Source organism: Bos indicus x Bos taurus, chromosome 17, assembly GCF_003369695.1.
Source record: "Bos indicus x Bos taurus breed Angus x Brahman F1 hybrid chromosome 17, Bos_hybrid_MaternalHap_v2.0, whole genome shotgun sequence".
Lineage (NCBI taxonomy): Eukaryota > Metazoa > Chordata > Mammalia > Artiodactyla > Bovidae > Bos > Bos indicus x Bos taurus.
Window position 1 is genome coordinate 9547303 of NC_040092.1, and position 113989 is coordinate 9661291.

General features: G+C 48.9%; 4 protein-coding genes and 1 long non-coding RNA gene across 6 annotated transcripts; 4 read left to right on the forward strand and 1 right to left on the reverse strand.

The window, feature by feature from the left end:
* Nucleotides 1–32135: 32135 nt before the first annotated feature.
* Nucleotides 32136–34679, forward strand: LOC113907719 (nuclear envelope pore membrane protein POM 121-like). The gene has a single exon (XM_027567338.1). It carries the CDS (start codon nucleotides 32136–32138, stop codon nucleotides 34677–34679), a length of 2544 nt encoding a protein of 847 aa, XP_027423139.1.
* Nucleotides 34680–43379: 8700 nt separating this feature from the next.
* OASL (2'-5'-oligoadenylate synthetase like) lies at nucleotides 43380–59772 on the forward strand. The gene is made up of 6 exons (XM_027566553.1): nucleotides 43380–43784; nucleotides 49101–49392; nucleotides 50816–50991; nucleotides 54046–54287; nucleotides 58017–58164; nucleotides 58760–59772. Exons 1-6 carry the CDS (start codon nucleotides 43593–43595, stop codon nucleotides 58766–58768), a joined length of 1059 nt encoding a protein of 352 aa, XP_027422354.1. The 5' UTR covers nucleotides 43380–43592; the 3' UTR covers nucleotides 58769–59772.
* Nucleotides 58830–71563, forward strand: C17H12orf43 (chromosome 17 C12orf43 homolog). The gene is made up of 8 exons (XM_027567339.1): nucleotides 58830–58865; nucleotides 58997–59174; nucleotides 61380–61577; nucleotides 65136–65178; nucleotides 65381–65479; nucleotides 69107–69180; nucleotides 69729–69819; nucleotides 70315–71563. Exons 1-8 carry the CDS (start codon nucleotides 58830–58832, stop codon nucleotides 70652–70654), a joined length of 1059 nt encoding a protein of 352 aa, XP_027423140.1. The 3' UTR covers nucleotides 70655–71563.
* On the reverse strand, nucleotides 71505–89586 carry HNF1A (HNF1 homeobox A). The gene is given in 10 exon segments (XM_027566554.1): nucleotides 71505–72781; nucleotides 74111–74289; nucleotides 74291–74450; nucleotides 75486–75677; nucleotides 76350–76551; nucleotides 76689–76840; nucleotides 77652–77893; nucleotides 78778–78964; nucleotides 80669–80868; nucleotides 88486–89586. Coding segments are annotated over 10 exon segments (1974 nt in total). The 5' UTR covers nucleotides 88818–89586; the 3' UTR covers nucleotides 71505–72653.
* LOC113907413 lies at nucleotides 85214–91636 on the forward strand. 2 transcript variants are annotated; one of them, XR_003515190.1, is made up of 2 exons: nucleotides 85214–86972; nucleotides 89989–91636. It is a non-coding gene; the product is annotated as an uncharacterized LOC113907413 (long non-coding RNA). The 2 variants fall into 2 exon arrangements; XR_003515189.1 differs by lacking the exon at nucleotides 89989–91636 and adding an exon at nucleotides 87475–87792 and having other exon boundaries at nucleotides 85219–86972.
* The last annotated feature ends 22353 nt before the right edge of the window (nucleotides 91637–113989 follow it).

Genomic DNA, 113989 nt, shown 5'->3' on the forward strand with positions numbered 1-113989 from the left:
CAGCACCACGATTCAAAAGCATCAATTCTTCTGCACTCAGCTTTCTTTATAGTCCAACTCTCACATCCATACATAACTACTGGAAAAACAACAGCCTTGACTAGATGGACCTTTGTTGACAAAGTAATGTCTCTGCTTTTTAGTATGCTGTCTAAGTTGGTCGTAACTTTGCTTCTAAGGAGTAAGCGTCTTTTAATTTCATGGCTGCAATCACCATCTGCAGTGATTTTGGAGCCCCCCAAAATAAAGTAAACCACCATTTCCACTGATTCCCCATCTATTTCCCATGAAGTGATGGGACCAGATGCCATGATCTTCGTTTTCTGAATGTTGAGCTTTAAGCCAACTTTTTCACTCTCCTCTTTCACTTTCATCAAGGGTGCTTTAGTTCTTCTTCACTTTCTGCCATAAGGATGGTGTCATCTGCATATCTGAGGTTATTGATATTTCTCCTGGCAATCTTGATTCCAGCTTGTGCTTCTTCCAGCCCAGCATTTCTCATGATGTACTCTGCATATAAATTAAATAAGCAGGGTGACAATATATAGCCTTGACGTACTCCTTTTCCTATTTGGAACCAGTCTGTTGTTCCATGTCCAGTTCTAACTGTTGCTTCCTGACCTGCATATAGGTTTCTCAAGAGGCAGGTCAGGTGGTCTGGTATTCCCATCTCTTTTAGAATTTTCCGCAGTTTATTGTGATCCACACAGTCAAAGCCTTAGAAGCTAAAGCAGAGGATATGGGGAAGGCCTGTCCTGGGAAGGCCCCACAGGGTCCAGCTCAGTTATAAGTCTTTAATTAAGAGGGATCCGTGTGGTCAAGCACACATTTTGGCAGAGGTTTACTGCTAGTCAGAAGGAGCTGGTGTCTCTATTAATGATGTTAGTGCTTTTCTAGATTTAAGAAGATTCAAGGATTTGTATCCTAAAAAATATTTAACTGTCTGAAGACCAGATTTTCCCAGAGCACAAAGTGCCTCATTCCTGAGCTCTGCCTTGAACTCCTTTCAGGGTGTGTTGAAAGTCACTGACTGCAGTGGCTCATGAATTCACCCATGTAAACACAGAAGGCAAGTGACAATTTTTAGTTGGCTTTGAGTACCTGCCACCCTCCTAGGATGTAAGGTCTGTAGGGGTGGAGATTTGTCATTGCTCACTGTTGTCCCAGAGTCTGGAAGGGTAGCATATTATGTTCTAGGAATGTTGGCTGAATAAATGAGGAAACAGCTTAGTTAAGTGTTTGGCCCAGTGCTGCACAGAGTAAATGGCAGAGCTACACCTTGACTCAGGTATAGTTTGGAATCTTTTACTATTTGCTGAGAAGATGAAACTGAGAAATGGAATATTTCCTGGCATATAAGTAAACAAGGGTGTCACAGTCATGATTGACTGCAGCCCTCCAGCATGAGTTTGTGAGCCCTAAGGGCACTGGGGGAGGGAGAAGAATACCTGAGATCTGACAGCTATTGAGCTGCAGCCATTCCTTATGGTAAACCCCCAGGGAGCCGGGGATGTGAGAAACACAGTATACTGGCCCAGGATAGCTGACAGGCAAATGAAAGGAATGATTTCCATGATCCCAGACTCTCCCATCTTTCCATACATAGAAAAACACAGAATTCCTTAACTTGGGATATCTGGTTTTCTTTAATTAATAATAATCTCTTCATGTTTGGACTACCTGCCCTTTGTTGTAAAACTTCTATATAACCTGACTCCTTCCCTCACCTCCTCAGAGCAGTTCTCTCAGGATTACTTGAGATGCTGTCGCCGGGGCTTGAAGTCCTAAATATTCCCACTGAATGAAGCATAACTCTCAACTTTTAGGTTGTGGATACATATTTTTTTTCAGTTGACAAAACCAACACAGAAGAAAGGAGGTCTGCAATGACTGTAGAGGTGAAAATGAAGCCGGATGACATTAGCATCTAGCTTCAGACAACTAGGCTAGACTTTGCAGTCAGTTAAGCTGATAAATTTCTTTCTTTTTAAAAAAAATTTTTATTTTCTGGTTGCACCATGGAATCTTAGTTCCATGACCAGGGATCGAACCCACACTTCCTGCTTTGGAAACACAATTTTAATCACTGGACTAGCAAGGAAGTCTTCTTTCTTTAATTTTTTTCCTTTCGTTTATTTGTCAAGTCAGGTGGCTGTGATTTTCACCCCAAAGAATCCCTACGTGGTAGACCTTCAAAAACCTGAGTTGAATAAGAAATATCTTATCCAACTATTTTTAGCAAAGGGTATGTCTGTTTCAGGTGTTGGCCTGTCCTTTCAGCTGAAGTGGGACCCAGCCAGCTTTACTCTCACCTCCGCCCTCTCCTGTCCTTAATTCATTTCAGCACATGTTGACCTGAAACAGGAAATCCACACATGACCTTCATGTTCTTTTAGACCTTTTTTTTTTCTTACTTGGGCACTTGGGATTATATTTTCAAAAAACCTCAGCAGAAGTTGAATGTCAAGGGACTTTCCTGGTGATCCAGTGGTTAAGACTCTGTGCTCCCAATGTAGGGGCCCAGATGCAATCCCTGGCCAGGGAACTAAGATCCCACATGCCACTCAATGACGTTAAAAAAAAAAAGGTGGAGTGCCAAATAATGATGAGACTGGCTTCCAAGAAAGTTATATATCATATCTAAAGTACAGCTGCAAATGTATATTTTCACCTACATTTACTGCAGGGAAGCAGCTGTCTTCTGTACTATCTGTCCCTTTCTGTTGTTAATCAAGTTTGCATTTTTCATTTTTCTCAAACAGAAATATGTTTATACTCCTGTGTCCTGGGACAGGGTGAAATTTAGCTTCATCGACATTCTAATTTTAAAACCATCAACTTGACAAATTTTACTGTCCATCAGTTTGAGTACATCTACTTCAAGCACTTTGAAAATCACCTCTTTTTTTGTTTGTTTGTTTGATGACGCTAGTCACAATTCTACTTCACAGAAGAATGTCCCTGGTGGGTTGGGGGTGGTCTGTATAAAAGAACCTTCTCTTTTGCATGCTGCTGCTAAGTCGATTCAGTTGTGTCTGACTCTGTGCGACCCCAGAGACGGCAGCCCACCAGGCTCCCCCGTCCCTGGGATCCTCCAGGCAAGAACACTGGAGTGGGTTGCTATTTCCTTCTCCAATGAAGGAAAGTGAAAAGTGAAAAGTGAAAGTGAAGTCACTCAGCCGTGTCCGACTCTTAGCGACGCCATGGACTGCAGCCCACCAGGCTCCTCTGTCCATGGGATTAGTGATCTTTAAAAGTTTGTGTTAAGACTCAGGAACTAACTCCTACAACTAGTAAACCATTTGGAACCTGTCACTAAACACGTACTTTCAGTCAACAGGAAACAAACCTTCTCCTCTTCCCCTACCTCCAGTACAACACTAATCTCCTCTCCCCCTATCTCCAGTACACCACGAAACACACTATGTTCCGCATCTACAGACTTGCCTAATCTGGGCATTTCATGCAAGTGGACTCATACAATATGTTTTTATTTATTTATCTTTGGACTAACTTCTCTCCCTTATATACATAAAGGAGACATGCTTATGTTCACCTGCAGGCCTGTACAAAATCATTCATTCCAGAATCATTCTGAGTAACCACCGTGGGAAACGACATGGGTTATAGTACGCAAGACTCAGAGGAGCTAAACTTATTTTGCTTATTTGTACCATGTTTTATACTGAGCCAGCAATTCAAAATAAACTCTTGCTCTCATAACAACCTCAATGAATTCAAATACTATTCAGACGTAATATTCAGCCAAACACAAAGGAGTTCAGACTTGTGTTTCCATTTATTTGATGTCAAAAGCAGAAAAATATAAAATACGGTGATCATAGTCAGAATGGTGGGTTTCTATTGGGGGGTTACTGACTGGAAAATGGTGAAAACCATCCTGTCTACGTGTTTCAGAAGTTCTGTATATTGATTTAGATGTTGGCCATACACACGTTGAGGCTTCCATGACAGCTCAGTTGGTAAAAAATCTGCCTGCAATGCAGGAGACCCTGGTTCAATTCCTGGGTCAGGAAGATCCACTGGAGAAGGGATAGGCTACCCACTCCAGTATTCTTGGGCTTCCTTTGTGGCTCAGCTGGTAAAGAATCTGCCTGCAATTCGGGAGACCTGGGTTCAAACCCTAGGTTGGGAAGATTCCCTAGAGAAGGGAAAGGCTACCACCCCAGTATTCTAGCCTAGGGAATTCCATGGATGATATAGTCCATGGGATCACAAAGAGTCAGACACGACTCAGAGACGTTCACTTTCACTTTTCATATACACATTTATATATACAAGAAGTCAAGTCGTATACTTAATATCTATGTACTCTATAATATGTAAAGCAATCATCAGATGAAAAACAAACGCCAAGAATATTTTTCTCACAAAGCAAACTTCTGGCCCTGGTGTTTCCCCCCTGAATACTTACAAATATTTAAGACAGAAATGATGCCAATCTCCAACATATTCCTCAAGAGAACAGATTTAGGGGGACTACCCCCACCCTGTTTTTATCAGTTTTGATACCATCTTCACAATAGACATTATAGGAAAAGGGCAATCACAGGCCAAACTCTTCTGGATGGTGATGCCAAAACCCAATACTAATCATTGGCAGTCTAGATTCAGAGTTTGAGTTGTTTGTTTGTTTTTCATTTTTTGGCTGCCAAATGTGGCCTCACCATGGATTGAACCTGTGCCCCCTGAAACTGGGAGCACAGAGTTTTAACCAGTGGATGGCCAGGGGCGTCCCATATTCAGAGATTTTTAGAAAGAAATTGGGATTTAATGGCAGGATTTCCATCAGGATCACTGGCTGTTTGGAGGATGCCTTGGGGAGTGGTGGTGCAGTGGTAAAGAATCCACCTTCCAATTCAGGACACGCAGGAGACACTGGTTTGATCTATGTGTCGGGAAGATCCCCTGGAGAAGGAAATGGCAACCCACTCCAGTATTCTTGCCTGGAGAGTCCCATGGACAGAGGAGCCTGTTGGGCTACAGTCCATGGGGTTGCAGAGTCAGGGACAACTGAACATGCATGCTTACGCTTACTTACTTGATGATTGGAGAGAAGGGACAAAGCCATTGGGATTAGTGAAATAAACATTTGGTGACAGAAGTTAGAAGGGCCTGGGTCATCCTCAGGGATAGTCCTGGGGTGAGGCCTCGAGGGTGGGGCTATGGATGGGTCCCTCTCAGAGGAGGAGATGGGAGTCTGTCCTCTGCTTCTACAAGGTCTAGGAATGGAGGAGAAACCTGCAGGGCCTGGATTCTGGTGAGAAAGGATGAACAGGGAGGGTGAGCCATCAGAGCCAGTGCAGGCCAGGGCCCGTCCTCAGCCTAGGCTGCTCAGACAGTGGCTTACATCAGTAGTCAGTGAGAGACTTCCCTGGTGTCTCAATAGCAAAGAATCCACCTGCCAATGCAGGAGGCAGGGGTTTGATCCCTGATCTGGGAATATACTACATGCCTTGGAGCAACTAAGCCCATTCACCACAAATACTGGGCCTGTACACTAGAGCCCACATGTCACAACTACTGAAGCCCGCCTGCCCCAGAGCCTGCTCCACAGCAAGAGAAGCCACTGCAAGGAGGAGCCCCTCACCACAACTGGAGGGGAGCCCCTGCTCTCCACAACTGGAGAAAAGCCCATGCAGCAGTGGAGACCCAGCACGGCCAAAAATAAATGAATAAATTAAAAAAATTTTTAAGTCAGTAAGACATTGAGGGTCACAAACTTCATTAAATTCCCAGGGTACCAGCCTAGATGGCTACTTTCCCAATTAAATTTGTATGAACTCCTTCTCATCCAAGGCTGGTCCATTGAAGGGAAGTTAAATCTTGGCAGAGCCATCATGTGACAGTTGGTTTGGAATGTCCTAAGTTCGGAGCCAGCTTAGGGGTCAAACAGACCGCTGGTTACGTGGGGTGGTCACCTGGTCATCGGGAAAGCTCAGCGTGAGACAGCTGACAGTGTGAAGATGCTGGGGGAGGATGAACACATGGTTGTACTTCCCCTGGGCCTTCAGAGGGGCTTCCTTCGGAGAAATCTGTCATGTCTGGGGTCAGGGATTAAGTCCTAGAGGTGGGGGGCTGGGTCAGGGTTTGAGCCATTCTTTTGGCCCAAGACTTCCTCTGGGGTATCAACTCTCTCCTCGCAGAAACCCTGGGCCAGGATATTTTGAAAAAGAGGGGGAGAGGAGCCCTTGGTTCATGAATAGGGCATCATCGGGAAGTCTTAGGGATTCAGGGATCTCTGTCCTCAAGGAACCAACTACATTCCTGTCTCAGTTCCATCATGCATCGTATGACTCTGGACGAGGCACTTAAAATCGCTAAATTTCAATGCTGTGAACTAGCAACCCACACCAGTACTCTTGCCTGGGAAATCCCATAGACAGAACTGGCGGGCTACAGCACACAGGGTCACAAAGAGTCAGACACAATGACTAAATAACAACAACACGATGTGGGCTACAGCCACTGCACTGTCCCCTCCACAGGGCTGACATAGGAGTCATGGGAAAGATTGAGATACATTCTCCACGAGCCGCAAAAGCACCCTTCCCATGTACAGGATGAAAAGAAAACATCCACCCTTCCCTGTCCTATAGCCATCCAAGTCCTCTTTCTGGAGGCAAGCCCACCCAGTTTCTAGCTTTTTCTTCTGCACAGTTATTGAGCAAGCACTTAAAGAGGACTTCTGAAGTACCCATTCTTAATTTTTCCTTGTATTTAACCATTTTAAGCCTCATACCACGATACTATAGGTTCTATTTAAGAACAGTGCAGAGAACTGTGGGGAGAGGTCAGTCCATCATCTTCCTAGGTTCATGCTGCTTCTAGAGGGATTTGAACCAGTGCCCATGTTCTCAGTTTATATTGTGCTGCCTTCCTATATTGCCTCATCTACATAAAGGTATCTGGTGGACTTCCAAGGTGGTCCAGTGGTTAAGACTCTGTGCTTTCAATGCAGGGGCGTGGGTTCGATCCCTGGTCAGGGAACTAAGATCCCACATGCCACATGGTGAGGCCAAAAGAAAAAATTAAAGGTATTTACCCACATAATCTCTCCCTTGAGTGTTTTAAGTGCACCCCAAACTGTAAGATCTTCTTAAAGCCTAACTTTGATTCAGGAGGCTCTGCTAGGCAGCTGGTCGGATAAGGGGATCAAAGGTTTAAAGTGTGAATAAGTTATCACTGACTTTCCTGTGCTCTTCTGCCAGCAAGATGCCAACAGCTCTCTTTGTTATGAATGTATTTCCTAGGATCTGGTCTGATGGAGACAAAAAGGAAACTTGCTCCTCAGTTAAGAAGATACACACCTCACCCCCAGCAGTGGGTCAGAAAAGTGGGCATCCTGCCACACCCCAGAGTGCACCCTACAAACCAGTCAATTGAAGGTACTTTGGAAATTCAGTCTTTAAATAGACTGTAGAATAATGATAGAAGTTTATTTAGTATACTGTGTGTAAGAGAAAACTATAAAAATATTAAGCCATATTCCTTTTTTTCCATGTATGAAAATTTAAATTTGCCAAGTTATTTGTGCCATGACCAGAAAAGTGAAGGTGTATTTACAACTCAGGTTTGTGTACATGTAATAGTCAACAATGTCTGGATATTAATGTTTTAATGTTAGCTGATGGCTGAATATAAGCAGAAGTAGGTCTCTCCGTGAAACGGTGCAGTCAGGTTATTTTTTTTTAATTAATGGATGTTAGTATTTAGGACAGGTTTTTTTGGGGAAGGGTTGTTTTATTTTTCATTTGGCTGTGCCAGCTCTTAGTTGCAGCGTGTGGGATCTAGTTCCCTGACCAGGGATCGAACCTGGACCCCCTGCATTGGGAGCATGGAGTCTTATCCACTGGACCACCAGGGAAGTCCAGTCGTGGTTAAACAGTAGGATATCAGTATTTTCAAAACTTCTATAATTGATTATATTTATGATGAAATGTTAGTCAAATGGATAAAATAGATGATTTTGTCTCGAATTCAATCCAGTGCCCTAATAAAAGTGTGCTTGTAATCACCTACAAAATTCTAAACAACAGATGATCAGTGTGGTAGCAGCCTATGTGAATTCACAGAGGCCGGCGTGGTTTTGACAGATGTTAAAAATAGAGCAGCGGGCACTTGCCTGGGAGTCCAGAGGTTGAGATTTCGCCTTCCAGTCCAGGAGGTGTGAGTTCCATCCCTGCTCTAGGAGCTAAGATCCCGCATGCCTGGCAGCCAAATAAAAACAAAATGTAAAACAAAAGCAATATTGTAACAAATTCAATAGGCTTCAAACAGACTTTAAAATCAGTCCACATTAAAAAAAAATATATAGCAATTTAGCTGGACTTCAAAATGGGCAGGATGAGTGATGGGACTCTGTCATTGAATCATAACATGGGAGTTTAGTACCATTTGTAGATTGAATATTTCACAATGATACAGGTTGCCTTCAGCTGAAAAGCCAAGGGCTCTGTCTCACTTCTTTTCTGCTCCTCTCCTTTGCCTTCCCTTGTGCACCAAGGCAGATGGCCCAGCAGCAGCTGAGTCGTGCTTGTTTTACCCACCACATCCATGCAGCCTATCTCCTTGCCCAAGGCAACAAAACCTCACGGAGCAATTCCTGAGCAACACCACCAGTGACTGACAGTCACTCTGTGTCCCCACCCCCGCCTGCCAGACTCCCCTGAGGACCTTTTGGAGGAGCTCCCTCATGACAGAGCAGAGGAAGAAACCCTATCTAACGCCAAGGTAAGGTCGCTTGTCTTTGTCTGAGATGGATATGTTGCTTTGTTCGTTTATTTCATGTCAATTGAATTCACCCGTGAAAATCTGGATTATCAATGGTTTACACAGTTTCCGTGATGGGGAGAGTGCCCCTCACAGATCTCTAACCAACTCACAGCTGATACAAAGGGGTATTCAAGGGACTTCCCTGGTGGTCCAGTGGTTAAGAAGCTGCCTTTCGATGCAGGGGCTGCAGGTTCAGTCCCTGATTGGGGAACTAAGATCCTACATGCCGCAGAGCAACTAAGCCTGTGTGCCACAACTGGAAAGTCCAGCGCACTGTGACAAAAGATCCCGAGTGCTCCAACTAAGACCCAATGCAGTCAAATACATATCAATAAAATAAAATAAAAAGAGGGCAATCAAAAATGGCAGCATCTGTCCTACTGGACAAGCATTTCCACCAGCAGGCATTTCTCCTCCTTGGACAAGGATTCTGTGATTGCCAACCAAATCGGACTTAGGGACACGTCCTCTAGGAAAAGCCAGTCAGTACCTTTTGGCATGAGTAGGTTTGGCCCCTTTTGCTTTTGGGTGCCCTTGAGTCAACTGCTGTTTCCCATTTGGTTTTCTAGATTCACCAAGAGGACAAAAGACATGTGCAGGTGAGGAAAGGAAATTCAAACTCCTAAAAAAAAAAACAAACCTGGTCTTACCCTCATAGTATCTTCTTTTCTATTTGTATCTGCAGGTGGTCTCAAGAACCAATGAAAAGGGTATGTGTTTTAGAATTACTCACTCAACGAGGAAAAGGGAGGTGGGGCTTTCTTGCTGGTCTTAGGTCTGGAAAGTTATCCTGTTTCTAGTTTCCTGCTGGGGATGAGGACTGGAGGTAGCTCTGCACCCCCTGGGAATAGCTGTGTTCTGTTGAGGGGGTGTGGATCTGCATACATGGGGCTTTAGAAGTGGGTGTGTGGGGAGGATCTATGTGAAGTGATTGTGAATGTGTGGGCAATGTGTACAGTTAAAAACACGTGTTTCCCAGGACTTCCCTGGTAATCCAGTGACTAAGACTCCGTGCTCCCAATGCAGTGAACCCAGGTTTGATCCCTGGCATGCCTCAACAAGACCCAGAGCAGCCAAATAAATAAATTAAAAAAAAAAAATACGTTTCCCCCGTAGATACGTCCCACTTACACATCACAATTGTCAGCATCACATTTCCCAAAAAGTGCCATCAGCCCTGAATACTTTATGTACATTATCTCGTTCAACCCTCCCCACTGTGCCTGAGCAATGACCCACTATCCCCACTTCTCAGAGAGAGAAACAGAGGCGCAGAGATGATTGACCCATGCTCAGGAGCTCCTATGTAGAAGAGCCAACATGTGAATTCAAGTGTGTGGCCAAGAAGCTAAACAGCTGACTTTCAGTTATCACTCAACCATGGGGTCATTTGTCTTAGGGCAAGACAGTCTGGGCATCAGTGTACAGAGGCCACAGACACCGCCCATCATCAGAAGGGGCCTCAGTGGTCCCAGAACCCAGAGCAACTATGAAAGTGAAAGTTGAGTTGTGTCTGACTCTTTGCAACCCCACGGACTGTAGCCTGCCAGGCTCCTCTGTCCATGGAATTCTTCAGGCAAGAATACTGGAGTGTTTTGCCATTCCCTTCTCCAGGGATCTTCCCAACCCAGGGATCGAATGAACCCGAGTCTCCCACACTGTGGGCAGATTACCGTCTGAGCCACCAGGAATGCCAGGGCAGCTATAGGTACATTTAAAGCCGACTTTGGCATCGATGTGAGTGTGAATGCCCATCAGAAGCCACATGCTCCTGGTCAGTCCACAGAGTCGGAGACTCTGTGTAGACAATGCAGGTTGATATCTACCAGTGCTAGGGTCACTTCTCAGCCTCTGGCCCTAACCATATAAAAATCAGGGAGAGAGCTTCCGTGGTGACTTAGTGGTAAAGAATCCACCTGCCAATGCAGGGGACACGGGTTCCATCCCTGATCTGGGAAGGTCCCACACACCATGCGGCAGCTAAGCCTGTTCTCCACAACTACTGAGCCTGAGCTCTAGAGCCCTCAAGCCGCAACTGCTGAGCCCGTGTGCCTACAGTCTGCACTCTGCAACAAGAGAAGCCACTGCAATGAAAAACCCTCACACCAAAATTAGAGAGTAGCCCCTGCTCGCCACAGCTAGAGAGAAAGCCCTTGTGCAGTAATAAAGACCCATTGCAGCCAAAAGATAAATAAAATTTTTAAAAATTGTTAAGACTTGCTTTTTAGAAAAAAAATCAGGGAGATATTTTAGTGTATTTAATAGTATTATGACCACAAGCTCTGCAACTCATGTGAGCTTCATCCCCCAGAACCGTGATAGATAAGAACCCCGGATTTGGCTTTGTTGTTAGCCTGAACACCCTGTTTCTCATTTCTTTCCCGTTCCTCTCCTTTGCCTTTCTTCGCCCACCAAGGAGGGTGGCCCCTAATTCTCAGTGCTTGCTTGTTAACTGATCGCGGCCACAGACTCTCGCCCGCGGTCCACATCGAGCAGACCTCTCTGAGTGATTCCTGAGCAGCGTCACCAAAGGCTGACAGTTGTTCTGTGTCTTTCCAGCTCCCCCCGAGGGCCTGGTGGAGGAGCTGCCCATGCACAGGGCAGAGGAAGAGAGCCCGTCCAACACCAAGGTAAGCTCAACCATCTTTTAATTCATTAATAAACTTAAAACTTGGCTGCACCGGGTCTTGGTTGCTGCGCACGGGCTCTCTCTAGCTGTGGCAAGCAGGGGCTGCTCTTCACTGCGGTGTACAGGCTTTCCACGGCAGTGGCTCCTCTTGTTGCAGAACACAGGCTCTAGGGCGCACAGGCTCAGTAGCTGTGGCGCACGGGCTTAGTTGCTCCTGGGCATGTGGGATCTTCCCAGATCGGGGAGCAAATCCGCATCCCCCGTATTGGCAGGTGGATTCTTTACCACTGGACCACCAGGGAAGTCCAAGTTCACCCATCTTTGTCTGAGATGAGAGTGCTGCTTTTTGGGTTTCTTTCTTTCATTTCTAATTCATTTGAATTCACGTAGGAAAATTCGAGCGTGTTCATTAGAGGTGGGGTTTACAATTTCCTCAAAGGAGAACATTGAGTCTCTCACCTATGACCCGTGATTCCAGAAAAGAAAGGGAAGGTGTTAGTCGGTCAGTTGTGTCTGACTCTTTTGCGACCCCATGGACTTTAGCCCAGCAGGCTCCTCTGTCCGTGGAATTCTCCAGGCAAGAATACTGGAGTGGTTGGCCATTCTCTTCTCCAGGGGATCTTCCAAACTCAGGGATGGAATCTGGGTCTCCTGCACTGTGGGCAGATTCTTTACCGTCTGAGCCACCAGGGTGCCCTAGGCCATTCACACAGGCAGCATGGGTTTAGAGATCACGCAGGGACCTTTCCTCATCAGAAATGCTTCCTCAGTGGAGTAAGAATTTTGCAATGGGCGGACCAGTATGGACTTGAAAGATCCATGGTGCAGGAAAAGCTTGTCCCTTTTTCACCAGTGTTGTCTTCTACACTATCTTTTGGGACCTTTGACTGGACAGTTTTCCCACCTGTTTTTCTAAAGTCCCCTATAGGATCAAAGACCCACATTGACAGTGCACAGCATGATCTGATACCCATAGCTGTTTTCTCTTCTGTCATGGCAGGTGACCTCAGGGCTAACTGAAAATGGTACGTACCCTGGAATTACTCATTTGCTTCGTGGCGGGGCCCGGGGACGGGGGATGCGGAGAATGCGGATAATGAGAAAGATGGGCTGTGTTGGCAGGCTTTCATCTGGATCAGATCAGATCAGATCAGTCGCTCAGTCATGTCCGACTCTTTGCAACCCCATGAATCTCAGCACACCAGGCCTCCCTGTCCATCACCAACTCCCGGAGTTCACTCAGACTCACGTCCATCGAGTCAGTGATGCCATCCAGCCATCTCATCCTCTGTCGTCCCCTTCTCCTCCTGCCCCCAATCCCTCCCAGCATCAGAGTCTTTTCCAATGAGTCAACTCTTCGCATGAGGTGGCCAAAGTACTGGAGTTTCAGCTTTAGCATCATTCCTTCCAAAGAAATCCCAGGGCTGATCTCCTTCAGAATGGACTGGTTGGATCTCCTTGCAGTCCAAGGGACTCTCAAGAATCTTCTCCAACACCACAGTTCAAAAGCATCAATTCTTCGGCGCTCAGCCTTCTTCACAGTCCAACTCTCACATCCATACATGACCACAGGAAAAACCATAGCCTTGACTAGACAGACCTTTGTTGGCAAAGTAATATCTCTGCTTTTGAATATGCTATCTAGGTTGGTCATAACTTTCCTTCCAAGGAGTAAGCGTCTTTTAATTTCATGGCTGCAGTCACCATCTGTAGTGATTTTGGAGCCCAGAAAATTAAAGTCTGACACTGTTTCCACTGTTTCCCCATCTATTTCCCATGAAGTGGTGGGACCAGATGCCATGATCTTCGTTTTCTGAATGTTGAGCTTTAAGCCAAATTTTTCACTCTCCTCTTTCACTTTCATCAAGAGGCTTTTGAGTTCCTCTTCACTTTCTGCCATAAGGGTGGTATCATCTGCATATCTGAGGTGATTGATATTTCTCCCGGCAATCTTGATTCCAGCTTGTGTTTCTTCCAGTCCAGCATTTCTCATGATGTACTCTGCATATAAGTTAAATAAACAGGGTGACAATATACAGCCTTGACGAACTCCTTTTCCTATTTGGAAACAGTCTGTTGTTCCATGTCCAGTTCTAACTGTTGCTTCCTGACCTGCATACAAATTTCTCAAGAGGCAGATCAGGTGGTCTGGTATTCCCATATCTTTCAGAATTTTCCACAGTTTATTATGATCCACACAGTCAAAGGCTTTGGCATAGTCAATAAAGCAGAAATAGATGTTTTTCTGGAACTCTCTTGCTTTTTCTATGATCCAGCGGATATTGGCAATTTGATCTCTGGTTTCTCTGCCTTTTCTAAAACCAGCTTGAACATCAGGAAGTTCACGGTTCACATATTGCTGAAGCCTGGCTTGGAGAATTTTGAGCATTACTTGACTAGCGTGTGAGATGAGTGCAATTGTGCGGTAGTTTGAGCATTCTTTGGCATTGCCTTTCTTTGGGATTGGAATGAAAACTGACCTTTTCCAGTCCTGTGGCCACTGCTGAGTTTTCCAAATTTGCTGGCATGTTGAGTGCAGCACTTTCACAGCATCATCTTTCAGGATTTGGAATAGCTCAACTGGAATTCCATTACCTCCACTAGCTTTGTTCATAGTGATGCTTTCTAAGGCCCACTTGACTTCACATTCCAGGATGTCTGGCTCTAGGTCAGTGATCACACCATCGTGATTATCTGGGTCATGAAGATCTTTTTATACAGTTCTTCTGTGTATTCTTGACATCTCTTCTTAATATCTTCCGCGTCTGTTAAGTCCATACCATTTCTGTCCTTTATCGAGCTCATCTTTGCATGAAATGTTCCTTTGGTATCTCTGATTTTCTTGAAGAGATCCCTAGTCTTTCCCATTCTATTGTTTTCCTCTATTTCTTTGCATTGATCGCTGAAGAAGGCTTTCTTATCTCTTCTTGCTATTCGTTGGAACTCTGCATTCAGATGTATATATCTTTCCTTTTCTCCTTTGCTTTTCACTTCTCTTCTTTTCACAGCTATTTGTAAGGCCTCCCCAGACAGCCATTTTGCTTTTTTGCATTTCTTTTCTATGGGAATGGTCTTGATCCCTGTCTCCTGTACAATGTCATGAACCTCATTCCGCAGTTCATCAGGCACTCTATCTATCAGATCTAGGCCCTTAAATCTGTTTCTCCCTTCCACTGTATAATCATAAGGGATTGGATTTAGGTCATACCTGAATGGTCTAGTGGTTTTCCCTACTTTCTTCAATTTAAGTCTGAATTTGGCAATAAGGAGTTCATGGTCTGAGCCACAGTCAGCTCCTGGTCTTGTTTTTGCTGTCTGTATAGACCTTCTCCATCTTTGGTTGCAAAGAATATAATCAATCTGATTTTGGTGTTGACCATCTGGTGATGTCCATGTATAGAGTCTTCTCTTGTGTTGTTGGAAGAGGGTGTTTGTTATGACCAGTGCATTTTCTTGGCAAAACTCTATTAGTCTTTGCCCTGCTTCATTCTGTATTCCAAGGCCAAATTTGCCTGTTACTCCAGGTGTTTCTTGACTTCCTACTTTTGCATTCCAGTCCCCTATAATGAAAAGGACATCTTTTTTGGGTGTTAGTTCTAAAAGGTCTTGTAGGTCTTCATAGACCTGTTCAACTTCAGCTTCTTCAGCGTTACTGGTTGGGGCATAGACTTGGATTACTGTGATATTGAATGGTTTGCCTTGGAAACGTTTTTGAGATTGCATCCAAGTACTGCATTTCAGACTCTTTTGTTGATCATGATGGCCACTCCATTTCTTCTGAGGGATTCCTGCCCGCAGTAGTAGATATAATGGTCATCTGAGTTAAATTCACCCATTCCAGTCCATTTCAGCTCGCTGATTCCTAGAATGTCGACATTCACTCTTGCCATCTCTTGTTTGACCACTTCCAATTTGCCTTGATTCATGGACCTGACATTCCAGGTTCCTATGCAATATTGCTCTTTACAGCATCAGACCTTGCTTCTATCACCAGTCACATCCACAACTGGGTATTGTTTTTGCTTTGGCTCCATCCCTTCATTCTTTCTGGAGTTATTTCTTCACTGATATCCAGTAGCATATTGGGCACCTACTGACCTGGGGAGTTTCTCTTTCAGTACCCTATCATTTTGCCTTTTCATACTGTTCACGGGGTTCTCAAGGCAAGAATACTGAAGTGGTTTGCCATTGCCTTCTCCAGTGGACCACATTCTGTCAAATCTCTCCACCATGACCCGCCTGTCTTGGGTTGTCCCACGGGCATGGCTTAGTTTCATTGAGTTAGACAAGGCTGTGGTCCTAGTGTGATTAGATTGACTAGTTTTCTGTGAATATGGTTTCAGTGTGTTTGCCCTCTGATGCCCTCTTGCAACACCTACCGTCTTCGAGCCTCCCCAATTCTGAATTCCTGCTGGGAACAGGGGCTGAGGATGGGGTGAGAGAAGCTGATTTCCCAGGCAAAGAACCATGGCTGTTTTTCTTTTCTAAATACTTGTTTACTTACGGCTCACTGGGTCTTCATTGCTGCACCTGGGCTTTCTCTAGTTGGAGCGAGCAGGGGCTACTCTCTGGTCGCCGTGCACAGGCTTCTCATGGCGGTGGCTTCTCGTTGTGGAGCACGGGCTGTAGGGCTCTCGGGCTTCAGTAGTTGTGGCACATGGATTCAGTAAGTTTCGGCTCCTGGGCTCTAGAGCACAGGCTCAGCAGTTGTGGCTCGAGGGCTCAGTTGCTCTGAGGCAGGTGGAATCTTCCTGGATCAGGGATCCAACCCGTGTCTCCTGGGTGGGCAGGTGGATCCTTTAGCACAGGGTCACCAGGGATGCCCCCATGGCAGTTTCATTGCCTTTAAATTTTATTTATTTTTGGCTGCATTGGGTATTCAATTTTTTAAATTTTTTAAATTTAGATTGCCTTCAGGTGGTGACCCCGTATGTGTGTGTGTGTGTGTGTGTGTGTGTGTACTTCCCTATTTTGATGTTGCTTCCAACAACACAACTGCCAGCGTCAACTTCTTTTTTTTTTAATATTTTGATTTATTTATTTGACTGCACCAGGTCTTAGTTGCAGCACATGGGATCTAGTTCCCTGACTAGGGATCGAACCCCAGACCCCCACACTGAGAGCTCGGAGGCTTAGCCACTGGAAATCCCTAGTGTCAAGTTCTAAATGCAAAAGATCCCACTGCTACTGTTTCATATGATTAAATGCATTTAAAATGTCTCAAACCATACACTTAAAATGTGTGCAGTTCATTGTATGGCAGGTAGACCTCAGTAAGCTCAGTGGAAAAATCTTATCACCAGCCTGGCAAATGTCCACAAGGTTCCAAGAAGCACTGTGATTGGGTCAATGACAACTTCTGTTAGTAATTTTCTCCTCCATCCAACCTTTCATATTCAGTTTGATAGGATGATAAGTGAAGTCATCCCTGTCCTAATTTCTCATGAGAGAAAGCAGAGACTGGGGAAAGTGGATGAGTTCTGGAGAGTCGCACAGACTGTGGGTGTGGAACTGAGGGAGGCCATCCAGACTCTTCCATCCAGAGCCTATGCACTTTCTCCCACACCCCTACTGCCTGGGAGAAGCTCAGCTTCCATGCGTTTGGCATCAGTTATGTGCCGGGGCCTCTTTGTGTAGGATGCTTGCAGGGCCTGAGATGCAGCAACCCCAGCCCTTGCTCCATCAGATATTTTAGTACTAAATGGATATTTCCTCCAAGGATGCTTCATTCCTGCTCCTTCCCTTCTTCCTCAAACCGTTGGATTACAGGAGGTCTCAGCATTAAACCTCCCTCATCTCTGGGGCTCGGGGGCAGAGTTCCTTTATTTTGCAGGAGCCCCAGGGGGAACTTACATGTCCCTCTCAGTTCTGGAAGAATCTGAGAGAGGACAAGTGAACAGACCGCGTCTGAATGTGTCCATAAGAGTTGGAATTTAAGGCTTATCCCTTTGGAGGCTAGAGCCAGAAAGATCTGGTGGAAATGGGGAAGTGAGATATTAAAGGGGGAATCCCCTCTCTCATTTGAGGATTTGCAACTGTGATCAATGTCTGGGTGGAGGGCTCTGGCTCCAGGGAGCCCCGGGAAGTTCTGGGACCTCAGAGGAAAGAGTGATGGCCCCAGCTGGAGTAGAAGAAAGGAGTGAGCTACGCTATTAAGTCATGTTTGTGTCTCTAAAGATTGGATTGTTGACCGAAGATATGACTCAAGTAGCGAGGACGAAGACCCCCAGGTAGGGAACTGCTCAGGTAGGATTCAAGGGGAAAAGGATCCTGGGAGCAGTTGGGCTATACCTGTTGCTTTAGAGACAGAGGAGGAAGGGTGTAAAATGGGAGAGAAAAAGGAAATCTGTGTCCTTTTTATGATTTCATGACTTAAGAGCTCACTAGGACTTCCCTACAGTCCAGTGGTTAAGACTCTGACTTCCAGTGCGAGGGGTACAGGTTCGATCCCTGGTCAGAGAACTAAGAGCCCACATGCCATGCTGCACAGCCAAGAAAATTTAAAAAAAATTTTTTTAATAAAAGAATAAGAGCTCTCTGTCTCTTGCTTTAGGAACCTTGTTTTTTCGCTTTGGTATTGCAAGCTTGTCTTCCCCTGCGCCCCCACCAAGACCTGCTGTTTCCTGATTCTGCCAGTGCCAAACCCCAAAACCTTTGGTTGGCATCTCTTGGGAATTGAGTGCTAGCATTCTGGGGTTGGGTTTTGGTGTTGATTTACAAGACAGGCCGTCTGGTGAGACACGACTCCCTCACAAACACTTGAACCTGGAGAGAGTCCCTTGTGTGTGCTCCAGACGCTAGCAGACACTCCCTCTGCACGTTCAGGCCTCGTGGCAGCGCCTCCATGCCCTGTCCTCAGGTTTACATGTGCTGATCATGTGCTCTGTTGCTCAGTGGTGTCCAACTCTTTTGTGACCTCATGGACTATATAGCATGCTGCAATCCATGGGGTCGCAAAGAGTTGGACATGGCTGAGCAACTGAACTGAACCGGACTATATAGCAAGGCTCCTCTGTCCGTGGGATTCTCCAGGCAAGAATACTGGAGTGGGTTGCCATGCCCTCCTTCAGAGGATCTTCCCAAACCAGGGATCAATCCCGAGTCTCTGGTATTGATAGGCAGATTCTTAACCTCTGAGCCACGTGGGAAGCCTCAGGTTTAACCCTGGTTTAAGGGCACTCCCAGGGGTGGAAATATTAGAGGGGCAGCCGGGGTTTAAGGAATCACCCCCACCCTAACTCTGTGCTTTCTTTCCCCAAGGCCACTCCATCACCATTACTGCCCTTGTGCACGCAGAGGCCTGTGTTACAGATTCTGACGACTGAGTTACGGGGACCAGCAATCTGCCTGTAATTAATTTCCTACTTATGTCCCTCTTTTTTATTCTGTTTATATTCTATCGGTAGACGCCTCTTCATTGCTCTTCTCTGTTCCTTCTTATGATTTTCATCCTAAAGAACTTGGTCTTGTCCAGACACTTGAGGTCCAGAGATCTTCCGTGTCTAGAAAAATTTCTCTCCAGCCCTCCTCCCTCCCTGGCTTTCCCATGGTCATCCTGGCCTGACACGCAGTCTACACAATTGAGTTGTGCTGAGCAATCCTGAGCGGCCAGCATAGAGGTGGGCTGGGCATCAGAAAAACTGGGTACCCCTCCTATGGGGGTTCTCCTGCACTGGATGGCTCTGGTCATGCACAGCTGTTTTCTGCCTTTCAGCTGTCAAGATTACACAATTTTTTTTTTAGAAAAAGGTTATTCCATCAGGAATCTAATTCCAGAAATCCTCCTGTCCTGGATTCAAGAGAATGAATCAAGAAAGTAAAAGGAGATGAAAAAGAGCAAGAAGAGGAAATGTGAGTGTTAGAGAGGGTAGGAAGATGTGCAGAAGGCGAATAAGTGCACTTCAGGAAAACCCCCAAACCAGAGGAGCACCCTGGGTTGGCCACCACGGCATGTGACCATGCAGGGGAGATGACTGATGGTTCCCATCAGTGCCAGCAAATGAAGGGTGAACTGACTACATGTCCCAGGGAATGGATACCCAGTCCTTTCCAGGCCCTGAAGAGGGGGCCGTACGTGCCTGCAGGGCCACCATATTCACAACTCTGGGAGGGACAGGTCCTGTTGCATTCTTTGTGGAAAGCGTCCCTGGCATGGTTAAATATCCTGTCCTCCTGACCTTCTCAAGCTGAACAGGGAGCTCCTCAACTGATCAGTGTGGTGACAGTGTGACAGGCCCTTGATGCCCCACCCCCACCCCATTTCAGGTCTCCTTGGACAAGGCTGAGGCGCACAGAGGCGCCAAGGTTCCTGCTCATACAAGCAGGCAGTTCCCTGCGGGCACACAGTCACCCTGTCATCAAGTAGGGGACCCTGCAGGATTCACACCTGGCTGGGATTTGCCCAACCCCTGGGGAACCCCTCAGCCTCTGTGGAGCCCCGTGGAATGGCCTTGGTCACCTCATGGCACCATTTCTCGGCCTGAGGTTCTGCAAACTTTCTAAATACAAAAAAAAAACTCAAAACATAAGAATGTGAAAGAAATTCGATGCAGTGCTACCTCGGGGGTATGTTAAGGAGTTAGGATTCTAAGTTACTTGCATTTCTTTTTATTTCCCAATTTTGTAAATAAAAAACACAAATGCAATTTGTATGCTATTTTCAAAGCAGTGTGTTCTGTGACCTTTTCTTACTGAAATAGACTGAGGCCATAACATTTATGGTTCTATTATTATTAAAGCATTGTGCTGTGCTATGTGCTTAGTCACTCAGTCAGGTCCAAGTCTTTGCAACCCCGTGGACTGTAGCCCACCAGGCTCCTCTGTCCATGAAATTCTCCGGGCAACAGTACTGGAGTGGGTTGCCATGCCCTCCTCCAGCGGATCTTCCCAAGCCAGGAATCAAACACCGGTCTCCCACTTTGCATGTGGATTCTTTACTGTCTGAGCCACCAGAAAAGCCCAAGAACACTGGAGTGGGTATTCTATCATTTCTCCAGGGGATCGTCCCAACCCAGGAATCAAACTGGGGTCTCCTGTCTTGTGGGTGGATTCTTTACCAGCTGAGCTACCAGGGAAGCCCTTAAAGCATTCTAATTTTCTTTTAATTGAGGGGCAAAGTTTGGCTGGGGAATTAGAAAGAAAAATGACTTTTAGGGGACAAGGTGTATTCCAGGTCTCTGCCCATTTCTACTCTGTGGGTCTTATAATGTTGAGCATGATCTGGGAGGACCAGGGTCACCAGTCCCGCCTGTGTTGTTATAGCCACACGTTCCGGGAAACAAACTCACTCAGAAGGACAATGCAGATAGTGGAGCGCAGTTTATTACACCGGCGGGCCCAGGGCAGAGTCTCCTCTTAACCAAGGACCCCGACCAGCATTTGTGAAAATCTTTTATACCCCATGTGTACGTGTCCTAACCCACCACCCCAATTTCCTTGAGACTTACATAAAACAAAGGAAGGGTAAATACAATCACAATAACCCCATCATTCATGTGGTATGTGTTCAAACGGTTAATAATAAGTCTTCCGATAGATATAGAAAGAATTTATGACCTGTCCGGAGGCAGGAGTGATTACAGTATGTTTTTTCTTAGGCAATGAGTAACCTGGATGTGATCTTCAAGATTCCCCTGTCCAGAGAGGGTCTTATCCTTCTATTGTAGTTTCCATAGGCACTAAACACAGAGTTCAGAGTCTGTTGGAGAGGTGGCCGAGCATGATCAGCATGAACAGGCCTAAGGTGGAGTCCAGCTCTGTCTGTTTCCTCCTTCAGTGTCAGCAGACCTCCTGCTCCTCGCAGAGCCCAGGTGGGTGGGACTCAACCCTTTGATCCTGAAGTTACTTACAATATTTTTCCCAATTGGAGATTTGCACAGAGAGGTGATTGCCCACCTTCCCCTGGATCAGTGGTAAAGCCTTTCCTTGCCCACTATCCTTGGCAGTTCTAGACTTTCAAAGTCTCCTATCTTTGGTCTTCCCTGGTAGTCCAGTGGTTAAGACTCCATGCTTCCAATGCAGGGGACATGGGTTCAATCCCTTCTTGGGGAACTACGTGACTTGAGGCACCAAAATCATTTTAAAAATAAGTAAAATAACAATAAAAGCCTATGTTTGATTGGAATCCATGTTTCAAGATCTTACTCAGCAGGGGCTAAAATCCCACCTGTTGTTCATGAACATGTGTCCTGGAACCCAGGACACACAGAGGTGTGAAACTGATCTGCTCTGATTCCCAGGCTCTGCTCAGTTCAGTTCAGTTCAGTCACTCAGTCATGTCTGACTCTAAGACCTCATGGATTGCAGCACGCCAGGCATCCCTTCAGTTAAGTTCAGTCGCCCAGTCATGTCTGACTCTTTGTGACTCCACAGACTGCAGCATGCCAGGCCTCCCTGTCCATCACCAACTCCAAGTCCACCCAAACCCATGTCCATTGAGTCGGTGATGCCATCCAACCATCTCATCTTCTGTCATCCCCTTCTCCTTCTGCCTTCAATCTTTCCCAGCATCAGGGTCTTTTCCAAGGAGTCAGTTCTTCACATCAGGTGGCCAAAGTATTGGAGTTTCAGCTTCAACATCAGTCCTTCCAATGAACACTCAGGACTGATCTCCTTTAGAATGGACTGGTTGGATCTCCTTGCAGTCCAAGGGACTCTCAAGAGTCTTCTCCAACACCACAGTTCAAAAGCATCAATTCTTTGGCACTCAGCTTTCTTTATAGTCCAATTCTCACATCCCTACATGACTACTGGAAAAACCATAGCCTTGACTAGACAGATGGGGTCGCGAAGAGTCGGACACAACTGAGTGACTGAACTGAACTGACTAGATGGACCTTTGTTGGCAAAGTAATGTCTCTGCTTTTTAATATGCTGTCTAGGTTGGTTATAACTTTCCTTCCAAGGAGTAAGCGTCTTTTAATTTCATGGCTGCAATCACCATCTGCAGTGATTTTGGAGCCTCCCCCTCCTGCCCCCGCAAAATGAAGTCTGCTGCTGATTCCACTGTTTTCCCATCTACTTGCCATGAAGTGATGGGACCAGATCCCATGATCTTAGTTTTCTGAATGTTGAGCTTTAAGCCAACTTTTTCACTAGCCTCTTTCACTTTCATCAAGAGGCTCTTTAGTTCTTCTTCACTTTCTGCCATAAGGGTGGTGTTATCTGCATATCTGAGGTTATTGATATTTCTCCCGGCAATCTTGATTCCAGCTTGTGCTTCTTCCAGCCCAGCGTTTCTCATGATGTACTCTGCATATAAGTTAAATAAGCAGGGTGACAATATACAACCTTGACATACTCCTTTCCTGATTTGGAACCAGTCTGTTGTCCCATGTCCAGTTCTAACTATTGCTTCCTGACCTGCATACAGATCTCTTGCTTTTTCAATGATCCAGCGGATGTTGGCAATTTGATGTCTGGTTCCTCTGCCTTTTCTAAAACCAGCTTGAACATCTGGAAGTTCACAGTTCACATATTGTTGAAGCCTGGCTTGGAGAATTTTGAGCATTACTTTACTAGCATGTGAGATGAGTGCAGTTGTGTAGTAGTTTGAACAGGCTCTGCTAAACGTCCAGCCAAAAGCACTTGATAACTGAGGCTCTACATTTAACTCTTGCATGTATCTGGGTCCTGGTATCTCCCAGACTTGACCGGAAGTGAATCTTTAAGTACTGTAGCCATGGATCGTGTGTCTCCAGTATTCTTAAGTAACTGGAAAATATGGGCTCTTCAGTGACACTGGAAACCGGAACCTCAAGTTTCTTTTTTAATACTACCCGAGTTTTGCATTTGAAAGTTCTTAGAATTCTGAAACTGTAAAGAATATCTACAGACCTGAAGGAAAACTTTGAGTTCATTTATTGTCAATCAATGCCTGGAAAGAAGAAATCTCTTATTGCTATCATCATGTTTTATGGCATAGGGAAATATTAAGACGTAGGTGTATCAAAAACATGATGAGGCTTATTTTAAATGTTTTTGAGATTCAAAATATGAGGTCATAATGAAAGTTTATAAATTTTACTTAAAAAAAAACCTTTATTACTAAACTCTTGAAGAAATTTGAGTTTGTTGATGTTGAACATGCTCCCACATATTTTGGATTTTTTTCTTCAAATATTTTAAACCCTGGACAGGCTTTAATTCTTGAGTGACAGTTGCAGACATATTTGACATTTGATTAATGTTGTTGCTGTTCATCTGCTAAGTCGTTTCTGACTCTTTGCAACCCCATGGACTGCAGCACACCAGGCTTCCCTGTCCTTCACTGTCTCCCAAAGCTTGCTCAAATTCATGTCCATTGAGCCAGTGATGTCCACTGAGTTCATTCATAGTGACAGACTTTATTTTCTTGGGCTCCAAAATCTCCACAGATGGTGACTGCAGCCATGAAATTAAAAGAGACAATTGGAAGAAAAGCTATGACAAACCTAGACAGCATATTAAAAAGCAGAGACATCACTTTACTGACAAAGATCTGAATAATCAAAGCTATGGTTTTTCCAGTAGTCATGTGCAGATGTGAGAGTTGGACCATAAAGAAGGCTGAGTGCCATAGAATTAAAGCTTGTGAAGTGTGGTGCTGAGAGTCCTTTGCACAGCAAGGAGATCAAACCAGTCAATCCTAAAGGAAATCAACCCTGAATATTCATTGGAAGGACTGATGGTGATGCTGAAGCTCACAACACTTTGGCCACATGATGCGAAGAGCCGACTCACTGGGAAAGACCCTGATGCTGGGAAAGACTGAAGGTGGGAGGAGAAGATGACAGATGATGAGATGGTTGGATGTCATCACCAACTCAAGGGACATGATTTTGAGCAAGCTCTGGGAGATAGCGAAGGGCAGGGAAGCCTGGTGTGCTGCAGCCCATGGGGTTGCAAAGAGTCAGAAACGACTGAGGGACTGAATATGTCCATTGAGTCAGTAATCATAAAAGGGTCCAGCCGTCTCACAGCAACCCGCTAGGTGGCACTGTGTCAAAGTCAATGAAAGGACCTTGCTTTTCCCTGTTCCAAGCCAGACCTCATTGAGTTAGACAAGGCTATGGTCCCTGTGATCAAACTGACTAGCTTTCTATGATTATGGTTTCAGTGTGTCTGCCCTCTGATGCCCTCTCGCAACACCTACCACCTTACTTGGGTTTCTCTTGGACGTGGGGTATCTGTTCACGGCTGCTCCAGCAAAGCGTGCTACAGACAGAGGTTCATGACATTGTACAGGAGACAGGGATCAAGACCATTCCCATGGAAAAGAAATGCAAAAAAGCAAAATGGCTGTCTGAGGAGGCCTTACAAATTGCTGTGAAAAGAAGAGAAGCAAAAAGCAAACGAGAAAAGGAAAGATAAAAGCATCTGAATGCAGAGTTCCAAAGAATAGCAAGGAGAAATAAGAAAGCCTTCCTCAGTAATCAATGCAAAGAAATAGAGGAAAACAACAGAATGGGAAAGACTAGAGATCTCTTCAAGAAAATTAGAGATACCAAGGAAATATTTCATGCAAAGATGGGCTCGATAAAGGACAGAAATGGTATGGACCTAACAGAAGCAGAAGATATTAAGAAGAGGTGGCAAGAATACACAGAACTGTACAAAAAAGATCTTCACGACCCAGATAATCACGATGGTGTGATCACTTACTTAGAGCCAGACATCCTGGAATGTGAAGTCAAGTGGGCCTTAGGAAGCATCACTACGAACAAAGCTAGTGGAGGTAATGGAATTCCAGTTGAGCTATTTCAAGTCCTAAAAGATGATGCTGTGAAAGTGCTGCACTCAATATGCCAGCAAATTTGGAAAACTCAGCAGTGGCCACAGGACTGGAAAAGGTCAGTTTTCATTCCAATCCCAAAGAAAGGTAATGCCAAAGAATGCTCAAACTACCGCACAATTGCACTCATCTCACACGCTAGTAAAGTAATGCTCAAAATTCTCCAAGCCAGGCTTCAGCAATACATGAACCGTGAACTTCCAGATATTCAAGCTGGTTTTAGAAAAGGCAGAGGAAGCAGACATCAAATTGCCAACATCCGCTGGATCATAGAAAAAGCAAGAGAGTTCCAGAAAAACATCTATTTCTGCATTATTGACTATGCCAAAGCCTTTGACTGTGTGGATCACAATAAACTGCGGAAAATTCTGAAAGAGATGGGAATACCAGACCACCTGACCTGCCTCTTGAGAAACCTATATGCAGGTCAGGAAGCAACAGTTAGAACTGGACATGGAACAACAGACTGGTTCCAAATAAGAAAAGGAGTACGTCAAGGCTGTATATCGTCACCCTGCTTATTTAACTTACATGCAGAGTACGTCATGAGAAATGCTGGGCTGGATGAAACACAAGCTGGAATCAAGATTGCCGGGAGAAATATCAATAACTTCAGATATGTAGATGACACCACCCTTATGGCAGAAAGTGAAGAGGAACTAAAAAGCCTCTTGATGAAAGTGAAAGAGGAGAGAGAAAAGAGTTGGCTTAAAGCTCAACATTCAGAAAACGAAGATCATGGGAGCTGGTCCCATCACTTCATGGCAGATATATAGAGAAACAGTGGAAAAAGTGTCAGACTTTATTTTGGGGGGCTCCAAAATCACTACAGATGGTGACTGCAGCCATGAAATTAAAAGACGCTCACTCCTTGGAAGGAAAGTTATGACCAACCTAGACAGCATATTGAAAAGCAGAGACATTACTTTGCCAACAAAGGTCTGTCTAGTCAAGGCTATGGTTTTTCCAGTGGTCAAGTATGGATGTGAGAGTTGGACTGTGAAGAAAGCTGAGTGCTGAAGAATTGATGCTTTTGAACTGTGTTGTTGGAGAAGACTCTTGAGAGTCCCTTGGACTGCAAGAAGATCCAACCAGTTCATCCTAAAGGAGATCAGTCCTGGGTGTTCATTGGAAGGACTGATGCTGAAGCTGAAACCCCAATACTTTGGCCACCTCATGCAAAGAGTTGATTCACTGGAAAAGACCCTGATGCTGGGAGGGATTGGGGGCAGGAGGAGAAGGGGACGACAGAGGATGAGATGGCTGGATGGCATCACCGACTCGATGGACATGAGTTTGAGTGAACTCCGGGAGTTGGTGATGGGCAGGGAGGCCTGGCATGCTATGATTCATGGGGTCACAAAGAGTCGGACACGACTGAGCAACTGAACTGAACTGAAGCCAGACCTCTCACCTCCCTTCCAAGTTCTGAAATATCCACCAGAAGGCAAGGACCCATCTGATCTTATGATTGTTTAGTTTTGTAACTGTTTCTGTCTCTTGATAACTACAATATCCTGACTATCTACTCCTCACAAGATTATTAAAAGTTCAGTTCAGTTCAGTCACTCTGCTGCTGCTGCTGCTGCTGCTGCTAAGTCGCTTCAGTCAGGTCCAACTCTGTGCGACCCCATAGATGGCAGCCCACCAGGCTCTCCTGTCCCTGGGATTCTCCAGGCAAGAACACTGGAGTGGTTGCCATTTCCTTCTCCAATGCATGAAAGTGAAAAGTGAAAGTGAAGTCGCTCAGTTGTGTCCAAATCTTATGACCCCATGGACTGCAGCACGCTAGGCTTCCCTGTCCATCACCAACTCCAGAACCTGCTCAAACTCATGTCCTTCGAGTCAGTAATGCTATCCAATCATCTCATCCTCTGTCGTCCCCTTCTCCTCCCGCATTCAATCTTTCTTAGCATCAGGGGCCTTTCCAATGAGTCAGTTCTTTGCATCAGGTGGCCAAAGTATTGGAATTTCAGCATCAGCATCAGTCCTACCAATGAATATTCAGGACTGCTTTCCTTTAGGATCGACTGGTTGGGTCTTCTTGCAGTCCAAGAAACTCTCAAGAGTCTTTTCCAATACCACAGTTCAAAAGCATCAATTCTTCAGGACTAAGCTCTCTTAATAGTCCAACTCTTACATCCCTACATGACTACTGGAAAAACCATAGCTTTGACTAGACGGACCTTTGTTGGCAAAGTAATGTCTCTGCTTTTTAATATGCTGTCTAGGTTAGTCATAGCTTTTCTTCCAAGGAGCAAGCATCTTTTAATTTCATGGCTGCAGTCACTATCTGCAGTGATTTTGGAGCCCAAGAATATAATAAAGTCTGTCACTGTTTCCATTGTTTCCCCATCTATTTGCCATGAAGTGATGGGACCGGATGCCATGATCTTAGTTTTCTGAATGTTGAATTTTAAGCCAACTTTTTCACTCTCCTCTTTCATTTTCATCAAGAGGCTCTTTAGTTTTTCTTCGATTTCTGCCATAAGGAGGGTGTCATCTGCGTATCTGAAGTTACTGATATTTCTCCCGGCAATCTTGATTCCAGCTTGTGTTTCATCCAGCCTGGCATTTTGCATGATACACTCTTTATACAAGTTAAATAAGCAGGGTGACAATATTAAAAATTACAGCAGTTTAAATTCATAGGTAAATGTTCAGCTTTCCTTCTTTCTCGAGGTATTTAATCCTGAATGACAGCGAAATTCCACTGCACCCAATGCCCATTGATCAGCTGTTCCTTACTCTAGGAACCATTCCTTTTGTCTCCAGGCAAAACATTGGTTTATGTTGCTCTCCCAGGACAATTTATAAACATTTCTAACAGAATCTGTTACCAGTTTTATTTGGATTGTGCGTGCTAAGCTGCTTTAATCGTGCCTGACTCTTTGAGACCCCATGGACTGTAGCCCGCCAGGCTCCTCTGTCCCTGGGATTCTCCAGGCAAGAATATTGGAGTGGGTTGCCATTTCCTTCTCCAGGGGATCTTCCTAACCCAGGGATTGAACCCTGGTCTCCTGAATTGCAGGCAGATCGTTTGCCAACTGAACCACCAGGGAAGCCCATTGGTGTGATCTTAAAAATTCTTTAAAGAGATAAACTTAGTAGAAAGCAGAGTCTGTGGCCTTGATTTTGGAAAAATACAAAGATATCCAGAAAAAAGTAGGCCACAAACACTTACTGTGGGATGATAAACAATTGTGTGTAATAATTTGAGGTACTTTCCTGGTGTTCCAGTGGTTATGACTCTGCGCTTTCAATGCAGGGGTTCGATCCCTGGTGGGGGAACTAGGATCCTGCATGCCTCAAGGCGTGGACAAAAAATATTTTTTAAAAAAGTAATGATTTGAAATCAGTCTGACTCCCTTTATATTTTCTCCCAATTTTCATCCTCCCTACACTTTTCTGGTCCTCTGGGTGTCATCTAAAGCAATAAAAGGAGTCAGCTGGCCTCACACCTCCAGACCCTGAGAAAGGAATCCAATTTAGCCAGAATGGATTTCTGACTTACAGAACTGTGTGATAATTAATGGCTATTGTTTTAAGGTGGAAAAAATTATGAATTAATAGTGTAATTTTATTCATTGACCAAGTGGGTGGTATTTATTCACTCATACTTATTTTATGACCAAGACGGGTGTACGGTATGTCACTTTGTTTGCTGTTTAATTCATTGAAGACACCTAGAGAAGACAAGACTTGTTTTCAACCTCAACCATGATGCTTCTGTAAAAAATTAATAAACAAAAACCACAGTCAAATAGAGTTGGGAGGCAGAGTGGGAGCTCTCATGTCCTTTGACCATAGCAGAGCGCAACAGGAAGAAGGAAGACTCCTTTTCTTTCCTGGCAAGGTTTCAGCCAATGAAAAGCCATGCCCTCTTTTCTAGAGCCTGCCCAACTTCCTTTCCCCCTCTAAAAAAACGTTCTCCTTCCCTTACCCACTGGGGACTTAATACCAAGCTGTTAACACTTAACACCGCAGAGTGAGGGGTGGGGGGTTGGTGGGGGTGAGGGTTAGGGTGGGGAGAAGCTCATGACAACTATAACAAAGAGCGAAGGGTAACAAAATCTATATTGCTGTAAAGCCTCTACATTTTACTGTGGTCAAAGCAAAAATGCACCCAAAACAAGTTAAACAGGGGATTTCCATTGAGGTCTGGTGGTTAAGACACCAGCTCCCACTGCAGGGTTCCAACCCCAGTGGGGAACTAAGAACCTTCATGCCTGGTGTGGCTAAAAAAATAGGAAAAAAAAAAAAAGTTAACACTGCCAAGGAAGATGATATTGAAGACTACTGCAGTAATGGAGAAAGGCTAAGACTCAGTCTGAGCTCAGCTGAAACAAAAGGCAGGAGAGTTTCTCAGTGCTGTGGTGGGGTTGACCTATGGGGTGTGTCCAGCCCATTGAGTTATTCCTGAGTTCACAATGGATTTTCTTTGTGATTAGGACATCTCTCTGTGTTATTTAGTACCCATGGAACTTAGACTCCTCCTCTCCCACATGGACTGGGAAATACACAGGAAGTATACGTCCCTCCCACTTGCCCTGGCTGCCATTTCAGTTGTCACCCCAACAGATCTGAGTGGCGTGGGTGCTTCTGTTCTTAGCAGCTCTCTCCAATGTAACCAGGTGACAGGGCAGGAGGACCCGCAGTTCAGTTCAGTTCAGTTCCGTTGCTCAGTGCTGTCTGACTCTTTGCGACCCCATGAATCGCAGCACACCAGGCCTCCCTGTCCATCACCAACTCCCAGGGTTCACTCAGACTCACATCCATCGAGTCAGTGATGCCATCCAGCCATCTCATCCTCTCTCGTCCCCTTCTCCTGCCCCCAATCCCTCCCAGCATCAGTCTTTTCCAATGAGTCAACTCTTCGCATGAGGTGGCCAAAGTATTGGAGTTTCAGCTTTGGCATCATTCCCTCCAAAGAAATCCCAGGGCTGATCTCCTTCAGAGTGGACTGGTTGGATCTCCTTGCAGTCCAAGGGACTCGCAAGAGTCTTCTCCAACACCACAGTTCAAAAGCATCAATTCTTCAATGTTCAGCTTTCTTCACAGTCCAACTCTCACATCCATACATGACCACTGGAAAAACCATAGCCTTGACTAGATGGACCTTTGATGGCAAAGTAATGTCTCTGCTTTTGAATATGCTATCTAGGTTGGTCATAACTTTCCTTCCAAGGAGTAAGTGTCTTTTAATTTCATGGCTGCAGTCACCATCTGCAGTGATTTTGGAGCCCCCCAAAATAAAGTCTGACACTGTTTCCCCATCTATTTCCCATGAAGTGATGGGACCAAGGAAAGATATAAGCATCTGAATGCAGAGTTCCAAAGAATAGCAAGAAGAGATAAGAAAGCCTTCCTCAGCGATCAATGCAAAGAAATAGAGGAAAACAACAGAATGGGAAAGACTAGAGATCTCTTCAAGAAAATTAGAGATACCAAGGAAATATTTCATGCAAAGATGGGCTTGATAAAGGACAGAAATGGTTTGGACCTAACAGAAGCAGAAGATATTAAAAAGAGGTAGCAAGAATACACAGAAGAACTGTACAAAAAATATCTTCATGACCAAGATAATCACGATGGTGTGATCACTCACGTAGAGCCAGACATCCTGGAATGTGAAGTCAAGAGGGCCTTAGAAAGCATCACTACGAACAAAGCTAGTGGAGGTGATGGAATTCCAGTTGAGCTATTTCAAGTCCTGAAAGATGATGCTGTGAAAGTGCTGCACGCAATATGCCAGCAAATTTGGAAAACTCAGCAGTGGCCACAGGACTGGAAAAGGTCAGTTTTCATTCCAATCCCAAAGAAAGGTAATGCCAAAGAACACTCAAACTACCACACAATTGCACTCATCTCACACGCTAGTCAAGTAATGCTCAAAATTCTCCAAGCCAGGCTTCAGTAATACGTGAACTGTGAACTTCCAGATGTTCAAGCTGGTTTTAGAAAAGGCAGAGGAACCAGAGATCAAATTGCCAATATCCGCTGGATCATAGAAAAAGCAAGAGAGTTCCAGAAAAACATCTATTTCTGCATTATTGACTATGCCAAAGCCTTTGACTGTGTGGATCACAATAAACTGTGGAAAATTCTGAAAGAGGTGGGAATACCAGACCACCTGACCTGCCTCCTGAGAAATCTGTATGCAGGTCAGGAAGCAACAGTTAGAACTGGACATGGAACAACAGACTGGTTCCAAATAGGAAAAAGAGTACATCAAGGCTGTATATTGTCACCCTGCTTATTTAACTTATATGCACATCATGAGAAATGCTGGGCTGGAAGAAGCACAAGCTGGAATCAAGATTGCCAGGAGAAATATCAATAACCTCAGATATGCAGATGACACCACCCTTATGGCAGAAAGTGAAGAGGAACTCAAAAACCTCTTGATGAAAGTGAAAGTGGAGAGTGAAAAAGTTGGCTTAAAGCTCAACATTCAGAAGACGAAGATCATGGAGGACCCGCAGTGCTGATGTCAAAGCTGCCATCCCATGCAGTGGCTGCTGAGCCAGGTACCCTGATCCCCAGTGTCCCCACTCTGCTGGGCAGGGACCGATCCTGTACAATTAGATCTCAGCCCCGGAGAAGGGGTGCCTGTCCTGTCAAGAAGCTCGTCACTTTCAAGGCAAACACCTTCAACCCACAGCCCCTGGAGATCTGGAAGCGCCCAAGCTCGGCAGCGCATCCCTATGCCACCCCAGGGACACAAACACACATACACACACTCCCCCGCGCATGCGCCATCCCTCTAGAACCTTCGCGCCCCGCACATGCGCGCCCATTCTTTGCTCACAGGCTCTAGAGCTTTGTCCCAGCAACGCCCCAAGCAGTGCTGGATTCGCCTTTGGCTGACTTGGCAGCTGAACCAGAGCTCTCTGAGCTCAGCTCTCTATCCAAGCGCCGAAAACCCACACGTGCCCTATGGGCAGTTACCTGGGCAGGCCCTGCCGCTCATTCCCACCCCAGGCTCTGGGGGGTCAGCACCTGCCAGGAGGGCTCGACCGCTCCCAGCCCGATCCGCGCACCCGCCGGTTTTCCGTGGCCGGCCCAGGTCACCCAGCTGTCGCCCCGCTGTCCACTTGCAGGCCAGCCCACAAATATCCGGTGACTCTGCATCTGCGCTTTGTCACAGCGTCTCTGAGACGGTGTTCTATGATTCCGCAGACCCTGCGCTCCTTCCTGGGGGTCCTCACCTCCCTCTGCAGGCGACGCCATCAGAGGAAGGCAGTGCTGGGTGCTCGCATCTCCACGATGTGCCGCGGCTCAGCGTCCGCAGTGGGCACGGTCACTGTGTGTGGTGGGCACCAGCAGCAGGTCACCCCCGTGCCGCCCACCACACTGAGGTGTGCCCCGGGCTCCTGCACAGAGAAGATGGTGAGGAGGGCCCTGGGAGACAGCGGGAAGGGCATGGCCCAGCAGGAGGAAGACCCCGCATTCACAGGGAAGGATCATCAGAAAAGGGGCCCCGATGGCTCTCGGGGTGCACGATCAACATTTAGGCCCCTGGGGGCCCAGAGAGACCTCTCTGCCTTCGTGCCCAAGCCTGGGCCTCTGCGGAGAAACCTCCACGCCAAGAGCTCAGTAGACAGATCCACCAAGAAACTCCAGACCTCTTGTGTGAGCTCCTGCCCCCAAGGAAACGCCATCACGAGCTCCTACAGCTCCTCCTGGAGAGGTTTCCCGCCAGGGCGGAGGAGGACGGGCCCCGGCATACTGCGAGGGCTGCCCCGGAGGTCCTCGAGGAAAGCGAGCGAGGGGGGCCTGCCGCCGCCCTGTGCCGCCCCGGTGGCTTCCCAGAGCAACAGCCGGTCTGACGAGGACGCGGAGGCAACCAGGGGGCAGAAACGAACCTGGAAGATAGGCGCCCCTACGTCGGACAGTCCCAGGCCCGGAAGACGCAGGTTTCCTCTGCTGCGGCGCAGGCAAGGGGAGCCGCTGAGGCTGCCCCCACCACCTGAACTGGGTTTCCGAGTCACCGCGGAAGACCTGGACGCGGAGAAAGCAGCGGCGTTGCGGCGCATCAACAGCGCGCTGCGGGATGAGACCCCGGCCCCGCAGCCCTGCAGTCCTTTCCCCGCGCCCGCCGACCCTCCGGCCCCCGGCAGGGCTCCTCGGCCCGAGAGAGACCAGAGGGAGTCGGCCTCCCCAGCGCCAGTGGACACCCGGGCGTCTGCTGGAGGGGCCTCCTCTGCGCATCCCTGGTCAGGAGGGCGGCACGGCTCCCCCGGGCCCCTTTCCCCCCGGTCCCAGCCCCTCCCGGGCCCTCCTTCCCACTCATGGCCCCCCTCCCCGTTCACCTTGCCCACCCGCGCTTCCTCCCCAGGATCGGGCAGCGCGGGCCTGTCTGCTCGGCCCCCAAGCCCCTCTGCTCCTGCTTCAGCCCCCGCGCCAGGCACAGCGGGTGCGACGGGAAGCCTGGCTCCGGCCCCGGCTGCGGCTTGGCTTCCCGGCTTCCAGCAGAAGCCCGTCTGGGGGCCTCTTACGAACGCGGCAGGAGGAGGAGGCCCTTCCCAGCCCCCGGCGTGGGGCCCGGCTGCGGAGGACGCCAGACCGGCCTTCACTGCAGCGCCCGGCTCCTCGAGCATGGGGTCCCCCACACCTCTGTGCCTGGACTCTCCTGTCTTCACCCACCAGAGCCGCCCTCCCGTATCTGACCCTCGATCCTTGCCCCCCACCAGCCAGCTCATCCCGTCTGCTCTCCAAATCAGGCCCTCACCCTGCATATCTGGGGACCTGGCTCCCCACCCCGCTTCTGACGCTGAGGTCACCCCCATGGACACCATTCCACCCTCCCAGTCTCCCCTCTTCGGGTCTCCCCCTGGCTCCAGTGGGAGCCTCTTCCCATCTTCCCAGGCCCTGCAGACACCCCCCAGGGACAGCGCGGCCTCTGTCACAGTCAGCACCAGCCTGCCTGGACTCTTCAGCGGCTCCTCTCACACCGGAGCCCCTGCCCAGCCCATCGCTGGGGCCCCTGATGTGCAGCAGCAGGGAGCCCCCGCCTGGGACCACTCTCCACACTATGGAAACCCGGCAGCTCCAGCCCTAACCAGGGACCCAACCTCTGCTCCAGGCCCCCCAGCTCCACCCACCAACTCCCCCATTGTCACCCATGCCAGCACCCAGACGGCCTTGGCTGCCACCCCAGCTGCATTCCCATCCGGCCCAGCCCCTGCCCCTGGCTCTGCAGCTGACACCTGCGTGCCCCAGGCCATGCCCAGTGCTGGGCCCAACAGCCGGCCTGGCTGCTCCACGGCTGGTGGATCGAGCACAGCCCCCTGCAGGCCGAGAGTCTCTGCAGAACCTCGGGGCATTGGGAGCAGAGCATCTGTCCTGGATCTGAGCTGCCCCTTTGCAGCTCTCAGTATTTCAATGGAAAGAAGGGGAGCCCGGAGAACCACACACAGCAGAGTGGGAAGAGTGGCCCGCCACACTGGGGCCTTCCTGGCCAGAGCCCCCCCATGGTGACCATGGGGCCCAGGGCTAAGAATAAGCCCAGTGCTAAGAATAAGCCCGGCTTTGGAGGTGCTACTGCCCCCATCTTCAATCACATGCCTGGGGGTGCACCCAGGCAGAGCCCCCATACTTCCAGCCCAGAAGACAGCCCACCCCCAGCCAAGGTTACCTTCAGGGGCGTGTCCACCCCACCATCTACCTCCAGCAGCCCCAGTTCCAGGGGGGTCACAGCCAGGAAACGCCGTGCTGTTAGGGACCCATCACCTGCTGAGAACTTGGCTGGACACAAGACCGTTGGGCCATCAACCAAGTCCTCCTCCTCCAGGGCGAGATCCACTCCTTTGGAGTCTAAGAGGCAGATGAAGACCTGAGCCGAGAACTTTGGGGACAGACAGTGTCTACCTTCCTCCCAGGCTGGGCCTCATGTGGGCCCTGTTTCCATGTGAAACCCAAGTCTAGCCCTAACCCCTCTAACTCCAGAGCAAACCTGGCACCTTCCGTTCCCCTGCCTTCCATCTTCCCCTCTCAAAGGTGGGTGGTTCGAGGCTGTTGTCCCATCCCAGTGGTCAGTCCTCAGAACAGCAGACAGAGGCCCTAGTCCTGTTCCCTTCGCTGTCCACCCCCTCCCCAGTTGCCTACAGCTGACTCCTTCCCTCTCCCTGTCTTCCTTCCAGAACCCTCGTGTTAGCTTCATAATGTATAATAAAGTTTTTTCCTCATTACTTTGCACAGTCCTTATGTGTCAGTGATCTGTTGATCAAGTGTGGGAAAGTACCAGCTTGTACAAGTGGTTGGGCTTCCCAGGTAGGGCTAGTGGTAAAGAACCCGATTGCCAATGCGAAGAGACACAGGTTCAGTCCTTGGGTTGAGAGGATCCCCTGAAGAAGGGCATGGCAACCCATTCCAGCATTCTTGCCTGGAGAAGCCCACGGACAGAGGAGCCTGGCAGGCTACAGTCCTGAGGGTCTCAAAGAGTCAGGCGTGGCTGAAGCAGTTGAGCATGCATGTGGTGACATGGAAAGCCAGACCTGTTTATAGTTCCCTGTGGTCATTAATGGGTTGTGGAGAGTGGTACATTGGAATGGCTACAAGCACCAAATATTAAAAGTGTGTTTTGAGTTTAAGTGATGAAGCCCAGGGTGAAATGAGGCCAAGGTAGGGATAAAAGGGTCATTCTTGTCTGTTGGAATTCCTGCTTCTCACCCACATTTCTGGGCTTCCCAGGTGGTGCTAGTAGTGAAGAATCCTCCTGCCAATGCAGGAGACACAGGTTCGATCCCTGATCTGGGAAGATCCCACATGCTGAGGAGCAACTAAGCCCACGCATCGCAACTATTGAGCTTATGCTCTCAAGCCTGGGAGTCACAACTACTGCACCTCTGTGCCCTAAAACCCATGCTCCACACCAATGAGAAGCTCACACATGGCAGCTAGAGAAAAGCCCTCGCAGCAACGAAGACCCAGCACAGCCAAAAATAAAAGTAAATAAAATTATTAATAAAATAAAATGCTGAGAGACTTGGTAGATGTCAGGGATTCTAAAAAAAAAAAAAAGAGAGAAAACCCAAGAAGTAAAAAAATAAAATAAAATCCTTCAGATAGTCTCTTACCACATATAGAATTAAGTTCAAGTTCCTTTGCTTGGCATTCAGGATTCTTGATCATTTACCCCTTGCTGGTCCTGCAGTCATTCTTCATCACTCTCAAAACACATCAGATGTGGCCAAACACTTGTAATTCCAGAACATTTAATGCTGGCTCACAACTCCATGAATTTGAGTCAACTACCCTTTTCCCCCCATGTTATCATCTTTCAGTACTCAAACCTCTAAATCATCGATTCTCAAAAGTAGAGATGGACCCCAAACCAGCAGAATCGGCATCACCATCTCTGTGAACTACAAATTATCAGCAACTATCCCAGACTTACCTGAGTCAGGTCCTCTGGTGGTAGGACTCGCCAGACTGTGTCTTAAGACATCCAAGTAACTCAAGGCACAAATGGAAGTTCTAGGGACTTAACACTGCAGGGGGCAAGCCTTGCCCCCTGGAAAGACAGTAACTAGTGAGTACATACTCCCGTCTTCCACCTCTCAGATAGATAATTTTGATGCATGTTCTACATTGCTCTCTCCAGTGGGATCAAACTGTTGCAGGAAGTGGAACGACTTCCAAGACCCAAAAGTGGGCTCTTGTCTAACACTCAGAAATGAATTGCCCAAGGAGATACATATGCTGACAAAACAAGAGACTTTTTTGGGAAGGGATACCCGGACTGAGAGCAGCAGGGTAAGGGAACCCAGGAGAACTGCTCTGCCACGTGGCTCGAAGTCTCGGGTTTTATGTTGATGGGATTAGTTTCTGGGTTGTCTTTAGCCAATCATTCTGACTCAGAGTCCTTCCTGGTGGTACATGCCTTGTTCAGCCAAGATGGATGCCAACGATAAGGATTCTGGGAAGTGGTCGGACACGTGGTGTCACTTTTTGACCTTTCCTGAGCTCTCCTGCTTGGTGGTGGTTTATTAGCTCCGTGTTCCTTACCAGGACCTCCTGTCAAACAACTCATCCAAATGGTCACCATGGTGCCTGGGCCAGGCACCCTGGGCCAGGGTACAGTCAGTGTGCGTACCCTAACAAAATCTCAGCTGCCCACAATAGTGATCGCTTTTGTGATATTTCTTGGATTGGTTTTCCCTCCTTCTCAGTCCCCCGCACCCATCTCTTGGGATCATTTCCTAAAACAAGTCTTACGCAAATCATTGTCTCAGGGTTTGCATTTAGAGGTATACAAGTGAAAAGAAAACCCTTCTTTATGTATCTTCCTCCTTCCCAAGACCTAGCCCACACCCTTTCTAACCACTATCTCTTCCCTCACCCCATAGAAACGTGCTCAACTGGGTGGCATTTTGACAAACCATAAAATCAACACACAATCTGAGACAGACTGGGACCTGGAACACTTTGCTCCAGTGCTTGCACCTGGACACACCCCTCCTCAGGCAACAAAATACAACGAAACTGCAGAGGACTAAATATTACTGCCTGTGGGTGCAGTTGGGGCAAACGCTGGACCCAAAAGATAAAGACCCAACTGCCACTTTTGAGGAGCCTGGAGCCAAAAAACAAGGTGTAGGGAGCAAAAACAGGGTACTTCCCATTCCACCCCACTACCCCTGCACACACCACCACCAGAGGGGTGGGCAAAACACCTAAGCCACCCCTCTGGCCTGACCCCTGGACACACCCCTACACTCACCCCATGTAAGGAAGAAACCCGCCCATCCCCCTCGGGGAGGAGTGAGCCAGGGAACCTCCTGGTGTTAATTTGTTCTCCCTCACCACCCCCACCCCGCAGGTTCGATCCCTGGCTTGAGAAGATCCCCTGGAGAAGGAAATGGCTACCCACTCCAGTATTCATGCCTGGAGAATCCCATGGACAGAGGAGCCTGGTGGGCTATATAGTCCATGGGGTCACAAAGAGTGACGTGACTGAGGTGACAACACGCATGCACAAGGACATATCTATTCTATATTTGGGCTCCAAAATCACTGCAGATGGTGATTGCAGCCATGAAATTAAAAGACGCTTGCTCCTTGGAAGGAAAGTTATGACCAACCAAGACAGCATATTCAAAAGCAGAGACATTACTTTGCCAACAAAGGTCCGTCTAGCCAAAGCTATAGTTTTTCCAGTAGTCATGTATGGATGTGAGAGTTGAACTATAAAGAAAGCTGAGCATCGAGGAATTGATGCTTTTGAACTGTGGTGTTGGAGAAGACTCTTGAGCGTCCCTTGGACTGCAAGGAGATCCAACCAGTCCATCCTAAAGGAAATCAACCCTGAATATTCATTGGAAGGACTCATGCTGAAGCTGAAACTCCAATACTTTGGCTATCCAATGTGAAGAACTGACTTATTGGAAAAGCCCCTGATGCTGGGAAAGATTGAAGACAGGAGGACATGGGAACGACAGAGGATGAGATGGTTGGATGGTATCACCAACTCAATGGCCATGAGTTTGAGCAAGCTCCAGGAGTTGGTGATGGACAGGGAAGCTTGGCATGCTTCCATGGGGTCAAAAAGAGTCAGACGTGACTGAGCAACTGAACTGAACTGATATCTATTCTACAGCACAGAAAGTGAAAGTGAAGTCACTTAGTCGTGTCCGACTCTTTGTGACCCTATGGACTGTAGTCTACCAGGCTCCTCTGTCCATTGAATTCTCCAGGCAAGAATTCTGGAGTGGTTTGTCAGGGCCTCCTCCAGGGGATCTTCCCAGCCCAGGGATTGATCCCACATCTCCTCCATCTAACACATTGAAAGTGGATTCTTTACCCTCTGAGTCACCGGGGAAGCCCTTTAAATGGAGTATAATCCGTAAAACTATTGAATCACTTTGTTGTACACCTGAAGCCAATACAGCATTGTAAATCAATTATATTTCCAAAAAAATTTTTTAACTAAGATGTCAAGTCTGAATGTTCACTGCTTGAATAACTTTTCTATTTTGCCTTGAGCCTCATTATCTGTCAGTATAAACATTGGACAAATGTTTAGAATCTCATTTTATTGTTGACTACCCTTTGCAAAACTGCTCTTGTCTTTTAAACCATTGTAATATAGGAATGTTTAAGGACCAAGCACCACCAGACTTGGGAAATCTGGATATGTTAAGAATTTATGTAATTAAAAATGTGATTCTCTCCATTTGGGGTTAGCCAGTTGGAACGTTTACACTGAAATGTGTCATGATTGAGGGTTTTCATTTTATTTGTCCACAAACGGTATTTAAGACACTAAACAGACTTTACCTCACCACTTCGTCCAGTTCACACCCTGTCTTTCTCCATCTTTCACAACAAAGTTCTTGAAACGGTTATCTCCACTCCTGGTGTTCATGCCCTTCACCCAACCTACTACTCAACACACCACCCCCCCCCCCCCCGCCCCCCAGCCTGGCCTCTGCTCCCAGCTCTCCCTACACTTGAACCATCATGATCACCAGCAGCCTCTTGGGTGCATCTCAAGCCTAGATTCCTGAACTCACCAGAAACATTAAGCAATATGGACACCTTTTTGAAGCTCTCTGGCTTAAACAGTTACCCTTCTAGACCTCCCTGCTTTCCATTCCTCCTTGTACCTTCCTCCCTTTGTTTTTGTTTGTTTTTCATTTGGGGTAGAGTTGCTTTACAATATTGTGTTGGTTTCTGCTGTACGACAAAGTGAATCAGCTATGTGTATACATATATCCCTCACTGTTGACTCTCCCTCCCACCCTCCCACCACCCGCGCCCATTCCTCCCATCTAGGTCATCGCAGAGCACAGAGCTGAGCTCCCTGTGTTATTCAGCAGGTTCCTACTAGCTATCTGTTTTACACATGGTAGTGTATGTATAACCCAGTCCAGTACTCTTGCCTGGAAAATCCCATGGACAGAGAAGCCTGGTAGGCTGTAGTCCATGAGGTCACTAAGAGTCGGACATGACTGAGCGACTTCACTTTCACTTTTCCCTTTCATGCATTGGAGAAGGAAATGGCAACCCACTCCAGTGTTCTTGCCTGGAGAATCCCAGGGACGGGGGAGCCTGGTGGGCTGCCGTCTCTGGGGTCGCACAGAGTCGGACACGACTGAAGTGACTTAGCAGCAGCAGCAGTGTATGTATGTCAGGCCCAATCTCCCAATTCATTCCCCTCTTCTACCACTGCCCCCAGCCATGCCCACAGGTCTGTTCTCTACCTCTGGGTCTCTGCTCCTGCCCTGTCTCTATTCCTTCACCCATTACCCAGGTACCCAAACCAAAAGGATGATAGCCATCCTGTCTTCTCCCTCACCTCCTACCGGTAGTCACCAAATCCTGTCCTCCCTTCCTTCAACATAGACCTAGAATGCCATCCCTTCTCCCCCCTCCAGTGCTTCCAGTTGAGTCCAGGACACCTTCCCTAACACCTGGGCCACAGTTGAGCATCCTGACATGTCTATCTACCTTTGCCCCCTGCAACCCACCCTCCCTGCAGAAGCAGCCAGGCCAATCTACCCGGAGTGGTAACCTTTCCTCTGGTCACTCATCTGATTTGCCACTGCCCTCAGGACACAGTCACAGATTTGCCTGACATTTGACCCAGTGGCTCACTTTCTGTTTCCCAGAACAACGTCTCTACTTGGCTATCAAGATACATTCCTGATTTTCCTTCCACCTCCTTCGATACGCCTCATTCTTGTTTGCTGGATGCTTGCATTTCTCCAATCTATTAATATTAGTAAGTGTTTCAGGGCTCAGTCTTTAGTCCTTTTCTCATCTTGTTCTGTACTCACTGCCTTGGTGAAGTCATCCTGACTCATGGCTTTAAATATGTCTTCGCTGTGTGCGTGCGCTTAGTCACTCATTGTGTCCAACTCTTTGCAACGCTATGGACTGTAGCCCGCCAAGCTCCTCCGTCCATGGGATTCTCCTGGCAAGGATACTGGAGTGGATTGCCATTTCCTTCTCCAGGGAATCTTCTCAATCCAGGGATTGAACCTGCATCTCCTGCATTGCAGGCAGATTCTTTACTGACTGAGCCTCCAGGGAAGCCCCTGTGATGTCTGGGATTCACTTCCAAATAATACAAGAGGGGAGATGGGGACATCATTCAAAAAAGACTGTCTCTAGATTGGGACTTCTCTGGAGGCCCAGCAATTAAGACTCTGTGCTTCCACTGCAGAGGTTCTATTCCTGATTGGGAAATTAAGATCCTGCAAGCCACATGGCCACACACACACACACGCACACACACACACACACAAATAGGCAGAAGACCTGAATAAACATTAAAAAATTGTCTATAGGTTGATAATTGTTGAAGGGGTTCCCTGGTGGCTCAGATGGTAAAGTCTGCCTTCAGTGGGGGAGACCCAAGTTCGATCCCCGGGTTGGGAAGATCCCCTGGAGAAGGAAATGGCAACCCACTCCAGTATTCTTGCCTGGAGAACCCCAGGGACAGAGGAGCCTGGAGGGTTACAGCCCATAGGGTCGCAAAGAGTCGAACACAACTGAGCAACTTCACTTTCACTTTGATAATTGTTGAAATGGGAGGTGACACATAGGTATTCATTATATTCTACTTTTGTTCATGTTTGAAATTTTCCATAAGAAAAATAAATAATACCACATCTCCCTCCCTTTCACTGCTAATATTCTGATCCAAGCCACCACATCTCTTGTTTGGACTGTTGCAGTAACTTCTTAATGAATTCCTGCTTCTGCTCTCACCACCTCTCCCACCCTCCACTTTTAATCTAATCCTCCCACCGGGAGCCAATGTGATTCTGTTAAAAGTCCAACCATGTCCCTCTTCTGCTTGGAACTCCTCCATGGTTCCCCATTGCATTCAGTGTGAAAGCTAGTTGCTCAGTCATGTCTGACTCTTTGCCACCCTTTGAACTGTGGCCTGCCAGGTTCCTCTGTCCATGGGATTTCCCAGACAAGAATACAGGAGTGGGTAGCCATTCCCGTCTCCAGGGGATCTTTCTGACCCAGGTATCAAAGCTGGCTCTCCTGCATTACAGGCAGATTCTTTATCATCTGAGCCACCAGGGAAGCCCATTTCATTCAGAGTAAAAGCCAGAGTCTTAGCAGTCTTCAAGATCCTACACAATTTGCCCCCAGCTCTGTACTACTCAAACCTCATCCCCTCCCACTTTCCGCCCTTGATCATCCCATTTCCATCACACAGCTATTCTTCACACCCACTAGGCACACTACTACCACAGGGCCTTTGTACTTGCTGCTCCTTCTCCCATTATTTCCTCCGACGTACATACAGCTCACTCTTTGCCTCCTTCATGTTTTGCTCAAATATTTGCTTTTCAGAACTTCCCTAACCACCTTACTTGAGACTGACCTCCCAAATACCATCACCCCTCACTATCCACACATGTGGAATAGAAGATGGTTTAGTTGCTAAGTCATGTCCGACTCTTGTGATCCCCATGGACTGTAGCCCACCAGGCTCTTCCATCCATGGAATTTCCCAGGCATGAATACTGGAGTGGGTTGCCATTCCTCCTCCAGGGGATCTTCTCAACTCAGAGATCGAACCCATGTCGCCTGCATTTGCAGGCGGGTTCTTTACCATTGAGCCACCTGGGAAGCCTCACTAGATGTATAGTAAATGAATAATAATACTTGCATTTATTTTTTGCTTTTGGCCACGAGGCATGTGGAATCCTAGCTGCCCAGCTAGGGATCAAACCCATGCCCTCTGCATTGGAAGCACAGAGTCTCGACCACTGGACTGCCAGGGAAGTCCAATATGTACATGTACTTAATACTTTCTCTTCTAAATGATCTCAGGCTTAATCCACACACCCTATGGGACAGGTATTATTCCTAAACCCATTTTAAGGATTATTTATGTGAAGGTCAGAGAGGTTAAGAGTCTGACAAAGGGCAGACTGGAGTTCCAGAGTTTGTGCTAGGGACCCTAGAATTCCCACGCTTCAGTTCAACCTAGAGCAAGTCCCTGCTCTTTGTCAGCCTGTTTTGGATGACAACATAGGGGGATGGGATTGGTGGATACCATCCAGCTGGAGGAGTTGCCTCTTCCAGGGCCATCCTCAAGCCAATGTCAGTTTGCAACTTATAAAAAGAAAACTAACAGTTGAGACACGAAACTTGCCACAGGAAGGGTGACTGAAAGCCACACCCATTAAGGCGGCACCTGACCTTCCAGTCATCACTCAGTGTCTGGGGTGCACCAGCCACAGTACACAGCCTCAATAAAGAGGAGCCCCAGGTCAGCCAGACACCCCTGGTTTCCTGTCCACTCTGGTGCTTTATTCCACAGGGTACTGGAGAGGAGTGTCCTTAAAGAAGGGTGAGTGTGCCAGCAGATAGGTAGGTGCATAGCTGCATACCTAGCCGCCAGTGGTACTCTCAAGACAGATGGCAGTATCCCTGGAGCTGTTTGATACCCCAGCTTCTAGGCTGAACTCCTTTGTGGCTCAGTGCCAGCATAACATCAAGGAGTGGAAAGAAGACGTGGTGAAGGCTGTGCAGTCCGTGGAGAAGTTCCTGAAGAAGCAGCGCTTCCGGGGGGACCATGGGCTGGACCAGAAGGTGCTGAAGGTGATCCGGGTGAGACTGGTCCCCTCCATTTCCCAGCCAGGGCTGGGCAAAACCCAACCCGTGGGTCCATGTCTCTGAGGATGCTAGGGACCTCTTGCCTCATTATCCCTAGTCCATGCTACTGACATCTCAAGACACAGCATCCCGACACACTGCTGCCTCGAGCGGAGCAAGTTGAGTAAGGAAGCTAATAATAGTGCACATTTTGGGTGCACGTGCCTAAGCCCTTCACGTGTACTGCCTCTAATTTGTACACCCTCTGAAGTGTGCACTCGTCTTCCCAGTTTACAGATGAGCACAATGCAAACTCAGTGACTTAAGATCTGTAATGGCTAAATGCAATGCAAGGTCTCTGGTTGAATCTTGGTGTGAATGGACCATCCGTAGAATATAATTTGGGAACAACTGGGGAAATTTCAGCATGGCCAGAATATTAGATTTTATATGTATATATATGGGAATTTTTTTTTGAAGTGTAATAGTTTTGTGGTTGTGGGGGCAAATGTTCTCTTTGGTTGGACATAAATGCTAAAGTATTTATGGACAATGGTCCTTAGTTTCTGTAATTTATTTTATTATTATTATTTTTTAAGATTTTTGGATGCGGACCATTTTTAAAGTCTTGAATTTGCTACAATATTGCTTCTGTTTTATGTTTTGGTTTTTTGGTCTCGAGACTTAGTTCCAGACCAGGGATTGAACCTACATGCCCTGTGTTGGAAGGTGATGTCTTAACCACTGGACAGTCAGGGAAGTCCCCGTAAATTACTTTAAAGTGCTTAGTTGAAGCAAACATGGCAAGTTTAGACTTGTTGAATCTGACGGGGCGGAGGTATAAATGTTCTTTGTTTTCTCTTTCTATTTTTATGTTTACAATTTTTGATAAAGGAAAGTTTTTTTTGTTGTTGTTGTTTTTAAATGGAAGATCAGGGAGATGAGGACTCACCGAAGGTCACACAGCTGGTGGTGAAGCTGGGATTTCTTACTCCACTCTGGGCTGCCCCCACTGAGCTTTTTTACCCCCAAACCCTTTCAGGAGCTGCCTCTCGTCACCTCTGGTCCTAACTAGGGTAATACTCCAAGCGGATCAAAACTAGAAAGGTGTGATGAGAAAAATGACTTTTGAAGTGTGATGAGGAAAAACAAAAAAACAATTTTCTTTTTCTGAGTTGCTGCCTAGGCGCCTTACAGTATGATGATCCTGCTAACACCAAAAGTCCAGAGTCTGGACCTTTAGATAAATTTTGGGCACCCTGCAAGTTTATGCTTTGTTTCTCCTGGTGGAACCTTTTAAAATAACCAGTTATTGGGCTTCACCAGTGGTCTGGTGGTTAAGACTCTGAACTCCTACTGCAGGGAACACAGATTCGATTCCTGGTCAGAGAAATTCCATAAGCCACGCAATGCAGCCAAAATAAATAATGAAAAATTTTAAAAGTTTTTTCTAATATAGAGTCAAGATGGATTTTTTAAATTATAAAATAAAATAACCACTTCAAAGTTAAGCCTGCGAAACGTTAGTAACCTCTGCCCCAATCACCTTGTAAGAACTAGGTGCTTTCTACCCTGCTAAATTGTGACCTGGGGAGAAGGCCTGCTCTCTCCCCAGTTCACTGAGTCCCCTTGCTTCTGGGATCTGTAGTAATAAGCCTTTTTTAAAATTAATTTTTAATGAATTTTTATTGGAGTATGGTTGCTTTAGAATGTTAGTTTCCGCTGTACAGCAAAGGGCGCAGTTGTTTGTTTTTCCTCATCACACTTCAAAAGTCGTTTTGAAGACACAGTTTCAGTATACAGTATACTCTACTCAGTGCTTTGTGGTGACCTAAATGGGAAGGAAATATCAAACGGAGTGGAGTAGAGCTCCCTGAGCTGTACAGTAGGTCCTCATTAGTTATCTGTTTGTGTAAGTAATAAATCTTATGACTCCACTTCCTTTGTATGGGTATACTGAAACTGTGTCTTTCCTCCAAATGGCCCCGTGAGTTTCATTACCCTACAGGGGAGCTTGCTGGGGCAGCTACCTGCCCGTATGGATGGCTTGTGCCCCCTCATTCATCAAGTAAAAATCTACATATTCTTAAATTTATTTATCTATTTTATTTTTGGCTGCACTGGGGATTTTGCTATTGCACCAGGGCTTTCTCTAGTTGTGCTGCATGGACCTCTCAACCACAGTGGCCTGTCAGGTTGCAGAGCACAGGCTCTAGGCACTCGGGCTTCAGCAATGGTGGCACAGGGGCTCAGTTGCCCCACTGCATAGGGGATCTTCCTGGACTAGGGATCAAACTGGTGTCCCCTACATTGCAAGGCAGATTCTTAACCACTGGACTACTAGGGAAACCCTGCTGCTGCTGCTGCTGCTGCCAAGTCGCTTCAGTTGTGTCCGACTCTGCGACCCCATAGACTCACAGAGTCTATCCCCGACTAGCTCCCCCGTCCCTGGGATTCTCCAGGCAAGAACACCGGAGTGGGTTGCCATTTCCTTCTCCAATACATGAAAGTGAAAAGTGCAAGTGAAGTCGTTCAGTCGTGTCCGACTCTTAGTGACCCCATGGACTGCAGCCTGCCAGGCTCCTCCGTCCATGGGATTTTCCAGGCAAGAGTACTGGAGTGGGTTGCCATTGCCTTCTCCAAGGGAAACCCTACATGTTCTTAATTCAATCCACCAGCTTCAGCTTCCCAACATGAAAGGTCCTGGAGGCAGACAGTCTCAGCCAATCCTTCCTGTAAACACTAAGGAAACTGAGGCACAGAGAGGGTGAGAAACTTTCCACGTTCACACAGCAAGCTGGTGGTACAGGCAAGACTAGCACTAGGACTCCTGACTCGAAGCTCAGTGCTCTAGTTCTGCCTTTAGGAGCAGTTGCTTAAGGGAAGGATCTAGAAGCTGCAGGCCCATGTTACTTTTTAACTCTCATCCCCAACACCCAGAGCCTGAAGCCGTGCGATTTAGAAATGAGACACCACACATTCTGACACGAGGCGTGGGCTTGACTCTTGGCTTCTTCCCTCACTAGCCGGGTGAACTTAGAGTCACAGTCTTGTCTCTCAAACCCTCCATCTCAGTCTTCTTCTGTGTAATTGGGATGACATTACCAGCATCGCAGTGCAGGTGGGGGGCAAGTGTTCCCCAGTGGCTCAGTGGTAAAGAATCTGCCTGCCAATACAGGAGACTCAGGTTCCATCTCTGGGTCAGGAAGATCCCCTGGAGGAGGAAATGGCAACCCACTCCAGCATTTTTTTTTATATATATAATTTTATTTATTTATTTTTGGCCATGCTCTGTCTGGGTCTTCGTTGCTGCATGGGCTTTCCTCTGGTTGTGGATATCAGGGGCTACTCTCCATTGCAATGTAGTTTTCTCACTGTGGTGTCATCTCTTGTTGCAGAGCACAGGCTGCATGGCACACCAGCTTCAGTAGCTGTGGCACGAGGGCTCGGTAGTTGCAGCTCCCGGGCTGCAGAGCACAGGCTCAACAGTTGTGGCACGTGCGGTTAGTTGCTCTGTGGCATGTGGGATCTTCCCGGACCAGGAATTGAACCTGTGTCTCCTGAATTAGCAGATGGATGCTTTACCACTGGTCCATCAGGGAAAGCCCCCACTCCAGTATTCTTGCCTGGAGAATCTCCATGGACAGAGGAACCTGGTGGGCTGTAGTCTATGGGGTCCTAAAGAGTCGGACACAACTGAGCGACTGAGCACACACCCACACCATCATCATCATCTCTCCCTCGTCAACCAGATAGAATGGTGCAGGCTAAATGATTAGTCAATGTTCAAAAACAAAAGCATTGTTATCAACTTTTGCTCGAGCTTTCTTCTGGGCCTGGAGCACCAGTATGACTCCTCCCAGACCAAAGTCACCCCACCCCACCAACCCTGAGAATGGCATGGGGCAAGTGAGTGCGACGGAAGGATGTCTCAAACATGAGTTTTGACGGCAGGAAGTGGTATTAACCCAGCCCTCAAATCCTGCCTGCAACCTTCTCCAATCTTGAAATTAATAAATAATAGAGACACCCAAAGAGCAACAGCTATTGAGAAATTAGCACTTTATTTGGGCTTTAAACCCTCTTCCCTCCCATGAAAATCTGGTGAGTTGTGCTGGCCCATATGAGTGAATGCTTATCCTTGGGTTGGAATAGGTTTAGACTGGAGCAAATCATACAGCCTGCTCTAGAATGTTCTTCCCTCTCTGCCCGTATCTTCCCACTGGGAAAGGTAGGAAGGGCACAGCCTTCAAGGGGTTGTGGCTTTCTTCGGCACACCGAGTGCCATCCACAATGCTCTTACATGGGGCAGAAAGGCTGACTCTGAATGCAGGTGGAGAAAGAAAAATGGAAAAGGAAAAGGAGGACTTCCCTGGAGGTCCAGTGGTTAAGACTCCCACGCTTCCAATGCAAGGGTTGTGGGTTTGATTCCTGGATTCCTGGATGGGGAACTAAAATCCTGCATGCCACATGGTGAGGCCAAAAACAAAGGAAGAGGAAAATAAAGATGGCAGACTTCTCTTCCACAGAAAGCAGGGCCTGGCACGTAGACTTGGGTCACTGGAAATAAAGAGGCAGAAGAACCACACCCTGTGTTCTGACCCTCTGTCTGACTGTGACCATGACTCCTGGTTATGAGTCCATGGCAAATCAGTTAACCCCCAATTGCCTCCTTTTTTTCATCTGTACAATGGGGATAATTATCCTAGTCCCTCCACCTCAACTGGGCGCTTTCCTGATGGCTCAGCAGGTAAAGACTCCACCTGCAATGCAGGAGACACAGGAGACTTAGGTTTGATCCCTGGGTTGGGACGATATCCTGGGGATGGAAAATGGCAACCCACTCCAGTATTCTTGCCTGGAGAATCCCATGGACAGAGAACTGGGCGGGTTATACAGTCCACAGTGTCCCAAAGGGTCAGACACGACTGCAGTGACTTTGCACACACACACAGAGCACAGAATTATTCAGACCTGCCCCTCCCACCCCCCAGAACCCTCCAACTGCCACCCTGTAGAGGACGATGGTTTCCTTGGAGTGGGGATCACTCTTGCAGATAAGGCTGAGTCTCAGAAGCAAGGCAGTGGAGTAAGTAAGAAACATGGGTTGTGGAGTCCGGCTGCCTGGGTTTGACACATCCACTGTGTGACCCTGGGTGAGCGGCTTGCCGTCTTGACCTCTCCACTTTCCTCCCCTATAAAGAGGTGATGTGGGTACTCCCCACCCATCGGTGAGGCAGGTATCGATGAACGGGATCATCCGTGGAAGAGCCCTAGGGATTCCCTGGTCCCAGCAGTGGCCTTGAGGTGATGGGACTCTGTGTTCCACAGGTGGGCTCCTTCGGGAATGGCACGGTGCTCAGGAACCACGCGGAGGTGGAGCTGGTGATGTTCCTGAGCGGTTTTAGCAGCTTCCAGGAGGAAGCCAGCAACCACAATCACCACGAGCATGTTCTGAGCATGCTCTGTAAAAAGCTCACGGATTTCCCGGATCTGCTTCACCTCCAGCCCCAGAACCTGAGGCTGGTCCACGGAGTCACCTCTGCTGTTGCCTTTACCATTCAGACCTGGGAGATGGAAGAGCAAGTCACTGTCACCATTGTGCCGGCCTACGGGGTCCTGAGTAAGGGAAAGCCCACCTGACTCACACACCTGCCCTCCCCAGGGGGAGGACCCACAGCTCCTTCACCTCTCCTTTGTGGCCACGTGCAGACGCCTGCATGCACCCATTCAACCCACATCCCGTGCTGGGTGCTGGGCGACTGAAATGCCTGGGACTGACTCAGCTCTGGCTATCCTTGTGGTTCAATGGGGCAAACAGATTTATCAAGGAATCATGCAGATAAATATATGATTGGAGAGGAAGGGAGAGTCAAGGAAGGGAAAGCATTAGAGCAACTCCTGGGGTGACTCTGGAACACTTACCCTGGGGGTGGTTGTTTCCCCACGCTACATATAATAGTTTGCGTCGGCTAAACCCGAATTTCCAATCTATCCCTACCCCACCCATCTGTCTCCCTCTTTGGCAACACAGGTCTGTTCTCTATATCTATAAATCTGTTTCTGCAAAACTCACTTTTCATTCTCCAGAAGGACAGTCAAGAAGGCAAGCCTTTAGTCTTTCAAGCTATGTGGTTCCAGGCTTCCCTGGAAAGTGAAAGTGAAGTTGGTCAGTCGTGTCCGACTCTTAGCGACCCCATGGACTACACCCCACCAGGCCCTCCATCCATGGGATTTTCCAGGCAAGAGTACTGGAGTGGGGTGCCATTGCCTTCTCCGTTAACAGCGGCTAGGCATATTATATTTACTTGGAGCTGGTATACTTGGTGACAGCCTTAGTGCCCTCGGACACGGCACGCTTGGCCAGCTCCCCAGGTAGCAGCAAGCGCACGGCGGTCTGGATCTCCCTGGATGTGATAGTCGAGCACTTGTTGTAATGCGCCAGGGACGATGCCTCGCCAGCGATGCGCTCGAAAATGTCGTTGAGGAAGGCATTCATGATTCCCACAGCCTTGGACGAGATGCCGGTGTCCGGATGGACTTGCTTCAGCACCTTGTACACGTACACGGAGTAGCTCTCCTTGCGGCTGCGCTTGCGCTTCTTGCCGTCCTTCTTCTGGGCCTTGGTCACAGCTTTTTTAGAGCCCTTTTTAGGGGCAGGAGCAGACTTAGCCGATTTAGGCATGTCTATAATGACAACACCCAACAACACAGAAAGATTTGAAAGGCTTCCCTGGAGAGATACTCAAATGAATTAGCAGTCTCCTGAGAGCTTCCCCACTGGCTCAGCGGTAAAGAATCCGCCTGCCAATAGAGGAGACGTGAATTCGACCCCTGGGTCAAGAAGATCCCCTGGAGGAGGAAATGGCAATCCACTCCAGTATTCTTGCCTGGGAAATTCCATGGACAGAGGAGCCTGGCAGACTATAGTCTACGGCGTCACTAGAAGTCGGACATGACTTAACGACTAAACAACAAAAACCCTAGAGGACTTATTAGCAACTGGGGCTTTCTAAGCCCTCACTGTTTCCCCTTTGCCTCCTCAGGGCCTTCTGTTCCCAACTTTCAGCCCTCCCCAGAGGTCTATGTGAGACTGATTAAGGCCTGCCGTACTCTTGGATACTTCTCCCCATCCTTCAGCGAGCTGCAGAGAAACTTCGTGAAATACAAGCCAACCAAGCTGAAGAGCCTCCTGCGGCTGGTAAAACATTGGTACCTCGAGGTGAGGAGGCTGCCTGATGGGGGCAAGAGCAGAAGATGGGGGAGGGAGGAGAAGAAAAGGCAGGAACCAGACTTGTCATCGGGGGGATACTGTGAGGAGGGGCAATGGTCGTGGGGAGGGAGAGGATTTAGTTAGTTACCTGTTTTATGACAAGCTACTTTTTAGATTTCACATAGGATGTCTGCATGGTACCAAGGGTATTTCCAAATACCCAGATGAGCAGAGTCATCTCCGCTTATGAAAGGAAGACTCAGAAACAAACAAAAAATGAGAAAGAAAAAAAAAATGATTTCTTATTTTAAAAGAATTGGTAAGAGTCAGAGTTTAGACTGGTTTAACCAAAAAAGAAAAAAATACCAAAAAGAAAAAAATACCAAAAAAGAAAAAAATAGTATTTAAAGATAAAAATCAAGATACTATGAAAGTTTGTTTACATTAGTATGTGTATGTGGGAAAATAGCATTTCCTTACATAGTTATCACCTCAACAAAGGTTGTGATGTATCTTCAGATATTAGCAACACCGAAGTCAAGAAGGAAATTGGTTTTTTTGGCCAGTCAGTCACTTAAACAGGAAATGATCCAAAGTTTTGTGGATTTGAAGAGATGGAACTCAAAAGAATGATCTGTTTGTTTTGTTTGTTTGGCTAAGTGTACAAAGTGTTTTTTTCCTGAATACGTCATGCACATTTATTGGCAATGTCCACAGAAAAACATACCAGCTTTATTTTCTATAGCCCTTTCTTTGTACAAGTCTCTGCCTCTGAGGGACTTCTCCAGCGGTCCAGTGGTTAAGACTCCACGTTTGCACTGCAGGGGTACTGGGCTCCATCCCTGGTCAGGGAACCACGGTCCCCACACGACCTAAAAACAAACAGCCTAAAAGACTCTGCCTCTAAGACAGGATGTTGGCTGCATATGGTTTTTTGAAAGTTTCTTGACTCAGTATTATTCATTTGATGTTTTCTTTTATTTGAGAATTTTTATTTAACCAAGTGTTACAAGACGTGTTGATCAATCCTCAAGGACACAAAGAGTATATGATACGTTAAACAGAACTAGAGTCCTGTGATGCTAAAAAGGTTGTTAGTTCATTTTTATCTGGAGACTATGTAACATCCCAGGAGTTGTCATTTACAATTATGATTCGAAAGTATTTTTTGATTCTTACCAATTCATCCACTGGAGCCAAGGAATGTGTAAGTTAGATTCTCTGGGTTTTATTTGATTTCACAAAATCTTAACTGTAAGAATATCACTGATCTCAGAGATGTCCAAGTTTGTGCATGCTCACACACAAAATCATTTTTTAAAAAAATTTTTGAGATGTCAGTTGGAATAATTTATCATTTAAGTTTGCACTATGTATAGCCATATACTGAGGGTGAGTGAGTGAGTGAAGTTGCTCAGTCATGTCTGACTCTGTGACCCCATGGACTGTTGCCTACCAGGCTCCTCCATCCATGGGATTTTCCAGGCAAGAATACTGCAGTGTGTTGCCATTTCCTTCTCTAATACTGAGGGTAGGAGATAAAGAAAGAAAGCGTTGTCTCCCCACTGCCACCTCATATAGCCATCAAAAATAGAACATTAACCTGGGTAATTTTTTAGAAATTAGAAGAAATTCTAATTTTTTTCTTTTTGTTTTTTAATTGAGAGTAACAGAAAAACCAATGCTAATGGGCTTAACCAATAAAGAGAATTATCAGCTCATGTGTGAAAACCTACAACAGTGGAGAGAGCTTCAGGCACCGTTTGGTGAAGGCTCCAGCTCTGTTTCTCTGTAATTCTCTTGTGTGTGCGTGTGTGCTAAGTTGCTTCAGTCATATCTGAGTCTTTGCGACCCCATGGACTGTAGCCCACTAGGCTCCTTTGTCCATGGGATTCTCCAAGCAAGAATACTAGAGTGGGTTGCCATTTCCTCCTCCAGGGGATCTTCCCGACCGAGGGATGGAACCGCATCTCTTATGTCTCCTGCATTGGCAGGCAGGTTCTTTACCACTAGCGCCATCTGGAACAGCTTCTCTCAATATTATATGTCAACTTGGTCCCCAAGCTGGTTTCCCTCATGGTGGCAAAATGGCCGCATCTGTTCCTGCCCTCACATTCACTTAGACTTCTCTTCTCTCAACCACAGAACAAAAGAACTAGATTTGACTCAAATTGAGCCAGCTTAGATCACCAGGCATCTCTTGAACCAATCACTTGGCAAGGGGAAATAGGTTTATCCTCGTGATCCTGTCCAGTCGGGGCCAACCCTGGAGATGAGGATTGGGCCAATCGCATCCAAACAACATGGCCACTAAACAATGGGGGAGAAAGACATACCTATTAGAGAAGCAACCCCAATGTTCAATACAGATTCTCAGCTATTACCTAGTCCTGGAGGAGCCTGGCAGGCTACAGTCCACGGGGTCGAAAAGAGTCAGACCCGACTTAGCAACTAAACAGCAATGATAACATAGTCGCCCAACACACACACAAACACATTTTTTCCCTCTTTAGCTAAGAAGATTTTTCTTTAAAAGAAATCTCCCGGAAGCCCAAATAGATTAAAATAGAGTTATTTTGTTTGGGGTGCTTGTGACAGAGCCCAACCTGCTGATTCCCTTTTTTCTCTTTTAAGTGTTTATCTGTTTGGCCGCACCAGCTCTTAGTTGCAGCATGTGGCATCTTTTCCCTTCACTGTGGCATGATCTCTAGTTATGGCATGTGGGATCTAGGTGTCCTGACCAGGGATGGAACCTGGGAGCATGGCATCTTAGCTATTGGACCACCAGGAAAGTCCCTGCTCACTCCCTGGGATACTTCTTCATCCCTCCATTCCAGAAGTTATGTCAGGTACAGTTTGAAACCCACTGGACTCACCCAGTTGCTTAATTTTAAGATGGGGAAACCCAGTTAAGGCCAGAGAGGAAAAGTGACTTGGCCAAGAATACACTGCCGGTAGGTAGCAAAGCTGGGACAAGAACTTGGATTTTTCCAGTTTCGGGTCCAATGTCATCCTTCTAAGGAATCTTGGGGTCTCTCTCTCTCTTCCCATGTCTTTCAATAGTATGTGAAAGCCAAGTGCCCTAGGGCGGAGCTGCCCCCAATGTATGCCCTTGAGCTACTGACCATCTATGCCTGGGAAACGGGTACTGAGGAGAAAGAGCGTTTCAGGTTGGACAAAGGCCTGGTCACTGTGCTGCTGCTGCTCACGAAGTATCAGCGTCTCTGCATCTACTGGACCAAGTACTACACATTGCAGAACCCGGTCATTGAGGACTTTGTCAGAAACCAGCTCAAAGAAAAGAGGTACTGGATCGTCGCGTGCCAGCCACATCTCAGAGAAAGAGAATTAAGGGAAAGGTGGTATCGAGTTTCCTGGGTGGGCTTTATTTTATATATAAAATCACTATATATAATATATATATTTAAAGATTTGTCTATTTTACGGTTTGGCTGTGCTGAGTTCTGTTGCCGCACATGCGCTTCTCCCACTTGCGGTGAGCGGGGGCTGCCCTCTAGCTGTGGTTCAGAGGCTTCTCGCTGCAGGGGCTTCTCTTAGTCGTGGAGTACTGGCTCTAGGGTGCACGGGCTTCAGTAGCTGTGGCTACTCTGGGCTTCACTGTATGTAGAATTTTCCTGGACCAGGGATCGACCCTGTGTCCCCTGCATCGCAAGGCGGATTCTTAACCACTGGACCACCAGGGAAGCCTGGGTGGACTTTATTAAATAGAAAAGCAGATATCTCACCCCGACACAGTTGACATCTCAAGGTGATCACCTTTCAAATCGCCAGGGCCTTAGGGGCTATAAGCCTTTTCCTCATTCCTTGAGCTATCACTCCACTCTACGTTAATCCTCTTGCCCTCAGAAGACCATTTCAGTGCTTTTTCCCAGCATGAGAAACTAAAAAGAACCATGGAGATCCAAGTTAAATCCAAGCTCTGCCGTTTTCTCATCTCTGTGAGCCTCCATTCCTCGTCTATAAAACAGGAGTTGTTGTTGTTGTTGTCCAACTCTTTCGAGACCCCATGGACTATAGCTTACCAGGCTCCTCTGTCCATTGGATTTCCAAGGCAAGAATACTGGAGTGTTTTGCCATTTCCTTCCCAGCGGATCTTCCCAATCCAGGGATTGACCCCATCTCCTCCATTGGCAGGCAGATTCTTTACTGATGAGCCACCACAGAAGTCCAAAACAGGAGTAATTGGCACCAGCCATGCAGGACTCTTAGGATAGTCAGAGAAAATATACGTGAAGGGCCACTGTATCTAGTCTATGATAGATGCCAGCTAAATGTTCAGTACTGTAACACATGTTGCTTGTGCCCATTTGTATCCCCTGGGCCTTTACCATTTCAGGGAAGGTTGGTTCAACCTCCAGCTGTCGGCACCTGTGTCCCTCTGCCTGTGGGTTTTCAGCTTCCCTTAGTGACTGGTGGGGATTGGTGTGTAAATACCTCAGCTCCCTGCCATCTCAGATGGAGGCACTCTTTCTGGGTCATGTGTTCTACACTAGTTCTCAGGGTCCAAGCCCCAGCTGCTCACAGGGATAATCACCCTGATGCATATCCTTTATTGGCATCCTTCCTGTCCCTGTCTCACTTTCCCACTTGCTCTTTGGTGCTTCCTGGCACCTCCTTCCAAATAAATGACTTGCACTCAAATCCTCATCTTAGGTTTTGCTCCTGGGAGAACCCGGCCTGAGACAACTCTTTGTACTAGAAGCTTTAGGTCACTGTAAGCAATATCATAAGAATATTTATTGTTCCCTCATGTGAGTGTCCGGAGAAGGCAATGGCACCCCACTCCAGTACTCTTGCCTGGAAGATCCCATGGATGAGGAGCCTGGAAGGCTGCAGTCCATGGGGTCTCGAAGAGTCGGACACAACTGAGCGACTTCACTTTCACTTTTCACTTTCATGCATTGGAGAAGGAAATGGAAACCCACTCCAGTGTTCTTGCCTGGAGAATCCCAGGGACGGGGGAGTCTGGTGGGCTGCCATCCGTGGGGTGGCACAGAGTCGGACACTACTGAAGTGACTTAGCAGCAGCAGCAGCAGCATGTGAGTATCAGGTCTTTTTTTTTTTTTTAAACAAGAAAGAGTAACCAGGTCTCCTTATGAAAAGACAATTTATTGTATGGATGCCCAGAATATTGACCTGGGAAAACCATCAGGACCTGAGGCAAACTAGTATAGACTCCTCTTCTCTGTCATTCCCTCTCATGGCCCATGTGCTCCCTACCCTCTCACTGCCTCTGTTTCTCTCTCCATACCTGCCCTGCTCCCCTCTTACTCCAAGGTGATGAGGAACATCCATCATTTCTGGTCCAAACTCCAGAGGGAACTAATTTGATTACTAGGCAGAGGCTCCACATGCCAGCTCACCTGGTGGGTCACTTGGATCAGATGAGTTGAATCCACAGGATGGAGTGGCACTGCTCCCTGACTCCATCAGGCAGGAGCATTTCAGGGAGCCAGGATGCTGGGGGTTGAAAGCATGGAGCCTAAAGTGTCCAGTTCATGTCACTAGCCTGCTAACACATTCTGTCACTTAGATAAAGTCTCAGCTCATGCCTAAGTCAAAAGCTCCTGGGGTACAAGGGCCAGGTCTTGGGACTTCCCTGGTGATCCAGTAGTTAATGCTCCATGCTCCCAATGCAGGGAGCCTGGGTTTGATCCCTAGTCAGGGAACTAGATCCCACAAGTCACAACTAAAAAGACCCCATGTACCGCAGCCAAGATCCTACGTGCCACAATGAAAACTGGCACACCACAACTAAGACCCAGCTCAGCCAAATAAAACAACAGGAAACCACACAAGCGCTAGGGCTTCATCATGGGCTTGACATCCAAGACCTATGGTCACCCCATGCAACCTCAGTCAGCTATTAGACCCCTTCAAGCCAATAGTCTTTAAAATATCTATTCAACAGTCACCTAGAGGAGAGACACTTGGAAGCTCAACCTCCCCTCCGTTGAGGCAGAGGAGATGGATCAGAATCCCATGTTCAGGTTGGGAGAACCTAGGGAGGTCTGTGCCTCAGTTTTCTCATCTGTAAAGTGGGGAGAAATTATCATCATCATCATCATCACCACCACCATCATTGTCGTACCTTAGAGAATTGTTGCAGGGATTAGAATAGGTTACTCAGAGATTGACCCCGTGCCTCAGGAAACATCAGTAAATGGTACCAGCGGTATTGTTATCCTCCAAAGCAATTCAGAAGCTCTAGGTTTGAACTCATTTATGTAGTCTGTTCAGCAAAGTGAAAGCTCTGAACTTAAGAGGCCCACATGCTGGTGTGGTCTGCCTGAGGGACCGCTATTCTTGTTCCATCATGGCTTTGGGGGTCTCAACCTCTGTACACCTCAAAGATTCCTTACAAACACCTAAAATACTCTCCCCAAGAGAAATTTACTTCAAGTATTTATTCATTTATTTCGACCACACTGGGACTTAGTTGTGGCATTTAGTCAGGATCTTCGATGGTAGTTGCTACTTGTGGGATCTTTACCTGCAGCATGCAAGATCTAGTTCCCTGACTGAGGATCGAACCCAGGCCCCCTGCACTGAGAGTGCAGTCTTAGCCACTGGACCACCAGGGAAGTCCTGAGGAATTCTTGGAAACAGAACCCTCTTCATTCTGTTGCTGCTGCTGCTCAGTCACTCAGGCGAGTCTGACTCTTTGTGACCCCACAGACTGTAGCCCCCTAAGGCTCCTCTGTCCAGGTGATTTCCCAGGTAAGAATATTGGAGTGGGTCGCCATTTCCTCCTCCAGGGGATCTTCCTGACCCAGAGATCGAATCCAGATCTCCTGAGTCTCCTGCATTGGCAGGCGGATTCCTCATCATTGAGCCACCTGGGAAGCCCTCGTCATTCTGTTACTCTCTGGAAATATTTGTGGACCCTCTTGGACTGACAACCCTGGGCTCTGAACACAGCAGATGCTCAGATGATTGCCAAGAAGATTTCTTTCTGGCCTTCAGGCTTCCAAACAAGAAAGAACCTGGGCTCCCTCTCTCTGTGTTGCAGGCCCATCATCTTGGATCCGGCTGACCCCACCTACAATGTGGCAACAGGCTACAGATGGGATATAGTGGCTCAGAGTGCCCGACATTGCCTGAAACAGTCCTGTTGCTATGACAACAATGAGACATGCATCCCCAACTGGAAACTGAAGGTAATGTCTCCTCTCTGGCTGCCAGAGGCTAGAAGTTCAGAATGAGATACTGGTGGCTCAGTGGAAAAGAATCCACCTACCAGTGCAGGAGACACAGGTTTGATCCCTGGGTCCACAAGATCCCCTGGAGAAGGAAATGACAACCCATTCCTGTATTCTTGCCTGGGAAATCCCATGGACAGAGGAGCCTGGTGGGCTTCAATCCATGGGGTCGCAAAGAGTCGAACATGACTTAGCAACCAAACAAAATGTTTGCAGCTGCTGCTGTTGTAAAGACAAGGACAGGTGAAAGGCACTTTTTCTTTTTTAATGTCCATCCACACAACAGAATTTTTTTTAAGATTTTTTTTTAATGTGGACTACTTTTTCAGTCTTTATTGAATTCGTTACAACTGTTGTTTCTGTTTTATGTTTTCAGTTTTTTCTATTACGAGGCATGTGGGATCTTAGTTCCCCAACCAGGGATCGAACCCACACTCCCTGTACTGGAAGGTGAAGTCTTAACCACTGGATCACCAGGGAAATCCCTGAAGGGCACGTTTGTCCTCAGACAGCGGAAGGTGGATTTAACCCCTCTCTGTCCTCTCCCTTCCAGTTTGCATGAGACATCAACGTGACAGTGGAGCAGTGGGGTCGTGTGGATTTCGTCATCCAGGTGAACCCCTATGAGTCCATACAGAAGCTTAAAGAGAAGATCCAGTGTAAGCTGGAGTCCTCGGCCCCACAGCGTCTGTCCTTCCAGGAGCCTGGTGGGGAGCGACAGGTCCTCAGGAACATCTCCTCTTTGGCAGATTACAGTATCTTCTCTGACGCTTGCGTCTCTCTGCTGCAGATCGTCTCTCCTGAGATGCAGGTCTTTGTGAAGAATCCCAGCGGTGGGAGCCACACCTTTGCCATTTACTCCAGCAGCTTAGTCCTTGACCTGAAGTGTCAGATTGAAGTGAGGGAGGGGCTACTCAGAAAGAAGCAACAGCTAGAGTTCCAAGGCCAAGTCCTGCAGGACGAGTGGAGTTTGGGTTTCTGTGGTGTCTGAGCCAGCACCACCCTCATCCTCTCCAAAAAGACAGCTGAATAGGTTCCATTTCCACCCAGTTAGTCTCTTCTGAAACATCTCCCTGTGCGTTTTTGCTGTTTAATCTAGGTCCCATCGATTTCACCTAACCTTGCCAGTAGAGGGATGACGAGGGATATGAGACTAGGTATGCAAACCAACAATATCCAGAGCATGTTTGACAATAGAATTCTGACGCACAAGCTCTGCAGCCAACAGTCTGGAAGCCGAACCATTCTATCAATTAACTGGAAACCATCGGGATTTGGTCAACAACTACTAGCCTCCCTATTCCCTCCCTTCCAATTTAGGACTGATGAAAGAAATCCAAACAAGCTCCCTGACCAATCATATAGGATGCTCTGCTTCTAATTAGCCCACCTCCAGCTTCCCATGCAAACAACCTCAGTCGGGGTATACCTGAAGCCTTCTCTTTATGCCACTATAAAACTGTCTCACTGTCCTCCTTGCCTTGGTGTCTTTGCCAAAGGCGAGGGATGGTGGCTAACTCCCTGGCTATAGCGAGTTGGAAATAAATAAACTTCGTTTGTTCTCTTTTGGGTGGTCTTCGTTTATTTCCACAGGTGCTAAGGCTGTCCTGGGAGTTATAGCCTAAGCATATGAGCCTCTCAACTCTGGAAAGTAAGGACTGTGTGGAAAGTGAGATAGAGATAAGGGAAGTCTGGGAGATGGAGGATGATGTAGTTTTAAAAATCCCCTCAACGTATTTACAAAATAGAAGTAGAGTCATGGATGTAGAAAACAAACTTATGGTTACCAGGGGTGAAGGGGGAAAGGGGAGGGATAAACTGGGAGATTGAGACTGACATATACACACTACATATAAAACAGATAACTAATATGAACCTGCTGTATAGCATGGGGAACTCGACTCAATACTCCGTAATAGCCTATTGTTGTTGCAGTTGTTGAGTCGCTAAGTCAAGTACAACTATTTGCAACCCCATGGACTGTAGCCCATCAGGCTTCTCTGTCCATGGGATTTCCCAGGCAAGAATACTGGAATGGGTTCCCATTTCCTTCTCCTGGGGATCTGCCTGACCCAGGGATCAAACCCGTATCTCCTGCATTGGCAGGTGGGTTCTTTACTGCTGAGCCACCAGGGAAGTCCGTATTACCTGGAGATTCTGTTTAAATGCAGGTTCTGATTCAGGTCTAGGCTGAAACCAAGACTATGAATTTCTAACAGGCTCTGGAGTTTACTGATGCTGCTTGTTCACAGATTATACTGAGAGTAGTAGCAAAGCCCTAGGATATTGAAAGCAATCTGCATTTTAAAAAGTCCCCTACACAACAATGTGAAGCATACAGTTAAATATGGTTAAAATAGTATGTTTTATATTATGTGGTCTTCCCTGGTGTTTCAGCAGTAAAGAATCAACCTGCAATGCAGGAGGCGCAAGTTTGATCCCTGAGTTGGAGAGATCCCCTGGAGAAGAAAATGGCAACTCACTCCAGTGTTCTTACCTGGGGACTTCCATGGACATTGGACCAGGCAGTTTATGGGGTCGAAAGAGTCAGACACGACTTAGTAACTAAACAACAAAATATTATGTGACTTTTACCACAGACGTGCTTGCGTGCTTGCTAAGTCACTTCAGTTGTGTGCCACTCTATGGACTGTAGCCCACCAGGCTCTTCTGTCCATGGAATTCTCCAGTCAAGAATACTGGAATGGGTTGCCAGGCCCTTCTCCAAGGGATCTTCCTGACCCAGGGATTGAACCTGCGTCTCTTATATCTCCTGCACTGGAAGGCAGGTTCTTTACTACTAGCACCACCTTAGAAGCCCCTTGCCCCCTACCCAACCCCGCGACAGACACAAAGGTCCCTAAGTTACTTCTGATGCCCAAATAGACTTCTGAATTTGTAGAATAAGTGGATAAGAATCAAAGTGCATTGGACCAAAATATGGGAACCGATCCTGACTGTCATTAACCCCTTGTGTGACCTTAGGCAATTCCTGCCTGTCTATAGGTCTGATTTTCCTCATCAAGGATAGATCTGTTGATCTCTTAGGCCCTTCCAGCTCTCACGTTTCAGGAAACCCTTCAGGACAATTTAGGACCAATGACGGCCTGAGTCTAAGAACTACAATCCCCACAATGCCCTGCGTTTTTTCAGCTCCCTTTGGGGATCCTAAGAGGACGACCGCGCCTGGAGGCGCTCCCCACAATCCTTTGCGGTGCTTCAAGGTGGCGGCACCCGTGGCACCATGAGCGATCTGGAGAGCAGCAGCAGCAGCAGCAGCGATGAAGAGGAGCTGGAACGGTGCCGCGAGGCAGCGTTGCCGGCTTGGGGCTTGGAGCAGCGCCCGAGGGGTCCAGAGAAGCCAGGAGTCGGTAGGGGACTATATTCGGGGGGTCTGGACGTAGAGCGTATGATCTTCCCCTCAGGCCTGAGAGGATGGATGGTGAAGAGGGTGTCACCGGGATTCGACTTCTTTCCCTGAGGAGGCTCCACGGCTTGGGTAGGGTTTAGAGTAGGATTTAGAGTCAAAATACGGACCAGGGCAGCGGGGCGGGTTGTTGATTATCCCAGTCAGGGAAACCAAGGCACCAGAGTATCTCTTGACTCTGCCTTCTTGGGTCCATCCTAACTGTTGCACCCTGGCCGGCCCGCCACTCATCGGAGATTACTGCGACAGCTGGATTCTTGCATCCAGCCTTTCTTCGGCTCCACTTTGCCAGCGAGCTGCGTTGCACACCTCCTTGACCGTGACTCCCTTTGCTGTTGTTCAGTCGCTCAGTCATGTCAGACTCTGCGACCCCATGGATTGCAGCACGCCAGCCTTCCCCATCCTTCCCCATCCTTCACTATCTTTCTTGTCCTTCACTGATTCCCTAGTGCCCTGGGAATAAATCCCAGACCCCTTAACATAAGGGCGCCCAATGGTGGGTAAAGTGCAGAGGACTTGTGAATATTAATGGGAAAAATATTTCATCTCACTTTCACCAGTCTCTGAAATTTAGCCTGTCTTTCCATCATGTGTGTGAACAACCGCAGTAGTTTTGGCGATACCTGTTACTTTGTCTTAACAAAAGTCTCAGACTTTCAAATCCCATTAGTCTTTCAGATATATCAAAAATATTTTATTCACAATATGTTGGGAAAAAAATCGTTTCCACTCATCCCTGCTTTAAAATTAAAGTAATTTTGGACTTTCCTCGTGGTCCAGAGGTTAAGAATTCACCTGCCCGTGCAGAGCACACTGGTTTCATCCCTGGTCCGGGGAGATCCCCCATGCCACAGGACAACTAAGTCCTGAGCGTTAAAACCACAGAGCTGGTAAGCTCTGGAGTCGGTGCTCTGCAACAAGAGAAGCCGGTTTCTGCAATGAGAAACCGGAGCACAGAAACCAGAGAGTAGCCCCCAGTTGCTTTAACTAGATAAAGCCCTCAGGCAGCAACGGAAACCCAGCGCAGCCAGAAATAAATTAATTAATTTTTTTAAAATTACAGTAATTTTTAGCCCCTTAAGTAGATTTTAATACATTAATGAAGAAGCATATGTATTAAAGTATCCCAAATTTTGCTTTTTACTCTTAATGATAACTGAATTTCACTATCACTGGTTTTCTTTGTAATCCTATGTGTTGTATTTTTTGCATCTAAAAGATTATTCTCAGAAGGATCCAGGCTGCCAGAGCAGGCCATGGCAAAGCAAGGTTAACTCCTGCTTTTGTTTTAAAGGACTCACAAGCCCTAGGGACTTCCCTGGTGATCCAGTGGCTAAGACTCCGTGCTCCCAGTGCAGGGGGCCTTTGTTGGATCCCTGGTCAGGGTATTAGACTGCATGTTGCAGCTAAGAAGTTCATAGGCCGCAGCTAAGGATCCAGAGTGCCGAAACTAAGACCCGGCAGAGCTGAGTAAATAAATAATTTCTGTAAAAGTTAAAATAATAAATAAATAAAAGGATTTACAAACCCTTTGGTAATCAATTCCCAGCCTTTGGTAATCAGTTCCCAGCTTGCTTTCCTGCCACACGTTCCACAGCTAGGCTCCAGACCATACTATGTCCTCTCATCTGTGGTCACCATAACTCTGCCATTTTCTTTTTATTTTCTGTGTGCAGAAATGCCTTTCCATCTCCACCGCTCACTCAGTTCATTTCAGTTCAGTCACTCAGTCACGTCTAGCTCTTTGCAACCCCCTAGACTAGAGCATGTCTGGCTTCCGTGTCCATCACCAACTCCCGAAACCTACTCAAACTCATGTCCATCACGTCGGTGATGCCATCCAGCTGTCTTATCCTCTGTCGTCCCCTTCTCCTCCTGCCGTCAATCTTTCCCAGCATCAGGGTCTTTTCCAATGAGTTGCTTCTTCCAATCAGGTGGCCAAAGTATTGGAGTTTCAGCTTCAGCATCAGTCCTTCCAGTGAATATTCAGAACTGATTTCCTTTAGGATGAACTGGTTGGAATTCCATGCAGTCCAAGGGACTCTCGAGAGTCTTCTCCAACACCACACTTCAGAAGCATCAGTTCGTTGGCGCTCAGCTTTCTTTATAGTCCAATTCTCACATCCATACATGACTACTGGAAAAACCATAGCTTTGACTAGACGGACCTTTGTTGGCAAAGTAATGTCTCTGCTTTTTAATATGCTGTCTAGGTTGGTCATAGCTTTTCTTCCAAGGAGCAAGCGTCTTTTAATTTCATGGCCGCAGTCACCATCTGCAGTGATTTTGGAGCCCCCAAAAGTAAAGTCCTGCCACCACTCACTAGCAGGAAGAATTTGGGCGGGGTACTTAAGCCTCACTGTATTTAAATTTCCTCATCTGTAATGTGGGGTTAAGGATAGTACCCACCGTTGTAAGGAGTGGAGATGATGTATCTGCAGTGCTTGGCACACATTAAAGGCCCAGTAAAGAGCAGTTATGTGGTTGGTCTCTCGTCATGGACTCATTTCCCCTTCCTGTCTGGCTCCCATTTATCCTTTAATACAGCTGAGACACCATCTCTTCAGGAGGACTGGGTTACATGCCTTCTCTCCACGATCGTCATACTTTATGTGATTCCCTTCATATATAATGCTTTCCTTTCTTCTACAATTGCTTCTTTACTTATCCTGCCTTTTTTCCTTTCACCCCTCCAACCCCAGTACCTAGAGTCAACTGTGGCTCATACTTGCTCCACAAATTTATTGAGTGAGAGGTTGCATGATGTGAACTTCACAAGGGCTGGTGTCTGTTCACCATGGTATCCCCAGGGCCTATACCTTGCTCAGCAAAATGATTTTTAAATGAATGAACTTGCCGGAAAGGGGCCTCTAAGGGGTGAGGAAGCTGAGACCCTAGCAAGACTCCCCGTCCAGTGATCAGCATAACTGAGCCCCCTTCGTTTCTCTCTTCCAGAGCACTTAGCACACAGCTAAGCACACAGTGGGCACTCAATAAATGCTGGAATCAAAGTACACTTAGACGTGCTCATTCAGCATGGTGATGAAGAGGGGCTGTGGAGCCAGACAGCCTGGATCCTCATCCCAGTTCTTGTTGTTTGTTAGCTGTTTGGCTAAGCTATTTAACAGGCTTCCCCAGGGAGGCATGGGTTTGATCCCTGGGTCAGGAAGATCCCCTGGAGAAGGAAATGGCAACATTCTTGCTTGGGAAAGCCCGTGGACAGAGGAGCCTGGCAGGCTACAGTCCATGGGGTTGCAGTCAGTCAGTCATGACTTAGCACTGAACAACAACAAGCTATTTTACATCTCCTTGCCTCAGTTTCCTCTTCTGTAAATGGGGGATGGTGACTGCTCCACCTCCACCCCCACCCCCATTAGCCCCATCAGGTTTTTGGAAAGATTCAACAAGTTATAGGCGTAAATGACATAAAATAGTGCCCAGCACACAACAGATGGTGTAGTTGTTTCCTCTGTAAATACCTCAGTGTTCATTATTTCCACAGATGCTACAAATGCTAAGTTGCCAGCCAACCAGCCAAGCCTCAGGTACTGTGCACTTTGTATTCAGATTTCATCTTTTCATTCATTGATGTTGGCCCCTGCCACCTGCCCCCCGACACACACACACACCCCATGTACTCCCTGCTACACCTGGTATGTCAGGGTGAGCAAGACACATGTCTTCCCCACCCTCTCGGGGGCAGCCTCTGAGCTGGCAGGAGGTGAGGTCCTTGTGTATGTGTTGCAGGCACAAGGTAGATGAGCATGAACAAGACGGCAACGAGCTTCAGACCACCCCCGAATTCCGAGCCCATGTAGCCAAGAAACTGGGAGCCCTGCTGGACAGGTAACAAACACCTATGTTCTCTTTTCCTGCCCTCATTCATTCATTCCAGGAGTCATGGCCCCCGAGGCCTGGGAGCTCAGCAGATGTCAGTTGGCACCGTGGTAAGCACAAGGTATCACCCTGCCATGCAGGGCTTGTCGTCATCCTTGTCCTCCAGCTGTGGGAGAAGGCTCCCATCTGTGAGAAGAAGCATGTGCCTGCAGTCACGGAGGAGGGAGCAGAGTGGGCTCAACTCCAGGGCCCTGCTCTTAACTGCTGCGCTCTCCTGCTGCCCCCAGAGGAAGAGGGGACCCCGAGATGCAAGAGCTTATTCCCACCACAAGAGGGCAAGGCACCAGCGGAATTCCTGTTTCTTGAGTGCTTACTGTATGACAGGTGCTGCGAGAATATAACCTGTGAAGATCCAGGTTGGCAGGACTTCCCTGGTGGTCCAGTGGCTAAGACTCCACGATCCCAGTGCAGGAGGCCCAGGTTCAGTCCCTGGTCAGGGAACTAGCTCCCACATGCCACAACTGAAGAAAAAATCACGTGTGTCACTAGTAAGATCTAGCGCAGCCAAAGAAATACTTTAAAAAAAAAAAAGATCCAGATCAGCATTCCTAAAGTAGGTGCCCAGGAACTCGAGTCCAGAGTGTGGCTCTGGGCACCAGGGTTCCAGCAGCAAAGAGGAGGTGGAGAAATGCTGTACTCTGCATACCCACTGTGCCTTGGGAAGTTAATTAATTTATCTTTATAATTTTATTTATTTACTTTTGGCCGTGCTGGGTCTTCATTGCTGTGCAGGCTTTTCTCTAAGTACACAGGCTTCTCATTGCAGTGGCTTCTCTTGTTATACAGCAGGGGCTCTAGAGCATGTGGGCTCAGTAGTTGTGGCTCCCAGGCTCTAGAGCGCAGGCTCAGTAGTTCTGTTAGTTGGCTTAGTGGGCTTAGTTGCTCTGCGGCATGTGGAATCTTCCTGGATCAGGGATCGAATTCATGTCTCCTGCATTGGCAGGTGGATTCTTTACCACTGAGCCAGCAGGGAAGCCCTGCCCTGGGAGATTTAGATGCTTGGTAGTGTCTTCAAAGCTCTGAGAAGTCCTACAGTAGAGAGTCCTGCGTAAATTTGTGTAGTCCGGCATCTTCCAAGCATGTTTGGCCACAGTGCCTCTGTTCCGCGGATGACCAGTGGCGTGGCATGGGACTCGGTCCTGGGCAGGCTGGGCTAGATCCATTCTCACTTGACAAAGCCCTAGCAGATTTTGAAAGGGAGACTCAGGATGTTTGGGCCATAGTCCTTCAATGTGAAGTAACCATCAAAAAGGATAGATGAGCCCTCCCAAAGTGCACAGCTGCTGCTAATCCAGACAGAACTTTGGGCCAGCCCTCAGCAGCCTGCACCCCCACGGCCTTAGTGCCAGTCCCCAATCTGGGAATGTGCTTAACGTGTTTAGGAAGGTCAGTTGGGCATCTCAGTCCGAGGGAGTGCTTTTTCTCAGTGACCGTTCGGCTTCAGGGTAACCAGGGCCACCTGGCATTGCAGTGACCCGTGACGAGCGCTTCCCAGGTGGAAATCCACCGGGTGTTGGTCACCCACCATCAGGATAGGTCCTGCAGCGTTCTGTGTTTATTCCTCTCCAAAGAAATGACTTAGCACAGCTATCCTGAGCCAGTATCTTGTGTTTTAAGGGCTTCCCAGGTGGTGCTAGCAGTAAAGACCCTGCCTGCCAGTGCAGAAGACATAAGAGATGTGAATTCGATTGGGAAGATCCCCTGGAGAAGGAAATGGCAACCAACTCCAGTATTCTTGCCTGGGGAATCCCATGGACAGAGGAGCCTGATGGGCTATAGTCCATAGGGTCGCACAGAGTCAGACACGACTGAATCAATGTAGCACGCACAGAGAAACGATACCCCAGTTGGTCCCTTGGCACCATGGACACGGTTTGTCCGTGGTGGCAACATGGCTTGGCACCATGGTTGTGTGGGGCTGTACTGAGCGCTGTAGGAGGGTTAGCAGCATACTTCGCCTCTACCCACGAGATCCTAGTAACATTGCTCCACCAGCCGTGACAACCAGCTGTGTCTCCAGACATCACCTAATGTCCCTGCTGACTGACACTGAACCACCAGGTTAGATACCCGGCTCAGGGTCGGGACCCTGTTGGCATCATTTCTGTTCCCTCTCCCCAGACCGTGTCCCGTGCAGGATGAGGCCTCTGGCACCTACACAAGGCAGTTAGGAGAAGCGCCCAGCACATCGTTCTGTTTGCTGCAAGGGCGTTGCTGAGAGCGTTGGTCTCCAGTTGCGAGGTGACTGCCTCGCTAGCACTCCCCGAGACCTGCTTCCTGGTCTCGGCAGTTCTCCCCTCTTTGTCTGTGCTAGAGAAAGGGGTCCTGTGGAGCTCATTGCTTATCTTTTCTTTTCGGCTGTGCCAGGTCCTCATTGCTTTGCTCAGGCTCTCTAGTTGTGGCGAGTGGGGGCTCCTCTTTATTGAGGTACGAGGGGTTCTCACTGCGGTGGCTTCACTGGTTGGGATCACAGGCTCTAGGCTCACGGGCTTCAGTGGTTGTGGCACGTGGGCTCAGTAGTTGCAGTTCGCAGGCCCTAGAGCACAGGCTCAGTAGTCGTGGCTCACGGGTTTAGTTGCCCCATGGCGTGTGGGATCTGCCTGGACCAGGGATTGAACCTGCATTGGTAGGCTGGGTCTTTACCACTGAGCCACCAGGAAACTCTACTGATTGCTTATCTTACAGCAGTAATCATCTTCATCATCGTTATAGCTGGCATTTACTGGCTCACAGCCGGGCTCCATCCTCAGGGATTAGAATTCACTTTCTCATTTGAACCTTGTAACAGCTCTAGGAGGCCGGGAGTCTCATCACTCCCAGTGTTCAGAGGGGTAACACAGGTTCAGAGAGATGGAGTTCCTTGTTAGTAAGTGACAAAAATCAGAACTCAAAACCCAGGTCTGAAGTCTGAGAAAGGTCAGTGGATTGTAACAAAGTCAGTTTCTCAGCTGTGATCATGGATGTTAGTTACACACAGTGTTACCTGAGGGAGAAACCAGGTGGGGAATACATGGGGTCTCCCCATATTATTTCTTGGCACTGAGTGTCAATATATATTAACTCAAGCTTTTTAAATATTAAAAAAAAAGGCAGGTCTGCCTGTTATAGGAGCTGAACCTCTGAAACGTTCTTTTCCTCAACTGGTCATATTTCCCTTTTCGTGCTTGCTACCAGGAAGTTCAGAACCAAATGTGTGCCCTCTGTCTAGCAAGTCTCTCGGGCTTCCTGGCCACACTTCCGGCTCTTTCTGTCCCTCTTGCTCTCATTTTCTCTTTGCCTTATTTGAAGTTGCATTCTGTTATACTATGAGTATCTTCAAAACTTCTTCAGCACTTTGTGGGATAAAGTAGGGTTTGAACCAGTGAGTCACCATTGTTTGAGCTGACAGGGGTTCTTCACCACATTATGGCTGTGACCAGGCATGTTCCCATCAGCTGGGGGCCCTCTGCATCCATGAGTAGCATTGCATTACTCTATCCCCTCCACTTAGCAACAACAAAAAGAAGTTTTAATTAAAAAGAATATTTGTTGTTGTTACCCAAAATCTCATCCTAAATCCACTGTCTCTTCCTGTAGCTCCATTACCATTTCAGAAATCGTGAAGGAGCCAAGAAAGTCCGAGGTGCAGCAAGGCGCCCTGGAGGATGACGGTAAGCAGCTCAACTATTGATAACAGCATTCCTTTATTAAGCCCCCGCCTGTGAGGCTGGAGCTACGAAATGCCCTTTTGGCATATTATCTTCCTTCATGCCTGCAGGCCCTGTCCAAGGCAGATGTTATGGTGACCGTGTTCACAGGGGGACCCATGAGGGGAGCTGGGGCCAGGAATGTGGCCACTGGCCCGAGGTGACCCTGAGCAGGAGCGCCTGCTGCACCCCACAGCCTCTCGCACACAAGTCTCTGTCCCCTGCCTGACTCACTGACCACTCTGCAAGCTGCCATAGGCAGGTAGCTCAGCTGCTGAGTCCCAGAAGCCTCGGGAGACTTGCTGGCTTGACTTGGTGGCCGGCAACACCTCAAGCACCCAGTCCCCTCGCTGCAGCAGAAGGAAGCATGCTGCCTCTCATCCTGTGAGGCACCACTCTCTATTAGACAGGAGCGATGCCCTCTGGACCAGGGGCTCCGTGAGGGCAGAGATGGGGCAGCTTCGGCACTTGGGGGCCCCTGGCTGTGCTGACTCTGTCCCCATGGGTTGCAGGCTTCCGCCTTTTCTTCACGTCCATCCCTGGAGGCCCCGAGAAGGAAGCTGCTCCCCAGCCCTGCCGGAAACGGTTGCCTTCCAGCTCCAGGTGAGATGACGCGTCCTTTCCTCAGGTTCCCTCATTTTGGCCAGATCCCCCCCACTTCCACCCACAGATAGCCACATGGACCCCAGTCAGGCCTGGGCCCAGGAGGAGTCCCACCAGGTAGCTGGAGACATAGTAGCTCAGTGGGAGCGGGAGAGTTTCCACTGGGGGCTAGATGTTGACTGCTCTCGGAGCACCTATCTCGTGCCTGACACCACACTCCTGGGACATCCCTGTGAAGCCTGGGCTCTGTTAAGATCCCCACTTGATAGGTGAAGACCCTGAGGGTTGGAGAGGTTAAGTCACGAAATGAGGTCACACAGCCTGGAAGGAGAGAAGCCTGTGTGGGAACCCAGGTCTGCCCCCCGGCCAAGCCTGAGTTCTCCACATACCGCCGTCTCTCCCTGGCCTCCGTCTGGTGGCCTGGCCTGGGGCACGCGCGGCGCCTTTGAGGCCCAGTCCCGAGTCCCCTAACACTCCCCCCACCCTCCCCGGCAGCAGCGATGATGGCGACGAGGAGTTACGGCGCTGCCGGGAGGCGGCTGTGTCCGCTTCTGACATTCTCCAGGAGTCCGCCATCCATGGCCATGTCTCCGTGGAGAAAAAGAAGAAACGGAAGTTGAAAAAGAAAGCCAAGAAGGAGGACAGTGCTGACGTGGCCGCTGCCGCCACCAGCAAGGCCGCAGTCGGGAGGCAGGAAAAGGAGTCTGCCCAGCTCAACGGAGACCAGGCGCCCCCTGGGACCAAAAAGAAGAAACGGAAGAAAAAGACCAAGAAGGCCAGTGAGGCCTCCCCGTCCCCGCCAACAAAGAGCGCTGCTGCCGTTCCCTCGAACTGAGCCCAGCGTGCGGGCCGGGAGCCCACCAGCTCAGGCTTCCCACAGGGACTAGCCTGTCTGAGCCCTGAGTCCCTCTCCAATGTAAGAACTTGGCTGGCGAGTCCAGGCTCTGCCCGTGACTGGGGCCAGCCCAGGCGTAGGGGCCGAGAAGTGGTCATAGGGTGAGCGGGGCCTGCCCTCCTGTGCTCCCCCTGGGCCGTGGCAGACCTGTGGTACCAGAACATTCTGTGACCCCAGGAAGAAGGAGATTCCCAGTCACTCAGGGCTGAAGGCCAAGTAGTCGAGCTCCCGCCGCCTCAGTCTGGTGCAGGAGACGACCTGAAGGAGACAAGGTGGGGTGGCCCCCGAGGCCCCAGAGCCCCTTGTGTGTCTCCCTCCACACAGGCTTCATAAAACACTGTCTAGAAAAGAGAGAGATCTACTCTGCCCCACACCCGGTTTTCCAGAATTTTGTCTCCACAATGTGAATATGCCATGCGTGATCGTGTCTCTGAGCCAGCCAGATTATGGAAAATGTCGAGGGAACGGAAGTGTAACAAGAGATCTGGGTGCTGCCCTGATCCCAAGTCAGTGCTGAGCCTACACCCCAGGAAGTGTTCCCACACCCCAGCTTCAAGACTGCAGGGAGTGTCACAGCACTCGTGGCCTGGGACTCCTGGACCCACGTGTCCTGCAAGAAGGAGCAGAAGTTCATGGTGAAGGAGGCATTCCAGCTCGGTGGCCTGGCCGCGGAGATTCGGTGGAGCCAGGAAGACAGGTGGGATGTGAGAGTGTGTGTGCCGGCCCCGCCCCTCCTCAGGCCCCGAGCCCCCTTCCGCCTGCCCACCCCACCTACACAACAAGCAAGATATTGGACACGATCCGTGTTTACTTTACTAAAAGTTAAATAAATGTACAGGCTCGCTCTCAGCTGACTGCAGGCTGCGCTGATGCTAGTTCTCTCCTTGCCCTGTCCTCAATCCAGGATGGAGGTGGTCTACGAGGGCCGGGTTATCTGCAGCAGCCCCCACCCCCCGGGAGATGAGGTCATGTGAGCCCTGGGCTGACATGGCTGCCTTATCACTCAGGACCTCAGCCTCCTCGGCGGTTGCGGGGGGCGGGCTGGGAACCCTCCCCTCAGCTAGCTGGCCCTAGCTCCCAGGTGCAACCCCTCCACTGATCTTGCCTCTCTTCTCCCTCTGGGCCCCTCAGCTCTGCTTCCCCGGCCTTGCTGCTTTCTGAGCTCAGCAGCTTCACTCCCGAAGCCGGGAAGGGTGTTCCGCCCCACAGCCTCGACTTGGCACCAGGCTCTCACCAGGGGCAGGGATGACGCCTAGGCCTGCAGGGGTGGGGGGCTTTCCAGTAGATGCAGGATGCCAGGCTGGCCTCAGAAGGTGTGGTGCTCAGGGGGGACAAAATGTCGAAGAAAACCAGAGGTCACGGGCTGGGGAGAAGTTTGGCTTCGGTGGAAGAAAGCTGGAGAGGCCTGCGTTTCCCCAGGCCCCAGCCCAGAGGAGCCACTCAGGTGAGGCTTAGGAGAGTGGGGACAGGTGGGTCTAAAGGGGCGTGCGGTTAATAGCAAGGGGGCTAGGTGGGATGGCCTGATTGGGGCATAGGTGACAGAGTTGGGGCCACATTGACCTATGACCTCTGCCAGCTACACGGGCTGCTGTCCTGAGAAGTGTGGCTGGCAGTTCCCTGCTGGATGCAAGGGCTCCCAGCCTCGGGGGGGTTGTGTTCCAAGCGACAGGATTTACCCTGGGCAGCAGGGACAGTCCCTCCCCGTGACCCACCAGGAACAGGCTCTGCTCTCCAGCTCTCCACTGTCCCCACTTGAGCACTGAAGCAACCCTCCTCTGAAGGCCCCGTTTCTGAAGCTGGCAGGATGGGGATGGGGACTGAGGCGCAGTTTTCCAGGGATGAGCAGCTGCCCGGTGAGCAGTAAAGGTTTGCAGGCTCAGATGTCCTGGTCACCCGTCCAGCAGACTGTGGAGGCTCCAGGGCCCCTGGGAGGCCATGGTTACTGGGAAGAAGAGGCCATCTGCGTGGAGATGAAGGTCTCGGTGACACTGTGGTTGGATGGCAGCAGGTGGCTGTGGCCATTGGTGGAGTCGGAGCTCTGGTACAACACCAGGCTGCTGGAGGGTACTGCGGAGGCAGAGGAGGCAGCTGGTGCCCGCCACGCTACTCCCGACCCCACGCCCCACCACCACCGTCCCTGAGGGTGTTTGCGATGGGAAAGTAGCACCCCTGCACCTCCTGAGTCTCAGCAGGTTAGAACCCCAAGGTCACACCTCAGCTCTCAGGCCTTATTAACCCAGCCCGGCTCCAGGGCCGCCAGGGTGTGGCCCCCACAGCCCCAGCACAGTTCAGCGAGCACGTCAGAGGAGCCCTGGTGAACCGGCGTCGTGGTTAGTTTTCATGCCTCAGCTTTGCCTTTTAGTACCCAGTCATGATCCAAAGCCCAGTCCAGACATCGCTGTGTATTTTGCAGTTGTGGTTAACACCTACGTAAGTTGGTGTTAAGTAGTAGAGATTTCCCTTGACAGTGTGGGTGGGCCTCATCCAATCAGTCGAAGCCTTTTGCCCAAAAGCTGAGGCTTCCCAGAGAAGGAGACTGCAGCAGGGCCTCCTGCCCTGCAGCTTTCAGACTTACAGACCCCACGGTTGTATGAACCAATTTCTTAAATACGCACGTGTGTGTGTGTGTATCCCTATTGGTTCTGCGTCTCAGGAGAACCCTGACTGATTCACATGGTTAATGAATGGACGTGGAGTTTGGACCTGGGTCTGGGTCCTGGCCCCACCACCTCCAAGTCCCTCTCCTCCTCGGGTGCTTTCTCCTCTGGAAAACAGGGGTGCTGCTGCCCACCTCATGGGTCGAGCACAGAGCCTGGACCACGGAGCCCTCAGGGACTGTCCCCTCAGCCTCCAGGGCTGGATGGAGGACCCCAAGACTCAGACTTAGCAAGTAGCCGGGTCTCAGAGCCCAGCAGCCTGACTCCACAGTGCCTGCTCGTCACTGTGGTGTTGCGGGCTGCAGACTTGGGTTCTCAGGGAACGAAAATGCAGGGTTTGGGTGGCACATGGTGGGCTCTGTGGTCGCTACGGGGGAACGTGAGTCCTTCTGACTCCCCAGGAGAAGCCAGAAAGGTGTGAAAGCTCTTAATTTTTTAACTGTTGGCAACAGATTCAAAAAACACCAAACGCGGAGCCAGAGGAGCACATCCACGAGTCATCTCCGGCGCCCCCAGCAAGCCCTTCCCACGCCTTCTATTCCGCCCTACTTCAGGTTATCTTCTTCCTCCACCGAGTTAATGGATGTTGCAGTGAGACAGGCCCGCTTCCTGTGGCTTCACACCCCTCTCGTCTCACTTCAGGAGAGCACCCGTGCCCCCTCACATGTCCACCCCTCCCCGCCACCTCCCTCAGCTGTGGGGACAGCGAGAAGGGGTGGGGTGGGGCAAGGGGGCTCACCGGTGGGGCTGGCGCTGAGCCGATGGCTGGGCTGCAGCTGCTGGATGCCAGCAGGGTCCTGGCCGGGGATGTGGATGGTGGTGGTCTGAGACACCGGCGTGTGAAGCCCGGACTCGCTGGAGGCCTCAGCATCTGAGGTGAAGACCTGGCGGAAGAGCAGCTCCTGAGCCGCCCTAGACGGGGGCTGGGGCAGGGCCCATGGAGGGGCGGGGCCTTACCTGCTTGGTGGGCGTGAGGCTGGCCAGGGCGCTCAAGTTGGTGGTGTCGGTGATGAGCATGGTCTGCGGAAGCAGGCCCGTGTGGGTGTACTGGGCCACCTCAGGCTTGTGACTGTAGAGGGCTGGCCAGGAGGGAGGAAAAAGGAGGGTACAGACGTGGCACCTGGGTCCGGCTGGGCTCCTCCCATGAGGGGCCTCAAGGCAGAGGCGTGGGCCTGGTGAGCCCCGCAGTGGGGCAATGGTCGGGGACTCAGGGCTGATTTCTAAAACCTGGGAGCTCCAGGTAGAAGAGATGGGTGCTGCCCCCAACCGCAGGGGCCTGCTCTGCCTGTCTTGTGGGGAGGAGCCTGGGGGAGGCGGGGAGCCCACTCCTGCCGTCACCTGGAGAGCGCAGGTGTGGAAGGGACCCAGAGATGCAGGTGCTGATGGGGTACTCAGTACGGGCCCTGGATGGAAGGGTCAGTGCCCTGGTGAGGGGGGCGCATCTTATCCCCCACCTCCAGGGCCCCTCTCCACAGCGTAACCCAGCATTCCATCTGCAGTCCCAGCCCCCCCAAAACACACATACACCAGCAGAAAAGCGACACAAATCACGTATGGTCACATGGACTCAGATGAAAACACAGCCACCCACATACACACATAAATGGTGGCCACCACACACACAGACGTTCAGGTCCACAAATCCCTCATCCAAGAATCCAAGTTCCAGAAAGGTCTGAAAACCAACAGGTGTTCATCAGGTTGGTATTAGAGCTTGTCTGGTGGCGAAGTCGGTCCTGAGCCTATTAACCCTGCTTCGTGGAATTCTCCCTTTGGCTGCAGAAACCATGGTGTTTGATGAAAGGGTGTCGGACCAAGCCTTGCTGAGAGTGTTGTACGTCCTCATGGTGTATGCACCATATCACCTTTCTAAAAGCTGAGGGGTACACATGGCCCCAAGGGCACATGTGGGTGTGTACACACGACCACATGGATTCACACATTGAAATGTATTCAGCCCATGGACGTGCATCTGAGCACCCCCAGAGCCCCCATCACAGAAGCACTCACACTTCTGTGAGTATCAGACACATAGACCACAGCATCTGCCACACCGCCCCTTCCCCTGGGTTCCCACCACCCCACCCCCCAGCAGGGGGCCAAGGGGTGCTCACCGTGGGGGCTCTGCAGCTGGGCCATGGTGGCCATGAAGGGGCTCTGGGCCACGTGGCTTTGCACAGAAGGCATGAGTGGCTGCTGATAGGAAGGGTGCAGCGGCTGCGAGAACTGGACGGGCTGCAGGGTGGTCAGGCTGCTGCCCATGCTGTTGATGACCGGCACACTCTGTGCCTGCGTGGAGGCCAGGCCTGAAGTGGTGGGAGGGGCAGGGGTCGGCCAGGCCTCCGGCTACCTCCGTGGTGTCCCCAGGCCCAGCCCGGACCCCCAGGGGCACCAGCCCTCCCTCCTAGAGCCCGTGGCTTGGAGGAGGGGACGAGGTAATCCGGAAACAGCCTTGCACTGCATTAAGGCCCAGGCAAGTGACTCCCCCTCTCTGAGCTGCCAGCTTACTATAAGGGCAGGGAGTGTGTCAAAGAGGGTTCCTTGGTGCCCTGGGGTTCTGCAGCAGTGCAGAGGCCTTGGGGCTTAACTCTGTACCTCTTCCCCAGCAACTCCCTGTCTGTCATATATTGAGCTTCTGCATAATAGTTCTGTGAATAAACTCTTTCTGAACTTTAAGAAAAAAAAACTAAAACCTAGAAAACGTCAGTCCCCCTTACACTGCTCTGTTTTCCTGTAGCTGTTTCACCATCTTAGGTATTGTGTAACTTGTGTATTATGTTTATCGTCTGCCTCCCCCACTTAGGTGACTGAGTTCTGGGGCTCTTTGGTTCACTTGTGTATCCCTGGTGGAGCATGGCGCAGGCACTCAATAAATCTATGAATGAATGAGTCCCAGTGGCTCTCCCCATTCCTGGATTCAGCGGGAGACCCCATGAGGCCCTCACTCAGATGGCCCCCTTCCAGCCCCACCAGCTTACCAATGACCAGTGTGGAGGCTCCTGTGTTGGTGAACGTGGGGCCCAGGGAGGCAGGCTCTCCAGGCCCAATGGCCATGACCCCGGGAAGCGAGGCCATGATGAGGTTCTGGGGCTGCTGGCTGAGGCCTGGAGATGTCTGCTCCAAGCTGTGCAGTGCTGTCAGGGTGCTGACCGGGGGCAGGGGGCCCCCAGTGGCTGAGACCTTGGAGGGGAAGCCAGACTGAGTCAGGGTGGGGCCCCACCCTGCCTCCCCGGGTACTGCCCCACCCTGCCTCCCCGGGTACTGCCCCAGAATATCCCAGCTGAGGGGAGATGGGGGAGGGTTGGGGGGACACTCACCAGCTTGGCCTCTGTGCTCAGCAGACTGTGACTGGGCTCCAGGCCGGTGGGAGACACTTGATGCAGGGGTGCAGACACTGTCACCAAGGGACCGCCGCTGCTTGAGGGCACTTCCGCCCCCTCACTGGTGGCAGGCTGTCCATAGCGCACGCCTGGAGTGGGAGCAGTGTCCAGCGTCAGTGCCCCAGTTTCCTGCCTGTGCCCACGGCCCCCAACACCCCAAATTGTATTGGCTTGCTCAGGCCACTACACCATCTTTCTCTATGCAGCCAGCAGATTTTGCTGGAGTATCCACTTCCTGCCAGGCCCTGTGCTGGCTGCTTGTTCCACCCCTTGAACACAAGCTTTGTGTTTTATCAGCTCTGTGGCCCCCCACTGCCCAGGGCTACACCGGACATGCAGTCAGTGCTCAATGAAAGACAACAGAGCCAAACTGAACTAGGCTAATGAAATTAAACCGCAGCAAACTTGAATAGAATGAATTGGAATTAGGTGAATGAAACTGATCAAGCTGAATCAAACCGGAAATGAACTGAGATTGAGTTGAATTGGATCAAATCGAATTGGATTGAAATTGAACTCTACGATACGAGATTAACCGAATTTCCTTGAAATACATTTAGTTAAACTGATCAGTTGGGAATGGGATTGGACCAAACTGTATGAAATTTAAATGAAACTCAGATTATAGTGAGTTGAACTGGATTGAGTTGAACTGAGCTGAAAGGGATTAAGTTGGCTTGATCGAGAATGAATTGCAGTAACCGAAATCCAGTGGGGTCGGAGTGAATGTGGTGGACAGAAGAGAGGGCAGTGGCTGGAGCTGAGTGGTCAGAGGAGAGGAGAGGAGAGGGGTGGGGTGGATAGGGTGCGAATGGAGCTGGAGCCATAATGAGGTGCTAAGTGGTTTACCCCATATTCCCTTTGCCCACTGCCCAGTCCCCCTGCCCACATGGCACTCACCGTGGACCTTACTGGGGGAAAGGGCAGGCGGGGGCAGACCAGGGGAGCTGTGGGCGGGCAGCACAGGGCTGGGACCTGGCCCCGGCGGCGGCCCGCTGTACGTGTCCATGGCCAGCTTGTGCCGAAAGGCTTCTTCCTTGCGGCGATTGGCAAACCAGTTGTAGACACGCACCTCTGTGACGAGGTTGGAGCCCAGTCCCTGGGCCTGCGACGGTGACACCCCCCTCTGGATGCACTCCGCCCTGGAGAGACAGGTTCTGTGAGCCTGGGGGAGGTACTGAGAAGCAGGGCTCTCTACCCGAGAGTCCACTGAAGCTGACAGACCTGGCTTCTGAGCCCAGTCTGCTCTGCGATCTTGAGCAAATGGCTTAGCCTCTCTTGAGTCTCTTCATACAGAGGGAGCACAGTAAGCGGAGGGTGAGTGAGACGAGCAGCCCCACTCGGGCGCTTGGGTAGGCAGGGTAGCAGTTCCTAACCGTTTTGGCACCAGGGACCAGTTTCATGGAAGACAGTTTTTTCATGGGCTGGGGTGTGGGGAATGGTTTTTGGGGTGATTCAAATGCATTACATTTATTGTGCACTCTGTTTCTGTTGGGGCTTCCCTCTGCCTGCAATGCCGGAGACCCAGGTTCGATCCCTGGCTCAGGAAGGGAATGGCTACCCATTCCAGTGTTCTTTCCTGGAGAATTCCATGGACAGAGGAACCTGGCAGGCTACAGTCCATGGGGTCACAAAAAGTCGGACACTACTGAGTGACTAACACTTGTTTCTATTATTATTACATCAGCTCCATATCGCGTCATCAGGCATTAGATTTGGAGGTTGGGGACCCCTGGGTGGGGGGTGGGTGCCAGAAACAGAGCTAGGTTTCAGGCCCTGCATGGGAGCTGAGAACTCCTGGGCCAACAGCTGCTGCTGCTGCTGCTGCTAAGTCGCTTCAGTCGTGTCCGACTCTGTGCGACCCCATAGACGGCAGCCCACCAGGCTCCCCCATCCCTGGGATTCTCCAGGCAAGAACATTGGAGTGGATTGGGGGGCCTCCCTCAGGATCCAGAGCCCTCCTTGCCTTCCCCAGCCCAGACCCAGCCCAGACCCAGCCAGCCCTGCCGACCGCCAACCATTCTACCTGTTGCACTCCTCCACCAGCGCCTCCCGCTCCTCCTTGCTGGGGTTCTTCTGCCTCTCATAGGCCTGGAACAGGATCTGCTGGGAGGCTGGGCCCCATTTGAATCGGTTTCTGCGCCCCTTCTTGGTCGGCAGCTCATCTCCCGCAGGCTCTTCAATCAGCCCACCCTGGCCTGCATGGGTGAATTCTGCGGGCACAGAGAGCTGTGAGCAGGACACTGGCCAGCCCACCTTCCCGCATCAGCCTGAGCATGCCTCTGCTTCTTTCTCATTCCCAGGGTGCTGAGCCAGAGGGGCTTGCAGCTCGAACCCAGAAATTGCCTAATCCAGTGATGACAAACACACAGCACACGTCACCCCTTGCCTAACCTGTGTCCAAGGCAGACATCACTAATCAACCCCTGCACACTCTTCTATTGGGCCGAGATATAATCTCACAGTCCTCAATATAAGGCTCCAGGTAGGCATCACCTTTTATTCACATTGGACACATATGCCATCCCATTTTACAGAAGATGTAACTGAGGCTCAGGGAGGTGAAATATTTTTCCAGGGCCACACAGTAGAGCAGAAACCTGAACTTGTATCTCCTGAGTAGATTCAAGAGTTATTTTCAACATTCTAGCCTTGAAAATCAAGCCTGAAGTACAAGTATTAGCCAGTAGAGAAGATACCCAGCCACTTTCTCAGCTGATTCTTTGGTAGGAGGCCAGTTAATGGCACTTCCAAATAACAGAACAGCTAGCTGCCCTTCAAACAGCAGAGGAAATATAGATGTGTGTATATATATATATATATATATATATATATATATATATATATATAGTGTATGGCTCATGTATGCACGGGGGTCATCCCTGGTGGCTCAGGATTCACCATATTCTTGCCGGGGAAGCCCCATGGACAGAGAAGCCTGGAGGGCTACAGTCCATGGGGTGGCAAAAGTCAGACATGACCAAGTGACTAAATAGCAGCAGTGTTTGCATATAATACCTCTGGAAGGATCTGTATGAGACTAGGAATGCCCGTGGCTGCTTTAGGAGAAGACTCCTAATTTTTATTGTAAAATCTTTCTTCTGTTTTATTAAAACTAAGTATGAGTATTGCCTTAAAAACAAACCTGGATAATTATAAAAGAAACATCAAAACCCATCTTTTTTACACTTAAGCTCAAAAGTGTGGAAGTGCACTTGGGATTCTATAGGGTATGAAGCTCAGGTGGTAAAACCCACCATGCCCTGAATGAGAACATGCCTAGCTCTCCCCAGGTTTGCAGTGGAGGGTTCCCTGAGCATACACCTCGCCTCTGAGCCTTCGTTGCTGCTGTTCCTTCTGCCTGAAACTCCCTTCCCTGCATCTTCAGGGGTCGAAATTCAACTGACACTTCAAGACTTAGTCAAGAGGTCATATTCCTCGTGTGATCACTCCTGATGCCCCTGCCTCCGTGAGGAAGAGGAGCTGCTTCTCTGCAAGCTCAACACTTGGAAACGTTCCCTGTGGTGCCCTGTGCTGGGCCTGGAACATGGTGCGTGCTCCAGAAACGCTGGCTCTTGTTGGTGTTATCACATTTTAATTCTCATCTCACCGAATCATGCGGATTTGTCCTCTGGCTTCCCCTCTGCACAGGACGCTCTTAGAAGGCAGGGACCCAGTTCATCCATCTCTCGATGCCCAGGATCAACCCTCTTTCCCTCCACCAGAGCGCCTCCCACAGAACAGGTGATACACGCTGGTTGAATTCCCCTCCCCCCCCCACTACCACCCGCTCCTCGACTTTGTCCATCTGCCTATCCAAGGAATGGGGAGGGGGCGAGACTTCCAGCCCCCGCCCTCGAGCTGCAGGGAGTCCCAGGCCCTGCCGGGAAGACGGGCTGCTGTCGGTCATTACTTACGCTGGGCCACCTCTCGCTGCTTGCGGACGTACCAGGTGTACAGGGCGGCTCGCTTCTGCGTCTTCATGGGCGTGCCCTTGTTGAGGTGCTGGGACAGGTGGGACTGGTTGAGGCCGGTGGTGTCGACCACCTCCCGCTGCGGGATGTTGTGTTGCTGCAGGTAGGACTTGACCATCTTGGCCACGCGCCACGGGTCCTCCCTGGGGGAAGGACCGTCTGCTGAGCCAGGGGTGGGTGCTGGGAGCCCTGTCCACCCGGGAGGCGGGGATGGTGGATGGAGGCAGGTGTGGAGCCTAGGGGCCTGTGGCCTGACTCAGGGACGGGGAGGTATGGGCACTCATGTCAGGACACAAGGACATGGGGGCAGAGATTCACAGACACACACACGTGGCAGACGTGCAGACAGGCCCCAACCAGCCCTGCACACACAGGAACAGATGAAGGTTTAGAAACACACAGTGATACACGGACACACATGTAGACTTAAACAGGCTCACCCTGGAAGCTACACAGGCCCATGGGGAGGATCCTCCGTTAAAGACCCCTCCTCATTCTACCTAGAAATGTTATTTGTGACTGTGTCTTATCCACTGAGAGACTGTACACACCTGGAGGGCAGGAACTGTCTGGTTCTCAGCACCCAACATAGGCCTGACATAGAGTATGCCCTTGGTGACTGCATGAATGAATGACTGTACGTATATATGGATGGATGGATGCATGCATGGATAGGTAATGTGATGGCCAATGGATTGATGGTGGGTGGTGGGTGAGAGGATGGATGGATAAATGGGTTGGTTGATGGGCAGATGGTAGATAAATGGACGGATAGGTGGGTGTATGGATGGACAGATGGTAGGGTAGATGGGTGGATAATTGGATAAAAGCATGGATGGATGGATGGATAGGTAATGGGATGAACAATGGATTGACGGTGGGTGGCGGGTGAGAGGACGGCTGATGGATAAAGCAATGTGATGGTTGATGGGTAGATGGTAGATGGATGGATGAACAGGTGGTGAGGTAGGTGGATGGATGAGCAGTTGAAAGCATGGATGGATGGATGTGTGGATGGATAGGTGGGTAGGCGGGTGGATGTACAGATGAGAGTGACCTGCTGGAAGAAAAAAGTTGGATCTGTCAAGAAGGCGAGAAACATGATTCTCCCACTTGACAGCCAGGGTCACTGAGGCTCAAAGCACTGTGTCACATGTATCTCTTGCCCAGGGTCATGGGGTCAGCCCAGCAGAGTCCCGCCCCAGCTCAAGGGATTTAGTTCTAAGTTGGCTCATCTGATAAAAATTACATAGCGTCAAAATGCCTCCTGAAAGTCTGCACTTAACCCTAGACGATGGCGCGGCCAGTCTCCGCACAGCCCTGAGGCGGATGGCTAGTTTTTCAACAGAGTCCCAGGGTTATGGGCTGGCATCCCAAGAACTTCTTGTAAGAAAAAATGTACGTAGTTCTGTCACTGGAGGGATTCAAGGGACCTGAGGCCACTGTTGCTCAGCCTCCTGCCCTCAGCTCACCGTGGGGAACAGAAAGGGTCAGGCTGCCTGTACCAAATAAGTCCTTCCCTCTCCCTCTCCTGCTGTGTCTCAGCCTTCCTCTTTTCCCTTCATCCTCTCCTGAGCTTCTGCTACATCACGTGGCAGATGCAGCTGTGCTGAGAGAGGCAGAACTGGGATTTGAACCCAGGTCTGTGCAATCCTAAGCCGGTGTTCCCACCGCCTCTTTGCAGCTATTTGCTTTCAGAAATCGGAGGCTTCCAATTCTGGTATGTGTGACAAACGGCGTGTTGCTGCATCACATGTCGCAGCCAAAGATTGGATACAACCTGAACGTCCAGCAAAAGGATGCTGGTCAACCAGATTGCAGCGCCTCGCTCCAACCCCCTGAGAAAGCTCTGCACAAGCCCAGCTGGAACAGTTCGTCTGGTACATCTGCTGTGTGGGGCCTTCCCTAATGGCCCAGTGGTAAAGGGTCCACCTGCCAACACAGCAGACACAGGTTCCAGCCCTGGTCCTGGAAGGGCCCACATGCCTCAGGGCAACCGAGCCCATCTGCCACAACTGCTGAGCCTGTGCTCTAGAGCCCGGGAGCCACAACTCCCAAGCCCAGGTGCCCAGCTACTGACGACCACATGCCCTAGAGCCCGTGGTCCCCAAGAGAAGCCACCACTATAAGAAGCCCACACACTGCAGCTAGAGAGTAGCCCCTACTCGCTGCAACTAGAGAAAAGCCACACAGCCACAAAGGCCCAGCACAGTCAAAAAAGAAACAAATAAAATTATATATTAAAAAATAAAATTTAAAGTGGGACAGGGTCTTTCCTGGTGGCCCAGGGGTTAAGACTCTGTGCTCCCTAGGCAGGGGGCCCGGGTCAGGGGACTAGACCCTATATGCTTCTGCTAAGAGCCCGCCCGAGGCAACAAAGCTCTTGCATGCCGCAATTAAGACTTGGTACAGCCAAATTAAAAAAAATTTTTTTTAATTGGGATAAAACATGTCTACATATTTGCTTGTGTTCACATAAAATACCGGAAGGATACAGAAAGAACTGGAGACACTGATTGGATGCTAGGGATGGGGCGGGGTGGGGGCTTTTCTCTGTTACTCTTCTGCGCTTTGTAAATTATATGATACAGGATCATGTGTCATATATATCAATATCATATATTGATAATATACTACATAGATCATGTTTAAAACTGAATTGTGAAAAAAAAATCTAAAAGCAAATTAACCTCTCTCCCAGCACTCTAAAGCCCACCCCACAGTGCCTTCCCCCCCCCCGGGCCTTCTCTTTCCTCCAAGAACCAGTCTTGCCTGCCCCACTCTGAGACCCAAGGGCACAGAGACCTTCATCCTCATTGGCCCTCTGACTTCCTCCTTTTTTATCAGCAGGTCGCATAGAGGGAGGGAGGAAGGGAAGATAGGGACAGATGCAGTTAAAACAGTCAGCAGTCAGTAGCTGATTGGCAGCCAGGAGAATGCATGTTTTGGGGTATTCACAGGGAGCCAGGCACTGTGCTAAGGGCTGGTCATTTAAATCTTAACCCTGGAAGCTAGGTGCTACTTGTCGACTCATCTCACAGGTGAGAAAACTGAAGCTCAGAAAGGTGTGTGCTTGTCCAAGGGGACCTCACTGGGGCTCAGGACTATTTCACTCTGCCTGTACCCCTGACATCTCCCTGAGCCCTGTCTGCCTGCTTTCAGGGGCCCTTAGAAGCCTCTCCTCCCTGCCACCACCCCCCTCTACCAGCTCCCCAGATGCCAGTCAGTCCTGGGAGGGAAGGGCAGGACAAAGTCCAGCCTTGTGCTCCACGGCAAACATGTTTATCTGATTCCGGGGCTGGGCTGCCCATGGCCTCCCTCCTCCCCCAACTGCAGTCATCCCTCTCCTGAGAGAGAGGTCCTTCTTCCCTCCGTCTCTTCTCCAGAGAGAAGGAGCCCAGTCTTCCTTCAGCAGCGCCTCTCTGGGCTCAAATTAAAGATCTGCTGTCTCTCCCTGTCCATCTGACCCCGTGTGTCTCTGTCTGTCTGTCACTGTTTCACACACACTCTCTTTCTGTCTCTTTGTCTCTGATTTCTGCTTTCTCCACCTCCACAAAACACAGACACACACACACACACACACACACACAGTCTCCAAGAACAGGGCTCTTTTCAGGACATTTTCCCCAAGGCAGAATTAAGAGGCCAGGTCTCCAGGCATCTCCTGCTTTCACGCTAATGGGTTTGAGTTAAGCCAATCCCCAGTTTGAATCCCACCTCTGTGACCTCACGCCTGTCATGTACACGCCTCTCATCCGCCCTGTAACAGGATGATGGTTCCACGTCTGCCTCCCAGTTGTCTATTGGGAGAACTGGATGAGTTTCTAGCAGGGGTGAAATGCTGAGGTCAGGGCCAGGCGCACAGTAAGAGCTCAGTAAGTGGAACGATATTGTTACCACCACCACCTCCATCATCACCATCTGCAACTTAGTCCTGGGGCCTCCCAGCCCCACAGCAGAGGGAAGAAGGCTCAGGAATGGTGGATATCTGCCCATATCTCCCTCCTCCCACCTCCTGCCGGTTCTGGAGTCCCTCAGAGGTTTGAGACTTTGGGCCTCTTGCTTACAGGCCCATGGGATTTTGGTGGGTCCAAGGTTGCAGAGCTGGGAGACCAGCCTGAAGAGCCATTTACCTAGAGGGGAGCCGAGTTCTCAGCGTGAACCCCAGTTCTACCACTCACCCTCCAGGTGGCTCTCGGAAGTTGCTTAACTTCCATGTTCCTCAGTTTCCTCAACCATGATAGGGGGCTAATAATATTTCATAGGTTATCAGGAGGAGAAGATGAGTTTCATGCATTTGTAAGCCCTTCATAAGCCCTAGGGGACTTCCCAGGTGGCTCAGTGGTAGGGAATCTGCCTGCCAATGCTGGAGATGCAGGATTGATCCCTGCATCAGGAAGATCCTCTGGATGAAGAAATGGCAACCCACTCCAGTATTCTTGCCTGGGAAATCCCATGGACAGAGGAGGCTGGCAAGCTACAGCCCATAGGATCTCAGAGTCGGACACGACTTAGTGACTGAGCACGCACGCACGCGTCAGCCCTAGAGCACTGCATGGAAATCAGTCAATGGTTAACAGTGAGACTGCTGGAGGAGGGTAAAGAGGGAGATGAACGTGTCAAAGAAAGGCATGTGACCTCAGGGTGCTGTGTCAAGTGTGGAGGACCTGGGTCCAAGTCCTGGCCGTCCTGCTTTGTAAGGCTACCTCGGGCAGGTCACTTTGCCTCTCTGAGCCATAGTTTGCTCATCTGTAAAATGGGACCATTGATAATAGCAGTTGTTTGTTGCACTTACATGCCGTTTAACCCTGTGGGTAAGCATTATGATCAACTCTGCCTTGCAGAGAACACTGGGGCTCAGAAAACTAAAACTGCCTGCCCCAGCCAAGCTGGGGATCAAGTCCAGGCAGGCTGGCCTCTGTCGGGGTGTCAGATTGTCCCACCTCAGCCCCTGTCTTCCTGCGTCTCCGGGCCTTGGTACTGCCCAATGGAGAGGACCAGAGACCCTCGAGTTTGAGCGGCTCAGGGATAGGAGGACCTAGGAGGACACTCAGGAAGGAGCCCTGGGGACAAGCTCCTCCCTTGGCCATAGCAGCAGATGTCCCCAAAGCTCAGAGAAACCTACTTGTCACTCATTCATTCATGAATGTCAGCTACCAGGCTGGAGATCAGGGGTCTGAGTGGTGAACACAGATCTGGAAGAGCTTCGGTAGTCATGGCCCGAGACAGAAAACAGACAAATAAGATGATCATAAGTAATGATACATTTCAGGAGAAAGTCAGCGAAAATAGAGGAAGAGAGTGATGATGCTGGAACCTTCCTTTAGATGGGGTGATCAGGGAGGGCCTCACTGACAAGGTGATATTGGAGCAAAAAGGGGAAGGAATTGGTCATGGGAAGATCTGGAAAGAAGGGTCCAGGGAGAAGGTACAGCACGTGCAAAGGTCCTGAGGTGGGAATCAGTGAAGTCAGTGTAATGTAAGTGGAGGAAAGTGGTGGCGGGGAGAGAGGTACCTGAGGAAGAGGTCAGGGAACCAGGGCAGGGAGTGTGAATTTTACTCATTGTCCTGGTCAGGGAAACCAAGGCAGGATGAGAAGAGACATGTCCAAGTTAACTCTAGGTCACACCTGGCTTCCTGGGAAAGTCCTACCCTTTCGCCATCCTTTCCAGCCTCAACTTCCCCCACCACCCAGGGCTGTCACAGGGGTCCCCCACCCCTCTTCAGCCTATGTCCTGAGGCTCAAGGCCCCACTTTCCCCCCTCGGGGTGTTTTCAGATCCCTTTTGTTACCTGAACAATAAGTAACCCAGGTAGTTAGTTATAAACTCCGCAGGAACAAGGAGCTGGTTGATAATTTATAGCAACATCTCAAATTTAAATGGAAAGTAAATAGCATGCTGTTAGCATTAAAGAAAACCCAATCGGGGCGGGAGGCAAGCACTCCAGCTTCCTCGCAGCTTGGGGCACCTCGCTCTCTCCCCAGCCCCTTCTCCCAGCTACATGTCAGCCCCAGGCCCCTCCTGGCTCCTCCGCTCCACTCTGCTTCTCCAGGTCTCTCTCTCCATCTCCCGAGACTCACCCCCAACCCCCGTCTCTTCCTTCTTGTCTCCTCTCTCTCCCTCCGCCTCCAGGTCTCTGCTGGTCCCCAGGGAGCACTTTGACCCCTGCGTGCTGTGGATCAAGCCTTCCTGTCCACCCATCATCCTGCTGGAGGGGCTACTGGTCAAGAGGCCCCACCCAGCCAGGTAAGGCCTTTGGTACCCCCCCTGCCCCCTACTCCCCGCTGAAAGCCCCCAGGCCCATCTGGGGCCCTGAGCAGTTCTGGCCCAGCCCCACCCTGTCCAGGTTGCCCTCTCCCTGGGTCTGGTGATGCCTGACTCTATGCCCCTCCCCTGCAGCCCAGCAGGGCCCTTTGCCCTCCTCCTCCTGCCAAGTCAGGGGGCCCTGGCTGCTCCCCTGCCCCCTCCCCGGCCCTCAGAAGGCCTGGCAGGCCCTGAGGGCTCCCTGAGGGATGGATCCCGCCCTCCCCCACCCCAGGCTGGGATCCAGACCTTGGACAGAAAAGAGATAGTCTTTAGGAACTCTTCCTCAGCAACCCACCTCCCCCCGACCCCGTCACCCCTAGCTGCCCCCAGCTCCGACCCCAGTCCCAAGAGAGGGGTATGGAGCCCCAGCTGGGCATCCTTAGTCCAGCTCCTTCCCCTCTCTGAGCCCCAGTTTCCTTTCCTCATCCTTCTCTGTATGTAGCTTCCTCCAGAGTTCATCTCAACATTGCCCGAAATGACGCCGGTGAAACCTCAGCCGGGCACCCCTCCCCGGACTGTTAGGAGGGAGGTTACAGAGCCTTGGAGGGGTGCTGTCCCTGCAGCCCCCAGGCTTCCCTTCCTTCACCTCCAACCTCCCCCAACCTCCCCCACCCCCACCTGGGGGGAAGTCAGAAATGGCTCAGGCCTCCCCAGGCCACCAGCCCTACAAGTTAATGATCACAGGCCTTATCAGAGCCTTTCGCCATTTATAAATTTATAAAACAAAAGAGAAATAATAAAGCCCGTGGGTAATTAGTAACCAGCTCAGCTCTGCTGAGGAGAGGGGAGCAGAGAGCTCAGACCCACCCCGTCCTCCAGGAGATGGGGAGAGCCAGCCGGTGGGTTGGGGGTACAGAGCAGGGAGGCTTCTAGCGATACCCGCTGGTGATGGGGGGCCTGAGGCTGTGCTGGAAAGGGGAGTAGCTCCCCTCCTGAGGCTCCATTTCCCACAGGTAAGAAAGACCTGGGTTCTCCCGGCTGAAAGCTCAAGTTCTGCGGAGGCAAAGGGGGCCCCCCAAAACCCTAGCCAGGGGTGTGCCCTGATGTTTAGCTGGGAAGTTAGGACTGGGGGACTAGAAATGTGCCTGGTAGCTAAAAATTCCCACCACCACCCCTTCCCCAGTTCTCTCCCCGGGTACTCAAATTGTGGATTCTCTGCTCTGTTCCCATCTTGGGGTTCCCCTGCGGGCATGCCCCACTTCCCAAGCTCTGGGCTGGAAGCCTTGGCTCATGGGGACAGGACCCTGCAGAGGGCCGGATCGGGTGCTGGAGACTGCAACCTCCAAGCCAGAACCCCCCTCCCACCACCTCCAAACTCTAACGGGCCCTGTCCCCGTCGCAACAACCAGGCTACAGCCCATGGGACTCTGGACTGGGAAGGGCGGGCAGGAGCCGAGGGTGGGTCCCTGTCTCAGGGCTCCTTGGGAGCGGGGGACAAGGGAGGGGTCCTTACTGCAGCAGGGTCTCCACCACGGCCTTCTGGTGAGCCGCCTCTTCTGGGCTGAGGCTCTCCAGCTCCTTGAGGATGGGCGGCGTGAAGTCGTCCCCATCGTCGTCCGTCTCGTCCTCTGAGCCCCTGGTCTCCCCCAGCCCATTGGGCAGCTCGGCCAGCTCCCCTCGGCTGCCGCCACTGCCGCAGGACTCCCCCTTGTCCAGGGAGCCATCTCCAGCCAGCAGGTAGGGACCCGGCTCACCCAGCGCCTGGATCAGCGCCTCTTTGCTCAGGCCTGACTCGAGCAGGGCCGCCAGGAGCTCCGTCTGCAGCTGGCTCAGTTTAGAAACCATGGCTCCACTAGCGCCGGGCCACGCGGCCAGGGGCCACCGGGCCGGCCGCCTCCCCCGACCGCGTGGGCTGGCTCCGTGCTGGCCGGCCCGCAGGCAGGCCCCAGCCAGGCTCCTTGCACCCGCTGCCCCCCCCAAACCCCACTAGCCAAGCCCTGTGGGCACCCCCAACCCCCAACCCTGGCCCCAGTGGCCAGTGAATCAGGGCCCCTGCCCGCTCTGTTTACATTGGAGCTGGGGAAATTCTCCAAGGTTCATATTTATCCGTGTGCTTAGCGAAGGGACTGAACTTTGGACTTCACCCTGCGCAGTGCAGGCCTCATGGCAGTGCAGAGAGTGGTAGAGCCGCGGCCTTCAACGGGAACGGGCAGAGTGGAGGGTGGGGGAGGCGGCGATGGGGGGCCAGACAGCTGGGGCGCAAGGTGCTGGGAGCCGGGGAGGCCTCTGGGTGACCAGCATCCGGCCCCACCCCCGCAGGACCTTGCAGTGGGTCAGGCTGGAGCAAGAGAACCAAACAGCAGGTTACCCTTGGGCACAGAAGCAGCAACGATTTCCAGGCTGTTGGGCCAACTATCCTCAAGGGCAGGGCAAGGTCACATCCACTTGGGGACAACCCCCCACAGCCAGCCAGGGCACCAGGCCTCCCAGGAGGAAAAACGCGTTGACTCACGTCTACTGTGGACTGGGTCTGTAACTCACGTCATTACCTCCATGCAGCCCCCTACAGCCGTGAGTGGGCACAGGGATTATGCCCTTTTTACACAGGAGGAAATTGAGGCTCTGCGAGGGTAAGCAACTCACCCAAAGTCACGCAGCTAGCAGGGACAGGACCTGCAGGGTGAGGCTAGTCAAGTTCTTGACTAAGGAGCAAATTTTAAGGGGATGATGGAAAAACTCAGTACATCTAGAGAAAATAATAGTTTATATAAGGATATTAAAAGTTCTAAATTAATGCAAACCCTAAAAGAATTTAAAAGAAATGTCCACACAAAAACTTGCACATGAATGTTCACAACAGAATAATTCACCATAGCCAAAAAATAAAAAAACATACATATCCATCAGTGAAAGAATGGGTAGAAAAAAATCTGGTCTGTCCTTACAATGGCATATTATTTGACCATAAAAAGGAGTGTGGGCTTCTCTGATGTCTCAGCATCCATCTGCCATGCAGGAGACACAGGAGACTCAGGTTCGATCCCTGAGTCAGGAAGATCCCCTGGAGAAGGAAATGGCAACCCCCTCCAGTATTCTTGCCTGGAGAATCCCATGGACAGAGGAGCCTGGCAGGTTGCAGTCCATGGGGTTGCCAAGAGTTGGACACGACTAAGCGACTGAGCACACACAGCAAAAAGGAGTGAAGTCCTGATTCATACTCCAATAGGTGTGAATCTGGAAGACATTATGCTAAGTGAAAAGAAGCCAGACACAAAAGGCCATCTATTGTACGATCCCACGTGTAGGAAACATCCAGAATAGGCAAGTCCATATGGACAGAAAGTGGATTCATGGTCGCCAGGGTTTGGAGGGATGGGGGTCGGGGCAGGGAGTGGCTATTTGGTGGGAATAAGGTTTCTTTGGGGACGATGGAAATGTTCTAATATTGATTGTGTGATGTTATACAACTCTGTGACTTTACTAAAAACCGCTGAATTTTGCACTTTAAATGGACAAATTTTATAATATATGAATAAAACATATTTCTTAATTAATGCCAAAAATCTGATGAACAAAAAATATCAAATTTTAAATAGAGGCAGGTTCCAGCCCTCCCTCACTTCCTACTGATCCAAGCCCTGGACAAAAACTCATCCTCACACCCCACCAACCCACATCTTCCCTTTTCCAGTAAGAGCCTGGAAAAACTTCCTGCTGTCTGTTCCCTGGGGTGGCCATAAGCCCCCAGAACGAGGGGTGCACACCGTTGCCTGGAGTGGGCGGGGTGGTGCTGAGGAGCCCCTGGGCTGGGGCACCTCTCAGGGGTCTGAGGAACCAGGGTCATGCTTGCCAACAGTGGAGGGGAGAAGGCGTCAGTGGCCAGGAGGCTCTTGCTGCAGACCAGGCCAGGCCAGCAGAGGGAAAAGCGGGCTGGTCAAGTCTTAATTTTTGCATTCACTTGACACATTCAGCAACCGTGAGGCCCATGTGGCCACTGAGCCCCTGAAATGTGGCTGATGCCTCTGCGCGAAACAACAATATTTTAGGTGAAAGCTTTTTTTGTGTGTGTGTATTTAAAAAAAAATTTCTGGCCACGCTCTGTGGCCTATGGAACCCTAGTTCCCCAACCAGGGATCGAACTCATGCCCCCTGCATTGGAAGCATGGAGCCTTAACCATGGTCCATGGAAGCATGGACCGCCAGGGAAGTCCCGAAAGATTTTAATCTTAAAACTACATTTTTAAACATCTTACATTAAAAATTAGAAACCTGAATTTGACCCATTTCTTTGTACTTTTATAATGGTGCCACTGGAAACATTTAAATCACATGCACGGCTCACATCCTATCTTTACTGGACTGTACCTCTCTGTCATTTACTTACACTGCTGTTGTTCAGTCGCTCAGTCATGTCCCATGCTTCGCGACCCCATGGACCGCAGCATGCCAGGCTTCCCTGTCCTTCACCATCTCCCAGAGTTTGCTCAAATTCATGTCCATTGAGTCGGGATGATGTTTGGTTTTTTATGGTCTGTCTGCCTCTGCTAGAAAGTCCGCCTCACTCCTCCCAGGGCTGGGCTTTTGTCTGTCTTGCTCACTCCCAGTGCTTAGAATGTTGCCTCATCTGTACTTAGTAGGCACTCAATAAATATTCATGGACTGAATATATTTCATTGCACACCGACCACGTGTACTCAGCTCTGCACTAACCTTTAGTAATGTATGAAATGCTCAGAACCACTCTACGAAGTAGGCGCTGTTATTCCCCCTCTGTGGAGGAGAAAACAGAGGCTCAGAGGGGTGGAACAGCTTGCTCAGAGTCCCCCTAGAGCCTGACAGTCCAACTGCACGGGATGGTGCTGGCAATTGCCCCTTGGGAAAATGGGACCCCCACATTTCTTCCAGTGCTTCCCTTTATCTCTAGCATAAGTAGCCTTGGGGTCAGGCAGCTCACCACTGGGGGCAGATCCTCAAGTCCAGCCGAAGGTCAGGGAGGACGCCATGTGCTGTCCCCTCGTGGCTCTCCCCTTTGTTACCCGCTCCAGGAAGCTGCATGGCACCTGCAGCTGCCCCTCGGAGACTCTCGCCTAGAAGGTGGAGCCGGATTGCGTGGGACCTGGATGCCCAGCACGACTTTTTTTTTTTGCCACACCAAGAGGCCTGTGGGATCTTAGCTCCTCCACCAGGGATCGAACCTGCATCCCCTTCAGTGGAAGCACGATGTTAAACACTGGACCACCAGGGAAGTCCCATGGCACGACTTTTAAAGTCCTTAACTTCTGGGGCCCCTGGCAGCCAGGTGCCTGAGCCAGTGACTTGGGGACGGAAGGTGGATTTAATTGGGAGGGGGACTAAGAGCAGGAGTGGGGAGATCCTGCAGGGTATCTAAGGAAAGAGCCCCACCACCAAGGGCCCAACTTCAGCTCCCACCGCACACAAAGGCTGTTGTCCTGGGCCCCCTGAGTAGGGCTCCCCTCTTGAATGAGAAGGGTGTCAGATATTGATGCTTGGCAAACAGAAAGGGATGGATCCAGGCCCCAATCTGCCCTTCTTCACAATCAGGGGACACATCTGAATGGACATAGAGGTTGGGAGAGGCATTTTGCCTTGTTGAAAACCACATGAGACCTAGTGTGAATTTCACGGACCCCACACACACACACCCCAACCCCAATGGGTGGCCTCAGGCAATGAATTTGCCTTTATTGACTGATGTATAAAACAGAGATATAGATCTCCAACTTTTTACACCTAATGCAAGTATTCCAAACTTTCTTGGTTCTAGGCAACCTCAATGTCTCAGTAATTTCTTTTTTTATGGCAGCCCCTACTTGCCTCCCCACTTCCCTGTGGGGGAAAAAAAAACAAAACCCAACAGTTACGTTTAGTAAGTAAGTGAGGTCAAAACAATTAAGTATTTACGTCAACTTAGTTGCCACTTGAGTGAAGTGAAAGTCACTCAGTCATGTCTGACTCTTTTCAACCCCATGGACTGTAAAGTTCATGGAATTCTCCAGGCCAGAATATGGAATGGGTAGCCTTTCCTTTCTCCAGGGGATCTTCCCAAACCAGGGATCGAACCCAGGTCTCCCACATTGCAGGCAGATTCTTTATCAGCTAAGCCACAAGGGAAGCCCTTGAAAATGCATGTAAATTGAAAGAAAAATAATATTTTAGCTTCTTCTTCAGTTCAGTTCAGTTGCTCTCAGTCATGTCCAACTCTTTGTGACCCCATGGACTGCAGCACACCAGGCTTCCCTGTCCGTCACCAACTCCCAGAGCTTGCTCAAACTCCTGTCCATCGAGTCAGTGATGCCATCCAGCCATCTCATCCTCTGTCGTCCCCTTCTCCTCCCACCTTCAATCTTTCCCAGCATGAGGGTCTTTTCAAATGAGTCAGTTCTTTGCATCAAGTGGCCAAAGTATTGGAGTTTCAGCTTCAGCATCAGTCCTTCCAATGAATATTCAGGACTGATTTCCTTTAGGATCGACTGGTCTGATCTCCTTGCTGTCCAAGGGACTTTCAAGAGTCTTCTCCAACACCATAGTTCAAAAGCATCAATTCTTCGGCGCTCAGCTTTCTTTAGTCCAACTCTCACATCCATACATGACCACTGGAAAAACCACAGCTTTGACTAGACGCACCTTTGTTGGCAAAGTAGTGTCTCTGCTTTATAACATGCTGTCTAGGTTGGTCATAGCTTTTCCAAGGAGCAAGCGTCTTTTAATTTCATGGCTGCAGTCACCATCTGCAGTGATTTTGGAGCCCAAGAAAAGAAAGTCTGTCACTGTTTCCCCTGTTTCCCCATCTATTTGCCATGAAGTGATGGGACCAGATGCCATGATCTTTGTTTTTTCAATGTTGAGCTTTAAGCCAACTTTTCAGTCTCCTCTTTCACTTTCAGCAAGAGGCTCTTCAGTTCTTCTTTGATTTCTGCCATAAGGGGGTTGACATCTTCATATCTGAGGTTATTGATATTTCTCCCATCAATCTTGATTCCAGCTTGTGCTTCATCCAGCGCAGCATTTCACATTATGTACTCTGCATATAAATTAAATAAACAGGGTGACAATATACAGCCTTGACATAACTCTGTTCCCAATTTGGAACCAGTCAGTTGTTCTATGTCCAGTTTTAACTGTTGCTTCTTAACCTGCATACAGATTTCTCAGGAGGCAAGTAAGGTCGTCTGGTATTGCCATCTCTTTAAGAATTGTCCACAGTTTGTTATGATCCAAAAAGTCAAAGGCTTTGGCATAGTCAATAAAGCAGAAGTAGATATTTTTCTGGAACTCTCTTGCTTTTTCTATGATCCAATGGATGTTAGAAATTTGATCTCTGGTTCTTCTGCCTTTTCTAAATTCAGCTTGAACATCTGGAAGTTCTCGGTTCACGTACTGTTTCTTCTTAAATAATCCTAAGTATGTACTAATGAAATAAGTGGATTTATTGGGCTCTATACAACTGCTCAAACCCGGGAATTAGATTGAACATGAGCCCCTTCATTTCCTGTCCTACAAAAATTTTTACATGAAACTTTTTAAAAAAATCAGAACAACTGCCATAAACCCAGCTTCATAGAGTTAGGACATCTAACATTCAAAATGCAAATTACCTTGACCTGGTAGTTTGAACGTTGGCCGATAGATGTCGCTGTGTTCCTTTCAAAAATCCTCTAAAATATTCTGTGGTGCCCAGGGGCACCTACCTGGAGGCACAACTTGGGAACTGCGGACCTAAGAGATGCTCTCGGACAGACGGTGTTCAGTAAACTGTAGTTGTGAACTTTTATCACCGTTCTCACCTACTGTGTGAGCAGATGTTTGCAACATTCTGGCAAGACATAGGCTTCTACTTAGGAAGCAGCACAAGAGGGGTGCCCTGTCATCCAATCTCAGGGCTCTCTCGGAATTTAGTTACCACCCCCACCAACCCCACCTCAGGACGCATCTGTTTTCATTCTCAGACTATTCTTCCTCCCAGCCCCACTGCCTTTTAACCTTTATTGAACAGTCGCTGCTATATGCAATTTTCATGCTTTTTTCATTTAACCTCTCAGCAGCCTCATGAGGTAGGTACTTTTAGCCTCATCTTACAGGTGAGCAAACTGAGGCTCTAGGAGGCTATATAATCTGCCTGTCTAGTGCTTGGCAGAGCTAACTTTGAACCCAGATCTCCCTGATGTCAGAATCCAACCCCTTGACCACTATTCCATACCACCCTGCCTTTGAGGCAGTTCACGCTTGCTAAATACTTGTTACTATTATTTTGGTTGGTGTCGTCATTGTTTGTTGTTCTGGGTAAGTGTCACTTCCCACTGGCCTTGTCATCTTTGTGCTGGTTTTTACAGATGAAGAGACTAAAGGTGCTGAGGTGGAATAAGGCACAGTGGTTAGGGACTTCTCTGCTGGTCCAGTGGCTGAGTTCACGCTCCCAATGCAGGGGCCCAGCTGTGATCCTTGGTCAGGGAACTAGATCCCACATACCACAACTACGAGTTCCCATGTCCCACCTAAAGATCCTGTGTGCCACAGTGACAGCTGAAGATCTGTGCTGCAACTAAGACTGCACACCAAATAAATACCTAAATACTAAAAAAAAAAAAAAAAAAGACACAGTGGTTAAAAGCAGAGACTCAAGTCCAACTGCCTGGATTTGAGCCTGGCTCTGTCACTTACACTCGGACATGACTGGGCGACTCAACAACAGCAACAACTGCCGCTTACCAGCTGTGTGACCTTGGGCAACTTACTTCTCTGTGCCTCAGTTGCCTTCTTCCGTAAAATGAGAATGAAAATGCTATCTGTCCCGAGAGCTGTTAGGAGGACTGATGAAGTAATTCACAGAAAGCACCGTGCCTGACCGGAGAAGACAGTGGCACCCCACTCCAGTACTCTTGCCTGGAAAATCCCATGGGCGGAGGAGCTTAGTGGGCTGCAGTCCATGGGGTCGCAAAGAGTCGGACACGACTGAGCGACTTCACTTTCACTTTTCACTTTCCTGCATTGGAGAAGGAAATGGCAACCCACTCCAGTGTTCTTGCCTGGAGAATCCCAGGGACGGGGGAGCCTGGTGTGCTGCCGTCTGTGGGGTCGCACAGAGTCGGACACGACTGAAGCGACTTAGCAGCAGCAGCAGCACCGTGCCTGACACACTACCAGCACTCCCCATGGCTGAATGAGTGGCTGCTCCACTGCCATTGTTTGTTGCTTGTTCAGTCGTTCAGTCGTGCCTGACTCTTTGCAACCCCATGGATTGCAGCATGCCAGGCTCTCCTGTCCTTCACCGTCTCCCAGAGTTTGCTCAAATTCATGTCCACTGAGTTGGTGATGCTATCTAACCATCTCATCCTCTGCCTCCCCCTTCTCCTTTGTTTGCAAAAGTTCTCCATATCAGAGTTCCTGCTCCCTGCTGTATTTGATTCTTAAGCCCTGATTCTGGCATCCAAGGCCATCAATACCTCTACCCCACTCTCTATCCAATCACAGAATTTGTCCTCCTCACAGCATACCTGAAACTGTCTCCCATCCAAGGCTTTTGTACACACTGTTTACCTGGAGACCCTCACCTGTGAACCTGTCTTCAGGATCCTCCTGAGTCTCCTCCTGACTCCTTCTGCTGCCCACAGCAACATGAGCCTTCACTAGCCAACCTTCCCTAACTCAAGGGAGCAGAACCAGCAGCCACAGAAAGCCTGGGGTTGGGGATTAGAAGCTCAGATTCCTGACTCCACACTCAAAGGGTTAAGCTCAAAGTGTGCCTGCTCCTTGCATCAAAGGGTAGAAAACTGAATCGTGTTACTCTGCAAATCAACAATAAATGGGGTTGTATGTGTGTGTTTGGGAAAGATGAGAAAGGAGATAATACAAGCTGTCAACATCTTTGACACAGAAGTATGCACAAAGAAAACCAAAAAACAGTAGCGGAAGGAGAGAAAGAGAAATAAATGTCGAAAGAAAGGAAGAAGAATCTGTAACTATATAAGGTAATAGATGTTAACTAAACTTACTGCGGTAGTCATTTCACAATATATGCGGACATAAACCGAGCCGTCACGTTGCACCTTGAACTAATACGATGTTATAAGTCTACTAAATCTCAATTTTAAAAATTGGGGAAATTAGATGATGATGATGGTTGCAGAACTCTGGTTATATACTAAAATCATTAAACTGACTTTGTTTGGCTGTAGGACATGGGGGATTTCAGTTCCCCGACCAGGGATCGAACTCATGCCCCTTGCATTGGAAGTATGGAGTCTTAACCACTGGATGGCCAGGGAAGTCCCTGAGCTGACATTTTAAGTGGATGAGTTATATATATGAATTATATATCAATAAAGATCTTAAGAAAACAAGGAAGGAAGCCTGAATAAAACGCTGCATGTATAATAAAGCGACTGGGTGTACATACGTGCGTCAGTATAAAACACAGTGTGTGTGTGTGTGTGTGTGTGTGCGTGCGTGTGTGTGTGTGCAGACAAGAATACTGGAGTGGATTGCCATTCCCTTCTCCAGAGGAACTTCCCCACCCAGGGATCAAACCCTGGTCTCCTGCATCACAGGCAGATTCTTTACCATTTGAGCTACAGGGAAGTCCCTAAAACACAGTGCGTCATGTGGAAAGATGGACTTCAAAGGTACATTTGCAAACACTGCTAGGTGGTTAGACTTCAGGGCTTCCCTGATAGCTCAGACAGTAAAGCGTCTGCCTACAATGCGGGAGACCCAGGTTCGATCCCTGGGTCGGGAAGATCCCCTGGAGAAGGAAATGGCAACCCACTCCAGTACTCTTGCTTGGAAAATCCCATGGACTGAGGAGCCTGGTAGGCTACAGTCCATGGGGTCGCAAAGAGTCGGACACGACTGAGCGACTTCACTTCACTTCTTCACTTAGACTTCAGGTGATTTTTACTTTCTTGTTTATCCTTTTCTGTATTATTCAAATAGTTTAGCATGAATATTTATTTTCATAGATATAAAATAGAAAAACAATAAAGGCACTTTTATTTGGGTGGTACCTCCTCTCCAAACCCCACCCCAGGTTCACGAGATGCTCAGAGTTTGGTCCCGCATCTTATGTGTCTGTCCCTGGACCCCCACCAAGCTATAAGCTACAGCTGTAAGAACCATGGTATGTCTATTCCTGGGCGCCAAGGGCTCCCAAGTACTGATACCTACATTCGTGAAGCTCCAAACACAGCGCATACTCAAGAGATACTTGCCGGACGGAGCCCCGTCCACTGCTTCTGAATGAGCTTCTCATGATTTCCTGAAGATGTCTTACGAGTTCAATTCGATTGTAAATTCTGCGACAACAAGGAGAACCTTGACCTTCCTTTTACTCGCCTTTGCCCCTGCCCAGCTCTGATCTGAGCACACAGTGACCCTGAAGGGTAGAAGAAAAATCGAGGCAGGAGAAACACCTGCTAAAGGAAGGGGCCCGACAACCCCGCAATGGCTGCGTCCGTTTTACTGTCATCCTCTTTACCGATAGCAGAGGGCGCTCTTATTCCACACAGCAGAAATTTCCAACCGTCTTTTCTTTAGAACTCCGGGTCAGGGGAGCAGGGGAAAAAAAAAAGACCCAGAAATCTAAGGTCCCGCCCGCATTGTTCCTGAATCAGACTTGCTAGCAAGCCTGCCAGGGAATCCCTCCTTTGAACAAACACCTCAGGAAATTTTCCCTGGATCATGCAAGTGCAAAAACACAGCCCTCCTGGACCTCCCTGGTAGCTCAGCGGGTAAAGAATCTCCTGCAATGCAGGAGACACGGGTTTGAAGATCACGGCATCCGGTCCCATCACTTCATGGGAAATAGATGGGGAAACAGTGGAAACAGTGTCAGACTTTATTTTTCTGGGCTCCAAAATCACTGCAGATGGTGAGTGCAGCCATGAAATTAAAAGACGCTTACTCCTTGGAAGGAAAGTTATGACCAACCTAGATAGCATATTCAAAAGCAGAGACATTACTTTGCCAACAAAGGACTGGCTACCCACTCCAATATTCTGGCCTGGAGAATTCTGCAAAGAGTGGGACAGGACTGAGCCACTTTCATTTTCTTCATATAGCCCTCCAGGTGTTTACAAGGTAACTAACCATGATTCCTACAAGCAAACAGCCCAGAAAGACCTTCAGTGGTGTGAATCAAAATGAGGAAACAAATTCTTTAGCCAGGTTGTCACACTTCAGCCCCAGGGCTATGTGGTGGCGTTGCCCAGAGGGCAGGCTATTACAAGCTTTCAGTTCAGTTCAGTTGCTCAGTTGTGTCCAACTCATTGTAACACTGTGGACTGAAGCACGCCAGGCTTCCTTGTTCATCGCCAGCTCCCAGAGCTTGCTCAAACTCATGTCCATCAGTCAGTGATGCCATCCAACCACCTCACCCTCTGTTGTCCCCTTCTCCTTCCACCTTCAATCTTTCCCAGCATCAGGGTCTTTTCCAATGAGTCATTTCTTAGCATTAGGTGGCCAAAGTATTGGAGCTTCAGTTTCAGCATCAGTCCTTCTAATGAATATTCAAGATTGATTTCCTTTAGGATTGACTGGTTTGATCTCCTTGCAGTCCGAGGGACTCTCAAAGTCTTCTTCAACACCACAGTTCAAAAGCATCAATTCTTCTGCAGCTCAGCTTTCTTTATGATCCAACTCTCACATCCATACATGGGAAAACCATAGCTTTGACTATAGGGACCTTTGTCGGTAAAGTAATGTCTCTTCCTTTTAATACGCTATCTAGGTTGGTCATAGCTTTTCTTCCAAGGAGCAAGCATCTTTTAATTTCATGGTTGCACTCGCCATTTGCAGTGATTTTGGAGCCCAAGAAAAGAAAGTCGGTCACTGTTTCTATTGTTTCCCCATCTATTTGCCATGAACTGATGGGACTGGATGCCATGATCTTTGTTTTTTGAATGTTGAGCTTTAAGCCAGCCTTTTCATACTCCCCTTTCACTTTCATCAAGGGTTCTGTAGTTCCTCTTCGCTTTCTGCCATTAGGGTGGTGTCATCTGCATATTTGAGGTTATTGATATTTCTCCTGGCAATCTTGATTCCAGCTTGTGCTTCATCCAGCCCGGCATTTTGCATGACGTACTCTGCATATAAGTTAAATAAGGAGGGTGACAATATACAGCTTTGATGTACTCCTTTCCCAATTTGGAACTAGTCCATTGTTCCATGTCCAGTTTTAACTGATGCTTCTTAACCTGCATACAGATTTCTCAGGAGGCAGGTCAGGTGGTCTGGCATTCCCATCTCTTTAAGAATTTTCCACAGTTTGTTGTGATCCACACAGTCAAAGGCTTTAGAGTACTCAGTGAAGCAGACGTAGATGTCCTTCTGTAACTCTCTTGTTTTTCTATGATCCAACTGATGTTGGCAATTTGATCTCTGGTTCCTCTACCTTTTCTAAATCCAGCTTGAATATCTGGAAGTTCTTGGTTCACGTACTGTTGAAGCCTAGCTTGGCGAATTTTGAGCATTACTTTGCCAGCATGTGGGATAAGTGCAATTGTGCAGTAGACTGAACATTTTTTGGCATTGTCCTTTTGGGGATTGGAATGAAAACTGACCTTTTCCAGTCCTGTGGTCACTGCTGAATTTTCCAATTTGCTGGCATATTGAGTGCAGCACTTTCACAGCATCATCTTTTAGGATTTGAAATAGCTCAGCTGGAATTCCATCACCTCCACTAGCTTTGTTCGTAAGGATGCTTCCTAAGGCCCACTGGACTTCGCACTCCAGGATATCTGGCTCTAGGTGAGTGATCACACAATCATGGTTATCTGGGTCATTAAGATCTTTTTTTGTACAGTTTTTCTGTGTATTCTTGCCACCTCTTAATATCTTCTGCTTCTGTCAGGTCCATATCATTTCTGTCCATCATTGTGCCCATTTTGCATGATATGTTCCCTTGGTATCTCTAATTTTCTTGAAGAGATCTCTAGTCTTTCCCATTTTGTTTTCCTCTATTTCTTTGCACTGATCACTGAGGAAGGCTTTCTTATCTCTCCTTGCTATTTTTTGGAACTCTGAATTCAGATGGATATCTCTCCTTTTCTCCTTTGCCTTTAGCTTCTCTTCTTTTCTCAGCTATTTGTAAGGCCTCCTTAGACAACCGTTTCGCATTTCTTATACTTGGGATGGTTTTAATCCCTGCCTCCTGTACAATGTCATGAACCTCCATCCATAGTTCTTCAGGCACTCTGTCTATCAGATCTAATCCCTTGAATCTATTTGTCACTTTCACTACACAATTGTAAGGGATTTGATTCAGGTCATATGCGAATGGTCTAGTGGTTTTCCCTACTTTCTTTAAGTCTGCATTCTGCAATAAGGAGTTCATGATTTGAGCCACAGTCAGCTCCTGGTCTTGTTTTTGCTGACAGTATAGAGCTTCTCCATCCTTGGCTGCAAAGAATATAATCAGTCTGATTTCAGTATTGACCATCTGGTGATATCCATGTGTAGAGTCGTCTCTTGTGTTTTTAGAAGAGGGTGTTTGTTATGACCAGTGCATTTTGTTGGCAAAACTCTGTTAGCCTTTGCCCTGCTTCATTTTGTGCCTAAGGCCAAACTTGCCTGTTATTCCAGGTATCTCTTGACTTCCTACTTTTACATTCCAGTCCCCTATGATGAAAAGGACATCTTGTTGGGGTGTTATTTCTAGAAGGTCTTGTAGGTCTTCATAGAACTGTTCAACTTCAGCTTCTTCGGCATTAGTGGTTGGGGCATAGACTTGGATTACTGTGATATTGAATGGTTTGCCTTGGAAACAAACAGAGATCATTCTGTTCTTTTTGAGATTCTACTCAAGTACTGCATTTTGTATTCTTTTGTTGACTATGAGGGCTATTACAAGCTTTGCCTTGTACTAACTGTTGATCTGAACGTTCCCATAATCTTTAAACTTGTTTCCTCATTTGTAAAGTAGGGACGAGGTGGACCTGAGAGACTGCCATGAGAATTCAGTGAGATAAACGGCAATTGTATTTATACAGCAAGTAGGCATTTGGTTAAACGTCAGTTGTCATCCTTCTAAAATTGGCTGATTTTTGAGCACCTACTACCAGCCAAGCCCTGCTTCACATTTTACATTCAAACGATGTCCATTTATCTTCTCCTTTTTGTTTTGCCATGCAGTATGTGGCATCTGGAGAGTCCCTTAAACAGCCAAGAAATCAAACCAGTCAATCAACCCTGGTTGATTCAGGGGAAATCAAGCCTGAATATTCATTGGAAGGACTGATGCTGAAGCTGAAGCTCCAATATTTGGCCACCTGATGCAAAGAGCCAACTCACTGGAAAAGACCCTGATGCTGGGCAAGATTGAGGGCAAGAGGAGAAGAGGATGACAGAGGATGAGATGGTTGGATGGCATCATCGACTCAACGGACATAAGTCTGAGCAAACTCCAGGAGATGGTGAAGGACAGGGAAGCCTGGCGTGCTGCAGTCTATGGGGTCGCAAAGAGTTGGACACAACTCAGCAGCAATGTGGGGTCTAGTTCTACCACCAGAGATAGAACCTGTGCCCCCTGCCTTGGACTCACAGAGTCTTAACCACTGGACGGCTAGGGAAGCCCCTTATTTGCTCCTTTAAGCCTCGAAACAGCCCTATGAGGTAAGTTCTGTTTTTCTCCCTATTTCACAGATAAGAAAACTGAGGCAAGGAGGTTAAGCAACTGGCCCACTGTTTCCCAGCTAGGAAGTGGCAGAACTGGAATTTGAATTCAAGAAATGTGGCTCCAAGCCCCAGGAGGAACTGACCCCATGGGAACAAAACTAAAACATCATTTAGGAATCCTAATAATTGGGACTTCTCTGGTGGTGTAGTGGTTGATTCTGGGCTTCCAATGCAGGGGCCCAGGTTCAGTCCCTGGTCTGGGAGTTAAATCCCACATACCCCTGTCACAACTGAAATCCTGCATGACCCGGGGTAGCCAAAAAAAAAAAAGTTGCCCTCGGTTTCTTTGGGGAAAAGTATACCACTCAGGTGAGGGAATCCAAAAATGAGTTGAGGGGCCAAATGCAGGCTGCCAGCCAGGATTCCTCGTCCTAACTAGTTTTCCCGAATTGACTCTTACACACCTGAATTACCAGGAAGGGCTTAGGGTCTTGCTAAAGCCGGTTCCTGTTGGCCCACCTGCCTTGGACTAATGTCCGTTAGTTGCAATCTCAACATCACTTCAGTTCAGTTCAGTCGCTTAGTCGTATCCGACTCTTTGCGACCCCATGAATTGCAGCACGCCAGGCCTCCCTGTCCATCACCATCTCCCAGAGTTCACCCAAACTCATGTCCATTGAGTCGGTGATGCCATCCAGCCATCTCATCCTCTCTCATCCCCTTCTCCTCCTGCCCTCAATCCCTCCCAGCATCAGAGTCTTTTCCAGTGAATCAACTCTTCGCATGAGGTGGCCAAAGTACTGGAGTTTCAGCTTGAGTTCTTTGTTCCTTCCAAAGAACACCCAGGGCTGATCTCCTTTAGGATGGACTGGTTGGATCTCCTTGCAGTCCAAGGGACTCTCAAGAGTCTTCTCCAACACCACAGTTCAAAAGCATCAATTCTTCAGCGCTCAGCTTTCTTCACAGTCCAACTTTCACATCCATACATGACCACTGGAAAAACCATAGCCTTGACTGGACGGACCTTTGTTGGCAAAGTAATGTCTCTGCTTTTGAATATGCTATCTAGGTTGGACATAACTTTCCTTCCAAGGAGTAAGCGTCTTTTAATTTCCTGGCTGCACTCACCATCTGCAGTGATTTTGGAGCCCAAAAAAATAAAGTCTGACACTGTTTCCACTGTTTCCCCATCTATTTTCCATGAAGTGATGGGACCGGATGCCATGATCTTTGTTTTCTGAATGTTGAGCTTTAAGCCAATTTTTTCAGTCTCCTCTTTCACTTTCATCAAGAGGTTTTTAGTTCCTCTTCACTTTCTGCTGTAAGAGTGGTGTCATCTGCATACCTGAGGTTATTGATATTTCTCCTGGCAATCTTGATTCCAGCTTGTGCTTCTTCCAGCCCAGCGTTTCTCATGATGTACTCTGCATAGAAGTTAAATAAGCAGGGTGACAATATACAGCCTTGATGTACTCCTTTTCCTATTTGGAACCAGTCTGTTGTTCCATGTCTACTTCTAACTGTTGCTTCCTGCCCTGCATACAGGTTTCTCAAGAGGCAGGTCAGATGTTCTGGTATTCCCATCTCTTTCAGAATCTCAGCATAGGACCTGGTTAATTCCAGAAAGCCCTGGTCTGGACTCCGCCCACTGGAAGCAAGGCCTTTGTGTGGACACAAAGGGGCAAGAGGGAAATCGCACTGAACCAGTGTCCTCCCCACATAGCGCTGGGGTCACGTCCACTCACGGGCCTGGCTTAACTCACAAGTTATTGATAATCCCGAACAAGCCAACAGAAACCTCGCAGTCACATTTCTGGATGGAGAGATGCAATGGAGCCTGGGTACACTGTTTCCTGGGGGAGGGGAACCCAGAGTCCGGAGGACTGGGTGGGACAAAGATTTTGCTTTTGTGCAGCTTCCAGTTTTACACCCAGAGCGAGGTGGTCAGGGTCCTTGCAGGACACAGCTGGCACTTTCTCAAGTGTGTGCATGCGTGCTCAGTCACTTCAGTTATGTCCCACTCTTTACAACCCCAATGGACTGTAGCCCGCCAGGCTCCTCTCTCTAGGGGATTCTCCAGGCAGGAATACTGGAGTGCCATGCCCTCCTCCAGGGGATCTTCCCAATCCAGTGAGATGATGCAAACAGGCTTTCCTGCCCAGGATCTTTACCAAAGTGGGAGCAGATGTAGGCAGGCCTAGGGATGGCGTGTCCAGGGGTGGGGCTGGGGCAGGTAACAGTGGGGAGCTGTTGGCAGGCCTGGGCCTGGCTGGGTGGGGGGGCTGGGAATGGCTACCAGTGCCATGGGAAGGGCTGTCCTGGGAGGACCGGTGACTCAAAGCCCAGAGGCGGGGAGGGGCAATAAATACCTCCACCTCGCTTCAGTGCTGCCCTCCAGCCTTTTTTTTTTTCCCCAAATATTTATTTATTTGGGTGTGCCAGTTCTTAGTTGTGGCACGCAGGTTATTTAGCTGTCGCACGAGGGATCTCTGACCAGGGCTTGACCCCGAGCCCCCGGCATTAGGTGCTGGGACCCTCAGCCAGTGCACCACCAGGGAAGTCCCCGCCCTCCGGTCTGCTGCTGGCCGCTCCACTTGCTGAAATCAACCACCAGGCAGAGATGGGGAGACTCCGAGGGGCGCAGAGCAGGGTGGAGGCATTCAGAGACCACCTGTGCGGAGCAGACGAGACCCCCGCCCTGCAGGCATGGTTATGGAGATCTGGTGGTGTCAGAAGATGTGTGTGTTTGGTCTCCATCCCAGGTTCCTGGCACAGAGCTTGTAAACCCTTGTAAAACTGAGCGATGGGGTGATCAGAACGTCTTTTGTTACACTGTTTGATGTTAGTCCCCGTTCCTGACGTAGAGCTTCTGAGACCTTTGTACCTCCAAAGTAACTGAGTGTCTTTCTGTATGTAAAGGAGATGATTGATGACTGGGAACTACACGGTGAAGGGGTGGGTGGCTTTCATCTGGACTGGAAAGACCTGGGCATGGTTAGAGGGTTAAACTTTTCAGCCCCATCCCCACCCCTGACCTCTGGGGGTGGGATTAGAAATGGAGGTAATCACCTGAATGGGTGATTCATTCATGCTTATCTAAGGAAATCTCCATGAAAATCCTAAATGAAAGTGTTGGCTTTGTTTGTGCTTGGGGATATTTTCATGAGCCTGGAGGGTGGGACACTTGTGTCCTTTGTAACATCCTTTATGCGTGCTGGGCATGCTTAGTCCAGTCTGATTTTTTGCAACCCTATGGGCTGTCACCCACCGGGCTCTTTTATCCATGGAATTTTCCAGGCAAGAATCCTGGAGTGTGTTGCCATTTGCTACTCCAGGGGATCTTCCTGAGTCAGGGATCAAACCCGAGTCTCTTGTGTCTCCTACATTGTCAGGTCCATTCTTTACCACTAGCACCTCTTGAGAAACCCAAATATCCTTTATAATAAGTCAGTAATTGGGACTTGCTTGGCGGTCCAGTGGCTAAGACTCCATTTGCTTCCACTGCAGAGGGAGCAGGTTTGATCCGTGATCGGGGAACTAAGATCCCCCATGTCCCGTGGTGCAGCCAGAACAGTAACAATAAAGCGGTAAGGTGGTGCTGGTGGTAAAAGATCCGCCTGCCAATGCAGGAGATGCAAGAGATGTGGGTTTGATCCCTGGGTCGAGAAGATCCCCTGGAGGAGGAAATGCCAACCCACTCCAGGATTCTTGCCTGGGAAATCCCATGGACAGAGGAGCCTGGAGGGCTACATTCCATGGGGTCACAAAGAGTCGGACACGGCTGAGCATGTACAAACACTTGCAATAGTATGTAAAGTGTTTCTCTGAGCTCTGTGAGCTGTTATAGCAGGTCATCCAATCTGAGGAGGAGGTCACGGAAGCCCCTGATTTTGTAGCCAAGTCGAGTAGAACCATGGATGCCCCAATACTTATGAATCCAATATTTGTGACTGGTGTCTGGGGTGGGGCTATCTTGTGACATAAAACCCTTAACCTGTTGGATCTGCATGGACCCCGGGTGGTTAGTTTTAGAATTGAATTAAAGAATTAATTAATTAATTAAATTAGTTAATTGAGGTTAAAAATAACCTTTAATTAAATCGAATTAAAAGTTGAGTCCTCTAAAAGTCTCATGCAGGGTTTGATGGTGCAGTGTTTAACAGCTTTCACTTCTGTGGCCCAGGTTCAATCCCTGGTCGGGGAACGAAGATTCCACAAGCTGAGTGAGTGGTGTGGTCAAAAAAAAAAAAGTCTCCTGCAGTATTTCTGCCTGTGATTCACTGAACAAAACGCAAAATCACACGACCACACCTTGGTGTGAGAGAGGCTGAAAAGTATCTTTATTGTAGTCAATGAGACCAGGATTCTATTACTAAAGAAAAAAGTGAGGAGAATGTATATTAGGTATGTAACTAGCTACAAAGGATAACCATAGCATCTGCATTTATTGAGCACTTACTGTGCAGGAAACACAGTGCAGAGCACTTAATCAGTGTGGTCTGGTCAAACAAGATGGCCCTCTGGTAGCCAGGAAAACACACACAAACACACAGAGAGAAGCCTTTTAGACTCGGCCTGTTCACTGGGAGCCATTGATGTGGAAAGTCTCTGTAATGTGATCCAGCGGGAGGGAGGGGGTGAGGTCCCCTTAGCATAATAAGGTCAGGATTACTGAAATCAAATCAAAATCTGTAACCAGGAGGAAATATGAGTGTCCCGCACAGAAGGTAAGGGGGAGGGATGTTTTCAAAAGGAAATTAATCTTTGTGGTTTGTGACACGTTTGATTTTAAGTACCTTGAGAGAAAAGCAGCCACTACCTGACTGTGGAAACCCCCGCTGTTCCAGCCAACCCCATCCTCCCCACTCCTGCCCCCAGAGGAGTCAACAAACGATGGGGACCAAAGTCCCTCTGTCCCCCCTCTGCGAGTCAGCAGAAACTCGGAGAAGAAAGACTTTTAACAGTCAGCAGACTCTGCGAACTGTGTACTTAGCAATTTACAAAGAGGGGCTTCGCCAGGGACTTTGACATTTTTACAGAGAAGGGTGATGTTTCATGAGTTGTGAAAAGGTTGGAGACAGAAGTAGGCGGTTCAGAGAGAAAGGGAGCATCGCAAGGCTGCCATTTCGCACAACCCCAGGGTCATGCCCACCCACAGAGAAGAGAGGATGACACCGGCTCTAAAGACTCAGGACACAGGGGATTGGAATGGGAGGAGAGGGAAGGGGTTGGAAGAACTGTTGGAGGGCTAAAGGCTGAAGCAGTGGGAGATGCCCTGGGAATGGAGACGGGCTTGGGGGTTCCCAAGTATCTGGGGAGGCTGCATCTGAAATACAAGCAGCCAGTCTGAACAAAGACCCCTGAGCCAACACTTGGCACAGAGACAGAGATGTTGCCAGTGTTCAGGGGCTCTGTAGGACTAATCAAAGGGCACGTGAGGGTCACCGGTATAGACCAAAGAACAGCTGACCCAAGTTTGTCACATAATTCCATCTGGCTTTGCTAGCTAGTCTGGCCTGAACAGGTGAACCAATGAGATGAAAGGAGGGCCGTGGTCTGAGCTAAGGCCAGAAGGCTTCCCCCAAACTGTTTTGCCTGGATAGGAATCCCACCACTCCCGTACAAGACAAGAGATAGGAAGCCCTGAGTTACGATTAAGCGTGCATGTGTGCGTGCTAGGTCACTTCAGTCGTGTCCGACTCTGCGATCCCATGGACTGTAGCCCGCCAGGCTCCTCTGTCCATGGGTTTCCCCAGACAAGAATACGGAAGTGGGTTGCCATGCCCTCCTCCAAAGGATCTTCCCAACCCAAGGATGGAACCCGCGTCTCCTGAGGCTCCTGCATTGTCAGGCAGACTCTTTACAGCTGAGCCACAGCCTAAGCCTACATACTGACTTCCCTAATGCGTGGAAGTCTTGGGTCAGGAGTAAGTTGATTTCAGAACGCTTAAGTGATGTTCCCAGATTCCAATCACCATCACCATCATCCCAAAGCTGAGAGGGTTTGATATCATTCAGTTCAGTTCAGTTCCGTCGCTCAGTCCTGTCCGACTCTTGGCAACCCCATGAATCGCAGCACACCAGGCCTCCCTGTCCATCACCAACTCCCGGAGTTCACTCAGACTCACATCCATCGAGTCAGTGATGCCATCCAGCCATCTCATCCTCTGTCCTCCCCTTCTCCTCTTGCCCCCAATCCCTCCCATCATCAGAGTCTTTTCCAATGAGTCAACTCTTCGCATGAGGTGGCCAAAGTACTGGAGTTTCAGCTTTAGCATCATTCTTTCCAAAGAAATCCCAGGGCTGATCTCTTTCAGAATGGACTGGTTGGATCTCCTTGCAGTCCAAGGGACTCTCAAGAGTCTTCTCCAACACCACAGTTCAAAAGCATCAATTCTTCGGCGCTCAGCCTTCTTCACAGTCCCCAACTCTCACATCCATACATGACCACAGGAAAAACCATAGCCTTGACTAGATGGACCTTTGTTGGCAAAATAATGTCTCTGCTTTTGAATATGCTATCTAGGTTGGACATAACTTTCCTTCCAAGGAGTAAGCGTCTTTTAATTTCCTGGCTGCAGTCACCATCTGCAGTGATTTGGGAGCCCAAAAAAATAAAGTCTGACACTGTTTCCACTGTTTCCCCATCTATTTGCCATGAAGTGATGGGACCAGATGCCATGATCTTCGTTTTCTGATTCTCTTCATCTTCCCTCTCAGCAGTCCACAGCATCAGCTTCCCAGAAGGTCAACTGCCCAGATGGTCACAAAGTGGCTGCCGCTACTCACTGAGGCACCTTGGTTTCGCAGAGGGTTGGGGGAGGAAAGGAAGGGGCTGCTCACACCCCTTAGCTCAGACCGCGCCCCTCCTTGCATCTCATTGGTCCACCTGTTCAGGCCAGACTCTGAATCCATCACTACCAAAGCCAGACGGAATTATGTGACAAAGTTGGGTCAGCTGTTCTCAGTATGGTCCCAAGACCAGCAACATGCACATCGCCTGAGAACTTGTTAGAGATGCAGATCCTTCAGCCTTGTCTCACACCTGCCCAATCACAAACCCTAGGGGTGGGACCCAGCGGGCTGGATTTTCATGAGCTCTCCAGGGATTCTGATCCAGGAACCCCTGCTTTAGGTAAAGGTCTTCTGGAACTGCTCTCAAGGTCTAGTCGTGGGGATGACTTTGGAGGAAGATAGCAGGGCCGTTTGAGGGTGGGGGAGGGGAAGAATACCCTCTTCAGTGGGCATTGCAGAGCCTGCTGTGGACAGCAAGATGCCAGGGACAGTGCGGACTCAGGAGTCTGCATCTGCAGTAAGGAGACAGCAAGACTAAAGTCTCCTCTTAGGACCAACCCGCCGACCCCCACCCCAGAGGAAAAGGATAAGCCAAACGGACAGGAGGGAAAAAAAACAATACACACATACTATGTCATTTGACCTCACAGCTTTCCTCTAGAAGGGATGTTATTAAATTCTCAGTTCTTAGTGATGAGGAAATCGAGGTTCAGAGAAGTCGCTGCTGCAAGGCTACACACAGCTGCCTGTTGCCTGTGCATCTCTTCCAGCTTCGTGTCCAAGTGATGTACCAGTGGCAGGGGCAGTGGGAGTCGTGGGCATCAAAGGGGTGCATTCGGTGTAGACAACTTTACAACTGTAATAAAGCAGGCTAAAAGTCCTTCATTGTGAAAGTGTAACAGCAATTTTTAATGATCAAAATGCAATAGCAATTCCAATTATTTCTCAAAAAAACTGGGGAAAAATAATAAAAGAAAAAAATGTAATAGCAATTCTAAATAAGGTCAGAGGCAAGATTCTCTCCCCTGAGTTGATTTTGGGTTCTAAACAATCTCTGTGGTTAACTGTTGAATTTTAATAATAGAAATGATGGTATAGGGAATTCTCTGGCCGCCCAGTGGATAGGACTCTGTGCTGTCACTGCCGAGGGCCTGGGTTCAATCTCTGGTCAGGGAACTAAGATTTCACAAGCCCCGTGGCATGGCAAAAAAAATAAAAAAAGACAAAATTAAAGTTAAAATATGACACAAATAATATAAATTAAAAACAAGCACTTTTAAATAACTCCTCCTTTAACAAACCGGAGAAGGCAATGGCACCCCACTCCAGTACTCTTGCCTGGAAAATCCCATGGACGGAGGAGCCTGGTAGGCTGCAGTCCATGGGGTCGCTAAGAGTCGGACACAACTGAGCGACTTCACTTTCACTTTTCACTTTCATGCATTTGAGAAGGAAATGGCAACCCACTCCAGTGTTCTTGCCTGGAGAATCCCAGGGACGGGGGAGCCTGGTGGGCTGCCGTCTGTGGGGCCGCACAGAGTTGGACACGACTGAAGAGACTTAGCAGCAGCAGCAGCTTTTAACAAACATTGTAGTCTCTGCTAAGTCACTTCAGTTGTATACAACTCTCTGTGACCCCATGAACTGTAGCCTGCCAGGCTCCTCTGTCCGTGGGATTCTCCAGGCAAGAACACTGGAGTAGGTTTCCATATGCCCCTCCAGGGGATCTTCCCAACTCAGGGACTGAACCCACATCTCTTTTGTCTCCTGCATTGGCAGGTGGGTTCTTTACCACTAAGCTACCAGGGAAGCCCTCCATGTAGGGAGCTAATTCAGAGAATTCTCAGTTATACAGCTGATCCCTGACACAGTTGGTCTCAGCCATCTTGGTTTCAAAAGAAAGTTTATAATAATACAAAATTACAGGGCATGGTTTATCACTTCCAGCCCCTTTGGTACTATATCGCCCTCATTTAAGCAGTAGATTAAAAAAAAAAAAATAGTACAGTGATTTCCAAGATGAAGAAACAGAACCTAGCCTGCTTCATTTCTGTCAATCTATATGGCCACTTGGAGTTTTTATTTGTGTTTAAAATTTAAAATAGTGAAATAGCAGGTAAATGACAAGGTGGAATGCTTTCGTTCAGTCAGTGTTAATTGTAGTTCCTGCATGAAATAGTTTCAGTTCAGTTCAGTTCAGTCGCTCAGTCGTGTCCAACTCTTTGCAACCCCATGAATCGCAGCACGCCAGGCCTCCCTGTCCATCACCAACTCCCAGAGTTCACTCAGACTCACATCCATCAAGTCAGTGATACCATCAAGCCATCTCATCCTCTGTCATCCCCTTCTCCTCCTGCCCCCAATCCCTCCCAGCATCAGAGTCTTTTCCAATGAGTCAACTCTTCGCATGAGAGTTTCAGCTTTAGCATCATTCCTTCCAAGGAACACCCAGGGCCGATCTCCTTTAGAATGGACTGGTTGGATCTCCTTGCAGTCCAAGGGACTCTCAAGAGTCTTCTCCAACACCACAGTTCAAAAGCATCAATTCTTAGGTGCTCAGCTTTCTTCACAGTCCAACTTTCACATCCATACATGACCACTGGAAAAACCATAGCCTTGACTAGACAGACCTTTGTTGGCAAAGTAATGTCTCTGCTTTTCAATATGCTATCTAGCTTGGTCATAACTTTTATTCCAAGGAGTAAGTGTCTTTTAATTTCCTGGCTGCACTCACCATCTGCAGTGATTTTGGAGCCCAAAAAAATAAAGTACTGTTTCCCCATCTATTTGCCATGAAGTGATGGGACCAGATGCCATGATCTTTGTTTTCTGAATGTTGAGCTTTAAGCCAACTTTTTCACTCTCCTCTTTCACTTTCATCAAGAGGCTTTTTAGTTCCTCTTCACTTTCTGCCATAAGGGTGGTGTCATCTGCATATCTGAGGTTATTATCCATATTTCTCCTGGCAATCTTGATTCCAGCTTGTGCTTCTTCCAGCCCAGCGTTTCTCATGATGTACTCTGCATAGAAGTTAAATAAGCAGGGTGATAATATACAGCCTTGACGTACTCCTTTTCCTATTTGGAACCAGTCTGTTGTTCCATGTCCAGTTCTAACTGTTGCTTCCTGACCTGCACTGAATGTCAATAATACCTTTAAAATTGAAATGCGTTCCTACTTCCTAGTTGTTGACAGTTTTAAAATGAAAGAATGAATCAAGAAAATGATGATGATGATTAATAGTGAAAATATTTTTATCATCTAGATGTTACCTAAAGGTGAGGGGTCCAGCTGCTCATCTCTCAAAAGCCAATAAACAGGACAGGTTGGTGGAAAGGAAAGTTTGCTTTATTTCAGATGCCAGCAACTGGGGGCAAAGTCCGACTCCACCCCCACTGGCAACCAGTGGAGCAAGAGCCTTTATAGACAGAAGGAGGAGGCTACATGCAGAAACAGCACAGTCAGCTCTGACAGTCATCTTCAGATTGGTCATCAGTGGTCTGACCAGTGTCATCTTGGTTAAGTACAGTTCATCTTCGGTTCTGGGGTCCACTTGTTCACACTTCTTTGAGGCCAGTTCTTGGAATTGTGGCGGTGTATGTCCTGGGTACAGTCTGGTCATCGTATAGTTAATTTCTTCACCCTGGTGTTTTAGTATCTATAAGACAGCTCACAGGATGTGGCTCAGAGTATTATTGGTGGCCCTTGAGAAAGAGCTAAAGGTCTTGACTGTCCTTAATCACTACATTATTTGGTCTCCTTTGACTGACCCTTTTTTTCTGTATTTCTCATTTCTCTGATTAAACTTATTCATAGACTAAAGTTTTCCACAGGCAAAAGGCAGACAGACTCTTTGTGACCCCATGGCTTGTAGCCTGCCAGGCTCCTCTGTCCATGGGATTTTCGGGAATGTTAAAGATGATATATGCTGGGTCAAGTACAATTCTTTGAATGTCTGAAGACAATTTTATGTCATTGCTGAGAGTTCTCTCTTCCTGGCTAAATGGCTCTAATTCCTTTGTCTGCTCCTCAGCTGACACATTTCAGATGTCTGCTTGCCCAGTGTCACCTCTAGAGCCTAGTGGAGGCCTTCTAGGACTGTGGCATCCAGAGAGGAGAATTCTGCAGGAGAGGAGAGCCAACACAAGCTTTAGAATCGGGTGTGCCTGGCTGCAAATCCAGGATGTGGCCATGTGAGCTTGGGCAGGTCATTTTCTCACTGAGCATGTTCCATCATCTCTACAATTTGGTTAAGGATGTTTATCATCTCTTAGGGTTAATATGAGGATTGGATGAGCTAATTTATTGTTTACTGAGGTGTGGTTATTCACATCCTTTTTCCGTCCCCACCTTCTAAGCGGAGAGGATTCTTGCCAACTCAGCTCCATGATACCTTGCCTTTATTATGCAGGACCCTAGTCCTGGGTTATATCTTGGGAGAGAAGGGGTCGGGCAGTTTTGAGATCTGAGAGTGTGTCTAGGGACTGCCTTCTCTAGGGAGAGCTCTCTGTAAGGGAAGAAGAAATGTTTTGAAGAAGTCATACTCTGCATTGAAAATAAGCTCCTTCCAAATCTAAATCCATACCTATTAGAAT

Bases quoted from the DNA above. Each gene is read 5' to 3' on its own strand.
- LOC113907719 (XM_027567338.1), top strand. From the start codon at position 32,136: ATGGGCAGTTACCTGGGCAGGCCCTGCCGCTCATTCCCACCCCAGGCT.
- OASL (XM_027566553.1), top strand. From the start codon at position 43,593: ATGGCAGTATCCCTGGAGCTGTTTGATACCCCAGCTTCTAGGCTGAAC. The intron at 43,785-49,100 runs GTGAGACTGGTC...TGTGTTCCACAG, and splicing joins AGGTGCTGAAGGTGATCCGG to GTGGGCTCCTTCGGGAATGG. The intron at 49,393-50,815 runs GTAAGGGAAAGC...TTGCCTCCTCAG, and splicing joins GCCGGCCTACGGGGTCCTGA to GGCCTTCTGTTCCCAACTTT.
- C17H12orf43 (XM_027567339.1), top strand. From the start codon at position 58,830: ATGAGTCCATACAGAAGCTTAAAGAGAAGATCCAGT. The intron at 59,175-61,379 runs GTTTGGGTTTCT...GGGGATCCTAAG, and splicing joins AGTCCTGCAGGACGAGTGGA to AGGACGACCGCGCCTGGAGG. The intron at 69,820-70,314 runs GTGAGATGACGC...CCTCCCCGGCAG, and splicing joins CGGTTGCCTTCCAGCTCCAG to CAGCGATGATGGCGACGAGG.